Source organism: Tursiops truncatus, chromosome 3 (assembly GCF_011762595.2).
Source record: "Tursiops truncatus isolate mTurTru1 chromosome 3, mTurTru1.mat.Y, whole genome shotgun sequence".
NCBI lineage: Eukaryota > Metazoa > Chordata > Mammalia > Artiodactyla > Delphinidae > Tursiops > Tursiops truncatus.
In genome coordinates, this window is record NC_047036.1 from 147,383,908 (window position 1) to 147,506,518 (window position 122,611).

Here is a 122,611-nt window from a genome sequence, read left to right on the forward strand (position 1 = left end):
ACGTGTCCCACAGGGACCCCGGTGAGATCGATGGTGGTGGAGATGCTGACACACAGCTCCTTCAGTCCTGCACCCATCCACCCTGTGCCGGCCTGCATGGGGCAGGGCCTCGAGGGAGAGCTCCTGGCTGACAAGGGAGGCCTAGGGAGCCCTGGGCTGGAGCAGGAGATGGGTGGGGGGACAGCACAGGGAGGACAACTTTATAGGAAAGAGATATATTTATTCATTCAACAAACACTCCCTGCACCTCTGGGCTGAGCCCTGAGCCGACACACTTCAAGCTTCTGCTTCTGCTTTCCTCTCCCTCCCTCTCCCTCCCTCTCCTCCTCCTGTCTCTTTTTTTAAACTCTCAGCCCTTTCTAGTACACAAGTATGACAAGTCCAAGAGCTGCCGTAACAAATTGCCGTAACTGGGTGGCTTAAAACAACAAGAGTTCATTCCCTCCTCGTTCTAGAAGCTAAAAGTCTGAAATCAAGGTGTCGGCAGGGCCGTGCTCTCTCTGGAGGCTCTAGGAGAGAATCTTCCTTGTCCTTCCCTTAGCTGCTGGTGCTGCTGGCAATCCTCAGTGCTCCTTGGCCTGTCCATGTATCGCTCCGATCTCCCTCTGCGGTCACATGGCATTCTCCCTGTGTGTGTCTCTGTGTCTTTTCTCTTCTTATTAGGGAAGCCAGTCATATTGGATTAGGGTGCACGTGAATCCATGATGACCTCCTCTTAACCCGATTCCAGCTGGACAGATGACTATTTCCAAATACGATCACATGCATAGGTACCAGGGGTTAGGATGTCAACATATCTTGTAGGGGGACGCCATTCGACCCACAGCCCTCATAGGAAAACATATAGAAAGTAAAGATGAGTAATAAATAAATGAATAAAATCATTTAAGATTTGCTTCATGCAGAGATAACCACTCCAACGTCTTGGGATGCTCTCCCCTCTATCAAAAATATGTTATTGTTTTTGCAAAGATTCAGTTCTCCTGTGCATACCACTGGGATCTGTTTATTTCACCTGATGTTCTGTAGTGCCTTTTCTAATTGCTGTTTTTCACGCCCTGGATTAGATCTTCCCTATTACATCTGGGAATCCACTACCTACGTCTCCTTCTGGATGCAGAAAATAATAACGATATGGTCATAGCTGTAGGTTTTGGGGCCATTACGATGGCAGGATCAAGTCCATACCTATCTCATGTTAATGTAAATCTCATGACCACCCCATAAGGGCAATATTTTTGGTCCCGTTCTACACGTAAGGAAATAGATACAGAGAGGTTAAGTACCTTGCCCCAGGTCACACAGCCAATAATCAGTACACTGGCATTTGCACCCAGGCCCATCTAGTATTAGCAGACTAATACTTGAAGCTGCCTTCTTTAATGGAGATGCCTCTGAGATATTATTACGTCAGGATGCTATTAAGATTCACCTCACAGGTCTTGACGGCTGTGCATGAGGGAGAATTTGCCAGGTGAAAAAGCAGGTGGAGGGTATGGAGCTGCAAGGGCACAAAAGCACTGACCAGCTCACCCTGGGAGGGAGACCTTGCTCTCTGCTTATAGTGTGTGGTGAGGGGTGGGGAGCGGCTGGGCAAGGTCAGCTAAGGCTGTGTCCTGTGAGAAGTCTGGGCGTTATCCAGAGAGCAGTAGGGAGCCCCTGAAAATGTGTCAGCAGGGAGAGAGCGGATTCTGGAGAGTACACTCTGGCTGCAGCGCGGAGGATGGATGGGAAAAGCAGGCTGGGGCAGAGAGACAAGGGAGAAATGGGGCAGGCTGACCAGTTGTACAAGGAGAAATAGGGGTGGGGAAAGCAGTCAGGCCTGGAGGATCAACAGCTGCTCCCTCAGTCTTTGAGGAACGCTGAAGTGTGAGCCATGCCTTGAGTGAGCCCCAGCTGACAGCTGTCCATGGGGCATCTACTGCCACCTTTTCTTTTTCTTGGCAGGGTGCCTCCCAGGTAGCATCAGGCAAAGCCTCAGCCTCGCTGGTGGGAAGCCTGGCTCCTCGCCAAGGAAGGCACCGAGATAAGTGGAGTAATGGATGTACTGAACACACAGGATTACACACTTAGGAGCTGACATAAAGCCACCCTTCTGAGGTCAGGAGATGGGGGTCAGGCCCCGCCTCCTGCTTGGGAAGTTTGCGCAGCTGGGAATGGAGGAAACAACTCCTCCTCCGGGTGGTGAAGGCAGGCCCACCCTAGTCTTTTATAGAGGCTGCTGCCCAGGATCTGCCCCTCTTCTCTTTGCATTCCCTTCATCTGCCCCGCCCCCGCCACGTAGTGGATTTAGCCTGTACTTCCAAGTTCTAAGCAGCGTCCTACCCTGCCTCAAACAGCTGTCCTCGTCCACCCCTCAGGTCTAGGGATGCACCCACATGCCAGTGTTACAGTCCACCCTCAGGAGGATGGGCTCAGGCCCTGGAAATGTGGGCAGAGAATTCTGGGGTCCTGGGTGTCTGGAGTGAGGTCATAAGGGGAGACACGGGCTCTGGGTTTTGGGCTTGTGCCGCTGAGTGGACAGTGCCACTCTTGGGTATGGGAACCCGGGAGAAAAGAAGTGGCAGAGATGGTGAGGGTGAGCTTGGTTTAGACAGGTTGCCTTGAGGGGGCTTGTGGACAGAGGAGACTCTGGGGCAGAGTCAGAGGCAGGGGCTTCCCCAGACCAGGCTTAGCTACGGACCCTGAGGTGGACCCCCAGCTGCTGACAGCCACCGCCCTGAGAGACAAAGGGTTCGTTCCAAACTCCTGGGCTGGGCGGGGTCCTCCCCTCTCAGGCTGCCAGCTGTAGTCACAGGGCTTGAAGGAGGGTCAGCTGTGCCTCCTCTGGTCCTTCCCCCCGCCTGACCGCCTTGTGGAAGGTCTCTGGAGGGGCGGGGCCTTCCAGGAAGAGGGAAAAACAGGATGTCTTCGTCAGCTTCAAGGTCAGGGCAGTTTTCTAAGGAGCACGTGGACGTGGAAGAGGAGGCAAAGGCGTCCAAAGATTAAGCCCGGACAGGCCAGAGCATGAACTCTGCAACAGGGCCTTGAAGGGAGCCACTGTTGATTGACTGATTGATTGTAGTAAAATACACATAACATAAAAATTGCCATTGAGCCATTTTAAAGTGTACAGTTCAGTGGCAGTAAGAATATGCACGATGTTGGGCAACCATCCAGAACTTTCCGTCACCTCAAACAGAAACCCTGTAAGCTACCAGAACTTTCCAGAACTTTCCGTCACCTCAAACAGAAACCCTGTAAGCTACCACTGATGGAGGACGTACTATGTGGTTACACTCATTAGCTCAGCTAACCCTCCCCATAGCTTTGAGACGAACCCACTTTACAGATGAGGAGAGTGAGGCTCAGGAAAGGACAGCAACTTGCCCAAAGCTACACAGGCTGCAAGTGCCCAAGGCAGGATCGGAGTCTAGGCTTGTGTAGCTCCAGAGCCCACCATGTCTGAGGGGGCCATTGGAGGCTGTCGAGACTGGAGGGGACAGGTGGGCCAGCTAGCCCAGCTGCCAACGCTGTTCCCTGGGGGGTGCAGCTGCATCAGTTCATATACAAGCCCTAGAAGATGGTGAGGAGGAACTCTGGTCTGCTGGGGAACTGTCTAGATAAACCAAGGCACCCAGACTGGGGGCAGGGCTCAGCTGGGGGGCAGAGGGAGCACGGCCTATACCAGGGCTTTTGATCTATTGAGGGTAACCCCAGTTAGGGACCGGTAATAGGGACAGATCCTGTCCCCAGGGGAGGGTGCTGGCCACAGCTGAGCAGAGGGCCAGAGTCCCAACTGAGCGGGAACCACTGACCAAGGTTGTACGGCGGAGAACAGGTTGAAGCCTTGGGGATACAGGTGGGGAGCAGGCCAGTGTCAGAGAGGTCCTGCATACCAGGCAAGGGGCTGTTGACAGCTGCTGGGAGTATGAGGAAGGAGCAAGGCTTGACTCTAGATCCCAAACCGTCCTAGGCAAGGGTCTGAGTCCAGGGCAGCAAGCGCTGTGACCCTCAAGTCTGTGTCTCCAGTAGACCCTGAAATTCAGGTTCAAGACTTTGTTGTGGTGCAAAGGCCTGGAACATGCTTGCTCAGCAGAAAAGCATTCAAGTACTCACCGTCCTCTCTCATTTTCTCTTTTCTCTACGTGTGTAAAAATGGAATTTTAGTTTACATCCAGTTTTCGCCACCCGTCTCTTTTTTCTACTTAAAAATGTCATGGAAATCTTTCCAAGTCATTTTATAAACCATCCTTCTGAAAGGCCACACAGCATTCCATTGTGCGGCTGCCTCTTAGTTTATCTAATCCAGCGGTTCTCATTCAACAGTGTCTGGGGACATTTTAGGTTGTCGCAACTTGGAGGGAGTGGGGTGCTCCTGGCAACTACTGGATAGAGGTCCAGGACGTTGCTAAGCATCCTACAAGACACAGGACGGCGTCCCCACTCCCAATAACAAAGAATTATCTGGCCCCAAATGTCAATGGTGCCAAGGTCTGAGAAACCTCGGCCTAATCCATCCCTACGAATTGGCATTTAGGCCATATCCGGTGGTTGTGTTATCACAATGTTGCCATCAACAGCTTTTTGGCACGCAGTTGATGCTCATTATTCAAAGATTCCATACGTTTGAATTTGCCTACTTACTAAAATTTATTTGCCGTCTCAAAAATCAATACTTGCGGCACTTTCGTGGTCATTGGCAGACACGTGCAGAGCAGCAAAAAATGTGAGTCACCCCACACGGACATCCCCAGCTGAGGGCAAACAAGGGGAGGTGCTTCTTTCTTGTTTCAGCTCTTTCTGTGATCTATTTAGTGCCACGTTTTCCACATTTTTGTGCTTTTTGGTGGTGATTCTGCTTTTTGACATGGCCCCCCAAGCTAGCACTGAAGTGCTGTCCAGTGATGCTAAGCTCAAGACGGCTGGGATGTGTCTTATGAAGAAAATACATGTGTTAGATAAGCTTCCTTCAGGCATGAGTCATAGTGCCACTGGCCGTGGGTTCAGTGTTAATTCATTAACAGTATATATTAAATAAGGTGTCTTTAAACAGAAACACACATAACACAGGGTAATGTACTGATCGGTTGATCAAATGTAGTGACCAGATGCTCGCAGGCCCCTCACCCTGTATTTCCCCTAGAAGCAATGTTTTCAGTATTTGCTAATTCAGTGTTCGGGTGACTTCTTAGAACAGGACTACCGCAAATCATGAGAATCTACTGTATACCATGACTGCTCTGTATACATATATCCTTGAAGTGTGATGGCTTGTTCAGAGGGTGTGGTCCTTGGAGTCCTTTTTTTTTTCCCATCTCTATTGAGACATAATTGACAAATAAAACTTGTATATATTTAAGGTGTACAACTCAATGTCTTGATATACATACATTGTGAAAAAAATCGCCACAATCAAGCTAATTAACATATCCATCACCTTGTGTAGTTAACTTTTGTGTGGTGAGAATACCTGAGATCTAGTCTCTTGGCAAATTTCAAGTATACCGTATTGTTTACTAGAGTCACCATGCTGTACATAAGATCTCCAGAACTTACCCATCTTGCATACTTGAAACTTTGTACCCCTTGACCAAACTTGTCTCCATTTCCCCCTTGCCCTCCCCACCCCAGCCCTGGCAACCATCATTCCACTCTCAGCTTCTATGCGTTGGACTATTTTAGATTCCACATGTAAGTGAGATCAGACAGTATTCGCCCTTCTGTGTCAGGCTTATTTCACTTAGCGTTACATCCTTTAGGTCCATTCATGTTGCTGCAAATGGCAAGGTTTCCTCTTTTTAAAGGCTGAATAATATTCCATTGTGTAAATATATACCACATTTTCTTTATCCATTCATCCATCGATGGACATTGAGGCTGTTTCCATATGTTGGCTATCATGAATAAAGCTGCAATGAATATGGAAGTATAGATATCTCTTTGAGATACTGATTTTATATCCTTCAGATATATACCCAGAAGTAGAATTGCAGAATCATAAGGTTTTTCCACTTCTAATTTTTTTAAGGAACTTCCATACTTTTATTCATAATGACTGTACCAATTTACATTTCCACCAACAGTACGTGAGGATTATCTTTTCTCCACATCCTCTCCAACAATTGTTATCTTCTGTCCTTTTGATAATAGCCATTCTAACAGGATACAATAATCAAAACAGTATAGTAATGGCATAAAAACAGATACATTAGTCTTAATAGAACAGAATAGAAGTCCTAGAAATAAATCTATGCATCTATGGTCAACTGACTTTTGACAAGGGTACCAAAAACATACAATGGGGAAAGCTTAGTCTCTTCAATAAATGGCGTTGGAAAAACTGGATCTCCACATGTAGAAGAATGAAAATGGACCCTTAACTCACACCATGTACAAAAATCAACTCAAACTGGATTAAAGACTTAAACATAAGAAAAGAAACCATAGAAATACTAGAAAACCGAGGGAAAAGCTTCTTGACATTGGTCTGGGCAATGATTTTTTTAGATATCACACCAAAAGCATGGGCACTAGAGACCATCAACAGACTGAAAAGGCAACCTATAGAATGAGACAAAATATTTGCAAATCATGTATCTGATAGGGGGTTAATATCTAAAATACATAAGGAACTTATACAACTCAAGAAAAAAACCAAAGAGCCTGAGTAAAAAATGGGCAAAGGACCTGGATAGACATTTTTCTAAAGAAGACATACAAATGGGCCAACAGGCGTATGAAAGGGTGTTCAACATCACTAATCATCAGGGAAATACAAATCAAAATCACAATGAGATGTTGCCTTATACCTCTTAGGATGGCCATTATCAAAAAGACAAGAGGTAACAGGTTTGGTGAGGGTGTGGTGAAAAGGGAGCCCTTATACGCTGTTGGTGGGAACGTTAATTGGTGCAGCCACTATGGAAAATAGTATGGAGTTTCTTCAAAAGATAAAAAGTAGAACTACCATATGATCCAGCCATCCCATATCTGGGTATACATCCAAAGGAAACTAAATGAGGATCTCGAAGAGATATCTGCACTCTCATGTTCATTGCAGCATCGTTGACAACAGCCAAGGTAAGGTTAGGAAACGTAGACTGAAGGCAGAATCTCAGAATAATATCATTTTAGGTCCACCTCCTACCCTTTGTTATGAGCATTATTTTACAGCGTATGGAGGGGCTCTGGAGTCAAACGGATCTCAAATTTATTCCTAGCTCAGCTTCCTCCTAGTTGTGTGATGTTGGGTGAGTCACTTTACCTCTCTGAGCTTTTCTTCCCCCCACGCTGCCTCAGGGTCTTTACAAGGCCAGAAGGCTTGGTGGAGCAGTAGGTCCTTGTAGCCACAGTCTCAAAAAAGAAAGAAAAAAAAAAATATCTTGTACTGGGAGAAATAAGTTAGAGGATGTCATCCGGACTCTGATATTTACTATCTCTGGGTCTCAGTTTCCCCATCTGTAAATGAGGATCTTAGATGCATGTGGATCAAAAATGTGAATTCAAAACTGCTTTATATGGCTTTATCTTAAATTTCCAGTTAGACGGACCCCTTTGATTGGATTCGTTCAGTTCAGTTCAGTTTATTTCATCTTGATACAGATCAGTAGCCATGACCTGAGCCCCTTTAATATGTCAGGCGCAGGCGGGGTCAGCGGCTTCAGGAAGAGGCAGAAAATGTGTGGTTCCTGCCCCCACAGTACCCACAGCTAGACCAAGAAAAATGAGCAGGCTCTTCATGTCTGGGGCCCAGGAGGCATTTATTAAGCCTTGGGTCCAGGAAGTCTTCCTGGAGCAGGAGAGTTCTGGACCCCAGGGTAAGTAGGAGTCAGCTACCCCAGGAAGGGTAAAGCCTTGGCCGTGAGATGAAACATGGCATAGTGCCAGGAGTGAACAGAGGCTGGTGGCAGCTTGGGGTGGGGGACAGCCACAGAGGTCTGCAGGGCCTGATCATGGAGGGCTTTGCAAAGATGCTAAAGAACCTGGGCTTCCTTCTGAGCAGGGAGAACGGTTTTGATCTGAGGAATGACAAAGTCAGGTTTGCATCTTACCAAGAGCGCTCTGGTTGTAGAGAAGATGCCAAGGATGGACTGGAGGGAGGGAGACCAGTGAGGAGGGGGATGGAGAGAGGAGGTGACCCTCTTTGGACCAGGCCTGTGCTGGGCCCAGCCCAAGGATGAAATAGACCAAGATCCCCACCCTCAGCCTCTGCACTAGTGTGGGACAAAGGCAATGATGAATGGAGAAGGTCTTCAAGGTCCATCAGGTGTGGAAGGTGTTGTGGAGGAAAGAGAGTAGAGGCAGGGCTGGGGGTGGGAGAAGGGCTGACTATCTAGGGGAGGGGTGGCAATTCTACATGGAGTGACCAGGGAAGATCTCACTGGCAAGGAAGCTTGGGAAAAACCTGTCCCTTCATCCTTGATTCTCTCATCCACTCATCCATGTGTGCAGCGGTATCCAGGAAGGGGCAGCCAAGGGGGCCACTGCAGAGCTTACCTGGGACCCACTGAGGGTGTCTGTCCTCTCATGGTGAGTCTAGGGAGAAGCAGGGGACCAGGCCGCAGGTAGAGTAGGGAACCTCCAAAGCTGGCAGCACCCCTCACCAGCTGGCTTTTGGGAATAACAGAGACTATGGGAAAAAGGAAAAAAAAAAAAAAAGCAGGACAGCTGTCATTTTACCTTGGTTTTTTTTTTTTTTCTATTTATACATCAGGTCTTCTTTTCAACTTTATTTCAAAGGCCCATGGTGCATCATTCCCCAGTGCCCCCAGCACTGGCTCGCCATCCTGTCCCCTCCCCATGCATGGCCTGGCTGGCCTCTTGCTTTCACCATTTTTAGAATAACTGAGTGCAAGCCTGTCTCCTGCAGTGAGCAGGCTGGAACACAAGAGCATGAGCACAGTTGCCAAGAAAATGTCCTTGGCCTAGATTCAAACCCCTGTTCCACCTCTGTCCCACTGTGTGTCCATGGGGAGGCCACTTCACTCTCTAGGCCTCTGTTTTCCTCTCTGTAAAATGGGTACAAGAGTCCATATACCTTCTGGGAGTCCGTGGGATGGTCACTTATACTCTCTGAACCTTTCTGAACCTCCAGTCAGACCATAAGCCCAGCAGGGTCTCTGTCTCAAGAGTTCTGGGAGAGGCAAATGAAGCCATGAAACTATAGCAGAGGGTCTGTGATAGAGATGGCAAGGAAAAATGTTTTCAATGCATCTGCCAAGGGGATAAGGGTGATCGTCAGAATAAGGAGGCTATGGGATAGGAAAGCAAGATGCCAGGGAACTTAGTTCAAGCCTTGCTTTTTACAGATAAGGAAAAGGAGGCCCAGAGAAGTTGTGTGACTTGCCCTAAGGTCACACAGCATTTCAGGGGCAGATCCTGGGCTAGAACTGGGCAGGGAGCCCTCTCTCTGTGCCACTGAGCCGATTCTAGCCAGAGGCTAGGAGTTCTCCTCCAAACACCCTTCCAGGGGCCTGGGAAGAACCTGCTCAGGACCCCTCCCCTGCCCTGGAGGTGTTCTTTGCAGGAAATAATCCAAGTCCCCATCAATAGGGGAGTGATTAAATAGGATACATCTTATAGAGGAATACTGTGTGAGTATTGAAAAGGTTGAAACGGGTCCATGACACCACCAAGATATATTAAGTTAAAGAAAGAAGCCAGGTTGCCAATCAAAACCACAGTGAGCTCCCACTTCATACCCACCAGGATGGTTAGAATCAGAGAGACAGATAATAACAAGTGTTGGTGTTGAAGTGGAGAAATTGGAACCCTCATATGTTGCTGGTGGGAGTGTACAATGATATAGCTGGGGTGGAAAACAGTCTGGCAGTTCCTCAAATGGTTAAACAAAGAGATACCACATGACCCAGCAATTCCACTCCTAGGTATATACCCAGGAGAAATATATCCAGACAAAAACTTGTACATGAACGTTCACAGCAGCATTATTCATCATAGCCAAAAGGTAGGAAAAAACCCAAATGTCCACCAGTGGAGGAATGGATGCATAAAATGTGGTCTATCCAGGCAATGGAATATTAGTCAGCCATAAAAAGAGGTACTGAGACGTGTTACAACGTGGATGAACCTAAGAAACATTATGCTAAGTGAAAGAAACCAGTCACAAAAGACCACATACTGTATGATTGCATTTATATGAAATGTCCACAATAGGCAGGTCTGTATAGACAGAAAGTAGATTAGTGTTTACCTAGGGATGGGAGTATAGAGGGATTGGAGGGTGATGGCTAAGGATTGGGGATTTCTTTCTGGGGTACCCAAATATTCTAAAACTGGTTATGGTGAAGCTTACACAACTGTGAACTTAGTAAAAGCCATTGAGTTGTACACTTTAAATGGGTGAATTTTATGGTATGTGAATTCTATTTCAATAAAGCTCTTTGGAAAATCAGGTTGTGGAAAAGCAGTTATAGTATGATTCTACATGTGTGAGAAAAAAAGACGTACGTGAGTATGCTTGTCTGGGTATTGAATCCTCTGGAAAGGTATCGCCAACACACTGTCTGCTAGGGATGCTCTGGGGAGAGGCGCTGGGGCTGCACACAGAGGGAGCTCTATGTCTCAATATAAAGTACAGGGTGTAAAGTTTTCACCACCTGTGTTGCTTTCATGATGAAAACAAAGACCCGCCCTGCATTTGGTCACCTTGGGCTGGCCCAGCCTTCCTTGGGAAGCAGGCCCTGGGGCTGTGAGGGCCGGTGTAGAGGCCCCAGAGGTTCCAAGAGGACAGGTCAAGAAGTCCTTCTCCCTGGGCCTGGAATCAAGTTCCCGTTAAAAACCTAGCAAAGCAACTCTTTTTGGCCACCTGGCCTACCAGAGACAGGCCTGAGAGCCAGCTGGGGTGCTGCACCCAGGTTCCTGGATGGTCCCCCGGGCCCGAATCAGAGTACCTCCAACCCCTGCTCCAAGAAGCTGCTTTCCCTGAGGCCCACGGGATAGGATTTTAGGAGGCTCCTCTTACAAGCCCAGAAGCAAGATTGGTCAGTAGCCCAAGGGCAAGGTCCCAGAGCATGCAATCCTGGAGCCAAGGACTACATTAGAGGTGCCAATCATGCTAGTCTCTCCCAACAGCCCAGTCCATCAGGGCTTGCCATCATCATCTTACAGGTGAGAAAACTAAGGCTCAGAGAGGGAAGTGACCCACCAGAGATCCCACACCTGGAGCTAGGTCTGAACTTCAGGTCTGCGGCCTGACCCTACTACACCACATGCATCATTCAAGATACAAGTGGAAAAACCCCAACTCAAGCTGATGCGGATAAGAGAAGAGATTTATCGATTCACGTAGCTGGGAGTTAAGAGTGTGTGAGCTTTGGGTGAGGCTTGATCAGGGCTCCGACTCCATTTTTCAGTTGTTCTCTCAGTTCTACCTTCTGTTGTGTGTCTGTAAGCCTCATCCTTAAGCTGATTTCCCTCCTGGTAGCCAGATGGCTTCTAACATCTGCCAGAAAAGGAATCTTCATGCATCCTCAAACAAATCCAGAAAGTCAGAAAGAGCATTCTGTCCCAGCATTTCCAAACAAGACTCTGGAGATTCACTGTGATTAGGTATATTTGGCTCACTCTTCCCCCTCACCGATTACTGTTGCCAGGGGCCCTAAGGCAATAGGGTCCAACCCAAGTCTGGGATGAGTGTCCGCTTTCCACGGAGGGTAGACGATCTGGGGAGCTGGGCAGGTTGTTGAGTGAAAACTAGGATAGAGAGAGGGTAGAGGATGGTGTGTAGGAAATCATTAAGACCCCCACCCCACTCTTCTTGATGAACTACTCTAAGACAATTCTGAGCACACAGTACTGAATAAAATTGTATCTCAGTTTCTCCATCTGTCAAATGGGTGAGCAGCTAGACTATGTGTTCTCTATGGCTTTGTATGTAGGTTTATTATTTATTTTTAATCAGTCACACCTTGGCTTGGGACAGCACGTTGGTAACTGGATTTATTGATATTTGAACGTTTGCCTTTGTCACCCATGTCCTGGTCTGATCACCCACCCCACCTTACCCCTTCACTCCGATCCTCTCCAGGCTCTGCTTAGGATCCTCCTGAAAGACATCTTTGCCCTCATATGACCCTGTCCAAGCCCCTTGATCAGGCATCATGATCCTTGCAACCCTGCCTCCTGCCCACTGCTACAGCCACTGTTGCCAGAAGGGAAGAATTGTTACCCCTGTCTAGGCTGGCTCACAGGCTCCTCCCAGACTCCGAGTGGAGTCAGCATCCCCAAATCACTCAGATCCCTAAATGGAAACAGGAGTTGCTGGGAGAGGGACCCAGGGAATGGTCGCTGAGAGGCCAGTGGTCAGATACGCACTCCCCCTGGCTGTGTGTCCTTGGGCAGGCCCCTTCCCTCTCTGAGCTTCCATTTCTCTGTCTGTGAAATGGGGGGACTGATGACTCTCACCATATGACTAGCGATGATGACTAAACGTACAGTCTGTACTCACAGAACATTCCCTCCCAGAGCCCCTGGGCTGCTCCCCAACTTTCCTTACCTCCTCCCCATCTCTCTAGGCATCCCTCATCCTGGCGTCCCTCCTCCGCAGGCCAGGCTGCCCCCCCACCCACTGCAAACCAGCCCAGTCTACGCAAAGGGCCTTCTCCCAGCCTCGGCGACTTGAACCCACGAACTTTGAAGGAAACCCAGTCCTGTCTCCTGCCAGCATCTCGGAGAAGACACGGAAACAGAGGGGACCAGGGAGGCAGGCAGCAGCCTCGGGGCCCTGGCCCGTCTGGGTTTCCACGAACAGCTCACTGGCTGCTCCTGAAAATAAATGCAATGTGTATCTTGTCAGCCTCGTGCTGCAGATGTTTAAGATAAACCCTCGTAAATCTCTGTCCAGGGCCCGTTAGAAAAATGCTGAAAATCAGAGGAACGTGGCGATGGCCATGAGCTCAAAATCCTCCTCCCATCTCTCTCTCTTTCTCTCATCTGTTTCTTACTCTGACTCTGATTCTCTCTTTCTCCATCTCTCTTTGAGTCTCTGTCACTCTCTGTGTTCTCTCTCTACTTCTGAGTGTCCCCTTCTCTGTCTGCCCCTCCCATTTCCTCCTTCCTCAGTTCACCCCCCTTATTAAGCCGTGAGAGAGGCCCCAGCACAGAGCACATATTTTAATGCGGCTTCACAGTCTTCCAGAGAAACAGACCCACCATCTACGACATTCTTCCTGCTCCCTGGAACAGCAATTAAACAGAGGACTCGGTGAGGGGGGAAGGAGAGGAGAAAAGAAAGACTCCTTGGTAGGGGGAGGGGGCGGCTTTTCTCAGCAAAGCCAGCTGAGGGTGCAGGGGCCCTTGTGTGACTGTCCAGTGCTGTGACATCTTTCTTCCCTGGACATCAGCCTGGGGAGGGCGGCCAGGCTGACAGTGGCTCAGTGGTCAAAGCCTGACATTGGAGAGACAGTCAGGGGGACAGCAGGTGGGCCAGGGTCTCCCAGCCGAGTGATGCTGTAGGAGAGCACAGGATTCTGAGTCCCATATTCAACTCTGGGTTCTGCTCCTTGGGCCCACGTACACTTGGGCAGCTTTAATCTATTCACTCATGCTTTGGCTCATTCCCTAACTCATTCATTCATTCAACAAGCATGTTTTGAGCCCCGAGAGGGTGCGAGGTCTATGGATCTGTGGCAGGACTATGGGTTAATAATTACAGAACGAGGGCCTGTGGACAGGGTTGCCTGGGGATCCTGGCAGCGCTTCCAGAAATGAGACGTCTCAAGTCTGAAGGACAGGAAACATTTGGCTGAATGGGGTGGGGTGAGGATGGCTGTCTGAAGGGACTGGAGTTGCCGCGGAGAAGACTACAACTTACAAATGGGAAAACAGAGGGTGTCTGAGAGGACGAGGGCCTGCCAGGGTCAGCCAGGGTGGTAAAAGTCTCCAAGGAGACAGGAAAACTGCCCAGGTCTCACCGTAACCAGGGCCACTGTAATCAGATGCCAGCTGGGGCAGGCAGAGGTAGTGGGCAGGTGAGGCGGGGCAGGCAGAGGTAGTGGGCAGGTGAGGCAGGCCAGGCAGTGGGGACCAGCACAACACTCAAAGATCTGTGCCCATCAGAAGAGGCACCAATGCTTGCCACATAGGACTAGGGGCCCGGAGTTGCCCAATGGTCCAATTTTTCATGAGAAGATACGAAATATATGATCTGAGTCCTCCGAATCCAGAAAGAAGAGGGTGACACAGATGTCGGTGAGGGAGCCATTAGCCACTGGAATCTCTACCCTTCCCAGGAATCAATGTGGAACTTGATTCCTCATGTTGGCCAACCAATGAGGCAGCTCCTGGACCACCAAAGTCTCCCCCTAGTTGGCATCTCCTTCTTCCAGACATCCTCACTGCTCTCTGTGGTCTTAAAGCACAGGAAATGTGCCCATTGGTCACCGACCTTTCCCACATGGAGTTGTTTCCAGTTTGATGGACATTTGAGAGAGCAGAGATCTCCTGGGTCAGCTATATCCTCTCTTGGGGCTAAGGCAGGGGGCTTCTTTGAGTTCCTCGCCTTTCTAACATTTTATCAGCTCATCCACTCAGCTTAGAATGCACTATCATTTCACTAAGGAGAAAAAAGTAGCCACATGCAAGCAGAAACTTCTCATACAAGATACCAGAGCTCTTACTGGAAAGATTAAAGGCAGTCTCCAAGGACACATAAATTAGAGCAAGCTACACACATAAATAGTAGAGCAAGTGAAGAAACAAATGACTAAGCTGGGACATAAATGAAACCACAACTAAAGCTCACTTACAAAAAGCACACATGAGGTTCTAGAAATTTGCTATGGTTGGGGAACAAGAGTGATGCTGAGCTTCCTAGCAGCCAGTGTGAAAAGGGAAATTTGGTCAGTGACATAAATCACAATGATCATGCCATTTGAACAAACCAGTTACCCAGGAGGATTATAATAATAGCTAGCCTCTATTAGGTGTTTACTACTTCTCACAAGGGAGGCACTATTTTTATCCTCACTAACAGGTAAAAGAAAGATCCACAACTTGTCCCCAGTCATACGGTTGGTGGAACAAACGTTGGAATACAGACCATCTAAATTCAGAGCCTCAGCTCTAATCCATCTCGTGGTTCTAAGACAAGAATCTCTCCCAAGAATTCTCACAAGTGTGGATGGTGTGTAATGACCAACATTCTCGAAGTAGGCACAGGAGAAATTTCATGTTTTATCCCATCCATCTACGCAGTTACACTTTCCCAGCAACACACATTTCATGTCTGCAGCCCCAGTTCCCATGGAGAGTCGCCATTCCCAAATGGCTGCCATCTGGCTGCCTCCAGGAAAGATTGGAGAATATCTGGAAAGGAAGGTGGACAATCTGTCTTGAAAGCAATTCTTGCTCAATACTGTTTCTCTCACTGAGCTTTGGCTAAATATTGCCTCACTCATTCAACACATTTATCTTGAGGCTGTATGCTGCCAGGCATAGTCCTAAGCTCCAGTCCCACCACTATGAGCACAGCAAGCAGGATCCCCATCCTCATAAACCTACACTCTTCCAGAAGAGACAAACTTTAAATGAGTAAAAACACAGAGAAAACACAACTTCACGTATTATAAGTCTGTGAATGAAGCATCATGAAGGGGGCATGATTTCTGCTGGGGTGGGGCAATGCAAGTGGTCTTGAAGGAAATACCATTTACTCTGGAAACTAAATGATGAAAAGAAACTGGCGAGGCCAAGAGGAGAGACAAAAGCCCTCCAGGCCAAGGAACAGCATGGGCAAAGGCCCTGAGTAGGGAAATAGCTGAGTGTGTTCCAGGGACTATCAGTTGACTGTGTTGCTGGAATGTGGTGGATGAGGGGGAGGGTGGTAGCAGATGAAATTGGAGAGATGGCTAGGGTCATATCATGATGGTCAGGGTAAAATTGGGTGTGGTTGTTTTTTTAAATTTGCTTGAAAGTAGAACCCATGGCAAATGCCTGGATTTCTGTGATACTGTGTTGTAGCTGAGAACAGACGTAAGCAATCAGTTTGTTGGATGGATGAATGGATGAATGGATGGATGGATGGATGGATGGATTAAAGGCTGTGTCCTGAAAGACTCATGAAGACATCTGGGCAGGACAAATTGGCTGGGGGAGACAGGAGGTAAGAGCTCCATTAAGACACTTTTGTCCCCACCCAAGCAAAGGCAGAAAGGACCTATTGGAGGAAGGTCCTTGAAGAAGGCTTTAGCTCTGCTCTGAGAAAAGTCATGTTTGGTCAAATGAAGGCACTGTGTTCAAAGAATTCAAAGGGGGTCCAGTCCATTCCAGAGAAGATTGGCTTTGGAACTGGACATGTGAGGTCTATGGTGATCAGAGCAGAGGGGCTAGAAGAAACATGGAGGATGGTAATGGTACTACTTCACATTTGTATATACCCCTGTGGTTTACAAGGCACTCTGATAGTGTGATAAAATGGTGATGATGATGATTGTTATTTGTTGCATATCTACCAGATGCCAGACCCTGTGCTAAGCACTTAAAATGCACTTGCTCATTTAATTCTCACTGCAATCTTGCATAGGCTGTGCTGTTGCCACCTCACCCCCTACGCCCATTTTGCAGATAAGAGCACTGAGGCTCAGAGAGGTGACATAACTTGTCCAAGGCCACACAGCTGCCTCTCCAGAACATCTCCTTTATTTGTAAAGCGCCTCAGATACTTCATACTGCCCACCTCCCTTCCCCGAGCACAGCTCTTAGTTGGCACCTGTGTCCACAGCATGCTGAGTGGACACTCTGGTATTTCCAGATGTATTTGCCTGAGACAAAGGTAGGAGCAGGGAGGGTGTAGGGGGCAGAGTGACTGGGACAAAATGAGATTGAGTAACATGGCAAGTAAGGTGCCTTCTGGGCAAAGCATTGAAGCTGTTTGGTGAGTGAATGGATCTCCTGTTAGATCTCGTCCATAAACAAAGCCATGCAAGAAAAGCCATGTTCTCCAATTGCTTCTCGGACACTGATAATCCCCAGAGACTTTGTGAAATGTTCTGAAAGTTGCCCAAATAAAATTTCACTTGACTATAAGCTTGCAAAAAAGAGTTATTCACCCAAAACAATGCAAATGAAACTAGCAATGAGCTACGATTATTTCATCTATCAGACAGGAGAGATGAAAAGGCAGGATAACAGGCATGGTTGGAGGGGCAAGGTGAGATGAGCAAGGATCTCTCGCACTAGGCTGAGGGAGCATACGCTGATAACGTCTTTCTGGAGGGCACTTTGGTATTGCTCATCCACAGCTTTGGGATCGAGCATATGCTTTGACAATCCTTCAGTTTGGGGAATTTATTCCTAGGAAAGAATTAGGAATATGCACCAAGGTGGTCCCAAAGGTCATCGGTGGGGCTCTGGTGTGCTGGAAGCTGCTTACACAGGGTTCCACGGACTGTGCTCCTTTCGGGTCTTCAGTAGCCTAAAATCAGCCACGGTGGAATGGGAATATTTACACCATAGACATGGGCAAGCACCGTAAATCAGGGCTTTTTTCTCCCCCAGACAGCCTAACATTTACCCATTTAACACACTGGGTGGTCAAGATGATTTATAATTGGTAACAACTGAAATGCCCAACAATTGGAAATTGGTTCCATAAATAAGGGCAGCCATCAAATAGAACAGTGCGTGGGAAGGAGCGTTGATTGATGGACACGGGAACACATTCCCAAAGGAGGCTGAGTGAAGAAGTATTTACAGTACAGTAGGTACATTCTGATATCAAACACACAGATGTGTGCTCACACATGCACACACACACACCCTTCTATAACGACAGACTGTATGGAAGTCTCTACAAGACGTAGCATGAGTTATTTCTAGGGAAAGCAAAGATGGGGGCTGGGCCGGGTTGGAAGATGAACTTACTTTCTCACTATGGACTCTTTTCACCATAGAGATTTTGTTAGGAGCATGCTTTCCTTAAACTTTTTTAAAAATACATTCATCAAAATGTAACTCAGCACCTTTCTAACTCCAGCACAGAAAAAAAGGCTGGACATATATAGGCTAAAGTGTTAGCAGGACTGTGGAGCAGACTATGGAGGACCATCTGTTAGTTAGCAGACTATGGAGGACTTTTTTCAAGTTTTATTTATTTTTTTGGGTTTCCTTTGCTTCATGCTTTTCTGCATTTTCTGCATACGAGTACGATATTCTATTTCAGAAAAATGGCAACCTGTTTCACGTGTGAGGTCTTTTCTTGAGAGGAATAAGAGCGTGTTGCAAGAATCAGGATCATCAGTTCTAATGGGTCAAGAGCCTCCATTTGGAACAAAACAAGATTTTATGGTGATAACAGGAAAAATGGCTTCCCAGCTCCAGGGTCCCGAGGGGAAGCCGGCAAAACCGCTGAGTTCAAGTAAAGGCTGCCATCCCTTGACTCCTGCTGTGGGGTTTTCAGGGCAGATTTGAGGTCAGGGAATTTAGTGACCAGCCTCCGTCGCATGGGTTTTGGGAGGTGAGGGTGGGAGGGTAGATATTGTGTGAGATTTGCAAGCCTGGGGAGGTGAGTAGGCAGGGTGGCTTTGTGATCAAATATGCATTCATTCATTCATTCATTCATTCCTACAGTGAATTCTTTCACTCCTAGCTCCTAGGTACCTCCTCTGGGGCAGATCCAGGTTAGATACCTGTTGTGTCTAAGCCTTGAATCATGATGAGAATATTTAACAGTTGAGGAAACTGATGCTCAGGGAGACGAGGATGCTTGCCCAGGTATTTCTTTAGATGCAGGTTCTCTGATGCCGGAGGACATGGTTTCCTTCTAGACTTGAGGGATTCTTGCAGGATGGTCATGGCTAAGACATAATCATCAGTCTTTGGAAATTCATTCTACCTTCCCTTCTCCATCCTCTCATCAGCAGCAAACCCACTGACCCTTCCATACACAGATGAATGAGGAGGCCCTTGCTCATCAGCCCACCCCACAGCCGTGCAGGGCGCAGAAGGGGTCCTGCCCCATAGGTGAGGACAAGGGTAGCTGTCACACAGGCCCTCCTGCTGCCCTCGCCTCTGCCTGCTGCCTGTACTGGGAACCCCACCCCAGCTGCAGAGGCCTGGCAAGCCCCACTCCTGACTCCCACACCACCAAGGTCCAGGGGATGGAGGGAACAGGCAGGACAGCTAACCTGGGCTCCAGAACCCGCAAAGGCCTTGTCCTGCCTCAGCTTGGCCTTCAGTCCCAGCCCACCCTGCAGCTGGTGATTGTGAATCCCAAAGCTTGAAGCACGAGGCCGGCCTCCTGCCCCCCTGCTACTCAGCCACCCCCGGTTCAGGCCAGCTCTCTGCCCAGAGGCAATAGTTGGAGTAGACGGAAGGGACTTCAAATCAGCCAAGCCTAGTGCGAATCCTGACTCTAGCACTTACTCGCTGTGCAACCTGGGCAAGTCAATTAACCTCTCTGTGTCTCCCCTTGCCAAAGATCCTGGGCCCTGAAAAAGGCACTAGAGCATGGGGTTAATGATAGTCGTCAATCACAGCTAATGCAGGGACTGCTGCTTCTGACCGCCATAGAGGAACAGAATCTGGATTGACCCTCCAACCTGAAACAAACAAAAGCGGGACATAATATACACAGTAACACTTTTCAAGACACTGGGCAGGAGGCAACAGTGATTCTGGAGTGTCAGGAAACAAAGGAGGACAGGCTCACTGGCTAGAGAGTTCCCAGACCATAGCATGGGGCAGAGCGAGGGGTGGAAACCAGGCAGATCTCGATGGTCTCTCTGATTTGAAGAGATGGAATTGAGACCCCAGGGAGTCCCAAGTGGCTAGAGTTTCCAGAAGAGAGTGTTGGACAGGAGGGTGCTCCAGAGACAGAGACATCCAGGGAAACTCAGGGGGCCTCCTTTGACCAGTGCACACAGCAAGTAAGCTATCTGAGCTGGGGGAAAAACTACCTGAAAGAATTAGATGGAGCAGTGCCCGGTACTTATACGGGGCCAGGAACAGTGCCCGTTCGCACCACCCAGACTGGCAAACCTCGTGATGCACGGACCAACACGCAGGACACATAGAAGGATCTTACCTTAGTAGTAGAGAACCATCAGCCCTAACTCCTAAGCACTGCTCTAGTCTAACCTAACAAACCTTAAAAGCAAGACTGGAAAGGATGAAACCATTTCTAAATAATTGAATTTCATCCTAGAACAAAATATTCAGTTCCCAACAAGGTAAAATTCACAATGTCTGGCATCTAATTACAAATGTCCAGGCAGGCAAAGAGGCAGGGAAATACAACCCATAGTAAGGAGAAACATTCATCAACGAAAGCCGGCCCAGAACTGACATGAATGTTAGAACAAGCAGACAAGGACATCGAAACAGTTATTATAACTGCATTCCATATGTCGAAGAAGTTAAACAGAGACTTGGAAGATGGAAAACAGACTTCAGGAGATGAAAACTACAACTTCTGAGACATTACACTGGATGGGCTCCATGGCAAAAGATTAGTGAATACGGAGACACGGCAGTAGAGACTACCAAAAATGAAACACAAAAAGAAAAATTATTTTTAAAGGATAGAGCATCCACGGGTGCTGTGGGACAATTTCAAGCTGCTTAATATATGTGTAATTAGGTGAGTAAAAGAAAAACTGTTTGAAGAAATAATGGCCTCAAATTTCCCAACCGAGGAAATAATAGCTACTGCTTACAGGTGGTTTGCTATGTGCCGGGTGCCATTCTAAGTGCTTACACACATTAACTCATCTACTTCTTACAATGCCTATAAAAGCTCTATAATTCTTGATTTATCCCCGCTTTAAAATGAAAAAAACAGAGGCCCGGAGGGTTAACCAATGGCCCAACAACACACAGCTGATCAGTGGTTGAGCCCAACCTGGGATCCAGGGACTTCACAGACTATTCAAATCTTGGCTCTGCCATTTGTGACTGGTTTGTTTTTTTTTGCGGTACGCGGGCCTCTCACTGCCCCTCCTGTTGTGGCCCCTCCCGTTGCAGAGCACAGGCCCCGGACACGCAGGCTCAGCGGCCATGGCTCACAGGCCCAGCCGCTCCGCGGCATGTGGGATCTTCCCAGACCGGGGCACGAACCCGCGTCCCCTGCATCGGCAGGTGGACTCTCAACCACTGTGCCACCAGGGAAGCCCTGTGACTGTTTTTGACATCAGTAAACAGCATGCATCTATTATTTTTAACGGCTGCATAGTATTCCATTGTTAGAATTTATTTCACAAATTCCTCATGGCTGAAACATGGCCTCTAGTTTTTCCCCATGATGAAGGACGCTTCCTAGAACATGCACAGAGCTGAGGTGGTGGCCCTTGTCTGATTATATTCCTCAGTTTCTCAAAGGGGGGCAACTGGGTCAAAAACAGGCACATTTTGAGGGCTTTTTCTGCATATTGTCAGCTTGTCCGTAGGTAGTTTTCACAGCCCCCAGAGCCCCATCACTGACTCCCTGTGCTGCCTTGGGTAAGTGACTTAACCTCTCTGAGCCTCAGGGTCCTCATCTATAAAAAGAGTATGATATCCCTCATCTCTCAGGGCTGTGGTGAGGATTAAATCAGACACCAGGTGCCAAGCAGTCGTCATGTTACACCGTGTGGCATGTAGTAGGTACTTCCTTTTTATGACATGAATGGCATCTCAGGATGGTGTTGGTGCTTCCTTAGAACTGACTCATGGGGGTGCCTTCCAGCTTTGAGGCCAGCTCCCATGCATCTCCCTCAGAGAACCGAGGGCTGCTTTGAGCGTCTCCAGCTGGAACCTTCCCCCTCTTGATCCACCCGCTGACTCACGGTCTCTCCTAAGCTGTGGAAAAACAAACCCTAGCTTGTTTTCTTTGTGTGTGGGTCCCTCTCCGCTTTTCTATCTATCTACCTCTACCTGAAAGAAGGTAGAGGAGGTTTACACTTTACAGGCGTAACACAAAATCCCCCCACTCCACACAGACACACACACACACACACACACACACACACACACTGTGTCTCCCCAACCCCACTGCATCCCCCCAGGGACCCATTATGACCAAAGAGCTATTTTTCTACAGGGATTTCTAGAGAGCACAGTTAATGCAAAGGGTGATGGTAACGGCAGAACCGTAGGCACCATGGGTGCACGGGCTGTATCCCGTACCCTGAGCTGCGAGAGCTGGCCTTGGTCCACTGGCCATTCCCATCATGCCTTCTTCACTGTTAATGCGATTGGACCCCAAACAAGAATTTCCTAACTCAAAGATCATTTCCCACTAAATCAAATTCACGAGGAAATGTCTTCCCTTCCCTTCCTCCTCCCAAGAACACAGCTTTTAAAAATATGGTGTTAATGGGATTTTTAAAGCCTACTAGCTAATGTGAAGAGAGAAAGATCCTGGGATAAACAGGTTCTCCTGATGGATTAAATTACAAGCTTATTTGCAACAAGGAGGGGATGAATGTTTATTGAGCACATACTGTGTGCCGGGCACAGGGTCAGCATCTGCCTCCAATTGCTCACCTCTGACAATGCAGAAGGCAGCTGTGATGATCTCCCAGGTGAGGGATCTGAGGCCCAGACAGGCCAAGGGATTTGCCCAGGTCACACAGAAAGTTGTGTGCGGGCCGAGGAAGTGGGTCCAGGCCTCTCTGACTCAGATATGGGGAAGAAGTCCCCTACCCTTGGGGCTGCATGGGATTGAATGAGTCCTTTGTGGAAGCCACTGGCCTAGGGAATCAAGGTTGGTCTCTTCCCAGCCTCCCCTCACCCATCTGGATCTCTCTGCACGACTAAGCTCTGTGCACATAGTAGGTCCTTCCTCCCTAATGATTTCTGTGCTCTGTCTGTCCTTTGTTCATTCAGCCAGCATTCGTTGAGTACGTACTACATGCTGGCCCTGTGCCAGAAGCCAGGGATGCTGCACTGAACAGATGATTATGTTGCTGCCCATGTGAGCTCATAGTCTGGGGGGAGGAGCAATAACTAAATAACCTCATGAATAAATGCATACTTGTCCCCTTGAAAAGTTCCACAAAGGAAAAGTGTATGTGTGGTGGGATGGGGGAGGGAGGTTGCTCAGAGCAAGAGAAGAGAGAGAAGGGGTAAAGGCAAGGCTTCCTTGAGGTCTGAGGGCTGTATCCAGGGGAAGAAGGAGGGGTGGGAAGCATTCCAGGCAAAGGAAACAGAATGGACCAAGAACAGGTACCTGGAGGGAGAGATCCTATGGGCAGAACCAAGAGGGACGAGATAAAGTCAGATGAGCAGAGGTCAGGCCATGCAAAGGTCAAAAGGCCATAGGGAAGAACTGGGGTTTGACACCAAGATGGTAGGAAACCACTTAAGTGTTTTAAGCAGAAGTATGACATGATCAGATTTGTGGGGAAGAGACTCTAGGTCCTGAGGAGAAAAAAGATTATTGCAGGTGAGAGGTTTAGTTTGCATGGGGCTATCTCTAAGCTTGGAGGTGCTGCCTTGGTCAGGCTGGCTGGGAAGGTAGAAGGCACTGGGGCAACAACCACACAGTACAGTCTTGTGGAAAATCAACCTCCTTCTCAAATGTCTCTCTGATCTGTTTGCACTTCCTACTCATTGAGAGTCTTAGTAGAAATGTCTGCCCCTCTCCTTCTTTCTACTAGCATGTCCCCGACATAGTCCCCACCCCTAACCCTTACAGGCCACTTACACTCCAGGCATGGTTACATATCTGTTTCCTTCTTTGAATCTTCCAACAAGTCTATGAGGCAGATTTTATTTGATACCCATTTTACAGAGGTGGAAATTGAGGTTCTAAGCAGAAGAGAGGAGAATCAAAGTCCCCAGGTCATTGGCCTCTAAGATATAGAACGAGAATAGAGGAGAGTTCTAGTGGGCAGATTCTTTCGGCCTTGTCATCAATTATAAAATAAACTTGTGCTTCCTGGAAGAGCATGACAGATGCCCTCTGGCTACTGCTGAGTGTCCAGGCTGTGGGCTTTCCGAGGCAGGGACCTTCCTTATCCACCCGAATACACTCCATGAATGGCTGGAGAAAATATTGCAACGGCCTTCTCACCGGGGTACATGTCTCCACTCTCTCTGTCCTTCAATCCCTTTGCCACCTGCTCAAAATCCCCATTATCCTAGAGTAGCAGGCAAACTCTCAGGCCTATAGGGCTCTCACCATCCAGGCTCGCACTCACCCCTCCAGCCTTGCGTTTTGGTAAGTGGTGTCTGAGGAGCCATAAGGACATCAACGCAAGGCTGTAAATAGGAGAGCTCAGGAGGAAGGCCCGGGCCCTTCGGTTTTTCTATAAACTATTGCTGGACCACGTACCAAGTGCCAGGGACATACACAGGAGCATTGTTAGTCCTATTACCAGCGGCTTGCAACCGGGCCTAGAGTTCCACCATTGGCGTTGCTCCTTTGCATGAAGGTGTTATCTCCCGACAGCCCTTGTGAACACAGAGCAGTGAACACTCGCACCTACACTGTACACCTTTACCTTGGCACCCCAAAAAGGCCAGGGTGTCAGGGAGCCGGAGCTCTACCAGTAATACCAGAACTCTAAGCAATGCATGGATAGGAGGGGTAAGTTTCTTTTTCTGTTTTTTTTTTCAAATTTTAGTTGACATACAATATTATGTTAGTTTGAGGTGTACAACATAGTGATTTGATGTTCAAATACTTTGCAAAATCATTACCACGATAAGTCTAGTAACGGTCTGTCACCATACAAAGTTATTACAGTATTATTGACTACATTCTTTATGCTGAGCTGAACCTTACATCCCCGTGACTTATTTATTATTATTATTATTATTTTCTATTGAAGTACAGTTGATTTAGGAGGGGTAAGTTTTGACTCCAGTAGGGATAAACAGGTAGGTCAGCCTGGGTGGGATGGTGTAATCTACTAATAAACGTTTGGGGCAGGTATGTTTGTTATCGTATTGCTTTCCCACTTTACAACTAGAGGGTCCTGATTGCTCAGTTCACAGGGGCAACCTCCCTGGGGGCCATCCTGCCAGTCCAGACGACCTCAGACTCTAAAGCTTAGAGCAGCGGTTTGCAAAGTCTCCCACAACTGAATCACAGGGCAGGATTGTAGAAGTGCAGATTCCGGGGCCTCACCCAGACCTAGCCAATCAGGAATTCTAAGGGGAGGGCCCAGAACTCTGCATTACAGACACACTCCCCCTTGTGATTCTTAAGTCCATTGAGGTCTGATAGTCCATGACAAGGAGGAACGAAGCCCCTCAGGTGATCCTATCTACGTCACAGCTGACAGACGATGGGGAACCAGACTGTCACAGCCCTGGAAGAACTGATGAACCGCTTTCCAGGTCAGGCTGCCAACAGTGGCTCATCCACAGAGCGCAGAGGCCAGGGAGGGCCAGAGAGGGGGTCATGTCTGGGCCAGGCGTCTCACCAGGCTGGAGTGGGGCCGATGACTGGGAAGGATGCTCCCAGCAGAAGGAACAGCAGAAAGGCTTGGTGGCTGGGCACACGGTGGAGAGGGTGGGGAACCAGACCAAGCAGTTGGGAGGACCTCCCCCGCCCACAACGGAGCATCGTTTGTCCTCTCTGAGCCTGAGCATCTTTGTGTGTAAGATGAGGATAATTCCAGGTTTCATCGAGTCTACAAGGCACGTGTGTTCACATTGTTTGTGTGTCGGAAATCGAAACGCATCTTACGATGGATGGCATCTTAATTTTGGCTCACCATGGCAAGAGTACCTGCTTCCCACGGTTGAGGGGAGGATTTGATGGAAAAATGTAAGGAAAGCACCCAGCGTGGCATTTGACACACAGTAGGAACCCAGTAAGCATGAGCTCCCTTCCCCCTAAGCTTGGTGAAAGGTTTTGGGAGTTGGCTCAGAAATTTCTAAAAAGGCCTCTCCCCAGTCACCTTCATTCCAAGGTCCTTTATGGACAGTAACGCCCTGTAATAATCTGACTTGATGAGAGCAAGCTCTGGTGAGCTGCTTGTCAGTGCTGCTGGCCTGAATGACACAGTTGTCTTTATGGGTAGAGTTCCTGTCCTGTCACCTGTGGGCTGTGGTCAAAGGTCCATCCTCTCTGCATGGAGGCCCCTGCACTGGTTAATTAGACAGACTTTGCTCAGCCTTTCACTGCATGCCCCTCAAGATTTATTCCCTGAGGAGAGAAGGAGGGTTTGTGCTCCAGGTGAGATTCTCAACCCCAGACCTACTGTGGGGCTCATGGGACCAGGGGGATCCCTGTGTACAGGCTGTGTGACCTTAGACAAGTTATAACCTCTCTGGGTCTCAGTTTCTTCATCTGTAACACAGGAGAAATAGCAATAGCATTGCTGAGGGTTCATTCATTGGTTTAACAGATATTTATTGAACACCTGCTGTGTGTCACATAGGCTCTGAAGATACAGTGGTGAACAAGGAAGTTGAGATTCCTGCTCTCATGTTGCTGGCCTCCTAGGAAGACGATAAATGAGTAGCCCTATCTGTATTACAGGAAGTCTTTGAAGACAATAAAATAGAAGGCTGAGATAACTTGTGCCTGAGGGAGGAGGGGCAGGAAGGTTAAGCCCAGCTAGTCAGGATGGTCAATGTCTAGGGGACTTTTCTGAGGACACAACACTTGAGCTGAGACCTGAGTGATGAGATGAAGCCACTTAGGAGATCTGGGGAAAAAACATTCCAGTCAGGGTGAAGAGCAGGTGCAAAGGCCCTGAGGCCAGGTGAAGCTCGGAATACCTACAGAGCACCGCGAGCACAGGCCAGCCTAGTGGAAGGTGCGTTGGAAAAGTCCTCAGGAGTCAGATCAGAGAGGGCCTTGTGGGCAGGGCAGGAGGTGAGCTTTTATGCACTGGACGGGACACCACAGGAGGGATTCAGCCAGGGCGTGCCGCAGGGTGAGAACTCTGCCGGCTGTGAGCAAAATGGATACAGGAAGCGCAGCTCAGTAGGTGGTAGGCCTCACTATGATTCCAGCCCCTTCCCCGGGGGATGAGGAGAACCCCACAGACAGACCACCAGGATTGAGCACCAGGATGTCCACACTCACTGAGCCCGCCAGTCTGTTCCTGTTATCTCAAGACCCCAAACGGTGACTCACATAATAAGACCGTCGACAGCTGATGCGCTTGGGTTAAAATTATGCAGACCGCATGTGATATGAAAAATCTAAGGAGCATATATTTCGAGCACAGGGGATGCCAAAATGTAGCTGTCTTTATTTAAGGAATTATTGGGTGTGAATGAATGTTCGTCCGAGCTTTTGCTCCTGGTGGTGGTGGTGGCGGGTGGCAGGGAACAGGTACATGCAGCTTGGTTGCTAAAAATAGGGGGATCTTCAGTCTGTTTTCACGTGATGGGTCCTGAAATATAGCCCCCGCCTTTCCCACCCCCGTGTCAAGCTGAAGGTCAGGACAGATTCACAGAGACCCGCCCAGGATGAGCTTTGCCCGGGAAAGGATCTGCGGCCACAGAGGGCCTGCCCCCCGGGGGCAAGCGCGCACCCAGGGCCTCCAGAGTCCAACTCCCAGGAGTGACTCTGGCTCTCGCTCCCCCGTGTAATCTTGTGCTGGGATGCCAGGTCCAAGTGGCTGCTTCTGCCCCTAGACTACAGGGACAGGAGCGCCCACTGTGAGGGCTGCTTAGAGACGCAGTGCCAACACTCAGGGCTGGGATGTGCACCGCAAACAAGAGCTGCTTATCCCAGAGGCTCCCCTCATGCAATCGTGAGTGCTGTGGAGTTCAGAAGCTGATGGCCTCTGGCCAGTGGCCAGAATTGGGTCAGTTGGAGGGAGAGGCACTCACTGCTTGCAGAGTCCATAATGGGTCCATTTCAGAGATGGGCACATGAGCCTCGGGGTTGGGGTTAAAGGAGGCCCAGCTGAGTCTAACCTTTCATGGCATCCCCCTCTGACCTCCTCCCCTGTCTGACCTCTCTGGAGCCTCCTGCCTCTCAGCTCTCCAGGCCACCCGGCTGCTTGCGCATCCCTTTCATTCATTGTCACTCCCTCTTCATTCATTCATTTCCTCATTAATATTCAGCAATGGCCCTGGTCCTCAACTGGGGCACCTGAGGCCAGAGAGTGGCCTGCACTGGCAGGAAGCCCAGGCCGGAGATGACTTTGCGCCCTCAGCTGTCTGAGTCCTAGGAGGTCGCAAGGACCCCAAAGGACCCCAGCTGGGCTATGCGGGAATCCCAGTCTCTGACAAGGTGGCCGAGAGTGGCTGGACAGTTTAGAGGGATGCCTGATCCTGGAACTCCTCCCGCAGGGTCCAGCTCAGGGGCAGTAGAGACCGGAGGGACAGGAACCTGGAGGGATCAGTGGGGAGCGCTCCACTGGGCTGTGACCAGGGCTGGCTGAGTGGGAACCATCCTGCGCTAAGCCCCGCCCACCCCCACCCCAGCTCTTCCAAGAAAGAGAGGAGGACTTTGACCTTTTGATAAGGTGAGAGATGCAAGGCAGGCAGCATTCAGCTGGGGGAGGCTTCAGGGTCAAAGACTCTGGGGTCAGAAAGACGTGGGTTGAAATCTCTTAGCTCAGCCACTCAGCATCCTAGGTGGCCTTGACCTTGATCCTTTGTCCTCCTGAGCTCCCCTTTCCTCAGGTGATACCTATGTCATGTGCAAGCACACCGGGCTGCCTCCGAGCTCATGCCCTTGCAGGCCCTTCTGCCTTGTGCACCCTTCCTCAGACGTCCACCTGGCTTCCTTCCTGCTTCCCTCCAAGGTCCCCTCCTCAGAGAGGCCTTCCCTGACTGCCTGGCTGGAAAGGCCACTGCCACCCACCCATCCCACTGATCTGTTTTCCCTCATTCCACGTATCACCCTGGTTTCTTGTCTGTCTTGTCCACTAGAATGGACTTTCCTTAGTTCAGGGGCCTCAGCTCCCTCTGAGTGTGTGGGTGGGCTGCGGACAGTGCTCAGAGTGTTCCACTCTCCTCCCCGGGGGACACACCCACCCCTTTCAACTTCGGTGGAGGAGGGATGGGGGTAGGGATTCATGCCGTGGAGGACCCAGAATATTGCATCAATCTTCTGAGACTGGTACTAAACCTAGCTCCATTTAGCAGATGAGGAAATAAGGCTCAGAGAGGTAAAGAACTTGTTCAAGATCACACAGCGGTGGCAGAGTTGGGATGCACATCCTAACTGGCTGACTCTAGAGACCCAGCTATTTTCTTTTGGGGAGAATTTGACCAGAGGTAACAAGAATACATAGCAAACTGGCTGCGGTGGAGGTTTACAGAGAGCACAGTTTCACTTTGATCTTTCTGCCGATGTTGGCACTATTTGAAATTTCAAATTTTATTATAGCCACTATCTTTCGTATTGACAATTTTCCGAAGAGAGATGTGAAGGACAGAGTCGCCCCCAGCGGCCTCTGTCCCCAGGCACAGGGCTAGGTGGCTGGGTGGCCTTCCACCTCCCTCCCCTGCCCCACCCCTGGCCAGGAAAGGCCAGTGTTGCTGGGAAACCCTGGTGCTAGTGGGGGATGGGAGCTCGTGGCAGATGGGTGGGCACAAGGTCTTTTCAAGGCAGCTGCCAGAGTAGGGGGCCTGCTTTGTTGGGTCTTTTCAAGAGCTGTGGCTACACACAACGAGGGGCCAGGGATGCCCCCTTTCTTTGCTTTCTTCTCCTACATCTGCTTGGCCACCTGTTCATGTAAAGGCTCCCAGCCCCTGGCCTTTTCTTCCTGCTGGCTCTCCTGGGCTCTACTTCCCCAGTGCCTAGGCCTCTTCCTGCTCTCCCTCCTGCAGGCCCTCAGGGGTGACTCTTCAGGGCTCCCCCGCAGACCAGACAACCATTCTTCTTCCCCCAGCCCCTTCCCAGCGCAGCTGGCCTTCCAGGCCTCTGCCCATTCTCTACCACCCGGCTTGCCTCTTTCCACCTGTCTATTCATACAGGGGTCTTCACACTGGGGCCTCACATAGCCCCTAAAAGAATTTTGAAAACTACCTACAGCACACAAACAGTTTTAGTTGGCACCTAAATGTTTTCATCATAGAAGCAAATAATTGCAAAGGATGTAACTTCCAGCATGCTGTATACCCAATAAGTGCTTTAAATAAAATCTCATCACAACTTTGGAGCTGTAGATTCCACTCCTACATTTTCCAAAAAACTCCACCTCGCAAACTGAACAGCTGACCATCTCTGCCAAACAGTGCAGCCAGGTCTGCCTGACTTTCAGTCAGAAAACTATATGCATTTATTTTCCAGTGTGTAAACATGTTAATGCACATCTCTGCATTGCCCCTCTCTCTCTTGAATTCTGTTTCTAATTCTAAGATGGGTAAGGCATTAGACGCCTAGATAAAATAAGGCTTCGATGTCTTCTGTGTTTCTTACTGACAGTATCTTGATCTACTGCCCCAGGGATGCTCCCTCAGGAGCCGGACTCTTTCAAATTGCCTTCCCTCTGGTGCCCTGGAAGTTTTTTTTTCTTTTAAACTTTTTGTTGTGAAATATAACATGCACAGAGAAGCCACATTGTGTGGGGCTAAAGCTTGCATCAAAACTAAAATGTGCAGCTCAATAATTTATCAAAAGGCAAACATCCAGGTCAAGAAATAGGACATTTCTCGCTCCCCAGAGGCCCCTCCTTTGGGCTGCTCCAAACGGTACCCCTCCCTCCTGTTCAAAGTTGACCACTACTCTGAATTTTATGATAGTCACGTCTTGCTTTTCTCTACACTTTTATAACCTACACATACCTGTTTTTCAACATCACATAAATAAAGTCATGTCGTATGTTCTCTCTGGTGCCTGGCTTCTTTCACGGGACATTATGTTGCTGAGTCATCCAGGTTGGTATGTGGACTGTACTTCACTCTCATTACTGAATTATATTCCATTGTATGAGTATATCCCAATTTATTGACCATTCTACTGTTGATGGACATGTGGGTTGTTCTTAGTTTGGGGCTATTTGAATAAAACTGCTAGGAACATTCATGAACAGGTCTCTGTTGGGTCTGTATCTAGGAGGATTTTGCTGGATCACGGGGGTACATGTATGTTTAACTCTAACAGATACCACCAAATAATTTTCCAAAGTGATTGTATGGCTTTACACTCCCATCAACAGTGTATGAGGGTTCCTGTTGCTCCACATCCTTGCCAGTTCTTGGTATTGTCAAAAGATTAATTTAGCCAATCCGGCTGGGGTGCCATGGTTATCTCATTGTGAATTTGATTTTTCATTTCCCTGATTATCGATGAGATTCAGTACTGTTTTATATATTTATTGGCCATTGGAATGTTCTTATTTTGAAATGCCTGTTTTTTCCCCCATTTTCATACAGGCATATCTCGGAGATATTGAGGATTTGGTTCCAGAACATCTCAATAAAGAGAATATTGCAATAAAGCAAGTCACATGAAGTTTTTGGTTTCCCAGTGCATACAATTTTATATTTACACTATACTGTAGTCTGTTAAGTGTGCAATAGGATTATGTCTAAAAATGGTAAACCTTAATTTAAAAAATACTTGATTGCTAAAAAATGCTAAGCATCATCTGAGCCTTCAGGGAGTAGTAATCCTTTTGCTGGTGGAGGGTCTCGCTTCCATGTTGATGGCTGCTGACTGATCAGCATGGTGGTTGCTGAAGGTTGGGATAGTTGTGGAACTTTCTTCAAATAAGACAACAGTGCAGTTTGCCACATCAATTGACTCTTCCTTTCACGAATGACTTCTCTGTAGCATGCAATGCTGTTTGATAGCATTTTACCCACTGTAGGACTCCTTTCAAAATTGGAATCAATCCTCTCAAGCCCTGCCACTGCTTTATCAACTAAGTTTATGTCATATTCTAAATCTTTTGCTGTCATTTCAACAATCTTCACAGCATCTTCACCAGGAGTAAAGTCCATGTCAGGAAACCACTTTCTTTCTTCATCCAGAAGAAGCAACTCCTCATCCGTTCAAATTTTAGCATGAGATTGCAACAATCTTCAGGCTCCACTTCTAATTCTAGTTCTCTTGCTATTTCCACCACACCTGCAGTTATTTCCCCCACTGTAATCTTGAACCCCTCAAAGTCAGCCGTGAGGGTTGGAATCAACTTCTTCCAAACTCATATTAATGATGACATTTTGACCTCTTCCCATGAATCATGACTGTTCTTAATGGTATCTAGAATGGTGAACACTTTCCAGAATGTTTTCAACTGACCTTGCCCAGATGCATCAAAAGTATCACTATCTATGGCAACTATAGCCTTATGAAATGTATTTCTTAAATGAGAAGACCTGAATATCGAAATTACTCCTTGATTCACGGTCTGCAGAATGGATATTGTGTTAGCAGGCATGAAAACAACATTAATCTCGTTGTTCATCTCCATCAGAGATCTTGGGTGACCAGGTGCATTGTCAATGAGCAGTAATATTTTTAAACAAATCTTTTTTCTGAGCAGCAGATCTCAGCAGTGGGCTTAAAGTATTCAGTAAACCATGTTGTAAACAGATGTGCTGTCATCCAGGCTTTGTTGTTACATTCATAGAGCACAGGCAGAGTAGATTGAACATAGTTCTTAAGGGCCATAGGATTTTCAGAATAGTAAATTAGCATTGGCTTCAACTTAAAGTCACAAGCTGCATTATTTCCCTAAGAAGAAAGTCAGCCTGTCCTTTGAAGCTTCAAAGCCAGGTATTGACTTCTCCTCTGTAGCTATGAAAGTCTTAGATGGAATCTTCTTCCAATATAAGACTGTTTTGTCCACATGAAAATCTGTTTTTTGGTGTATCCACCTTCATGAATTCTCTTAGCTAGATCTTCTGGATAACTTGCTGCAGCTTCTACATCAGCACTTGTTGCTTCACCTTGCACTTTCATGTTATAGAGACAGTTTCTTTCCTTAAATTTAATGAACCAAACTCTGCTAGCTTCAAACATTTTTCTGCAGCTTCCTCACCTCTCTCAGCTTTCATAGAATTGAATAGAGTTAGGGTCTTGCTCTGGGTTAGGCTTTGCCTTAAGGGAATGTTGTGGCTGGTCTGATCTTCTATCTAGACCTCTAAAATTTTCTCCATATTGGCAAGAAGGCTCTTCCGCTTTCTAATCATTCATGTGTTCACTGGAGTAGCACTTTTTTGTGTGTGTGTGTGGTACGCAGGCCTCTCACTGCTTACTGTTGTGGCCTCTCCCATTGCGGAGCACAGGCTCCGGACGCACAGGCTCAGCCGGCATGTGGGAACTTCCCGGACTGGGGCACGAACCCGTGTCCCCTGCATCGGCAGGCGGACTCTCAACCACTGCGCCACCAGGGAAGCCCTGAAGTAGCGCTTTTAATTTCCTTCAAGAACTTTTCCTTTGCACTCACAGCTTGGCTGACTGTTTGGCACAAGAGGCTTAGCTTTCAGTCTGTCTTAGCTTTTGACATGCCTTCCTCACTAATCTTAATCATTTCAAGCTTTTGATTTAAAGTGAGACATGTATGACTCTTCCTTTCACTTGAACACTCAGAGGCCATTGTAGGGTCATTAATTGGCCTAATTTCAATATTATTGTGTCTCAGGGAATAGGGAGGTCCGAGGAGAGGGAGAGAGACAGGGGACCAGCTGGTCAGTGGAGGAGTAAGAACACACATGACATTTATCAATTAAGTTCTCTGTCTTATAATGTTAGCAGTTCATGGCACTCCCAAACAATTATAAGAGTAACAAGAAAGACTCTTGATCACAGATCACCATAACACATATAATAATAATGAAAAGTTTGAAATATTGCAAGAATTACCAAAATATGACACAGAGACACAAAGTGAGAAAAAGCGCTGTTGGAAAAATGGTGCCGATAGACTTGCTCAACACAGCGTTGCCACAAAACTTCAAATTGTAAAACATTCAGTATCTGTCAAGCACAGTAAACAAAACTGAATAAAGTGAAGTATTCCTGTATTGAGTTGTTAGTCTTTTTCATATCAATTTGTAGTTGTATTTATTCTGGAAACAAGTCCTTTGTTGGTTATATGTGTATGATATATTTTTCCCACTCTGTAACTTGCCTTTTAATTTCTCATCTTTTGACAAAAAGAATGTTAACTTTTATTGTAGTCAATTTTATCAATCCATTTTTATGATCAGTACTTTCTGTGTCTTGTTAAAGAATTTTTCTATCACTTTGAGGTCATTGAGACATTCTCTTACATTATTGTCTAGAAGTTTTACTGTTTTGCCTTTAACATGTAGATCTATAATTCCCCTGAAATTGATGTTGTGAGTGGTGTGAGGTAGGGATCAAGTTTCTTTTTTTCCTATATAGGTATCCAATTGGCACAGCACTAGTCATTGAAAAGATGTTCCTTTTCCCCCACTACTTGGTAATGTCACATTTGTCAAAAAACATATGAGTCCATGTATGTCTGGCATCTGTCTCTCTTCCGTTGGTCTATTTGTCTATCCTGTACCCATACCACACTATCTTAGTTACTTAGCTATATAATAGGTATTGGCATCCAGTAGAGCAAATCCTTCTACTTTGTTCCTTTTTATCAAAAAATGTCTTTTTCAAAAAATGGCTATCCTTCACCCTTTGTGTTTCCACACAGGGTTTACAAACTTGTTTTCCAAGTTATAATACATACTACATACACACACACACACGCACGCACACACCTGTTAGGATTTTGATTAGGGTTGTATGCACTGAATCTATAAATTGGTTTGCAGTGCATTGATTTCTTTAAAATACGGGATCTTCAATTCATGAATGTGATATATCATTCCATTTGGTTTTTGGATTCCTCTCAATAATGTTTTACAGTTTTCTGAGTATTTTTTAGGTGAACCAATTTTTTTTAAACTCTGAAGTGAGTGATAGTACAGGCAACATCTGGATATGGCAAAATCATGAAGACAGCAATGTTCCCAGAATATTTTTTGGTACCTCCTGCCAGCTTGGTATCAAGGGGACTTCAAGCTGTGCCTAGGCCCTCCCCCAAGGCCCACTTCCCTTGCACACTTTGCACACTCTGAAGCTGACCCAGGGCTGGGACTTAGTAAATATGCATGAACTAAGCACTACCTGTCACACTCCCATCCCACAGCGTTCAACTCATTGCTTGAAAACTGGCAACCCAATCCACACCAAAATGCTAAGGACCGGTCAGGCAGTGGTTCAGCCACTAGATAAAACTCTACCTTTGAAAAGTAGTCTGTTGAGTCCTTTACCATTAGAAAACTTTTGTACATGCTCATTACAGAACATTTAAAAATTACCCACAGAGGGCTTCCCTGGTGGTGCAGTGGTTGGGAGTCCGCCGGCCGATGCAGGGGACACGGGTTCGTGCCCAGGTCCGGGAAGTCCCACATGCCGCAGAGCGGCTGGGCCCATGAGCCACGGCCGCTGGGCCTGCGCGTCCGGAGCCTGTGCTCCACAACGGGAGAGGTCACAACAGTGAGAGGCCCGCGTACAGAAAAAAAAAAAAAAAAAAAAAATTACCCACAGATAGAAGGGGAAAAAAACACCCATATTCCTTATTACTCAGAGAAAATGACTTGTCATGTTTTGACGCATTTCCTTTCACCTTGTTTTTATACACATTGTTCAGCCTTTCTCATTTAACATTATGACGTAAGCTTTCTCTCCCGTGACTCCAGACTCTTCAGAAGCATCATGGCCAGGAGCTCCGTAAGGTTCTGTGAGCAACAGCTGTTTACTGAACATTACCTGTGGTAGGAGGTGTTTGTGAATTCATACTGGAGTACGCAATGTGTACTGAAGAACTCTGGGCATTTCTTAGCTTAGTCCCTATCCGTCTGGGATTACCTCCTCAGGATAGATGCTTAGAAGTGTATTTCAGACTCAAAGAATGCAAACAGAATCTTATGAGGCATTTCAAAGCAGGAGTTAGAACCTGTAACCGTGGCTGCCCGTGGGGCATGTGTTTCTTGAGAACTCACTATTGCCAGACACCCCTGTAAATGCTTCAGGCCTATCAGCTCATTCCTTCCTCACACACCTCTCAGGGAGTTCCTATCATTTGCCTCATTTCACAGAAATAGAACCTGAGGCACAGAGAGTTGGAGTGGCTAGCCCAAGGTCACAGGCAGTGCGTACCCAGGCTGGGATTCGAACCCAGGCACTCTGCCCCCAGGGCTCCCACCCTTAACCACTCCGGGAGGATGGAGGATAATGTGGACTCTTCTCCACGTGCTTGCCTCCTCTCATGGTCTCCTTCCTCTTGGTCTAAGGAGCCTCTTCCCTCTGCAGGTGAGGGGTCAGTGAGAGTGAGGACCCGACTGTAGGGGTCCCACCACAAGCACGAGTCCCCTGAGTCCAGCTGTGTGACACGGGCAAACCCTTCCCCTCTCTGAGCTTCAGTTTCTTCATCAGTGAAAAGGGCGAAAAGGCCACGAAGCGAAATGGCTCGGTGAACTGGACAGCGCTCCTGGGTGCTGGGCTTCCACGGCCAGTGCCTCGGCACCAGCTCTCAGGGCCACCTCCCAGTCACCCACCTCTGCTGGCTCGGGTCCCATCTCCTCCCATCCCACCTGTACTGCCTGATTCTCTCCAGCCAGCGAGGGCGCGACCCTAGGCCTGGCGCAGAACGGGTGCTCCTGCAATGGTTGTGGGACTGAGTTTTAAAGAGCCCTCATGAGATTTCACCCAGTTATGGGACAAGTGGGGGCAGAGCAAGCAGGGACCAGAAATTGTTGGGGGAAGGAGTGGGAGATAAAAGAGGGTATTTATCTTTCTATATCTATCCCTCTGATAGAATTAATGGTCCTTGTTTCACGAGAGTTTAGCCTGTCACTGAGTCCCCATCGCTCTGAGACATAAGGGCAAGTCACAGGGCAAGTAAGAAGGCGAATCACTATTTGAACCCTGGTCTATGGGACCAAATCCTGGACTGCCAACCTGGTCCTGTGCTTCCGACTGCAGTGTTGCAATACACACAGCCTGAATATCACAGTCCAAGACGAATCCCATCTGATCCCCAGTAAACCCAGAAACTGATTTTTCCTGGCCATTTTACAGATGAGGACACTGAGGCCTGCCTGAGGCCCCAGTTGGGTAAGTGCTGCAGCCTCGAGTTGATCCTGGGCTTTCCAAGTCCCAATCGGTACCAGAGCTCCCCCAGCCACACGGCACAGACACCTTCCCTCAGGCTGGGCAGACGATGATGAAGAAACCTCTGAGCGTGAACCAGACCGTGGTGAGAAGCCTCCAGCACGGGCTGGGGTGGCTTTGATGGATTCCCTACATAAACAAGGAATAGCGTCCCTCAGCACAGAGAGCAGACAGAGGCCCCAGCCTTTCTCTTCCTGAGGCAGTAACAGTGGTTGCTGAGATGAAGAACCTGGTCTGAGCCAGTCTCCATGCCAGGCTCTGGGACAACGGAAGGGCCACTGGCCTCATTTACTCTTCCCAATAGTCAGAGAAACAGACCCTGTCCCCCGTCCTCATTTTTCAGGGGGAGAAACTGAGGCTTAGTGAAGGAAGTTGCTTGTCAGAGGCCACGTGGCCAAGAAAGGGCAAGCCAGGGGTTTTGAAAAAGTCAGCCTGGCCGCAGGGTCCAAACCGTACCCTGCTGCACCTGCTGTGGCCCCTGGTGGCATCCTTCCACCACCTCACCCCCAACCTGTCCCACCAAGGTCTGCCTCTGTTCTCTGGCCTTTACCAGCCTCGTCGGGCTCCTGGCAACGCCTCAAGAAATGCAGCCCAATCGCGTTTTACACTACAGATGTGTTTTGGAGAAAAAGTGTGCTCCACACTGGATCTTATTCCAAACTCGCGGTAATTCTAACCTCAGGCCATTTGGACTGAGCCTCCACTCTGCGCCGATCCCTTCCCAGGCTGCTTCTCATTTCATTCCCACACTGGGAACAACTGTCCTCATTCTACAGATAAGGAACTTGAGGCTCAGAGCAGGCACGTGACCTGCTCAAAGACCCTCAGCTAGGCAGTAGTGGGCTGGGTGTGCACCCCAGCCAGGGGCCCGGGGCTGGACTCTTTCCCTCTGCACCATCTCCCATCAGAGCTGGAGGAGGACCTGGGTCTGCCCCCCAATCCTGGAGCCCACCGAACCCACTGGTGGTGCAAGTGGCCTGGCCTCCTGGACCAACAAGGCCCTGCACATTAAGATACACACATCCCAGCTGTCCCAGATCCCAGTCTGCCTCAAATCCCTGACAACCTGGGATCCTCCACTCAGGTTCCTGCTGCAGCCCACATGGCCCCAGAGCCTCCGTGATTCCCCTGATGCTCTCTAGCCAGTGCAGGGCCAGCTGAGGGAGGTGAAGATTGCCTGAAAGACCCCAGGGTCACAGGAAGCCAAACGTCCCAGGCCTGCCAGGCATAACCCACGCTTCACACGGCCTGCAGTGGCACCACTGGGCCCCAGGCTGGCGTAACCCCTCTGGTCCCCTGCTCAGGCTCCTCAGACCTGGCAGCTCCTGACCCAGCTCTGAGGAGCTGCCCCAGGACATGAGACACCACAGTGTTCAAGGCCAAGAGAAGCAGCTTCTTCTACTGCCCCACCCCATGTCCGCACTCTGTTCCCTTCCTCTAGAAGAAACGTCCTCTTCCCCAAGCAACTGACCCCAGGAATAACAAGAGTTACTAATTAATAATAATGGTGGCTTAGTTTTATTGTGCATTTACCATGTGCCAGGCACTGTTCTAAGCACTTGACGTGTATTATCTCATTTAATCCTCAAAACAATCCCATGAGGCTAGTACCCTTATTAGCCCATTTTACACGAGGGGAGTGAGGCACAGAGAATTTGAGTAACATGCTCAGGGTCACACATCTAGATAGGAGGGAAGCCAGACTATGAAGCCAGGTAGTCTGGTTCCAGAGACTGAGCCCTTAGCCAGCACATCATCTGTGGATGAGATCCAACCCCTGTCCCTGGGGTTTATCTATTGACTCATCAATTCGTTCATTTATTAAACACTTACTGACCACCTATTCTGTGTCAAGCACTTTGCAATCATAATCTCGTTGAAAGTTTATAGCGCCTATCAGGTAGGCGTTATTATCATCCTCATTTTACAAATGAGGCAACTGATGTCCAGAGAGGTTAAATAACTATGCAGAGACACACAGCCAACAAGATTCAAGGTAATCAAGTAAGTAGCCTAGCTAGGATTTGGCCCTTTCCACATTCATTATTCCAGTTTTTCTTTAAAAGTCCATGTCCCCCTGGTGGGTTCTCCACAGCTCTAGGAAGGCAGCAGGGAAGAGTGGGCTCTCCCAGGGCCAGGACAAGCTGTGTGCTGGACCCTGGGATGGATCAGCACAGGCCTGCCCTCAAGTTGCTCTAGGTAGGATGGGCTGGGCTCTTTGCAAACTCTCAGCCACCTGAGGGGCCGACAGGAGGAAGGCACAGACCCTGGGGTCAGAACAGGCTGGGCTCCTGTTCGGGTCCTGCCCTCTTGGCTGCGTAGATTTGGGCAAGTTGCTGTACCTCTCTGAGCCTCCCAGCATGTCATATAGGAGGGAGATGATAATGGCCCCTACCTCTGCTGGAGGGGATGAAGATTTTAAAAGGCAACAAATACAAGCAACTCCTTAACAACCCTTCACTCCTTTTCTCACTCATAGGGTTTTTATGAAGATTAAATAAATCAGAACCTAACATGTTCAGTCATACTGCTCTCTGCCTATGTGACCGGGGCCTTGCTACCTACACTCTCTGGGCTTTGGTTTCCCCATCTGTAAAATGGGCATATTAATAATACTAGGGTTGTTGTTAGCTTAATACATCTAAAGGACTCAAAACAGCATCCAACACTCAATAAATGTTAGCTATTACTGTGTCATAATTATCATTGTAACTGCACAGTAAGTGCAAGTTATTGGGATGATAAATTGATTTCAATTCACCCCCTGCCTCAGGCTTCCATCCCATGGCCATCATGACCATGTGTCTCAGAGCATCTAAGCTCTGTCCTTGTGTTATGAGAAAGCTGAGTCCAGGACACCCATGACTCCAGCCTGTGGCAGAGATGCCTCCACTGGATTTCAGGAAAATGCCAGTGCTTGGCGTTTTCGGATGGCCACCATGGGACCCATCCATCTGAATGTTGTTGATGTGTCTCTGGGTAGACTCTAGAGGAAGATTCTGTCCATTCAGCCTTCCTGTGCGCCAGTGATGAGCTCCCCTTTGGAACTGATGCCAGCACAAAGTATGTATCTGCAAGGGAACAGGACAAGGAAAGCCATGTGCCAGGGCTTCTTTCCCTTTTTGCCTTGGCTGCCAGGTAAATTGTGGCCAGATTTAGTACCACACAAACGTGATTTGCTCATTGAGGGCGGCCCTGCATGAACATAGGTATGGGAGCCAGAAAAACTCAAGACACCTGTCTCCTCTGTTCACGACTGTGCCACACTGGATGAGTGGCTTTGTGGTTCTGAGCCTGTTTCCTCTTCTGTAAAAAGAGAGAGAGAGCTAGAAGTCTCTGAGTTCTGCTTCCTCCTGGATGTGTGAACTTGGCAGTTCCCTCTTCGCCCTTCACTTCCGTTTCCTCTCCTGTCAAACAGGAATTATGGTAATGACCACGCTACTAGGCTGTGAGGAGGATCGCTCAAAGGGCACAGCCTGGTGCCCACTGCATGATTGGCACTTTGTAACCAGGAACTGAAAATATATTGCTTTTGTGGGTGAAGACCGCTGGGTTTGGAAATCGAGGTTTGATGGGCAGAGTTTGCTGAAAAGTAGAGGCCTCCCGTAGCAATTTTAAAACCAAGCTTTGTGGTTTGACTGTAGCCTGGATTCTCAGTTCTTGAGTTGCAAGGACGAGTCTGTGCAAAGACCCTTGGATTCCCTGGAGGAAGGGGTCTTCTACCCAGGAGTCTGCAGTGGCCATAACCCCCACCAGCTCAGTGCGTGCCCTTTTTACGAGGTGCACTTGACGGCCTGCCATGCATGGGGCAGGATCTGCTAGGGCATGCCCAGAGGGAGCAATGCCAGGGAGCAGAGCCTGGGCCCTCCCTCTACCCACTGCCATGGGAGACTGTGCCAACACTGCACAGTCAAGAGAGGCAGCCCCACCCAGGGGCCCCTGCAACCCAAGCACGGGTCCTGGTGCCAAGGGAGGGTAGCATTGTCTCCACGGTTTTGGATGTGGCTAAGGGTGGGGGGCAGTGTGGAAGTCAAAGCCAGGAGAGGTTATGACTAGAGGCTGCTGTCCTGGCCCAAGGATGCCCCGCGTCCTCTGCTTCTGTTTGCACACCTCCTGTGACTGGGAGCTCCCTCTCTCCCAAAGCCACCTGCAGCTTTGCCTTCCTTCTCAAGTGTGGTGCCCAGAACCAAAGCAACTTCTCCCAGAATGGTCTAATCATGCACTGGAGCGGCAAGCTCCTCCTTTGCTCTACAGACCATACTTCTGTTAATGCGTCCCTATTTTATTTGTTTCTCCCCACACATATCACTATTGATGACACCCAAGTCCAGGGCTGCTATCAACGAAAACTCATTCCTTCACAACTCTTTTTTACCCCTTCCTTCTTCCATCCCTCCCTCCCTCCCTTCTTCCATCCTTCTTTCCTTTCTTCTCCCGTTTTAGAGCAATGCCCCTCTGCAGTCAGTTTTTTCAAATGTGTATTGAGCATTTGGGCATGCTACTCCTACTCTGGGCACTGGGGATTCATAAGTGAATATGTCCTGGGTCCTGCCCACAGGAGGCTTCCCATCTGCCAATGGAGAGGACAGAGGGGTAACAGCTAAAGCACCTGCCCTGAGGGTATAATTGACAGAAAAGACAAAGTGCAGAGGGACCTCAGAGGGGTGAGCAACTACCATATATGCCCAAATATTAGGTCACCCAAGTAAAGGTTAAGGGCAATCCCTATTCTCCCAATGAGAAGATGCACAGTAAAGTTGAATCATATAAACTTTAAGGTGTGGAGACGAAATAGTCAAACGGCTATTGTAATATTTATTTCTTTACTGAGAGAGATATATTTTAAATCACTTTTATATAGTTAAATTTTTAATATTTCATTTATTTAATAAAATATTAATTTGGAAAGACTGCTTTTGTCCAATCTAAAATTTCAAGAAACTACTTGGTTCAAACTCTTTACACGTGGCTTTGACACTAGTGTCACCATCAGCTGGTGGGAGGGTGGGGGGAAAGAAGTTTTGGTTTCCCAGAGCACATCTCAATCACAGGGACCAAGATGCTAAAACACAGCCCTTTTGGATCCAAGTGTCAGGTGACCACTGGACACTGTGTCCCCTCTGCAGGTACCATCTGCATTGCATTAGGACAGCTGGGGCTTCATTTGCAGGTGTGCATTTGTGATCTGCACAACGCTGCCACTTATTTGGGTGCTCTGAAAGTGACCTTTAAAAGGCCTGTTTACGACAACCTCCCTTGCCGTCACCCTTTGTGACCCTACCTTTGTGACACTTGCAGTTACAAAATCCTATTTGCACTGCACTGCTTTATATGAGTAAAATTTCCTAGACTCCTTTTATAATAATACTGACCTCTATACGCATCCCAAACTCACGTGGATTGAGGGTATATGGAACTACTGCACCTTTCCCGAACAGGACTTTGTGTTTAAAAAATAAGTGACTGAGAGAGTACCCGTAATATGAGAAATTGTGACTCAAACACAAGCCAACCTTATGTTCAGACGTATATGATAAATCAGGGTGTGGTGGGGAATAGAGAAGGCTGCCCAGAGGTGGAGGCTTTGAGCTGACCTTGAAGGACGAGAACCCTTTTGGGATGGGTCAGGCACTCGAGGCAGAAGGCACCAGAGAAACTGAGCTGGGAGGCTGGGGGCGGGCGGGGGCTTGTTCTCCCGGATACCCATCTTTCAATCACATATCTCCAGGCCAGCTTTGCCCCTTACTGGGAAATTTGGAGCACCTGTTTTCCACTCTCTGCGCCTCAATCTGCCTATCTGTGAAGTGGGGGTAATAACACATTTCATAAGGTCATAAAGGTTACAAGAGCAAGGAAAGTAAAGCCGGAAAAAAAAAAAAAACTGGTTTGGAATTGGGTCTTCTTGGGCAAATCATTTCACCTCCTAAGCCTCAGTGTTCTGATCTGAAAAATGGAGCCCAATGAAGGCAGGGGTTAGCAGGCTTCATGCCCCACTGAGTGTGGTCTGGGTTCCTGCACAGGAGAGGTACCGAGATCTGTGGGGTGAATGAATGAATAAGGAATGCCTGTTACTCCCTCTGCCAGAGACACTGTCTCCAGCTCTTCCCCTGCCGATTCTTTGCTGTGCATCGGATGGAGCTGACACGCCCCCAGGTTCTCCCTGAGCCCCGCAGAGTTACCCCATCAGTCTTGTTTTATTTTCCTCCTGGCTTTGATCATTATATTATGTGATCTTAATTGCTTGCTATTTCTGTCTTCACCACTAGACTAGCATGGCTTGTCTGTATCTACAGTGCCCGGCACAGCCTGTGGCACAGAGGATGTGCTCAATAAATATTTTAATGAATGAGCGAGTGAGTGAATTGATGAATGTATGTTCCCTCCTCCCAACCTTTGGACACTGTCTAGGTTTCTCCTACTTGTAGGCACGAGATCCCACCCCAACCCATCACCCTGGTTGAACTGTTTTCAAGCCCTTTACACTGTCCGAGTTGACCTTGTGCTTGTGTTTCCGTCCCGGACCTCCTCATCCCCCACCCCTACCTCCGCACCTTCAACATCCCGCATAGAAGCTCCGCAGGGCGAGGGCTTGGCCCCCCTGTGGCCCAGCGCCTGGCACACGTAGGCCTTCTTACAGTGTTGCAATTAATGACGGAAAGGCCAGCAGGCTAACGAGTCTGGCATCCTGAGGGCACCTAGCTGCCCAGCGCGCCTTCCTGCCCCGGGCGCGGGAGCCGCGAGGGCGGGAGGCTCGGCCGTTCCCCTCCCGCCTCCCGGTGCAAACTTTCAAAAGATGCTGCGGCCGCGGCCCCGCCCCTCTCCGCGTGGTTGGAGGCAGCGGGAGGCGGGGGCGGAGCCGGCAGGCCCCGGCCGGTGGCTCCGCCTCCTCCTCCCGCCGCTGCTTTCCTCACCGCACCCTCCCCAGCTGCAGCCCGCCGGCTCGCCAGTGCAGCCGCGATGCCCCGGAGCCCGAGCCCGACCCCGGCCCGGGTTCCCGGCCCACCGCGTATTTAGCCTCCGTGCGTCCCGAGCGCGCCACCGCCAACGCCGCGCCCCGACGCAGCTATGGGCAACACTGTGCACAGGACCCTGCCAGGTACGCCGGGGAGCCCCTCCCGGGAGTCGGGCGCTGGGGTTCTTCTCTCCTCGGGGGACCCTCTGGGTGACTTCCGGAGAGCCACCCCACCTACCCTTGGAGCCCTCGGCGGGCGCGGCGGGCTGGAATCTCTGGTGCTTCCCGACTCCCGGCTCAGCGCGCGCGGAGCGGCTGAGCTTTGCGCTCTGGGAGGGCGGGTACCGCGTCCTGGTTACCTTGGGGACCCCGGTGCTCTTTCTCCCGGCTTTGGCCAGATGCGCGAAGGGGCCGTTGGGACGATGCTGCGCGACCCCTTGCCTTTGTTCCAGCCCAAGGGCGCTGATGAAGGAGCCCGGGGCGCTCCAGGGGGGTGAATGGAACCAGGCTCCGCAGGGCTTCCGACGGCCAAAAGCCGCCCGATGTGCCGAGACTGCAGCGGCTGAGAGTTGGGGGGGGGGGTGCTCGCAGGGGTACCTCAGTTACCAGCCGCTCAGCGCCCCCGCGGTACATGCTGCCTTGGTTTGGCCACGTTCCCACGCGCACCCTGGCTGCGCCCCCCTCTGGTGTCTGCTCAGCTGGGAGCTCTCTAGCCCCTTGCAGTCGCCGCTGTCGAGCGCATCGCCCCCTAGTTAACACCGCCCCAGAATTTCCGGAGCCAGAGTAAGGGGATCCAGAGCTGGAAGGAGGTGGGGGTGTGAAGACAGAGAGGCCTTGCTAGAAAATACCTGATAATTGTGGGAATAGATCAGCGCTGCTCAAAGGCTTGGAGGCTCAGTGTCTGGCACTTTGCCTACCCCAGCGCGATATGCAAAGAAGCTTCACAGTAAAGGTGTGTATTCCAATTTTATAATGAAGAAATTGAGTTTCAGTGGAGGCGAAATGACACACCCAAGGCCATGTTGCTAGTGGGGAGGGGGTCTGGATTGGCACCTATGTCTGTCTGCCCACCCTCCTCCCTGCCAAGTCTTTAGAATAAATCTTTATTTTGCCTTAAGGCTGGGCATTTGTAGCAGCCTTTAGGCAGAAGGTGAGAGACACATATGTGAGGTTTTAGGAGGAGAGGGAGGTATCACCTCCTCTATGCTCTAACAGTCCCATATAGCTCTCTCCTTCATAATTATATATCAAAAAAATAATTATTTCTTCCTCTGGAAGGGATTAAAATGGACGGTGCTGAGCCCCACATTCTCAAGGCCTGCTTATGGGAGAGGAGCCCCTCCTTCTGCTTTATAAGCCCCTGGGCAGCTTTCAGGCCACTGCACACAGAATTTACCAAATCCTCTGAGAGGTGAAGTCACCAGCAGAGCGTCACCAGTTAATCAGTGGCAGAGATGGGATTCGAATCCAGGTCCTCTTACCTGAGAGTGGCCACGCCTCCTATGGCCAGGGCTATTGACGGCATGGGGATGGGAATGGGTTGGGGAGAACCCGCCACCCAGTCTGGAGGTGTCCAGGAATATTGGTAAATAGAGCAGCAGATGTCCTCCCAGCCACAAAGACATGAGCCCCTTTGTGGGATTTCTTAATTAAGAAATGTTTATGCTGTTCTAGTAGAAAAGCCATTCTGCCACCTGTGGGTCAGCCTTGGGGTAGATGAAGGGACAGAGGCACGCCAGGCGGGCTAAATATAGCTGGATATTTATGTAGTCTCCATCCCACTCGGCCCTCTCTCTGTGGACAGGGCCACCCCGCGCTGGGAGCCTGGGGTTAAGGTCGGTTACTCACGGCAGTAGCTGATCATGGAAAATTCAAGCTCCACTGGTGCTGAAGCTTGCATTGAGTTTGAGGAAGGAGATGGAACTGGCATTCCTGTGCCACATCAGGCTGTAGGTGCCAAAAATATGAAGAAACATTTATTGTTTTCTGACCTGCCCGTAATTAGTTTCTCACACACATTGTGCTGTTTTTTGCACTCTGTGCTCAGTACGTGATGCTCCCCACACCTGGAATATCCTTTCAGTGTCTAGTCCATCTCTCAAAACCCAGCTCAGTTGTCACCTCCTCCAGGAAGCTTTCCCTGACCACCCACACCTTTGCTCTGCCACCTAAATACCTTCTTGTCTCTGCTTGTTCATCAGACCACTTTGCATTGTCATCACCCGTCTCTACTACTCGCCTTGGGGCTGCCTGAGGACAGAGCCCACGTCTTGATCATCTTGTATCCCTGATTGCCCAGCTCAGAGCCTGGTGCCTGGCGGGAGCCCAAAAATTGGCGGTGGAGCTCACATGTTGCCTGCATCTTAGGCTGAAAGAACACTTGGCTCAGTGTTGCCCTGTAGAAATCCTTGTGCTTTCATTCTCAGGAAAAGGACACATGCGTGGGGTTCCTTCTACGGGACTTGAAATAGAGAGCTGGCATTTGCCGAGCACCTGGATTCCATGCCAGGCTTCCTGCATATGTGGCTTCATTTATATGCCAAGCATGCTTCTCCTTAAGGCTTCCGCACTTGCCAATCCCTCTGCCTGGAACATCCTTACCCCAGATCTCCACATGGTTTCCCCCTGCTTCTTTCACGCGACTCCTGCCATTGCCCCTGCCCCCATCGTCTCCCACTCCCTCTCCCCTGCTTTGTGTTTTTTCTTAGCATGGCTCACCATGTGCCATGCTGTACATGTAGTTAGCTGTTTATCGTCTGTCTCCCCAGGGAGGATTTTGCCTGTTTTATTCACTGGGGTATATTCAGCATCTGGAGCAGTGGCTGGGACATAGGAGATGTTCAGTAAATATTTGCTGAATGAATGAATTTAGTTCTTGCAACAGCTCTGCAAGGTAGGGATTATCATCTCCATTTTACAGATAAGGAAACCAAGTCTCAGAGAGGTAAAATGACGCATCCCATTTCACATGGGCCAACCAGTTGGCACAACCAGGATTGAATCCAGGTTTATTTAGCTCCAAAGTCCTGCAGTCTTCCCCTGACATCCATGGTTCAGATACCATTTATTGGGTGCCCCAGAGCACACCTGGCATGCTATTGTATACAGTAAGGAAATGCCCCCAGAAAAGAATGTCTTTTGTGATCGGTTGAGGGAAAGCCCCTTGGTGGCCCTCACAAAGGGCATCAGCAATTCAGATCAATGGCCCATAAACAAGTGTGCAGGGTTCAGCATGGGAATTTGCACTTGCTATGCTCTTACTGTGTGCATTACCCATTCCCTTTCTAGTTGCAGTTCAGACCTGCAAAATAAGGTGCCATTCTCCTCCATTTTACAGATGAGGAGACTGAGGCACAGAGAGGTTGAGACACCTGCCCCAACTCACACAGTAAGGCAGTGGTAAAGCTGGGCTTAGCAGACCCAGGTCTGTCTTGTTTGTGATACACTACATGGTCCTTTTTTCTGCACTCCTTTAGCCCTAATCTGGGTTTTGCAAAGCAAAGAAAGAAAAGTGTAAACATGCGTGGGGTTGGGGGGAGAGGAGGGCACAATTCCAGCAGGGAGGGGGATGGGAGGAGGAACTCTCCCCCTTCTCCCACCAGCACGTTTCAATCCCTTCCCTCCACACGCCTCTGGGGCTCACCCGTAGTTCTGGTTGGAGAAGAGTCTGAATTCAAACTGTCGGTTGGGTTTAATCATTAAGTCAGTCTATGCTTGACCAAGTCAACGGCCCTTTCTAGTGTTAGTTCAGTGAGTGGTATCCTGGAGCTCTGGAGTGAGGGAAGCGTGTTGACCCTGCTCTGTGCCAAGCCCTGAGTCAAGGGCTTTACCCACATTACCTGTTTCAGATCCTCATAACAACGCTTTAGAGGGGCTATATTTATCCCCATCTTACAGGGAGGCAGATGGAAGCTTGGAGAGGTAAAGGACAAAGGCTCACCGGTATAAGGGGGAGAACCAATCTTCCTAACCTAGATGGTCAGTCTGCAAATGCTACGTCCAGACCGGAAGCATCTGCTCCTACTGGGCCACTCAGGTGCCCTCCCTGTAGAGCCTCTTTCTTTATTTGACCTGAATACGGAACCGTGTGGCTACTGGGCCTACATGGGTCAGATCTGCTGCCCTCTGGCAGTGGGCGGTGATGCTCTGAGGGCCTGGCAGCCACTCTTTTCCCTGGATCTGGACCGTCTCAGCTCTAGGGAGGACAGCAGCCTTTGTCACTCTCACAGCCATCACGGCGGCTGCACGGATGACCCAACCAGGGACGTTCCCCTCTCTCTGCACGGCTCTTCCTCCTTTACCCAGTCACAATGTAAAGTTAGGTTGGGCTTGCCCGTCTTATCTGGCCCCATCTGCCTCTCTCCCACTGGGTCTTGAAGAATCACTTTTCTAGCCTCCCAGTTGAGCTAGAGGCCTGAGCCTGAGCCTCTCAAAGTGATAGTGGTTCGTCCAACAGCCCTGAAACCTACCAGGCTGTCAACACATGGTCAGGGGCCCTGACTAGTCAAGGTTCCTTGGTGAGCGCCTGCGAGGATGCTGGGGGCTGGCGTGGGCGTTGGGGGAAAGGATGGAGCAGTCTTATCCATCAGTGGAAGTGAGGAAGAGGAATGGGTCTGTCCAATGTATAGGAAACATGGAGAAGTTGCCTGTGGAGAATCTGGAGCCAGAAGGAACTGGGGCCTCCCTCTGTTTTTACCCTCTTATCCCACCTCTTCTCCCTTCCTTCTCTCTCTCCCCAGGCAGGAAAGGGGGGTAGGGAAGGCTTCCTGGGGGAGGCGACATCTGAAGGAAAGTCCAACTGAATGTCTGCCTCCCCCATTCGAATGTCATCTTTTTCTGCCTCTTCTGTAGCTCAGTTGCACCAAAGCCATCCTGATCTCCGCTTAAGTGCCACGTGCCCAGGCTGGGTGACCCTGGGGTGTGCCCTGCTCTGCGTTTTCCTGACTGTGCACCTTCGTTCACTTATCTGACACCTGTTGGGCATGTGTCGTGTGCCAGCCCTGGGGTTCCGCCCTGAATGGGATGGACAGCCACAGGCAGGCCCCGTGGAGCCGGCCACTGGTGGGAGAGGGATAGAATGCTCTAGTAGAGCAGGTCACGTGACTGCTTATATCACTGCAGAGCGTAAGGTGCTGCTACCCTGTGCCTCAAAGAAGGAGGGGCCGATGTCCGACACCCCGAACAAGGCCTGGCCTTGTTGTCTGTCTACTGTGGGTCGTGCACGACCACCTTTAAAAAAAAAATCCTAATGACATAGAATAGGATAAAAAATAAAATATCGAGTGCCTTCGCGTAGGAAGAGTATTTTGGCCTCAGAAACTTTGGCTTCAGTTGTGCACGTGTGCGTGCACCTGTGCGTGTTGCATGTCACAATGTCAAATGCATTTCTCTCCGTGGGTCACAGTGGTTAAGGGCTATGGTGAGCCCACTCACTGGTCTACAGCAGGAGGAGGTCTGGTGTCCGGGTCTAGACATGCATCTTGGAGTCAGGCTACTTGGGTTCAAATCTCAGCGCGGCCATTTCCCAGTGGAGTGATGTTGGGCAAGGACTCCCCTCTCTGTGCCTCGGTTTCCTCCCTGCAAGTGGGGAGGATTCGTAGCTCCCCGCAGTGGGTGGGAGTGAACATTGAACGGAACAGAGTGGGCGAAGGCTTTGGCAAAACGTCCAGGGCAGTCACTGTCATGGTTATTGTTGCCACCATGGACAGGAGAGGCCTCAGGCCTGCCCCTGGGGTCCCTAGGTGGGGCTGGCTGACAAGCGCCCTTCACTTCCTGCCTTGAAAGCTCTGCCCCAGGTGACCACGAGCCCCGAGCTGAGGGCCTGGATTGGGAGTCATCCCTTTTATAGCACTGACAGCAGTTCCCAAGGGTTCCTTGAGCCCTGTCCAAGACACCTCATTTCTGAGGAGAAGAATCTGCCTGGCAGGTTGCATTTGCAGTTTGCATCGGCTCACCAAACTTCCAAATCTAGTGGGAGAGACTAACGAGGACAGGGCAGTTTGGTAAGTGGGGGAGGGGAGGCCCAGGGGGCTGTGAGAGCCTAGAGGAGGATGCAGGGAAGGCTTCCTGGAGGAGGTCCTGTCCAGCTGAGACCGGAAAGCAGAGAAGTTAGCCACAAGGGAATGGGAAAGGCTGTTCAAGGCAGAGGGTTAGATGTGCAAAGGCCTGAGGGGAGGGAGAACGGGGCATGTGAAGGGGGAGCTGCAGAGTTCGGGGGTCCCAGTGCAAGTGGTGGTAGCAATATGAGGTCAAAGCGGTGGGTAGAGGTCAGGTCAGAGGAAGAGTGGTTTCTTGCAGGCCGGCCTGCAGTCAGAAGACTTAGCTTTCTCAGATGCCACACTCCCCGCCAGGATGATGTGCTGTGTTTGCTGGGCTGGGCCGCAAAGGCTGCTCAGAACAGGCTGTTTAATCTTCCCCACGGACAAGAAGAGTCAGCTCTGTCCTCTTTTGGACCAAAGGGCTTTCTGTACTTGGTGGTGCTCTATAAGGGCTTAAAATAGAAGCCCAGAAGCCAGGTGTGTGGTGAGAGCTTAAAGCAGAGAGGGAAGAGGAAGGGGCCCAGCGTGCGGTAGGTTGTGAGCGCCCACCTGGGGGGTGTAGCCCAGTGGTCAGAGCTGCAGCACGCCCGCCCCATGCCAGGCCCTTTTTCTGTTTCATCCCCTTTAAACCATCAGGACGAGCCTTCCAGAAGTAGTCTCCCACTTCACAGATGAGGAAACTGAGCTCAGAAGGGTCATGAGACCTGCCTTGGGTCAGGCAGCTAGGAAGTGGCAGAACAGAATTTGATCCCAAGCCTGCCTGACCCCACAGCCCCTTCCCCCATCACTATGGGGCGCTGCCCCCTGGGGCTTCTTGGGGCTGCTGCCCCTTGGCCTCATCCTGAGCTCCTGAGTCCCCCCTCCCCACAAGCTGTCCTTCCTGCAGGCACACCTTCTTACCTTCTTTGTCCTGGGAAGGTGAATCGCCTCTGTCTCCAGCAGCCAGGATGATGCTGCCCATAGAAAAGGTCCATCCACCAGCCCCGCTCACCTCGCCCCAGGCCTGGAGACTCTAACTAAAAAGGTGGAATCCTGCCCTGGAGGAGAAGGGGTGAACTGGAGCTCTGCACCCCTTCCTCCTGCCTGACTAGGGCTCAGGCTCCTGACGTGTCCGCCTGGTAAAAGCTGGCCCGTGCTCGGCCATCCCCACCCCCCACTGGCAGGTGTCACCATGCACCCACATCCTTTCCCCTGAGCCCGGCTGCTACCCAGAGCTCCAGGCAGCCCCTACCAGTCGGTCAGCAAGGGCCTGGGGCCAGGGTGAGCACCCCTTGTCACCCTGCACCCAGGCTTTCCTGCAGGCCAGGAGCATCCTGTCCCCCTGGTGTGCTGTCATTGTTAACAGAGTTGGTAATGGCACAGGCTGGGGGCCTCCATCCCTGGGTCTGAGTCTTAGCTCTGCCCCTTATGATCCAGACGAACGACTTGACCTCTCTAAGCTTTGATTCCCTTTTTTGCAGAAAGGAGATAGTGATGTTACGTCTCAGGCCTGCAAAGCCTCTGACAGATAGTGAGTGCTCACAGGGGGCACCTGTTATGATTATATATTCACTAGACAAACAAGCCCCTGCTCGCTGCTGGGCCTGGTGCTCCCAAGGGAGACAGACACAAAAGAATAATAATAACCACTAGCTTGTATCACTCAGCCAGGCTGTGCCAGACACTGTTCTCAGCAGGTACCTGCATTTAGCCCTCAGGACAAGCCCTGTGAGAGAGCTACTATTTTTAGTCCCATATAACGATTGAGAGAACAGAGAGGGAAAGTAGCTTGCCTAAGGGCACACAGCTTGGGTAGTCCAACATGATTCCCACTAGAAGGAAGCAATGTTGATGTGGGATGGATGACTGCCAGGTCAAGACAGGGGGTCAGGTGGGGGGCATTTCACATTTGCCCTGGAAGCCTTCATAGTATTGAGCAGAAACCTGTGAGCATTTAGATCTGTCTGGCAAATTTCTTTTCAGTTGTTCACCTACTTCTGAGGTGGTTTATCTCACATCCCACCTTTAGGCATGGTGGGGTAGGGCCACTCTCCCGGTGGCTTATGGGGACTCCAGCTGACATTCCCAAAGTCTGATGTGTAGATCTCCTTTCAACCCCCTTTCAAGGCAGGCCAGGGGACGACTGATGTCCTGAGAGTTTTCTGGAGAGCAAAGCAAGGGCCACGTCAGCCCCAGAGGAGCAAAGGATCCCCAGCAGCATAGCCTGGGGACCCTTGGGACCTGAGAGCTGCCTGCAGATCCATGAGGCAGGGGAGCAGACTTGATAGGGAAGGGTACTGTGGACCGAACACAGACATGACCAGACGTGTGTGGACACCACATGAGATTTCAGCTCAGTCAAAGGAAGAACTTTCTAACTGTGGAAGCTATCTGGAAGTGGAATGAGGGCAGTGGGGGAGAAAGTACCCTTTGCCAGAGTGGCACTGGTGTTTAGCCCAATTGGGACTTGACGTGGACATTGTAGAGGCAACTAGAGCATCAGATCGATCCGGGATGAATTGTCCATTAAGGTGCCTTTTGATCCCGGGGTCTTAATAAGAAGTGCTAGCCAGTGCTCATCTGCTGAACGCGTGGAGGGCCCTTCATAATCTCTCACTTTTCTAATCCCCCTGCCAGTTCTGCATGTTGGGAGGCTTTAGCCCCATTTTACAGATCAGGAAACTGAGGCACAGAAAGATGAAGCCACCTGCCCCCTTCTGGGTCTGTTCCCTCCCCTGTGACCTCCCAGCCTCAGCAATTTTCCACACTTAGCAGCAGGTACTTCTGAGCAGCAGCCATTCTTGGATATCAGTGCCAGCTCGCTCTCCTCCCTTCCCTTTCATTCTCCTTATTACCAGGACTCAGGGCAGCTCAGAGCTGGCCTCTTGTATCACCTCTGGGCAGAGGGGAGAGAGTTCTTTAATGAGTAAACCATCTGGGGATACGGGTGGGGGGGTGGTGTCCGGGGCAGTACTGGCAGTTGGCACAAGGCCCACAGCTATTAACAAGTGTGTTCTGTTTACATCCTCAACATTACCCATTGTTTACATCATAATTATATCCCTCAGGCGCGTGTTTTCTTTCCTTTTCCCCAAGGAGATGCCCACCCCTCTCATAAATTCCGAGAATGCTCAGAATCACCACGTCCCACCTCCCAGTTGGCAGATCAGGACTCTGAGGACAAGAGCCTTGCGAAGGGTCACCCAGAGATTACAGGTGGGGTCTTTGGCTGGAATCCCAGGAGAGATGGTGGAAAGAGCACTGGTTTTGGAGGTAGTCTCATGTTCAAACCTCAGTTCTCCTCTATGTAAGCTAAGTGACCCTGGGCAAGTCACTTCCCCTCTCTGAACCTTCATTTCCCATCTCTAGGATGGGGAGAATGACGGCGACCCCCCTCATGGGGTTGTGATGAGGAATAAATCGGAGACTCCATGAGAAGTCTGAGCCAGCATGAGATGGGGACTCTTTAAATGGGCATGTCTCACCCTCTTTGCCAGAGGTGATGTTGGATTCCTTGAAGGCAAGGAATCTGTGCTCTTGAAATTGATGAAAAGGAGAGGAGCAATAGGACCAAATGGTCCTGCTGGGTCTCACCTCTCAAATCCCTGCAATAGAGCCCTGAAGTACTCGCTGGCTGGCTAGGGAAGCAATTCCACATAATGGTTAAGTGTGTGCATGGCTTTGGATTCAGGTCTGAGTGAAATCCTGACCCAGCTGTTTGCCTGCACCATGACCTTGGGCCCTCCCCTCCTCATCTGGGCCTAATGTCCTCATCTGGGGAATGGGTTCGTGAGGATGTAGAGAGGCCCCAGTGAGCCAACAACTCTCAGATCATCAGAGCTTAGGACGTATGATGTGGAGATTCTTATCAGGACTCCTGAGTTTGCATTTCCAACATTCATCCTTTACTTCTTGGGTCAGGGGCAGAAGCCCATGCAGACTTCCTGCAGGCATCCTCAGTCTATACTCACTGGCTTTTGGGAGCCCTCAGACATTTGGAGAAAGGCCAGTCTGACAGATGAGGGGGAGAGGAAAAAGAAAGCTGGATCTTTGGAGAAGGAAGGCGAGTGGGAGGGGCACCCTTGAGTCACTTCTCTGTGGGCCTCAAAGCCAGACATGGCAGGGAAGGAATCTACTTTAGTTGAGGACCTATTGTGTGCCAGACTCTGTTCCTTCCCTTTAGGGATAACTTCTACACTTTGCCCAAAGCACCCATAGCATCTTCTTCCTAGCCTTGGGAGCCAGGCTGGTATGGTTCTAATGCTAACTCCGCCACTTCCTGGCTGTGTGGCCTTGGGCAGCTCTCCCAGCCTATCTGAGCCTCCCTTCCTCACCAGCAGTGGGTCTGGTAGCAGTCAGCTCCTTCGGCACTGTCAGGAGGATCCCAGGAAGTCTGGTGGGTGGAGGGCCAGCCCCAGGCTCCGGATGGCCCCCTGGGAGGTCTGCCTCTCTGATCATGCCCCACCTCCAATCCCCTTTTAAACCTTGGGGACATTAGGCTCTGGGGTTCCATCCCCCTGCTATAATCTGCCACTGCGTTCCTTTTTTTAGATGTTGCTTGTTGTTCATCCCAAGTTCTGCCAACCTGTGGCCTTTGAGTTGCTCAAAACAGGCTGATGGATGACATCCACCACCACACCTGCCCCTCTCTGAGACCAATCCAGGGCCTCGCTCCACCTCTGTCCCAGAAGGTGGCTTATGCCTCTTGTACATAGCCTACTTTTTTCTTGTAGGTCAGGGGGTAAGCGAGAGACCTTGGGAGGAATGAGGCATGAAACAGGAAGGATGCAACCTTCAGTGTCAGACGGGACCAGATTCAAAAACAGGCACTAGCCTCACAGGCTGGGTGGTCTCTGGCCAGGACGTTCGCCTCTCTGGGCCTCAGTTTCTTCACTTGGAAGCCACCTGGCAGGGTGCGGCCATGAGTGAATGGGCCGTGTGGTGAGCCCCCGGCACACACGGGGAGTGCCACAGAGGTGGGCTCCCACCCCTCGGGGCCAGCAAACACCACCCAGCCATGGGGTTTGTGAAGAGCATTTCCTCAGCTCCAGAGGTGAGAACAGTTGGTGTTCTAGGAGAGTTTCCAGCTGCTTTCGAGCCTGAAAAGCAGGGCCAGTGGACCTATTGTTTCAAAATGGGGACAGGGGCCCTGAAGGTGCCCATCTAGGGCTGAGGAGAGTGAACAGCCAGGCTTCTGGGCACCACCCAGGCTGGGGGAGTGGCTGCTATCAGGGCAAAGAGAAGGAGAACGCTGGCCCATCAGCTGGCTCAGCAGGCAGCTGCCAGCAGCTACCTGGAGGAGAGGCAGGTGCCAAGGGACAGGACTGTGCCAGCGGTTAGAAGCCGCGTTTGAAACCTGGACTGGTTTTCCCGCTCCAGCTGTGCCGGATCATTTTGATAGGCAGGGAAGAAAGGAGCGGGCAGTTTCTGTGGGAAGACCCAGGACTTGAATCTCATTTTTCAGAGAGACGGATCCTCAGAGGCTCTTTCCCTTCTCCAAACCCTTCAGTGGCCCCCAGAGCCTTCTTGAGGACCTTAACCTCCTCTGCTAGGCCTTTAAGACCCTTTGTGTTGTAGCTCCTGACTCCCTCTCCACCCTCCCCTTTCCCTCCTACGCTCTATTCCCTGCAGTTCCCCAAGCGCGCTCGGCTTGTTCTCACCTCCAGGCCTTTGCCTGTGCTGTTCCCTCTGCCTGAAACACGGTTCCCCATCCTTTATCATGCCCCACCCCCAGCCATTTCTTCCTCAGACTGCAGAGTGGCCCCTCTGAGAAGCATCCCCATGGCCCCAGCCCTCCGTGCTGACCACCCTGTGCAGTCATGGTGTCTTGTGTCCATGCCCCCTGCTGGTCTCGCAGCTCTGGGGTCAGGGACTGTGTGTGGCTCGTCAGTGCGTGCGTCCCTGCAGCCAGTGCGGCCCTGGCATGGAGCAGACGCTCCTTAAATGTCAGATGAAGGAGGAAGTGATGTACTTGAAAAAGAATGAGGGCACGTTCCCCCCCACCCTCTGCAGCAGTGGGGTCCTAACCCTGGGAGCCGGCGCTTCTGAAGTTGGAGCTTCCTGGGTCCCTTTATCAAGAAGAGACCTCGACCGAGGGGCCCAGCAGAGGGTCGGAGCCGGCTTGGGAATCCCAACTCTGCTGAACACGCTTGGAAGGGGCGTTGGGATGACCTCACTCCCTGGGAACTCAGTGCATCTGAGCCCACTTGAGCCAAGAGGGCTGCCACTTAGACCTGGAAGGAGAGGGCTTTTCTCCCAACGAGCGGTGTCGCGTGACCTCCGGCCTCCCCCCTGGGCCTCCTTGCAGCTGCTGACAGGAGTGTTGTGCCTTTCCGGCTGCACTGTGCTGACCGGGTTCTGTTTGCAGAGAATAGGAGCGGGGAGGAGCCTGGTGGCGGTTTCCAAGTGTGGGCTGGCTCCTTTCCACCCTGGGTGCTGGCCGACCAGGCCTCTGAAACAGAGAACAAAGTCCTGTTAGGCTGGAGTCCGTCTGCTGGGTGCATGTCACTGCCCTTTTTGGCAGAGGTGAAGGAGGCTTGGTTATTTTTTTCTAATCCACTTTCAAACCCACCAATAGAAAAGTTACTTTCTGTTGCCAAAGGAGACTGATATCCCCGCCCTGCTTTGGGTGACGGGAAGCCTTGCCAAACGCCAGCCTTGCCTTTTCCTCTCTAAAGCCCGCGTGCGCGAGCACACACATGCACCCTGTTGCTTCCTACCTCTGTCACTTGAAACAGAGACTTGTTACTGAAGGTCCACAGTCTGAGGTTGGATGTTGTGCGGTTCAGAAAGCCCCTGAAGTTGTACATCAGATTGTGTGAGTGGCGTGTGGGTGTGTTTCGGTGGGAGAGGGGCCGGTACAGCTGTCATGGTGCTTAGCAAGGCACACGACCCCCGCCCCCAAAGGCCACAGGCGGCCGCCTTGGAGAGGGGACAGGGATGGGAGGAAGGGCCCGAGCCTGGCCCTCTCCTGCCACTGCCCAGCTTTGCTGCCTTGGTTTCCTCCTCTGGAAAATGAAGGTGGTCAAACCTACCCTGCAGGGTTGGAAGAATGTAAACTCAATCCACAAAGGCCTGTGCCGGCACATAACGAAGGCTCAGTAAAAGGCTAGTTAAATCCTCTAGTGAGAGGGAGGGGCTAGAATAGACTGTCCTCGCAGTTGGCAATTCCCTTTGCCGGTGGAGCGGAATCTGATGAAAATTTCAGCCAGGATGCCATCTGCTGAACGCCAGCAAGCTGGAGGCCGTCATCTCGGCAGCCAGAGAAGCTGGAGCTGTTGCTTCCTGCCATCCTCCTGGCAGTAAATGCCATTTCCTTGGGCTCTTTTTAGATCAAAGGAAAGGCTGGGTTGGGGCGATGAGCGGGCATCATTCAGGGGTGGCACAGTGCACATTTGGGACGCTGCTGGGATGGCTTAAAAATAGGTCTCTGTCCTTGGATACCCAGGGAAAGTGGCCCTGGGGTTTTCAAGAGGCCTTTCCTGGCCAAGGTTACCAACCCTCCGTGGGAGAAACATTGCAGGATATAATCCCCTGACCCTACAAGTAGCCATCTTCGACCCAGGAGTAAACATTTTCTCGGCAAAGAAACTAAATAAGGTAACTAAAGGGGGTGGGGGTGGGGTGGGGGACCCAGTGTTAAGTGAACACCTACTACGTGCCACACACCGAGTCTGACCAGCTGGCCTCATTCATCCTCAGAGCAATCGTGCAGGGTGGAGATGACTCTTACCAGTTTTCTAGGTCTGGTTAGGGGACGGAGCAGAGAAGTTAAGCATGTACCTCAAGATCACACAGCTACGAAACAACAAAACCAGAATTTAAACCCCCATCTGCCTGACTCCAAGCCTGTGCTCTTTTTAACCACCTCTCACATTGAGATTTAGAAAATAAAAGTGTGGGAGAGATGGAGTGAGGGGCTTACCCAGGGGTTGGACCTGATGTTCCCTGCAGGGGAGGGAATGAACGTTTAGTGCGCATCCATCGTGTGCTGGGACTCCTGCTGGGAGCTTTCTGTGCTCTCATCGCCCCTCCCAGCAGCCTGAGATGAGGCTCTGCATTCACACACTATTCACAGATGGTGACTTGTCCAAAGGCCCCTCAGACAAATTAGCAGCAAAGCATGGGTTCGAACCCAGAGCCCGTGAGGGCCGTTCTAAAGCACTGATGTGAGTAGATCACAGAGCAGCAGCCCGCGGAGCAGTTCTGATGTCCCCCTGCTTTCCCGAAGGACTAGCCCAAGGCTGGCAGGGGCAACATTTGTTTAGCCAGAACAGAGCTCCCTCCTCCCTGAATACCAACAGCCACTCATCACCCACCCCCCAAAATCTGTACTCGTACGTTTTCGAGTGGGGCATTGCTTCCTTGACTAAACGCTGGAAAGACCCTTCCCTCTGGTCTTGGAGGGGCTGCAGCAGCCTTTGGTTAACCATGAGGGGTGGGCCAGGACTGTCCCCTCCTTCCTACACACAGGAAGAGACTACAGAGTCTCCCCTCGGTTCCCACCGCATAGAAACTCCTTCCCCCTGCCTTGTTCTTAGAGTCTCTAGACCCAGTTCCTGGCCAGAGAGAGGGAGGCACACCCGCACGAGGCCAGTGGAGGCTCTGCCTCGCGTGGGAGGAAAGGGTCTGGTCCCTGGTGTGGGCTGGGGGCCCCTCCCTGGCAGAAGGTGACACCTCACCAGTGACAGGGTGTCCATTTAAATCTGGTCCTGGCACCAGCAGCCAGGAACCTCTGTGCCCATGGACTCAGCCATTTGCGGGAACAGCTGAAGTCATCTCCAGGAGGGGAACGGCAGGGGACATTTTGGCTCTCAGTGGAATATTCTGCAGTGGTGAAACAGAACAGTGAACGCTTGGGAGCCATGTGGGAAAAGATGCTTTTTATATAATGTTGAGTTAGGAAAGAAAAGGCAGGAGTCAAAATTAAATGTGTGCTCTGGTGGCAAGGAAGTTAGAAAAGGTACTCAGTACTACTTAGTGCTTAGTCCTTCTGTGCTACTTATGGAGGAAAGTCAGGACAGGAGGAAAGAGGGCTGGTTTGGGGTCAGACAGAGCTGGGTTCATATCTCCTTGTAGCCGCAGGAAGTTTTTTTTCCTGGAAAATAGACAGTAATCCTGTGGGTGAGGATTTGTATTAAGAATTAACTGCAACCTTGTATCACTTGTATCAAAAACATACGGCCCAGGACATGGCGCCTAGTGAGGGCACAGCCAGTGGTTCTTCCGTGGATAAGGGCCAGGCAGGATAAAGGCCAACATGAAAAATGCAACGTGAGTTAAGGTATGAATGTGGGGGGAAGAGGGGAAGTTTTCTCCTTCTTCCCAAACTTTCTCTAATATGGCTGTAGTGTTTATTGCTGTAATTTAAATGACAAAGTTCAGGTTTTCCATTGACGTCCCTGAACTAGGATGTTCTCCGAGGCCCGTGGGGTCCGTGGCCACAGTTTTCTGTTTCATGTAGAGGCTGCTTTCCCTGAGCTGAGCTAAAAGCAGACGCTGGCGTACAATTTGCAGATTGCTTTTTGTTCTTTCATTTTGAGCATTTTCAATTTGTGTAAATAACACATCCTCTTAGAGACTTTTTCACTCTGGTTTTCTTTATCTCACATCAGGACTCTGGCCTCAGAGGAGGGAAAAGTAGTGTTTATCCCTCATTCCCTGAAGGAAGTTGGATCGTATAATCAAAATTAAACAAATATGTAAACTTCGCTGGTTACTTGGCTGCCTTTTATCCTAACATATAGCTGGTTGAGCAGGAAACATCCCCTTGTAGTAACAAAGCAGTATCTCGCCACACCCCAGCATCCATTGAAATCGCCAGGCCACTCTGAAGGAGCAGCTCTTAGGATTCCCAAGCCCGTTTTGTAAAGAAAGCCTCTGATTGAGAGGTAAGGTTGGAAAAACAACAGTGATGGGAGCTGAGATAAAAATCATCAGATAACGGTGGTTTGTGGTCTTTGGTGCTTTTGATCTCTAGTCCTATTCAATGTTTCCTGGAGAGGTTGCCAGCGGCGGGGACCTTGGAGAGAATCCGGCCTGTTAGACACAGGAGGAGACTGCCGCCCAGGGTTGGGTGGCTGGTACAAGGCCACAGCGTGCGTGGAGAACGCAGGCTCTGCTGTCCTGGGCGGCCTTTCCGGATGGTTTACACCCGGGCAGTATTTCCCCCACACGTCTGATTTTTGTCCTGCCGGAATTGCTGTCCAGTGGTCCCTTACTCTTATCTTTGTGGTTCCGGAGATGGCCCACAGCCTGGCTCTGTGTCCACCCTCCTCTCTGCCTTAGGGGCCCTCCCTAACAGGCAGTGCCGGCCCGCTCCACTGGAGGCCCCTAGTGGCTCCCTCTCCCCGTGGTGTGCACTCTGAGCCTCCCAGGCTGGCGTTCAGGGCCTTCCTGGCTGGTCCCTATGATGCGATGGCACCCTCATCCCTCACCCCTGCAAAGCAGTGGCCGCCCAACCTCAGACACCCTCTGTCACACCTACCGTAGTACTTACCCTCCCCTCCAAGTCCAGCTTCCCCCACCTCTGCCCCTAGTGTTCCCTCTGCCTGGAATGTAGACTCCCTTAAGACCTGGCTCTGTGGACATAACCCCCTGCCCTCCGGCCCCTGGCTGAGTCTGGGGTCTCCTCTGGACCTAATAGCCCCCCAATGCCAATGCCTAATGGGGTCTCTATTGTTATTATCGGTCCCTAATGTTCATGTCTATTCACCTGTGTGTCTTCTCTTCCACGGAGAGACTCAGATCTCCACAAGGGCAGGATTGTGTCATCACCTGTGCTCCCTCAGTGCTTCACACCAGCAGATGCATCTGCAGAAAAGATGGATGGATGGGTGCATGCATGGATGGATGGTTGGATGGATGGATAGGTAGTTAGAAGGATGTATGGGTAGATGGATGGATGGGTGGGTGGATGGATGGATGGATGGATGGATGGATGGATGGATGGATGGTTGGATAGATGGATAGGTAGATAGAAGGATGTATGGATAGATGGGTGGATGGGTGGGTGGATGGATGGATGGATGGATGGACGGGTGGGTGGATAGATGGATGGATGGATGGATGGGTGGATGGATGGATGGGTAGATGGATGGATGGATGGATGGATGGAAGGATGGATGGATGGATGAATAATGGACTGAGCATTTTGCCTGCAGCCCTCCTCCACCAGTTCAATGCCTAGCAGGCCTGCCTAGGGGTACAAGGAATCAACAGGTGGCCTCTGCATCCCTCTCCTACGTCAGGGGTCTATAGCCCAGACCTTCTATCCATCCTGTGTTGATTCCTAAACAGCAGAGAGAATAAGGTAAAAAGGCAGGACGGAGGTCACACAAACATGGCTTCAATTGAAGCTCTGCCTTTAGTGAAGCCAGCTGTGTGACTTCAGGCAAATAAATCAACCTCTCTGAAACACCATGTCTTCATCTGCATGAAGGGGATAATGGTAGTCCTTCCCTCATACGGTTATTATAAGGATTAAATGAGGAAATGCATAGTAAGTAACCAGGGATGGAGGAGGAAAGGTGGGAAGGATGATGCCCCCACCTCCAGATGGGGCCACCTGGGTTTGTGGCCAGTGTCCAGATCCTTTGAAAGGAGACTATCCCAAGATTCTCCAGGTCCTTTGGGGCAAAATTCCCCTAGAAATGAATTATGAAAGGTGTATGTTCTAGAAAAGCCAGCCTTGCTTATAAAGAATGCCCTCCTCTTCTGTGGGTAAAGGGGAAGGGAAATCAGAATCCTGGCTTGGGTGTCCTTTGGACCCTCAGTATTATAATCATGTTATTAGTTGCTTATTAACCACATGCTCTGTGCCAGGCAGTATTCTAGGAACTCCATCCACATGTTCATTTAGCAGCTGTGTGAGTTAAGCAATGTCCCCATTTTACAGGCAGGGAAACAGGCTAGAGAAGTGGTAGGATCTCCTGCATATCCACAGCCAGGAGGTGCCAGAGAGCTGAGATTCCAGGATGCACTGGGGATCCCAAGAGTGCGCCCAAATTGCCTTGCTTTTTAATAAAAATTACACAGAGAAAAGCAACCAAAGACTCCCCACTACTCCCCAAGAATCCAAGGCCGCTGTTCCCTTTAGAGGGACTTTGCAGCCCACAAGCGGCTTTTGGAGGAAGCCTCTAGATGTGGAGGGATTTGATGGGGATGGAGAAGTCAGTTGACCCCAGCCTGGCTCTTGTGACCAGCTCATTGGTGTTGGCCTGTCTGGGAGTGAAACAGCTCTGAACAGTTTCAGAGGGGCCTAACAGTTTGCGAGGGCACCTAACCCTCCTGCCTGTCTCTTCCCGCAGACTCGAGCCCGCCCGCGCGCCTCCTGGCCACCCGGCCTTGCTGCGGCCCTGGCCCGGAGCGGCGCCCGGTCCTGGGCGAAGCGCCGCGTTTCCATGCACAGGCCAAGGGCAAGAACGTGCGGCTGGACGGCCACTCGCGCCGGGCCACGCGGCGCAACAGCTTCTGCAACGGAGTCACGTTCACGCAGCGGCCCATCCGGCTATACGAGCAGGTGCGGCTGCGCCTGGTGGCCGTGCGCCCGGGCTGGAGCGGGGCGCTGCGCTTCGGCTTCACGGCGCACGACCCGTCGCTCATGAGCGCCCAGGACATCCCCAAGTATGCCTGTCCTGACCTGGTCACGCGGCCCGGTTACTGGGCCAAGGCGCTGCCCGAGAACCTGGCGCTGCGCGACACTGTGCTGGCCTACTGGGCGGACCGCCACGGCCGTGTCTTCTACAGCGTCAACGACGGCGAGCCCGTGCTCTTCCACTGCGGTGTGGCCGTGAGCGGCCCCCTCTGGGCGCTCATCGACGTCTACGGCATCACCGACGAGGTGCAGCTCCTCGGTAGGTCGCGGCTCCCGCTGGCAGGGGGATAGGGCGGCGCCGCCTGGACCAGGCAGCGGGTCCCCGCGCGCATGAATGTGTATTTCTGTAACATTCACGAATACCGAGGGCTCACTTTGCCAGGCGTCTTCTAAGCAGTTGACACATTTCAACTCATTTCTTTCTGGCGAAAACCTACCACCCCCGTTTTACTGATGAGAGAACTGAGGCACGCAGTGGTTAAGTGACTTGCATTGCAAAGCCAGGATTGGAACCCACACGGGTGTGGTTCAGAGTCCATGGTCAGGCCCAGGTTCGTTCACCTGCTCCTTCCTTCAGTTCCGTGCTCGTTCACTCATTCTTTCATTCATTCCTGTGCTCATTCCTTCACTCCCTTGTTCACTTGCTCGCACACTCATTCATGCAAGTATTTGTTCTTTTGCTTGCTCATTCATTCACTCATTCATATATTCACTCACTCACACGTGTTTATTCATTTGCTCATTCATTCACTTACAATCCATCTACTGGTACAGCAGTCAAACATATGACCTAGTCTTCTAGTATTTACAGTGCCCAGGCAGTCGGCAATATGTATCGAATCAAGGCCCACGGTTAAGGAGCTCAAGGTCCACTGGGGAAGCAGGCAGGCAAGTGTGGCTCTGGCTGTAACAGAGGAGGTGGTGAGAACTCATGGGGCTACAAGTCTGCTGCTCTTAAGACCTTATTTCTCTCTCTCTCTCTTTAAACTTTTTTAAAAATTAGGTAAAAGTCACATGACAGGGTTTCCCTGGTGACGCAGTGGTTGAGAGTCCGCCTGCCGATGCAGGGGACGCAGGTTCGTGCCCCGGTCCGGGAGGATCCCACGTGCCGCGGAGCGGCTGGGCCTGTGAGCCATGGTCGCTGAGCCTACGCGTCCGGAGCCTGTGCTCCGCAACGGGAGAGGCCACAGCACTGAGAGGCCCGCGTACCGCTTAAAAAAAAAAAAAAAAAAAGTCACATGACAAAAAAGTACCATTTTAAAGTGTACAGTTCGGTGGCATTCAGTTGGCAACCATCACCTGTATTTAGTTCCAAGACATTTTCATCACTTCAAAGGGAAATCCATACCCATTGGGCTGCCACTCCCCATCCTCCCCTCCCCCCAGTGCCTGGCAACCATGGACCTGCTTTCTGTTTGCGACCTTAGCTCTTGAAGTCACAGGTGGCACCTGAGCCAACCCAGCCTCCATTTCTGGGGGAGCAAAAGGAGAGCAAGTTTCTCAGGGGACACAGCCCTATATGTCATTTACCTGCAGTGAATGCACAGATCTAAAGTTTGAGTTTTGACAGATTTATACACCTGTCCATAAGCCAAGAAGGTTCCTGCCTGCCCCTTCTGAGGCAGCCCCCTCTCTCCCGGGGCAGCCGCTCTTCCGATTTTTCACTATAGATTATTGTGCCTCTTCCTGAACGTTACGTGAATGGAATCATACAGTATATGCTTTTGTTTCTGGCTTCTTAATCTCAGCACAAGGTCTTGGAGATTCATCCCTGTTGATGGTGTATCAGAAGTTTGTTCCTTTTTTATTGTCCAGTAGTATTCCGTGATACGGATGCACCACAGTTTGTATATCTGAATGTCTGGGCTGTTTCTGGTCTTTCAGCCCTGCATCTTGAGGGAAAACTCTGGCCCCGGGCTCCTTGCCTACCACCACCCACACCACCATTGGGCAGGGAGGGGAGATGTATACGTTCAGGCTCCCCAACTGTCCAGGAGAAGGAAGGCAGCAGAATTTCTGAGCAGTTAGGAGCAGAGGGTTGGGAGTCACACGGATCTCTACTCCACACCTGGCTCTCCACTTGCCAGCTGTGTGGGCTTAGCCAGGGGACCGAACCCTCTCTGTGCCTCAGTTTCTTCATCTGTAAATTGAGTTCGCGATAGCACCCACCTCGTGGGATTGTTGGGCAGGGGAACATGAGATGGTGTATGAAAGGGATGCAGCACAGCACCTGGCACATAGAAGGTGCTCAAGAAATAACAGCTAAGAAGCAAGAATCTCTGCCCGTTTGCATGGGAGCTGAAGCACATGTCTGAAATCCAGGCTTAGGCAGACCAGATTATGAAGAGCTACCCACCCTCCAAGCTGGGGCCTTACTTGGGCATTTTAACTGTGTTGCCCCACACTCTTTTCCATGGAAGATTTTGGTATTTCACCTCCAGGAAATGTAGGTTTCTAAAACCTCCTCTAGATCTCCTGTCACTCTTTTTTGGAGCTGTTTATTCCTATAGAGCAGGAAAACAATCAGACCTCATTCACCTGTTCCCTCAGATAGCCCATGTCTCAGGGTAACAGCCGAGAAATCACAGCATCTCCATAATCAGTGCAAGTAGATTAGGATTTAAAAAAAATACAAATCGGAAGCAGCCTCTGATGACTTCATGAGACTGAACAAGCCTGTGAGGAGTCACGGACTCTTGCCCCTGTTCATTTGTTCATTTAACAAGCCTTTATTGAGCCCCTCCAGCATCCCACGCCCCTTGGAGGGAAGGAGAGGGCCCACTGGAACATCAGTGGCAGGTGGCAGGCACGAGCCTCAGTTTCCTTATCTGCCAGTAGTGCCTGCAGTGAGCTGGTTGACAGGGAGCAGCTAGCACAGGTGCCACGGGGCAATGTTCACAATTACAGGCAGATGGGGAAATGAGATTAGAAGGAATGCTATCTCTCCGTGATGGGATCATAGGTGAATTCCACTTCTTTCTTTATTACCTCTATGAGTTATCTTTTTTAATATATATGTAAAAAACCTTTTATAATCAGAAAGGGCAATAAAGTTATTTTTCTTTCTAAAGGTTATATGAGATAATGGAGAGGTTACTGACATGTGATCAAGACTCAATAAATGTTTCCTTCCCAGGGAAAGAGGAAATTGACATTGATTGCATCGGGGTAAAGGGGATATGGGTGTTTTTCTTCTTCTTTTTTTTCCCCCAAGTTATCAACAATGATTTATAATCAGAAAAAAAAAGTTATAATAAAAATAAGAAGAAAGCGAAACAGTCATGATTTTGTACGGTTTGAGCCTGGGTAATAGATACTCTGCTGTTGCCGGCACAACATGAGAACCAAAGAAATCCCACCATAAAGGGGGTCCCTCCCTCCCAGTTGCTGGAAGAACTGGGCTTCTGAGGGTGGTGTCCACAGTACCAAGTGGATAAATAAAAAGCAACTGATGTTAGTGTCATGCAAATTCCTCTGGCTTCCTTTTCCTCAGTAGGAACAAGGGGGTAACATAGTTCCCTCAGAGGGTCTCAGCTGTGAAACTTCAGAATAGGGACCTCTCATCCCTCCCTCACCTCTCTCAGACCACACTGGATAGACCCTCAACACCAAGCTCAAGCAGCATCTGGGGAAGGTTGTCAAGTTTAGGATGCCCGGTTACATTTGAATTTCAGAAAAATGATGAATAATCTCTTTAGTACAAGTATACCCCATGCAATAGTTGTGACATTGTTATAAAAGAATTTGTTTTCCTTTTTTAATTTTGATTTTATATTGGAGTATAGTTGATTTACAATGTTGTGTTAGTTTCAGGCGTAAGGCAAAGTGATTCATTTATACATATATCCATTCTTTTTCAGATTCTTTTCCCATATAGGTTATTACAGAATCTTGGGTAGAGAAGAATTTGTTGTTTATCTGAAATTCAAATGTAACATGGCATCCTATATTTTATCTGGCAACCCTCATCTGGGAAGTGTCCTCCGCATCTGGTGGGACAGGGGTGCACTGTATTTGCCCTGGAACTTCAGCCAAAATTAAGTCTCAGAAACAAAAAGAGCTTCGTAGGCCTTGCCTATTTCTCTTACCTGATGAAACTGTGCTTTCAGCCCAGCATTCCTCCTGCAGGGGGGTCCAGCTGCAGCAGAGAGCGCTGCTTCTCTGTGGCCAGACCCTCAGGTGCCCCCTCTTGTGACATTCAGTCTTTCCTCAAGATAGGACGACTTAGCCCCTTTTAGATAAAGAATCCAGGGCTTGGAGAAGGGAAGTGACTTGCTTGTGAGTGGCAGAGCCAGGATTAGAACCTTTAGTTCAGTGGTTCTCAGCCTTGGCTGTACATTGAGGTCACCTGGGGGGCTCTGAAAACCCCACTTCCCGGGTTGCACCCAGACCGATTAGATCAGAACCTCAGGGAGGTGGTGGGGGGGGGGGTTGTGGCTCCCAGGCATTCAGATTTCTTAAAGGCTCCTCGGGTGATCCCAGGGTGCAGCCCGGATTGTGATCACAATGATCCTCTTTGCATGGGTGCCTGTCCCTCCTCCCTGCCTGGTATCAGGCTGAGCTCTTCAGACCTCTCAGTTCAGGGCATGGTATCATCACACAAGCCCCTTCTCTTGTTTTGACTCTTCTGCTTCATCTCCGATCCCCGCTCCCATTCGCGCCTTTCCCTGCCCAGATAAGCGTCACTCTGATGTTTGGCAGCCCTTGGGCGTGTGTATCTTTTAAAAATATGTAGAGGGTTTCCCTGGTGGCGCAGTGGTTGAGAGTCCGCCTGCCGATGCAGGGGACGTGGGTGCGTGCCCCGGTCCGGGAAGATCCCACATGCCACGGAGCGGCTGGGCCCGTGAGCCATGGCCGCTGAGCCTGCGCGTCCGGAGCCTGTGCTCCGCAATGGGAGAGGCCACAACAGTGAGAGGCCCGCGTACCACAAAAAAAAAAAAAAAAAAAAAAAAATGTAGAGCTGTTTTGTATGCATAGGTAGATGGTATTGTGCTAAGGATCTTATTCTAGTTTTCTTTTTTCACTTGCCCCATTTTAAGATTTATCCGTATCTGTCTCTCTGCTTCCTTGTTCTCTAATGGCTTCCTGCTTTGATGGACACCTGGGTTGCCCCCATGCAAACTGCATTGCTTGATACATTCTCCCACAGGGCTGCCCTGTGGCTGCTAGTTTACTGTTCTCAGGGGCATCGACCAGGATGGGCTTACTGGGGCCTGGAGTGGTCCATCCTGAGAGCCTTGATTTCTCTGGATGCTCCAAGTTACTTTCTGCTGATTTTAGTAGTTCTTGGACCCAGGAGAAGAAGGTTCAGCTGGGTCATGCACACCTCTCCTGGCTCCTTTTTCTCCAAGGAAGCCCTTTCCCAGAGCTCTGGAATGCAGGCCCCATGCTGTCCTGAGGCAGCCCTGTCCCTCTTCCAGGCAGCTCACTAGTGGTCAGTGTCGTGGCCTCATTATCCTTCCTCTGTCGAGCAGTAGAAGGCTGGTCAGATTGAACATGGAATGCCAGCCCAAGGCCATGGCATTGCAGGCTATGCTGTCAGAAACCTTTGGTTGCAAGTGACAGAAACCAGTTCAATCTCACTCAAGCAAAAAAAAAAAAAAGGGTGGGGGGGTACGTGGGAATTAATGTCTTCTGTGACTGAAAATTCCAGGGAACAGCTCCCTGTTAGACTGGCTTGATGCAGAGGCCCAAGAAATAGCACCCAGAATATTGGCCGGCCTTTATTTCTTGCTCAGCTGTAGTCTTTGTTGGTGTCATCCTCCACCAGGCTGTCCCTCTGGGTTGGGGGCAAGGCCACCAGCAGCTCCAGTCCCATGTCCCACGAACTAGCAGGAGAGCTGCTTTCCCACAAGGTCTAGCTAAAATCTCAAGATCTAACCTCGTTGATCTCCATGGCTAGAGGGATGGGATAGAGTGACTGGCCAAGTTAAGACTCCCTCCTCAAGGCAATGAGTGGAAATGGGGCAGGGGGAGTTCCCTCGAAAGAATAGCTGGGTGCTGAGACCAGAAGAAGCAGGGATTGGGTGCCTGATAGCCAGCAACAGTGGCTCTCCAAAGGCCTCATAAGGGAGTCATTAACCCCCCTTGAAAGCCTTGAGCCCTTTCGTTAATTTATTGGACCTACTCTGTGCCAGACACCACGCTGAGGGCTGTACCTGGGTGATGTCTTCTGGTCCTCACAAGAACCCTGTCATCCCCATCGGCAGATCCAGCATGGATGGATAACTTGGCCAGGGTCACCTAACAGCTGGTGGTTCTAGAGTCAGTATCTGTTCACCAGTGTTATGAACAAACTGCTTGATAAAGACTTGAAGTTGTAGATCGAAAGCAGAGCCTGCAGGTCTGAGTGCATCTCTCCATGCTGCAGATAAGGAAACAGAGGCCCAGAGAGGGGCAGGGATTTGCCTGAGGTCACCCAGCTGATCAGTGGCTGTGGTGGGCAAGGGGCTTTGGTCCAGGACCCGAGAGGTGCCTTGGCCTGGGACCTGTGAGCGCCCACATCAGGCAGGGAGGAGCGGCTTCAGCTGGCTTCATCCGGAGCCCCACTGGGGAGCAGCAGAGGGTAATCGGCTTTTGCAGTTAATGTTTTCTTTACAAACAGCCCAGATCAGCGCCCAGCTCCCAGCCCCACAGTAAGGCATTTGCCTGGTAGGGTACCCCGAAGGCTTATCCTTTCCCAGTCAGGAGTGAGAGCTCCAGTCTGTGGCCACGTCCTACTAGGGGCCCCTAAAGGCCCACTCTGTGCCGGGCATGACACCAGGCCCGTGGTTATTCCTTCCACAGCGCTGCCATTCGTCCTCCCCATGGGCCTGTGAGGCAGGTGTGAAACTCCCCAAATTGCAGAAGGAAGCTGAGGTCACAAACCGCACTGGCCAGGGACCAGCTGAGGTCTGTCTGCCCTGGTCCAGTCTTCTCTGATTGGCAGCAGGGAGGCATCTGGAAAAGCCCGGGCTCAGTGCCCAACATCCTCACCTTCTCTTCTCAATCCCAACACCCCTGCCTTTCTGCCTGCCCTCTTGTGGCCATGGTAGAAGGAGCTCTGCTCCTGTCCCCTCTGCCTGTTCAGGGGCATTCTCCTGTCATTTGTCCCTTTCTCCAGCCTGTCTTTCCCTCTCCACAGAATCATCCCCATGAGCACATACAAGTGTTCTGGTAGCTCCCATCTTTAAAAGAAACTGCCCTTGACAATCTCTTCCACAGGCTACTACCATTTCTCTGCTCTCCTTCAGAGAGAAACTTTCTCAAAAGTGATGTCTATACCACCCCCTCCCATTTCCCTCTTCAGCTCAACCCAGTGAACTTTTTTTTAAATATTTTTTAAATTATTTTTTAAAAAAATTATTTATTTTATTTATTTTTGGCTGTGTTGGGTCTTCGTTGCTGCGCACCAGCTTTCTCTAGTTGCGGCGAGCGGGGGCTACTCTTTGTTGCGGTGCGCGGGCTTCTCATTGGGTGGCTTCTCTTGTGGCAGAGCACGGGCTCTAGGAACGCAGGCTTCAGTAGTTGTGGCACATGGGCTCAGTAGTTGTGGCTCACGGGCTCTAGAGCACAGGCTCAGTAGTTGTGGCACACGGGCTTAGTTGCTCCGGGGCATGTGGGATCTTCCCAGACCAGGGCTCGAATCCATGTTCCCTGCATTGGCAGGTGGATTCTTAACCACTGCGCCACCAGGGAAGCCCTCCTTCTTACTTTTAAATCATATACTACAACATGCACGTAGAAAAGTGCCTAAACAACCGTAGAATTTAACAAACAAATGAGGCAAGGCCATTTCTCTCATCTACTCTTTCTCCAGATGATATGAGCCTGTCGCTGGGCCTTGAGTCCCATCTCTAAGCTGTTGGCTCCCGAATCCATATTCCCAGCCCTGACACCTCCCCTGAACTCCAGAGTTCCCTCCGCCTACTCACATCTCCTTCTGGCGTCCGAGAGGCTTCCCACGTGGAACACGTTCACACAGCCATCCCTGTTGTCTGTGGATGGTACCACCCACGTGGTGCCTCAGCCGGAACCTCCGGGGTCATGCTGGACTCCTCTTTTCCTCCCCCGGCAATCATTCCGTCAGCGTGTCCTGTCACTTCTGCCTCCAGGACACGGCCCAAAGCAGTCCTTCTGAGACACCGAAGTGACTGATGGAGGGTCCCCTCTGTCTCCAGTTCTTCCAGTCTTCATTGTCATCTTCACACACAGATGGTTTCTCTTGGGGCATAAATTCTGCTTTACCTCCAGGCCCAGACATAGTGGACCTGAGAGAGCCAGGGAAGAGAAAGAAAGGGAAGAACTGAGCTCCATCCCAGGCCAGAGGCAGGCCCTGGAGGTGGCCCAGGGAGAGTGGGAGGTCAGGGCACCCATCCCAGCCATTCCAGCCTCCGCGCGCCTGGCCTCGGACTGCTGCTGCATGATGGTGCTTGGTGGGTGATCGTGGGGCGGTGGAGGGGGGTACTTGTTGGACCCTTCCTCTCAGAGATATTAGGTCCCTGGGGACCACAACTCCGCTTGGCCTGAGGCTGGGTCCCCATGCTGGGCAGCTGTAAGAGTTGAACAAGGACAGCTGGATTTTGGAGGCAGCGTTGCTTGTCATAAGGAGCCCGGCTTTGGAGCTGCGTAGCCTGAGATGGAATCCCATTTCCGTCACCGCTGGCTGTGTGACCTTGAATAACTCACTTCATCTCTCAACGCTTCGGTGTTTTCCCACTGTGAAACGTGCCCATTTTGCAGAGCCGCGTGGCATAGTGGTAAGGATTGAGAAAGGTAATGAGTGCATGGAGGTGCTTCTGGTAGGCGCTCAAGTAAATGGTTGTGTATACTTTCATCAGGTCCAGGGAGTGCATTTGGAGACGGGTCGCAGGTTAGAGCCAGGAAGTTCTGATAAGCTTCCTTGATGGCCTCTTGATGTGGCTGGATTTCTGCCTGTAGCCAGCTGGCTGATTCTCCATAGAGAAGCTTTGAGAGGTAGATTCTGAAGGGTCGGGCCTAGGCCAGCACTCTGCTATCTTGGGCCTGTCTCAATCAGGGACAATGCCTGATAGGGACGAAGCTCCTTATATAAAGGAAGGAGACCCAAGCTTTTCCAAGGGGCTGCTGTGTGCCAGGTCCCAGGTTAAGTGCTGTCACATACTCTGTAACACCAGCCTCAAAAACATACCAAGCTTTCACCGCCTCAGAGACTTCACACATGCTGTTCCCTCTGCCTGAAATGCTTACTCTCCACCTCCCAGCCACCACTCCCTCAGCCTTCGTGTCATAGCTCCGTGATCAGAGACTGGGCTGTTCTGACCCACTCTCAGGCCCCACTTCTGACCAAGTCCCCCTTTGACACACACAGAGAATCCCAGTTCTATCACTTCCTGGCTGTGTGACTTGGAGTAACTCACCTTGCCTCTCAGAGTCTGAGTTCCCCACTGGAATGTGCCCGTCTTTCAGAGCATCGTGAGACGGCAGCTCTTGGTGGCAGTCATCACAGTCTGGAAGAAGAGTTAGTTTTCTGTCAGTTGCTTCATTAAATTCTGTCTCTCCCACGGCAATGAGAGCTCCATGGACCCAGAGGCCATGCCTGCTTGTTCTCCTCTTCAGCCAGTGCCCAGCACAGTGCTTGGCACATGGCAAGTGCTCTATGCATTTTGTTAATAGATGTTTAAGGAATAACGATAATTACCATGTTTTGAGCACTTTGTGCCATGCTCTGTGCTAGACCACCGGTCCCCAACCTTTTTGACACCAGGGACTGGTTTCGTGGAAGACAATTTTTCCACGGACCGGGTGGGAGGGGGATGGTTTCCGGATGATTCAAGTGCATTGATTGATTATGGTCTCTGTGCAGTCAAACCTCTCTGCTAATGATAATGTGTATTTGCAGCCGCTCCCCAGCACTTGCGTCACCGCCTTGGCTCCACCTCAGATCATCAGGCATTAGATTCTCACAAGGAGTGTGCAACCTAAATCCCTCGCGTGTGCAGTTCAGAGTAGGGTTGGCGCTCCTATGAGAATCTAATGCCGCCGCTGATCTGACGGGAGGCAGAGCTCAGGTGGTAATGTGAGCGATGGGGAGCGGCTGTAAATACAGAGGAAGCTTCGCTCGCTTGCCCTCTGCTCACCTCCTGCTGTGCGGCCTGGTTCCTAACAGGCCATGGGGACTGATAGCAGGTCCGTGGCCCGGGGGTTGAGACCCCTGTGCTAGACTCTTTATAAAAGCATCTAATTTAATCTCTATAACAACATGGGTGGGTGGGAGTGTGGGGGGCAGGTATCATCATGATTCCATTTTCTTAAAAAATTTTATTTTATTTTTTTATACAGCAGGTTATTAGTTATCTATTTTATACATATTAGTGTATACATGTCAATCCCAATCTCCCAATTCATCACACCACCACCACCGCCCCCGCCCCCACCCCTTCCCCCTCTTGGTGTCCATACGTTTGTTCTCTACAGCTGTGTCTCAATTTCTGCCCTGCAAACCGGTTCATCTGTACCATTTTTCTAGGTTCCACATATATGCGTTAATATATGATATTTAAGCTGAGGAAGCTGAGACTTCAAGAGGTAAAGTGACTTACCTAAAGTCACATAGCCAAGAAGGGCTGAGGCCAAGACTCGAACCTAAGTGTACCCATCTCCAAGCCATGCTCTCAATTAGGATGCTATACTGAAGGACAGGCTCTTACGTGGAGCTGTTAGGGGCCAGGAGGAAGAGCTTTGGGGGTGGGGGACAGAAGCAGAGTGTGTTGGCAAGAGCAGAGGCCCACGGCAAGCCATGGCTAATGCCTTTAGGCTTGGCCTCACAGGATGACTGTGGTAGGGCAGCGAGCCCTGGGAAAATGCATTACGCCAAGAGGCTCCCAGAAACACCCACTTGTCTAAAATGCCTTTTCAAAAAAAGTGCTTGTTTTAGTCTACTTTTATTCATGTTTTTTTTCTGATTACAAAATCAGTGCATGTTCATTAGCGAAAAATGAGAAAATCTGAAAACCATAAAGAAGGAAATTTCCACCCAGAGATAACCGCCCTCAAATTTCTATGTATTTCCTTCCTATATCTTTCCTCTGTATCCCATGCATACATTTCCCACATAATTCGAATCAAATCATATATTCGGTTTTGTATCCTCAGCTGTTCATTTAATATTATATCACGGGCATTTTCCCCCCATTGTTACATATTAATTGAAAACTTGATTTTTCAAAATATTGGGGTTTTTGATGATAAAACTTTGCAGTGTATATGTTTACTGTAGAAAAGTTGGAAAATACAGAAAAATCTGAAGAAAATCCCTCATAACCTCACCCACCTGAGAGATAATGACCATTAACATTTTGTTGTATGTCTCTCTAGAACTTGATTTCCTATGCACATATAGTATTATAGACAGATACATACAGACACATGCACACATGCATACTTTTTAAAAGGACCAAACTGAAATCCTGCTTCTTCCCTCAGGTTATGGGGAAGCATCCACTAACGCAAGACAAACTCAAATGTCCACAGATCCCAAGCAAGTAGTTGAGATGGGTGAAGGGGCCAGCTCAGGGCCATGGGGAAGGAGAGCAAACCACCTCAGCAAAAGGGCAAGCTGTAACCCATCGATGACAGGCGAGAATTCAGGTCCTGTGTCACTAGACCTGATTTTCCAAGAGAGGCTATAAATCCAGTGTAAAGTGAATCTCCTGACTCTTAAATACTGGCCACTAGTTCAAAAAATATTTTGAAAGACCAAGGGGTGATTTATTCAACAAACCCCTGGAAGGGGAAAAAAGAAGAGGCAACCATAGCTTAAAAGAGGCCAGTGACAATGAGTGGGCTTTATTTGGACCTTCATTCAAAGAAACTGGGAACAAAGCATATTCTCACACACAATAAAGAAGTCTTTAAATTTTAGAGAGACATACTGAAATTTTTTGAGATAAAATGGCATGTCTAGGATTTGCTTCAAAATAATATAGGAGGGAGAACTGATGGGGGCATCAGTGAAACAAGATTGGCCATGAATGGTAATTGTTGAATCTGGGTAAACAGCATTCATTATACTATTTGTATGTTTGGTTTTTTTTAAATAAAAAGTTAAAAAAGAGAAAAAAAAAAAACCAAACACCAGTAGGCCAACCAGACAGGTCTGTGAGCCAGCATCAGAACTTGGATGGCCAGTTTGCAAACTGCCCTGTGTGGAGCAGGGGTGGGGAGTAACATATGAGGCTCTCACCAGGGGTTAGGGCATGTTTTTTGCAAAACCATGTTTGTTATTATGATTTAATTTTATATTTGGAAAACTAAAGAGGAAGAAATATTTTTTTCCCCATGACATAAATTACAGAATGGTAACAAAATCTTAGCTAGAGTGGTTTGGTTTAAAAAGTCTGAGTAACACTGTTTCTTGCTTCCTTTACTTGCTTTGGTTAACAAGAAAATTTTGATCACAAAAACAACTTCAAAATACTTTCTTTCCCTGATATCTTTGTTATTCAGAGAGGCAGTCAGTCTCTGCTAGAGACCTCATTCATTTATTCATCCAGTAAGCTACATAATAATGAAGGCTATCTGCCAGGCACTCTGCTAAGCCCTGAAACTTGGTGGTGAACAGACTGTCACAGACACGGCCCTCCAGGGACTCACATTCTAGATAGGGACAGTCAACAAGTAATCTGTTGATACCAAAGTATGAAGAGCTGGACGACAAACACTATTTTTATTTGCTTTTTTACTTAATATAGATCAAGAGCATTTTTTCATGTTACTAAAAATTGTTCAAAAATATTTTCATGACTGTGACTTTTAAAACACGCCCCCTTAGTTTCCTGTCCTATACAATGAGGCCATTTCTTGCAGAAACCTTACACATTCAAAGGTGGGGTAGCACCCAGGCACTGTGCTCCCTGCTGCAGACACAGCAGTGAGGACAGGCCCATGCCCCGCCTTCTTTCAGAAGCAGCATGGAACCAGACAGCCCCGGGTTCGAGTCCTGACTTTGCCACTTAATTGCTGTGCAACCTTGGTCGTGCTCCCTAGCCCCTTTGTGCCTCAGCTCCCTTCTTTACCAAATGGTGGGTGATAACAGTACACACCTCACAGGTTGTATGAGGACTAAATGAGAACCTGTGAAAAGGAGCTTAAAATAACCTGTCACACAGTAAGGCCACAAACCCAAGGGTTTGCTCTTTCCCTTGAAGCTTATGTTCTGGTTGGGGAAGCAGACAATAATGATTTTTAAATGCCCTTTAAATATGTGTATGTGTAGCTGATTCACTTCATTATGAAGCAGAAACTAACACCAATTAAAAGAAAAAAAAATCTTCAAAAGTATGAAAACCTCTGAGGGGGGTGGGAGGAAGGAAGAAGGGGGAAAGAAAAAAAGGGAGACGAGAAGACAGAAAAGAGGGAAAGGAAAGGATGGAGGGATGGGAGTACGAGAAGGAGGGAGGAAAAAGGGAGGAAGGGCCTCATCTGCCCGTCCCAAAGATAAGAATAGTCAAGTGCACTCGGGATGATGCTTAATCCAATTCTGTGCACCTGAGGATCTTAAATAACCTCACGAAGGAATCAGAAAAAGAAAGGGAGGGCTCAGGTGGGGGTGGGGGCGTGGGGAGGGCAAGGCGGGGGCTCCTGGCCGGCTGCGCCCTCACTGCCCTTCTTCTGCCCTCCCCGCGCAGAGAGCGGGTTCGCCGACACGCTGACGCCCGCGCGCCTCGGCCAGGCCCGCTTCAGCGCCTGCCTGCCGCCCAGCAGCCACGACGCGGCTAACTTCGACAACAACGAGCTGGAGAACAACCAGGTGGTGGCCAAGCTGGGCCACCTGGCGCTGGGCCGCGCCCCGGGCCCGCCGCTCGCCGACCACGCGGCCGCCGCCATCCCGTGCGGGCCCCGCGAACGCCCGCGGCCCTCGTCGTCGCCGGCGCTGCTAGAAGCCGACCTGCGCTTCCACGCGACGCGCGGGCCCGACGTGAGCCTGTCGCTCGACCGCAAGGTGGCCTGCGCGCCGCGGCCCGACGGCGGTCGCACGCTTGTCTTCTCCGAGCGCCCGCTGCGGCCCGGCGAGAGCCTCTTCGTGGAGGTGGGCCGCCCGGGGCTGGCGGCGCCCGGTGCGCTGGCCTTCGGCATCACGTCATGCGACCCGGGCGGGCTCCGGGCCGCCGAGCTGCCCACCGACCCCTACGCGCTGCTCGACCGCAAAGAGTACTGGGTGGTGGCGCGCGCCGGGCCCGTACCAAGCGGAGGCGACGCGCTCAGCTTCACTCTGCGGCCCGGCGGCGACGTGCTCCTGGGCGTCAATGGGCGCCCGCGCGACCGCCTGCTGTGCGTCGACACCACGCAGGCGCTCTGGGCCTTCTTCGCCGTGAGCGGCGGCGCCGCAGGCCAGCTGCGCCTCCTCGGTGAGTCCCCCGACCGCGCTTTTGCGGGGCTCACCTCGGGAATCCTGGCACCACTGGATAGGTAGCCGGAGCCACTGCTGAAGCCCAGCCGGTGGTCCCCTAAACTTGAGCACGCATCAGAACCACCTGGCCTCCACCTAGAGTTTCCCATTCAGTGGGGGTGGGTCCTGAGAAAATGCATTTCTAACCAGTGCCCCGGGGATGCCTTTGTCGCAGCTCCCTGGACTACACTTTGTCCACACCAACCCAAGTACCCGCTGGTGTCAGAGCCTGACAGGGAAATTGTCGGTGCAATTTTTATTTCCATTATTATGATTTATTATAAATATTTTTACATATGTAATGTATATTAAGTGTAGGAGAAAAAGAAAATACAACTACATTTAAAAGAGGAAAATGAGAATAACACCGTCCACAGAAAGTGGAACGCAGGCTTGAACCATCCCGTTTTGAGATTGAGTCTTGCCTTCATTCATGCCACAAATAGACACGCAGCACCCTCCTCCAGCTGTGGGCCAGGCCCTGAGCTCGTGGGATGGGGCACGGCAGAGGAGAGGACACAGACCACGGAGCGCCCTCACGTCCTCACAGACACCCAAATGGAGATTTGCACGGTGTGGTGTTTGCTACAGCAGAGGGGCTTCTCTTCTTGCCAGCTTGGTGGAGCGGGGCCGGTGATCAGGGATGGTTCCCAGAGAGCACAGCTCCATTTTCGTGTTTCAAGAAGTAAAGTCCAAACGATAACAGAAACGATGAACATTTCATATGTCACCTCATTCAGTTTTATCCTCCTGAAAATTGAAGCACGGGGAGATTAAATAACTCCCAGTCACGTGGCTGGTCAGCCATGAAGATGCTGGGCAAATCAGAGAATCCCTGAGCCTCAGTTCCCTTCAGTGTAGAAAGGGAGTGATGACGTGCATCGTGGGGTTGTTGCGAGGATGAAATGATGAGGTGCCTATAATGCTTTTAAGCAGGTGCCTGCCACATGCAGCATGTTTAATAAGTAGCAGTAGTAACGACAGTGACTGTTGCTGTTTGACTGAGGACAGAGGAGGAACAGGGTAGTGGTGGTTGTAATTTGGTTGGTTTGGGTTTTTTTTTTTTTTAAGGGACCATCAGACAATAGTCATCATTTCAGCCTGAGATGAGTTGCCCAAGTTCCCACTGGGACTTTGCAAGAAATAAGCCTAGAGTCATTCTCTCCCCCTCCCCAGCACCTCCAGAAGAACCACAATGAGCCTTTGAGTGGTCAGGAAGAGAAGGCAGGAGAAGCTAGAAAGGAAGTGACTGCTTTTAGAGGCCAGGGACTTGCCCTCCTGATCCCCATCTGACAGCAACCCTGGTTCTGTAATCTGTCCATCCATCCTCAAGCAGGGTAAGGGAAGGGGCATGTCTCTTCACATCAGAGATAACCCATCATTATCTGAACCAACAGTGAGTTCAGGGAAGAAGACCCATCCATGTTGAACACTAGTTGGGAGTCTTGTAGTTGCAAGTAACGAAACCCCACTCACAGTGCCCTAAGCAAAAAAGGAATTTGGGGGGTACACACATGCCTCAGAAGTCTGGGAGTATATTGGATGGATTCAGGAACAGCTGGATCTAGGTGTTGAAAGGATGTCATCAGGATTCCACCTGAAAGCTGTACTTTCCTCTGTGTTGGCTTGACTCTCAGGCAGGCCCTACAGCACCAGGCTCATGTCCCCATGGAATGGGCCCCTTCTTTCCTAGGAGTTCTAGTAAAAGTCACAGAATTTGGCCTTGCAGGCCTTACTTGAACCACCACTGAGACCAAGGGTGGAAGTTCTTATTGGCCTGGCCTAGATCGTGTGTGTGAGGGTGAAGTAGTGCCTCAAACAAAATTCCAGTGCTGTTTCTAAAATAAACAAGAATGGAGGCTAGGCGGCAGAGACCAGATGTCTATCACACATGAACGATTCCATCCGTTCTCAGCAGAACCCTGTGAGGTAGCTCTTGTCCTCCCATTAGATACATGAGGAAGTGAAGGTGCAAAGCAGTGGAGAGCCAGGGACTAGCAGAGCAGAGCCCACCTCCCACTGCCCCTGATGGAGTCTCTTTGGTCTCAGGCACCCTGCAGTCCAGCCCAGCAACCACGTCCCCGTCAGGATCCCTCAGCGGCTCCCAGGACGATAGCGATTCCGACATGGCCTTCAGTGTCAACCAGTCCTCCTCGGCATCTGAATCATCCCTGGGTAAGGAAGGGCACACCTTCAGGGAGGGGGGAGTGGAGGGTGCAGGGAGACAGGGGCTCGCCCTGGTGGCTGTACCAGCCCTTCCTGGGGCTAAACAAGGTGGCTGCCTTTCCCCCGCATCCTTTCCTTCTTCGGCTGTAGGGAGGAGAAACATCTGGATGTGGCATCCCAGAGGCTGATAATGGTGCTTGATGCTTGGGGGTAGGAGCGTAGGAAAGGGGGCAAAACCCAGGAGAATAACCAAAACTGGTGTCTCCCCAAGTTGTCCCCCCATGGATTCTGCCATAGAAGCCCTGCCTTCTTGGGATTGCCCCAGCAGAGCCCACCTGAGAACCACGGATTAAGGTCTGCCTGTTCTCCCTTTCTGCAGTGACGGCACCCAGCTCCCCACTGAGCCCACCAGTGTCCCCCGTGTTCTCCCCACCGGAGCTGGTGGGCAGCAAGAACAGCGAGTGCGCGGTGTGCTTCGATGGCGAGGTGGACACAGTCATCTACACGTGTGGACACATGTGCCTGTGCCACGGCTGCGGCCTGCGGCTCAAGAGGCAGGCCCGGGCCTGCTGCCCCATCTGCCGGCGGCCCATCAAGGACGTCATTAAGATCTACAGGCCGTAGCCTGGCCCGCCGACGGCCTTGACCAGAGCAAGGTCACCTTTCTGAAGCCCACCCCCACCCCAGGCCGGGCAACCACCATGGCCGCCGGGGAGTCCAAGGGCAGCAGCTATCTTGCCTGCCACTCTCCAGGGGTGGGCAAGGCGTGACAGTCGTGGACATGAGGCCCCCGGGGGTCTCAGTCCAAGTGAGGGTTGCTTCTGGCTCGAAAGTGCTTTGCCCCCAAAAGGCCGTCCCAAGAGTGAGCTCAGGAACTGCCTGGCAGACTGCCCTGTCCCCCGGTGACCTCTCAGCTGAGAAATGGCGTCCTCTGTGCAATGCCTTTTGCTGGGGTTGGGTTGAGTGTGTGTGTGAGAGAGGGGGAGGGGAGGGAGACAGTCCAGAGAGGGCGAGTGTGTGAGAATGACCTAGAGAGAACGTGTAGGTATTTATCCAGGGGTCCTGGCTCTAGGAGGTTATTTAACACTAAGGAATGTGCAATCCGGAGCCCAGACGGTAGCGTGACTAGAAGTTGTTCACTTTACAGGGCTGTGACGTCAGCTGGTTTTGAATGTACCAAGCCTGCACCTAAACAGAACTCCCTCAGGTGGTATAGAAAAGGGACACTCAGATTTTCTAAGGCGAGGAAAAAATAGCTCCTTGTTTACAGCTCCGAAGCGGCAACTCCTCGGGGAGTAGTTGGGCGGAGAACATAAGAGAACAATTTGCTTTTTCAGTTTCTAACTCAGTCTTGGAGAGGAGTTTTGACTGGGTGCTGGGGCCAGAGCTCTGGGCAGTGTCTTCTCCAGAAGGCTTGTCACCCCTTCAGCCCCAGACAGCCTGATTACAAGCACACCACCCCTGACTCCATCCCTACCTGCTTTTAGTCTATAGCATCCTCACCGTCTCCAAGGAGAAGACAAGCAACAGGTTCCCTTTTCCTGGGGGGGGCGGGGGGAAGAATCCTAGATGCCGGTGAGCCACCTGGGGTTGGAAACGGTCACTCCGAAGCTCTCCACATTTCCTGCTGAAATACGGGGCCTGGCATTTGCCAACGGCTGTGGGCATCACCAGGATGACCTGCTGGCCAAGTAGGGGAAGGAAGCAGGGCTTTGCAACCGGAAGATGTTAACTGATCATTAGGATGTTAACTAGGAACTGAGACACTCGCTGAAAATGCTGACACTGGGACTATCCCCCTCCCCAGGGTTATTTGCTGGGCATTTCCTGGGACCCTGGCCCTGCCCCAACCCCCTCCCCCTCCCCCCTCCCCCCTCCCCCCTGCCTGGGCCCATCTCTGCAGACTCCCGGACCACACCTGAGCTGATGGGCTGGGAGGCCTGCAATTCCCTTCTGGGCCCCACCTCTGCCCTGTCTTGTGCTGTACCTTTAGGGAGGTCCCTGGGCCTCTCTGTTTCTCAGTTCCCGATCTGTCCAAGAGGAAGCCTGGTACCTGCCCACTCCAGAGCTTTTGGCAGGACTGGCACGTTTTAAAAGGCCCAAGACACCTTGCAAAGAGCAGGTATTGTTTTCAGTCCAATTCCTAATCTGTTCCTCTGTTGAGGGAAGCGGGGAAGGGAGGACATTCAGAGTTTTTGCCTTCATGTAACAAGTGTTGGTTGCGTGTCTGGGGTCCCCCTCGTCAGATCAAGGCCCATAAGGCCAGTCAGTCCGTGCCCTTGTGATGCTCCAGGTCTTAGACCATCTGCTTCTCCTCTGCCTGGTATTCGGACCTGATCTCAACTTCAGAAGCCCTACTCTTGCCCCTTCAAGGATCCCTGATTAGTTCTTTTTCCCTTATGAACTTGGGAAACATGCCCAGGTTTTAATTTTGCAGCAGAATCTTTAGGGGAGTGACTGGCACCCCAGCATTTGCCAAGATAAGAGTTTGCAAACCTAGGCGGCGCGCGGCACCCAGCTGAAGTTGGTCCGCTGGAGCCTTCTATTTCCCCCGCGTGCTGGGTGTGGGCAAGGCCACGCACAGGCCCCCTGTGAGAGGGCTAGTCACCCACAGGACCGTGGTTCTCCAGGCAGCAGCTCCACTGACTGGATTGAGCCATAGTCGCAAGCCCCGGTGGTCTCGGCGGCCTGGGGGAGCCAGCTCCTCTCTCTCGTCCCCTCGGGTTCCAGGGTCAGTGCAACCACTGCCAGGAATCCAGGGATCGAGGGCCTGGACCCAGGGTGGACCAGGCCATGTGCCTGGTGACCTATTACCTGGGAAGAAGGGAGCTGGTGGCCTGTTTAACATGCTCTGCAGCTGCTATAAATAGCCTCCCTGTTTCCAAGAGGAATTAAGGGTGTGTTTATCTTCTAAAAACCAGACATTTCCTGATGCTCGAAACTGATTTCTTCAGCGCTGCAGAGGAGCTGCCCACACCGCCCTCTAGGTTCTGTCTGGAGAGGGGGCAGGAGGAAGAGGGAAGGGAACCCCTCTCCTTTATTTGGCATCACTGTGTGCCCGGCACTGGGCTGGAGAGGTGCATCCCCATGTCAGTCCTGTGAGGGAGGTCTTAGTACCATATTGAGTCGTATCAAAGACACCACTGATGACAAAACACACCATTCTATGTACCACTAAGGGAAAAACACTGCCGATTTCAACTGTAAGGTGCCACAGCTGTTCGATTCATTTTACTCCGACATAAGTGGAGAAGCTGTGCTCCTAGAATCAGTGAAATACGATATTATCCCCAGTTGGCAGGTAAGAGAACTAAGGTGCTGGAAGTGAAGCAGGAGGTGACAGGACTGGGCTTCAAACCCAGGAGCGCGTGATGCCAAAACCCACGCTCTCCGCTGCTTGGCCCTGAGCCCAGAAAGCTCGAGACTGCTTGAGTTTTCTTCCTTGAAGCTCACCTGGGCAGCGCCTGGAGAGAGCTGGGCACCCGCCCCTGTGTGAGTGTTCCAGCCCCAGACTGCGGCCCCTGTGCCGCCTGGAACCCTGGGAGCACAAGTGTCCTTCCTTTCAGGCTTATCTGCCTACTGTCCACCTTCTCCCGGCAGAGCTGAGCCACGTGTGAGCTTGGGTCCAACCCAAGGGCCTCCTCCTGTTACGTGGGGGTGCCCATCAGGGGCAACTTCGGGGAGACACTTGTCCCACCACCTTCCTGGGCCTCATGACCACCACCCCCCTAAGTAGGGCCCCCAGCGCAAGGACAGGAAGACCAGAGGATACCCCCTTTGTCGTGGTCTGGTGCCTGTTCATTCTGAACCGCCAGAGAAATTGAGCTGTTTCCAAGTCAAGACAAGCTCCTTTTTCTAGCCCATTCTCAGAACTGGGAGTCTTCTGGGATTCAGCTACCCAGGGCAGCTGCTCCCCTAAGTACAGCAACGCTTTTTCAGTCATCCGACAACCACTGGTCAGCGTGGCCTGTGTTCTGGACAAAGGGATGGGAACCGGGTCTAAAGACAAGGCCTGCAGGGAGCTCGCAGTCCAGAGCAGGAGGTGGGCAGATTTGTAAACTTGTATTTGACCCATCTAGTGCTGGGTCCTGTGGTAGCACTTAGTAGGTACTCATTAAAGATTTACTGAGTAAATCAGAAATCAGGTTATGAGTCTTCAGGGTTTGGTAAAACACCACGTATACATGCACGCAAAGTCATTCAACAGACATTTGCTGAGTGCCCACCAGGCGTGGGGTGCTGGGAGGACGGAGCTGAGCGGATAGGACCCCAGCTCTGATGTCAGAGGGAGTGACATTATGAGACATTTGGGGCAGAGTCCATGGGCTTTCCTGGCCATTCTGTTGCCTCGGGGGTCTATCTTAGTGAGTACACAACTGCTTTCCAGACCCAGAGCCCCCTGCACACTTCAGAAAGCCTCCTCTGAATTAGGAATTCCGGGCATCTCGTAGTCACTGAGTTGCTGCCGAAATGGCCTTGGGCAGAACCCTCAACAGCCCCACCGACCGATAATCGCCTTCAGGTCTTGCCAGGGAGACACAGGGAGGTAGCTACCTGCTACTTTCAGGCCTTGGGACTGGTGGCTGGCAATCAATCCCCAAGTCGACAGAGAACCCCCAGTCAGTTCCAGAATAGGGTTGTGCAAACTCTTGGCGAATGAGAGGCGGTCACCTTCCGCTGCTCAATCCTGTCTCTGACCCGGTTCTGGCAGAAGGACTCCGGCTCAGGAACACGTGTCCTCCCGGCATCTCTCGGTATTTAATTTTCTCACCGTCTTTCTCAAGTCCCTAGTGAGATGACTTGTACAACAATTTGTCTGTGCCTTATGAAAGTGTCTGTGCACTTTTAATCCTTTTTGAAAGCAACTTTAAAAAGTGGGCCGGGGACTAGCATACGTGGTAGTGTTCTAGAAATCTGTGCTCATCACTGAAACCCTTCTGCATTGTGTATTTGATGTTGGAGTGAAGAAGTGTACGTCCCCCGCCCCACCCCACTACCTGTGTACAGACCTTTTTAAAAATGTCTCTTTTTCTGATTCAATACTGTGACCTCTCCAATACAGTCTAATCTTTGGAGATCTGTAATAAAGGTTTCAAAACCTGGGGGGAATGGGTGGGGAAGGGTTTGCACTGGTCCTGTGTGTTGTGCTCTTGCGTGTTGTGTGTTTTGATTTTTGTCTGTTTTTATCCGTTTTATATTAACATAATTTTCCTGTTTAAAAAAACAAATACAACTTTGGCTTGTTAAGAAAGTCTCTTCAGGACTCAGTTTTAAACATCACAGTTGCCTACATAGTTGGGGAGTGGAGGTGAGGGATACAAATCATTGCCAGCCTTGAGGAGACAATTTGCAAAATGTCTATAGAACCCTGAGAATATTCAAACCTTTTGCCAAGTAACTCCTGAGAAAATATCCCCAGGAAATAATTCTTGTTGAGGATAAGCTCTATATATAAAGATGTTCATTGCAGCATTATTTATAATGATGAAAAACTAGAAGCAAGCCTGATGACCAACAACCAGGGTTTATAGTTGTCCCCCACCATTCTGTCATCAGGGGATTGGCTCCAGGACCACCCTGCCTTGGAGTATCCACGGATGCCCAAATCCCTTATATAAGATGGTGTCGTATTTGCATATAACATACGCACATCCTCCCATATACTTTAAATCATCTCTAGAATACTTAGAATACCTAATGCAAGGCAAATGTTATGTAAATAGTTGCCAGCCCAGCAAATTCAAGTTTTGTTTTTTGGAAATTTCTGGAATTTTTTTTCAAATATTTTCCATCTGAGTCTGGTTGAATCCACAGATGCAGAACCTGCGGATATGGAGGGCCAACTGTACTTGCCAAGAGCTCTTGGTTACAAGTGACAGAAACCCAACTGAACGGGCTTTGGAGAATTAAAAGGCTCAGGTAACTGAGAAGTCCAGTATCAAAACCTAAGAACTCACTTCGGGTGCATTTCGATCCGGAATCTGAAAAGCTGCAAGAGGATGTGGTCTTTCCCCCTCTGCCTCTGCCTTCTTTTGTCCCCACTTCCCACACAAGTTCTCAAGACAGCTGGCAGCAGGTCCAGGTTATATCCTGCCTTTGAGCAATCCCTGCGTGGACCAAACTGGATCACGTGCCCCTTCCTTAGCCAATCATGGAAGCTGGGGAGATCCGGGGCTCTGATTGGTCAGACCCAGGACATGCGCTCACCTCCACCCAATAGCCTCACCTGTTGAATTATGGGTTGGGGGGTGGGAATCAGAGACCCCATGGGAAAATTGAAGCGATGTTGAAGGAAAGCTGGGCAGGCAGGAACAACAGGTGTCTAAGAAAGGTTGAATAAAACATGATACAGATATATCCCTGGGAAATAGTATGGGCTGTGAAACCAGACAGCCTGGTGCTCACCTCCACATTGGGCCAGACACTTAAACTCTTTGTGCCTCAGTTTCCTCATCTGCAAAGCAAGAATAATACGAGCTCCTGGTTTTAGGATGAATGTGAGCATTATTGAGACCATGCGGGTGATGTGCTAGGCACAGCATCTGGCACTCAGCAAAGAGTTTATAACACAGGAACATGTTTACATTAAAATATACTGTGAAAATCAAGATATAAAACTGCACATACAAAAAACAAATAACCCAATCAAAAAATGGGGGAAGATCTAAATAGACATTTCTACAAAGAAGACATACAGGTGGCCAAAAAGCACATGAAAAGATACTCAACATCAGTAATTATTAGAGACATGCAAATCAAAACTACAATAAGATATCACCTCACACCGGTCAGAATGGCCATCATCAAAAAATCTACAAGCAATAAATGCTGGAGAGGGTATTGAGAAAAGGGAACCCTCCCACACTGTTGGTGGGAATGTAAATTGGTGCAGCCACTAAGGAGAACAATATGGAGGTTCCTTAAAAAATTAAAAATAGAACTACCATGTGACCCAGCAATCCCACTACTGGCCACATACCCAGAGAAAACCGTAATTCAAAAAGTACATGCACCCCAATGTTCATTGCAGCACTATTTATAATATCCAGGACATGGAAGCAACCTAAAAGTCCATCAACAGAGAATTGGATAAAGAAGATGTGGTACATATATACAATGAAATATTACTCAGCAATAAAAAAGAGCAAAATAATGCCATTTGCAGCAACATGGATGGACCTGGAGATTGTCATAGTGAATGAAGTAAGTCAGACACAGAAAGACAAATATCATATGATAGCACTTACATGTGGAGTCTAAAAAACGGGGCTACAAATGAACTTATTTACAAAACAGAAGTAGAGTCACAGATGTAGAAAACAAGCCTATGGTTACCAAGGGATAAGGGAGCGGGGGGAGGGATAAACTGGGAGATTGGGACTGACATATATACACACTACTATATATAAAATAGATAACTAATAATAACCTGCTGTATAGCACAAGGAACTCTACTCAGTACTCTGTAATGGCCTACATAGGAAAAGAATCTTAGAAAAAAAAGTAGATATATGTATATGTATAACTGACTCACTTTTCTGTATACCTGAAACTAACACAACATTGTAAATCAACTATACCCCAATAAAAATTTAAAAAGCAACAACAACAACTCAAAAACAACCCTGCACATACACTTTGATTGGATGGATGTAAAACAAACAAACAAACAAAACAAACCACCACCAACAACCAATAGCCCTAAAACCTGACCATGCATTGGAATGACCAACAGAATAGAAGCAAAATGTCCATGGGGGTTGTGTCTGGGTGATGGCATTATTGGTAACTTTTTTTCTGCCATGTTTTCCAATTTTTCTATAATGACCAGTTATTGCTTTTAATTTAAACTTCTTATTTGGAAAAATGATCTCCCTGCTCTGCAAAACCCGACAGGCACAGCTGGCCCTTGCTAGAATTCAGCAGGAATTCCCAGGCTGACTGTCTGCGTTTGAGATCCAAATTTAGTCACGGTGGAGATAAGGGCTTGCTAGTTTCTAGTGGAGACCAGGCCAGGCTAACCAGTTTGGTTGGGCTTCCTTCAGGCCAGGCTTTAGAGCCCAGATTTCTGGGCTCTACCACTTGCAGTGGTATCAGGAGTGGGGGGAAGGAAGAAGAGAAGTTCCTGCCCAGGGCTGTTCCTCCTGGCTTGTTAGAACAGCCCAGCTAGGTGACATTGAATTTTGGAAACAGTAGGGTAAGAGAAATGAACCAGCATTTATCGAGCGGAAGAAACCATGATTTTCACACATTCTCTCAATGAATCTTCACCACAATATTTGTCTCCTCATTTTACAGAGAGGAAACCAGGCTCCCTCCAAGGTAGAAGGAGTATTAGACCCCAGGTGTGCCTGTTCCAGAGTAAAGAGGCAAAATCTTTCAGAGGCACATTTTCACCCTTTCCCTTAGGGCTCAGAGGCAGAGTCTGCCCAGAACTTAATCTAAACGCTTAATCCCTGAACCAATCTCCGTCACACACCCACACCTGATACAAGATCAGGTATGACATGGCCTTTACCCTCAAGAATCAACCAATCTGGAACGGGAAGGCAGACCCCAAAACAGACATGTTCAGGCTAGTGTAGTTCTGAGGCTGCTGGGACAGATCAAATCCAAGGCATAAAAGCTCTTGATCATTTAGTGATGTAATTTAAGCATCCTTCTTTCTCCTGGATGTTCAGGCTTTTACCAATGCCTGGGCCATACTCCCAGGCACATCATATTCTTGTCTAAAGCTTCAGTGTACAAAGCCCACGCCCTGACCCTCAGCATCCCTGAGGCAGCTAGCCTCAGAGGAGTTTTGCCAAAATATATATATAAAGACTTCTCTTTCCCTCATTTCCTGGCTTCCCGCAGGACAAACAATCCTTAATAGTAATAATAATAATAAACAAATCATTTAATGACCACTTACTATGTGCTAAGGACATCCATTGAATCCTCATGACAGCTCTTTGAGGTAGATCCCATCATTACTCCCATTTATGGAGAGAAAACCAAGACTCAGAGAAATTAAGTAACTTTATCCCACTGTGCGTGGCCTCTCAAAGACAAAAGGATTTCTTCTCTTTCTTTTTGTAATTATTTCCCAGAATCTAAACCCAGTGATTTTTCAAGGGCAAATGGGCCTGGAACATATTCACTTGTGTTTTCATTGATCCTACAAACAGCCATTCAGGTAGGTATTATTGTCCCATTTTACAGGTAAGGGAAGAGAGGCTCAGAGAGGGCAATGACCTGCCTGAATCACACAGCTCGTGAGCTGTGGAGCCCAGGTTGTGAACCACGTCTGGCTCCTTCCACAGCATCATGGCTTCTCTGTGAGTAAACTGTAGGGAGGGGGAGGGGGAGGGGGAGGAAGAGGAAAGAGAAGAAAGAAAAGGAAGGGTGGGAGAGGAGGGAAGGGGAGAGAAGCGGAAGGGAGAGAACCAGACTCAGCACCTAGAAGGGCAAGGAGAGAAAAGCTGTCAAGCCAGGTCCTCAACTTACATAACGTCTATTAGCCCAATTCCAGGGACAGAGAATCTTTGCTTCTCCCTTCAGGCTCAAGTCTCCTGGCTCTTGGAAGCTGGTTTTGGCTCCCACACAGGGATGTGGAAAATGAACTTTCCAGGCATCCAGCTATGGGAACAGAGCCCCAACCTTGGCTGTTAAATGTACCCAGGGGAAGCTTCCAGAAGTCCCTGGGGCAGCTGCATCAGAGTGCTTTGGGCAGGCTGGTCCCCTTCCCTCAGCCCCCTCCCCTCCTGGCTATGACCTGCCCAGGTCTAAACCTTCCTCTCGCAATTCAGAGCCTCAGACTCCCCGCCTGCCTCTCCCCGATGCCAGGGAAAGGCTTCAGCCATCCTTTGAGGACTCTGGAGGAACTGCTCAGGAGTCAGCCGGACAGGCCAGAGTTCACATCCACACTCAGACCCCAACAAACTGGGGCACTTGGTCTGCCCAAGGTGCCTTCTTGGGGTGCTGTTCATCTCGAAGTCTGTGTGGCTGCGATGGGGAGGCTCCCTCTCTGCACCTCACTTCCCTGCCTCTAGGTGGGGCTGTGACCTGGCCACTCACTCCCCAGGTCCAGAGGAGGCTGCATTCCGGCTTGTCAGTTCCCAGCAGGGTATCCACTCTGATGGAGTCTAGCATAGGGGGATGAGAGCGCGGGCTCAGGAGACAGACAAGCCTGAGGTCCAGGCCTGCCTCTGTTGTGGGGCAAGTTACTGACCCTCTCTGAGTCTCAGTTCCTGCATCTTTGAGGCGAGAGGGTGTCAGCCCCGTGGTGGACTGCTCAGGACGCTCCGTGTCAGGAAGTGGCTGGCACTTAGGAAGTGCTCAGTAGGTGGTTAGCGTTTTTACCAGTACTGCAGGCCTGCTACACCACCTCCCCCATTCATCCCACTCCTCCCTGTCCCAGCTGGGCCAGGGGTCACCTCTGTCACCCCACAGTCCCCTGGGCCTCTCTCCAGGCCCCATACTACCTCAAGGAGTGGGCCTGTGACACGGCTAGCAGCATCTACAGGTGATCAGCACAGGTCTCCCAAATAGTAGAACCTTGATTTCAACATCTCCCTCCCCCAAGTGTGGAATATCTAGCATTAGCACACCTCCTACCCACAAGGAATGAAAGCGAGGGACGATCAGATGGCAGGGGCTCCCAGGCCTCGGAGCTGGCCCCGGCCCCTCGCCCCTTGCTTGTTTTGGCTCCCTGGCAAGAATGCTGGCCCGGGCCTGGGAGGCTGACTGACCTCAGACTCCGGAGGGGAAGTCACACTTTCGATCAACTCCCCGGAGCAGCCCTGCATTCCAGGAGGGGCGTGGGAAGGGCCAGGCTTCCCCCGGCTGAGCTGAGCGGAGAGCTGCCTGCAGCCTGGTCATCCCCGCAGCAGCCTCGGCACTGGCCCACGCCCACCTTGGCGTCCCGTAGGGGAACCTGCCCCACCAGGGAGGGATGAGGACGGGGGTCTGGGAGAAGATGCCCAAAGCCACCACAGGAAAGAAATGCAGGGAGGTGCCCAGGGAGATGTCTCTGGCTTTTCCCATCCACGCCCAAGCTTCCAGTGCTAGCTGATTTGCCTTTTCCAGTGTTATCCCCATCCCCACAAAAACAGGAATCTTCTCCATTATTCTGAGCAATTCAGGTCTCCCTCAAGCCCCTGTTCCCCAACAGGTGGTCCCAAGGCTGTCTGGAGCTGTCCCTCCCAGCCCAGCCTTGCTGTCTAGATCCCTCCCCGCCCCCGGGGTTGTTTCAGCCGGGGTTGTTCTCGTGGGCGCCAGTCCTGGGGAAGGCTTCCCTGGGGAGGTCACCCAAGAGCTGGGCTTCGGAGCATGGACAGCGGTTGGCCGGCAGAGAGGATCAGCCCAAGCACGGTCTACAGCAGAGTGCAGCGTGAGCACAGGCTGTGGACAGCATGATGGGTGGGGCAAAGGTCCCCAGAGACATCTTCCTTCTGCTACAACCAGCCTCTCTTCCTCCAGAGGTTCCCACGACTCCCTTGGCTGGCGGCTCCTGGGCAGGCTTCCTCCCACAGGCCAGTCTCCAGAAGGGACAGAAGAATGGGCCAAGGGCAGTGGAGTAGCCTGGGCAGGGGGTCAGGAGAGAGGATAGCCATGTGCTGCTGGGTGAGGGCTCCATCCCCTTGGGACCACGTTTTCCCCATACCCACCATGAGGCAGTGACCCTAGAAGTCCTGAGGTCCAGAGAAGGGAGCCTTCTGGGCTCCTCCTTGGGGGAGATTGACTGATTCTTTCTAGAAGATGGAGCACTGTCGTCCTCTAGTGGCTTTGGTGAGAGGCGGCAAAAACCAAAGCAGAAAGAAACTACTGGACAGGTAGTCACGGTCCAAGTGCTGACGGATCTACTGCCCCGCCACACCCCACCCTCAGCAGATCCTCAGATGTCACCAGGTGACCTGGGAAGCCAGGCTCCTGCGAATGGCGTTGCGGATCTGGGTAAGCTTGAGGAGGGCATGTTAGGGTGACAGGCTGTGCTGAGGTTACATCTGAGTCTGGGGTTGGGCTGGCACTGAGGTGGGGGACACGGTGAGGGTGAACTGGGGCTGGGCCCAGGACAGGTTCCTTCCCAAGACCCCACAATGCTGGGAGGAAGGTACGTGGTTCCTAACTCTGGTTCCCACCTCAGGCCACTGATCTGACTGGCTCTGTTTAACCCACACATGAAACTCTATGTCAAGCACATTAAAATAAAACAAGGAGCCCATCAGTAAACTTGCTCAAGCCTCTTAGATAGCCTCATCCACCAGAGGGCAGACAGCAGAAGCAAGAAGAACTACAGTCCTGCAGCCTGTGGAACAAAAACCACATTCACAGAAAGATAGACAAGATGAAAAGGCAGAGGGCTATGTACTAGATGAAGGAACAAGATAAAACCCCAGAAAAACAACTAAATGAAGTGGAGATAGGCAACCTTCCAGAAAAAGAATTCAGAATAATGATAGTGAAGATGATCCAGGACCTTGGGAAAAGAATGGAGGCAAAGATCAAGAAGATGCAAGAAATGTTTAACAAAGACCTAGAAGAATTAAAGAACAAACAAACGGAGATGAACAATACAATAACTGAAATGAAAAATACACTAGAAGGAATCAATAGCAGAATAACTGAGGCAGAAAAATGGATAAGTGACCTAGAAGACAGAATGGTGGAATTTACTGCTGTGGAACAGAATAAAGAAAAAAGAATGAAAAGAAATGAGAACAGCCTAAGAGACTTCTGGGACAACATTAAACTCAACAACATTTGCATTATAGGGGTTCCAGAAGGAGAAGAGAGAGAGAAAGGACCCTAGAAAATATTTAAAGAGATTATAGTCGAAAACTTCCCTAACATGGGAAAGGAAATAGCCACTCAAGTCCAGTAAGCACAGAGAGTCCCAGGCAGGGTAAACCCAAGGAGAAACACACCAAGACACATGGTAATCAAACTGGCAAAAATTAAAGACAAAGAAAAATTATTGAAAGCAGCAAGGTAAAAATGACAAATAACATACAAGGGAACTCCCATAAAGTTAACAGCTGATTTCTCAGCAGAAACTCTACAAGCCAGAAGGGAGTGGCATGACATATTTAAAGTGATGAAAGGGAAGAACCTACAACCAAGCTTACTCTACCCGGCAAGGATCTCATTCAGATTCGATGGAGAAATCAAAAGCTTTACAGACAAGCAAAAGCTAAGAGAATTCAGCACCACCAAACCAACTCTACAACAAATGCTAAAGGAACTTCTCTAAGGGGGAAACACAAGAGAAGAAAAGGACCTACAAAAACGAACCCAAAACAACTAAGAAAATGGTAACAGGAACATACATATCGATAATTACCTTAAACGTAAATGGATTAAATGCTCCAACCAAAAGACACAGGCTCACTGAATGGATACAAAAACAAGACCCATATATATACTGCCTGCAAGAGACCCACTTCAGACCTAGGGACACATACAGACTGAAAGTGAGGGGATGCAAAAAGATATTCCATGCAAAAGGAAATCAAAAGAAAGCTGGAGTAGCAATACTCGTATCAGATAAAATAGACTTTAAAATAAAGAATGTTACAAGAGACAAGGAAAGACACTACATAATGATCAAGGGATCAATCCAAGAAGAAGCTATAACAATTATAAATATATATACTCCCAACATAGGAGCACCTCAATACATAAGGCAACTGCTAACAGCTATAAATGAGGAAATCGACAGTAACACAATAATACTGGGGGACTTTAACACCTCACTTACACCAACGGAAAGATCATCCAAACAGAAAATTACTAAGGAAACACAAGCTTTAAATGACACAATAGACCAGATAGATTTAATTGATTTTTATAGGACATTCCATCCAAAAACAGCAGATTACACTTTCTCCTCAAGTGCGCACACAGAACATTCTCCAGGATAGATCACATCTTGGGTCACAAATCAAGCCTCAGTAAATTTAAGAAAATTGAAATCATATCAAGCATCTTTTCTGACAACAATGTTATGAGACTAGAAATGAATTACAGGGAAAAAAACACAAACACATGGAGGCTAAACAATACATTACTAAATAACCAAGAGATCACTTGAGGAAGAAATCAAAGAGGAAATCAAAAAATACCTAGAGGCAAATGACAATGAAAACACGATGATCCTTGGGGCTTCCCTGGTGGCGCAGTGGTTGAGAGTCCGCCTGCTGATGCAGGGAACACGGGTTCGCGCCCCGGTCCGGGAAGATCCCACATGCCGCAGAGCGGCTGGGCCCGTGAGCCATGGCCGCTGAGCCTGCGCGTCCAGAGCCTGTGCTCCGCAACGGGAGAGGCCACAGCAGTGAGAGGCCCGCGTACAGGAAAAAAAAAACAAAAACAAAAACACGATGATCCAAAACCGATGGGATGCAGCAAAAGCAGTTCTAAGAGAGAAGTTTATAGCAATACAATCCTACCTCAAGAAACAAGAAAAATCTCAAATAAACAATCTAACCTTACACCTAAAGGAACTAGAGAAAGAAGAACAAACAAAACCCAAAGTTAGCAGAAGGAAAGAAATCATAAAGAGCAGAGCAGAAATAAATGAAATAGAAACAAAGAAAATAATAGCAAAGATCAATAAAACTAAAAGCGGGTTCTTTGAGAAGATAAACAAAATTGATAAACCATTAGCCAGACTCATCAAGAAAAAGAGGGAGAGGACTCAAATCAATAGAATTAGAAATGAAAAAGGAGAAGTTACAACAGACACCGCAGAAATACAAAGCATCCTAAGAGACTACTACAAGCAACTCTATGCCAATAAAATGGACAACCTGGAAGAAATGGGCAAATTCTTAGAAAGGTATAACCTTCCAAGACTGAACCACGAAGAAATAGAAAATATGAACAGACCAATTACAAGCAATGAAATTGAAACTGTGATTAAAAAATCTTCCAACAAACAAAAGTCCAGGACCAGATGGCTTCACAGGTGAATTCTATCAAACATCTAGAGAAGAGCTAACACCCATCCTTCTCAAATGTTTCCAAAAACTTGCAGAGGAAGGAACACTCCCAAATTCATTCTATGAGGCCACCATCACCCTGATACCAAAACCAGACAAAGATACTACAAAAAAAGAAAATTACAGACCAATATCACTGATGAATACAGATGCAAAAATCCTCAACAAAATACTAGCAAACAGAATCCAACAACACATAAAAGGATCATACACCATGAGCAAGTGGGATTTATCCCAGGGATGCAAGGATTCTTCAATATATGCAAATCAATCAATGTGACACACTATATTAACAAACTGAAGAAGAAAAACCATATGATCATCTCAATAGATGCAGAAAAAGCTTTTGACAAAATTCAACACCAATTTATGATACAAACTCTCCAGAAAGTGGGCATAGAGGGAACCTACCTCAACATAATAAAGGCCATATTTGACAAACCCACAGCAAACATCATTCTCAATGGTGAAAAACTGAAAGCATTTCCTCTAAGATCAGAAACAAGACAAGGATGTCCACTCTCACCACTATTATTCAGCATAGTTGTGGAAGTCCTAGCCACGGCAATCAGAGAAGAAAAAGAAATAAAAGGGATACAAATTGGAAAAGACGAAGTAAAACTGTCACTATTTTTGTATAAAAAAATTATTAGAAATAAATTAATTAATTAAATTAAATTAAACAAGGAAAATGCAATCAAGAGAAACCCTCGAGTCATTATGCTAAGTGAAAAAAGCCAGTCAGGAAGTCTGGTCTGGGTTTGTGACAAGCTCTGAAGACAGTAAACTCAACCATGTTTTTGGTAGAAGGGGCAGAATCCCAGCACGAGTAGCCGGCATCATGGAAGCATTGGATGGTTCTGATGGCCGGGTGTGGAGTGGAACGCCCGTCGGTGAGGCTGGATGGGGTGTGTCAATGACAGCGCCATAGCTCTATCCCTTTCTCTGCACATGGCAGCCCTGACCGCCCAGAAACACATCCTCTCAGCTTCTGGTCAGAGCTCCTCTTTCCATCTTCACAGCTCAAGACCTGCCATTCCATCTCACTGGAACACATTTAACATGAGAATATTGCTAAATTATAAAGGGAAAAAAAAGAGCTACAGACCCTATCTATAAACAACTTGATAACCTTAAAATATACATGAATAATTGACATAGAAAAAAAGCTGGAAGGAATACGCCAAAATGTGAACAGTGGTTATCTTGATGGAGAGATGATGGTGGTGAATGGTTTTATTTTCTTTGGCTTCTCTGCATGTAAAATAAAAAATTTCTATCAGGAACGTATACTGTAGTATATGTATATTGTAGTTGTCTAATACAAGAAGGGTCTGGACAGTGTGCATAAAAAGAGAGCTGGCAAGACAAGACGATCTTCTAAAGAGAGTGAGCAAAGTGGAGTCCAGTGAGTAAGCCGATTTCTCTAACGCAACGCAGTCTCTGCCCTCACCAGTCTCATGGTCAGGGAGCGGGGACAGACATGGAAGCAAATGGTACAAGAGTGACCAGCACTATGACTGGCGTAAGCTCAGGAGAATGTGGGAGCTCTGATCAAGGCTGAGAAGGTGGGGGAGGCTTCCAGGAGGAGGGAACGCTTGAGGAGCATCTTGAAGGGGGAACAGATGGTCTCCAGGTGCAGAAGAGGAAGAACGGTTTGCCAAGCAGAAGGAACAGTACGTGCAAAGGCCCTGAGGCAGCTTCATTCCAGCCTGGGTGGCTCATCAGGCCAATACAAACAAATAAAACCAGGAGTTTCCTGGTGGTCTGCTGGTTAGGATTCGGCGCTTTCTCTGCTGTGGCCTGGGTTCACTCCCTGGTCGGGGAACTCCCGCAAGCCGTGCAGTGCGGCCAAAAAACAAACAAGCAAAACCACCAAAGGTATAAGAAGGAGGTGGTTTGGAGAGGATGGTATACTCCACCTTGAGGATAGCTTTTGAATATATTTTTAAACAGTCCCTTTTATTTTCCCTTCCTACTTCACATAGAATAGAAAACACTTAAGCTCTGATTCACCTGTTAAACCACTTCCCAGAGCTGTGGTTTCCCTGAGAACTTGCAAATTGCCCAGCGAATGCTAAGAAGTTTGACCAGAAGCGGGGGCGTCTCCAGGGCTGTATATCATTCCCCACTTCTCTGCCAGGGAAGAAGTCATGCCCTGGGTTGGGGGTGACATGTGGGCTCTGTTGGCTCCGTGACCCCAGCAGAGTCGTTGGCGCTTGTTACCCTCAGTTTCTCCAGTAACCAAATAGATACATGATGGCCCCAAACAGCCTAGAAGACCTCTCACTGCATGACCTGGGTAGAGTGAAATTGTGAGACCCCAGGTGGCCTTAAAAAGCCTACCCACCTCTGCTGGAGAGAGCAGTGACATGTGTCAGGCTCAGGCTACCCCCTTCTTCATGGATGAAGGACAGAGGATGTGTGGGGTCCACCCTGACCATGCCCCACTCTGGCTCCTCCACTCCTATGACCCCTGCCACCTCACTTTGTTCTGCGTTAGCCAGAGTAAACTGCCTTACAGATGTGGAAGGCTTGTACGTTTTAAATATTAACTGAGTCTCCCTGACCCCCGGCACCTCCCTCCCTTACCTGGGACCTCTCCCTCCCTCCATACTCAAAGGAAAGATGGCACAGGGCAGAAAGCAACCAGGGTGCAAGGACCCAGTGCACAGTAGACGCTCTAAGACCAATCTAGGGCTACCACGTGGAAAGATGGGATTGAGAATTGGCTCTGTGTTGTACACCTACTCCCATCAACATCTTGGCATGACACAAACCCCTGGAACTCGGCCATGACCTTGGTGGAAAGGTAGAGAACCCCGGTGGAATGGGGTCTCAAAATAGAAATGAAGTTGTGGGGAAAGTCAGCTCATTTCACACATGCCTGGGTTAATGGAATGGGTCGTGTATGCATGCTTCTCTCTCTGTCTGGAATGTTGCCCCATCATACTCCAAGGGCATACACTCACACACACTTTGCCTGGATCGTACCTACTTACCTGCTCTCCATTCAAACCTCACAGTTTCCATATGACTCCTCCAGAAAGCCTTCCCTGGAAGATCCCACCCCTTACCCCGACACCGCCAGACTGCGTTAATCTGTGATAATTTGCTTACTTCTCTATCACCTTCAGTAAACCATTAGCTTCTCAAGGGCCGGGGAAATGTCTAGTTCATCTTTTATTCCGCATGCTAAGAACAGTGTCCAGCTCTTGGTAGGCGTCCCACAGATACTTCTCCACTTAAACAAATGACTACATGGTGGGTGAGGAAGACAAGCATGGGGAAGGTTGGGCCATGCCCAGGGACCATGACCCCTCTGTGACTGTGTTCTGAACCTTTCTTGCCTCCTACCTGCTGACTCTGTCCCACTTCCCTCCTGTCCACTTTTTGGGAAGATTCTCAGAAGAAACGCAGAGTAGAGGGAAGCACAAGAGGCATGCAGAAGGAATTTGGAAGAGAGGGTCGGAGAACCTATGGGTGGAAGAGGAAGGTAGGAAATTAGTCCTTTTGATGGTGACTGAGAGATACAAGTGGAAGAATTGTGCTATGTTGACACTGGGTTTTTTGTTTGCTGGACTCTGGTCTTGATCCCACAGCAATTTTCTCAGACTGGACCACATGGACCACAGCTCAATAAGCATTACATCCTTGAGAAACCCCAACAGAGAGTTCTTGCCTCTTCTTTCACTCTTCTCCCAAATCAGCAGAAGGGAAGAGAGATTTCTCTTTCCTGGCCTGCACAGCCCTTCATATCTTAGACCTATGTTAGCTCTTCATTCAGTAAAGTTTTCTTGAGCCCCCATATATCCCAGGTGTAGAATGCCCTTTACTTTCTTATGCTCTTCATCTGCAGAATAATCCCTCTGATAACACTCCACCTGCGTCCCTGAAGTGGGCAGCTATTACATTTTTTCCTGCCCAGCCTTCTTCCCCTTATTTTTTTAAATTAAAAAAAATTATTTATTTTTTGGCTGCATTGGGTCTTTGTTGTTGCACGTGGGCTTTCTCTAGTTGTGGCGAGCGGGGGCTACTCTTGGTTGCGGAGCATGGGCTCTAGGCGTGCAGGCTTCAGTAGCTGTGGCTTGCGGGCTCAGTAGTTGTGGCTCGCGGGCTCTAGAGCGTAGGCTGGGTAGTTGTGGCACACAGGCTTAGTTGCTCCGCGGCATGTGGGATCTTCCAGGACCAGGGCTTGAACTCGTGTCCCCTGCATTGGCAGGCAGATTCTTAACAACTGCGCCACCAGGGAAGTCCGTTTCCCCTTATTTTGGAAGCAGCACCTCAGGGGAGCCACCCTACCCCACCCCATCCATGTGGATCGTGCTGGCTGATCTCCTTGCTTTGTCTGAGAGCTGTGCACACGGCCTGGCCAATCAGTGCTTTCCACCTCCTCTGACCTCCCCCGACCCTGATCCATTGTCCACGGAGCAGCTGGAGGGATTTTCTTAAGACTTAAACCAGATTATATAATTCCTCTGTTTAAAATCCTTCAAAGATTTTCGTATGAAGCCCAAAGCTCCTTACAGGGGGCCCACAAGGCTTTGCCACCTCAAAGTTTCAGCTTGAATGTCATTTACTCAGAATACTCTTCATGACCATGCTATGCGGAGTTTTGTTTATTTTCTCCATAGCATTTATCACGTTCTGTCGGTTTACTCTCTCTCCCTCACCCTATCAGAGGTGAGTGGAAGCAGAGACAGTTTATCTCATTCACTTTTTATCCCCAGCACCCGGCACATGGTAGGTGTTCAGTCAGTCTTTGAAGAGGGCTCCGGAAAATGACCTGAGGTGGGGGAGAGCCGAGCGGACAGACGTGCTGGGCTACTGCAGTGGTCCAGGGCAGAAAGGCAGGCGGTCTGCACTCAGGGGGTATGGGGCCAGTAGACACAAAGGGACAGAGGGAGGATGTGTTTTGGGGGCAGAGATAACAGAATAGGCTGATAAATTGGGAGAGAGAAAAGGAGGAATCAAGGATGACCCCTAAGTTTCCAGCTGCAGCAGCTGTGTGGTTGGTGGTACCAGTAGACTTGGGATGAGAGGGCAAGTTTTAGGGGAGAGCCTACACTTTATGTTTGGGATATATTTGTGCTGAGCTGTCTGTGAAACACTCAAGAGGAGGAATTGCCTAGGCAGCTGGACATATGAATCCAGAGCTGGGGGAACAGTCTAGATTCGAAATAGAAATAGAAATCGAGATTTTATGAGCTCAGCTGGAGAGACGATGTAAGTGGAGAGAAGGAGGGAGCTCAGGACCACTGAGGATCCCCGAGACCTGCGAGCAGGAGAGGAAGAGCAGCCAGTAGAGAAGCAGGCCGGCGTGGTGTCCTGAGCTGAGGGGAGCTTCTCAAAGAGAGAAGTGAACTGCGAAGATACGGCTGGAACGTTCTTATGATGAGAACAGGGACGGGCCATTAGATTAGCAATGGGGAGGCCCTGGCGAGCTTGATAAGAGCGATTTCAACGGAACGGTGGACACAGACGTCTGATGAAAGTGTCCTGGAAAGAGACCGGGGAAAGGAAGCAGAAAATGTGCAGCCAATCTTTCTGCAAGTTTGGCCGTAAAGGTGAGTAGAGAAATAGGGTAGCTGGGAGTGTCTAGTATCATGAGATTTTTGTTTCAACAATTGATTGATGGATGGACTGATTTGTTTTAATGGTATTTGGCATTTGAGAGTTCTTTGTGACCCAGGACTACTCTGGGCATCACCAGATGTTTAACATCCCTGGCTCCTCCCAATACAGGCCAGCAGAGCCCCTCAAATAGAGTGACAACCAAAAACCATCCCCCACATTTCCCAAAGCCCCCTCATGTGCAGTACCAAAACACAGCCACAAACCAATGCTGTAGCACAGAGGTGGGCAAACTGATTCTGTAAAGGGCCAGACGGTAGCATTTTTCAGCATTACAGACCATCAGGTCTCTGTCACAACCACTCAGCTCTGCTGCTGTGGTGCAGGAGCGGCCATAGATGTACCTGAACGGATGGGTCTGGCTGTGCCAATAAAACTTTATCTACAAACGCAGTTGGCAGGCCAGGATTGGCCCGAGGGCCAAGGTGTGTGGACCCCTGCGCTGGCATTTTGCATACTGGTGGGGACCAGTTAAAGAAGAAGGCGTTGGTGATGCTGAAGGGAGAGAAAACCAAATAAACAAGGCTCCTCAGGTAGCCCGCAGGGATCCAGAGCCCCAGAGGCATGGTGGCTGTAGGGGGAGGATGTTTACTTCTGTGGGGCAGATGCAGGAAGGTGGTAGGTGCGGTGGTGGCGATGTGAGTTTTGCCTCCGGAGACCTCTGTTACTCCGTGGAGTGAGCTGAGATCACCGATTGAGACTGTGGGAGAAGTCAGGGCTTTGAGGAAAGAGACCCAGGGGGAACGGGACAGGAAACCTTCTAGAGAGCCACGGTGGGTGGCATGGCAGCGAGGGACCGTCTGACCTCTGGGATCATAAAACTGAATTGAAAGTGAGTTCCGTCAGCTGGGTGGTGGGATTTATCAGCTGCTCAGGGACAGGCCCACAGAAGGCAAAGGGTTGGGTTCACCAGGGTTACGGTTTTGCCAGGCATACAAGCTGTAGAGGACGAGGCCAAGCCGCAAAGGGTGTTGGCGGGGAAGTAAACGATGGGCCCTGAAATCTAAGCTGGGGAAGGAGGGGGGGCAGGGGGGAGGAGGAGGTGAGAACAGGCTGAGGCCATTGGGTTCATGGGGACAGTGAGCTTCTTGGCTGTGTGAGCTGGCAGGACGGGAAGCGCTGTCCGGGAGCTGGGCACTTGGACTTGTGAGGGGTCGATGGTGGTGCGGTTTCTGAGATGAGAGTCCAGGGCGTGCAGCAGGGTGGACGGCTGAGGTGGACGGACGGAAAGGTCACTGGAGGTGGAGGGGGTGAAGCTGCAAGGCCTGGGGTCTGGGCGGGTCACTTACTCCCAGGAACATCAGGTCTCCCCAAGTGTCCTCAGCCATCTGCGAATTAGGGGACGTCCAGGGGACTGGCGATGGCAGCCCTGAGGCAGCCTCTGACAGAGCCAGATGGCAGTCTCCAAGGAGGAGAGGGAGCCAGGAACCTGCAATTCCATCCCCGGGCTCCCAGGCACAGGTGTGAGGGTGGAAACATCTTCCACCTGCGGTACCTAAGGGGCGCCGTGTCCTCCGGGGCAGCCTGAGTCCCATCAGGCAGGAGGGAAGGGACGGCTCAGAGCAGCTGCCCGCCAGCCGTGGGCAGAGGTGGGCTTGCGGACCTCAGAGAGAACAGGAAGTGTGGGTGTCTGCGTGTGTAAGTGAGTGTGAGTGAGTGATCATGGATGGGTGCGTGTGAATGTGTCAAGTGTCAGCGTAAGAGTGTGTGTGGACGGCGTGTGTTAATGTGTGTGTGAGGATACGTGGGTGGGTGAGTATTAGCGTGTGTGAGCGTCAGTGAGTGAAGGGGTGTGGGCGAATGTGGGTGAGTGTGTGCTTGTATGGGGATGAGTGTGTAGAGCATGAATGAGTTTGAGAGTGAACATGTGTGAGTGTGAGAGTGTGAGTGTGGATGTGTCCAGTGTGAGTGTTGGTGGTACAGTGAAAGTGTGGGTGCATGTGAATATAGGGGTGGTGAAGGTTACTGTGTGTGTGAGTGTGTGCTTGTGGGTGGGTGAGTGTGAGTGTGGGGGGAAGGTGAGTGTATGGGAAGGCCTGTGAGTGAGTGTGGATGTGTGTAGGTGTGTGAGTATGTGTGTGTGGGTGAACAGGAGAGAGGGTTGGTTTGTTTCTTGTGGGGGGGGAAGGGGGGAGGGAGAAGAGGGAATATGGACAGAACTGGGTCAGCTGAGGGGCAGTACAGAGCAGGACAGGGATGAGAGAAAGTCTGGAAGATGACTGAAGGCATTGAGGGGATTATCCTGAGGGTCCTGGGTGGGGGAACGGGTTTGACCCCGTTCAACTCCTGTGGCCCTAAGTGAGTGGTGGTTTCTAGGGCAACTGCCCCTCATGGTCCCACAGCATGTTATTAGCATCTTCTGAATTGCTACTGTATGTTTTTATCATCAAGTCTAAGTATTTCACATTATTCCATTGATTGGATGATCCATAATTTATTCATCATCCCTCTATCAATGAGCACTTTGATTGTATGCAAATCCTTTCAATTATTAACAGCACTATCATGTAGGTCCTTGAAGTTTTTGCTCATCTCACAACTGCTTCCACAGGATAAATTCCTTGAAGAGGAATTGTTAGGTCAAAAAAATATGCGGGCTTCCCTGGTGGCGCAGTGGTTGAGAGTCCGCCTGCCAATGCAGGGGACGCGGGTTCGTGCCCCGGTCCGGGAAGATCCCACATGCCGCGGAGCGGCTGGGCCCGTGAGCCGTGGCGGCTGAGCCTGCGCGTCCGGAGCCTGTGCTCCGCAACGGGAGAGGCCACAACAGTGAGAGGCCCGCGTACTGCAAAAAAAAAAAAAGCAAAGATTTATGCTGTTAGATCCACGCTGCCAAAATGCTTTCTGAAAAGATTGAAACAGTTTACAACTTCACCAGCAATGTGGGAATATCCACTTCCCTGTAACGTCACCAACCCTGGGTATTATTTATTTTTCATCTTTGATCAATTAGATATTAAAATATATAGCATCTCACTAATGTTGCAATATGCCGTTATTTCATTATTGGCAAGCATATACGTTTTATTATTTGAGTATGGGCTATCTTATTGTGAATTGCCTTTCCTTATCCCTTGCTGACTTTCTGGCAAAGTGTTATTGGTTAGTAAGAGTGCTAGCAAAAACAACAGTCCTTTGCTAGCTGTATATGTTGAAAATATTTCACATCGTTTATTATTTGACTTTCAAGTTTTGTTTAGATGGTTTTTAATAGAAGAAAACAATTTAATTGATGTTGTCAAAGCTATGTCTTTTCTTTTATGTTTTTTGCCTTTGGTGTGAAGCTTTAAGTTTCCAATTCAAAGATTATATAAATATTCACCTATATTATCTTCTAGTACCTTTATACAGTTTTAACATTTAGATAATTGAAGAATCATCTAGAAGTTATTTTGCTTTAACTCTTAAAGTACAAATCTAACTTTACCTTTCAAAGTGATTTTTCACACTTCCCCCTCCATGCTTCTTTGCTACCTTTGATCACTTGTCCAATTACCATTTACTGAGCTCCTACTGTGTGCCATTCTCATTCTTGCCTATGCACAGTAGTTGTCTTGGAACCTTCCTGGGAGCTCCTGTAAGACAGATTCTCCATTTATTGATTTTGTTTTACCTTAATGTCTTCTTTAAGGCCCTACCTCCAAATACAGTCGCATTCAGAGGTACTCGGGGTTAGTGGAAGCAATATTCAAAAAGATAGTAGCTGAAATTTTACAGAAGTTATGGAAGACCTCAAGCCAAAGTTTCAAGAAATGCCGAGATCCTCCAAGCAAAACAAATACAAACTCACGTAGGCAATTCACAGAAAAATGGCTGAAAATCAAAGACAAAGAGTGAATCTCATAAGCAGCCAGAAGGAAAAAAGACACATTAGTTTCAAAAGAGCATTCAGGCCTTCCCTGGTGGCGCAGTGGTTAAGAGTCCGTCTGCCAATGCAGAAGACATGGGTTCGAGCCCTGGTCCGGGAAGATCCCACGTTCCGTGGAGCAGCTGAACCCGTGTGCCACGACGGCTGAGCCTGCACTCTAGAGCCCACAGGCCACAGCTACTGAGCCTGCGTGACACAACTGCTGAAGCCCAAATACCTAGAGCCCATGCTCCACGAGAGAAGACCCTGCAATGGGAAGCCCGCGCACCGCAACGAAGAGTAGCCCCTGCTCGCCGCAACTAGAGAAAGCCCGCACGTAGCAACGAAGACCCAACACAGCCCGCCCCGAAAAATTAATTAAATTTTAAAAATATATTAAAAAAATGTTTAAATAGACAAAATACAAAGAGTATCAGATTAAAACTTAAAAAAACCCCACAATTTAAATATAAGGATAAGAAAGGTAGAAAGTAAAAATATGGAAAGAAAAACATCATGCAAACAATAATCAAAAGTGTAGCTGTACTACTACCCCCAAAAGGTAAACTGTAAAAAAAGCATTACTGGAGATAGATAATGATAAAAGGCTTAGTCTACTAGGAAGCTATAATAATTCCAAGTTTTTATGTACTTAATGACGTGGTCCGGTGATATACAAGGTAAAAGTTAACAGAACTGAAAGAAAAAATGTCAAAGAAATATCAATCACCAAGGAGGTAGAAGAGCAAAGCTGGGGGCGGGGGGTGGATTGCTGAACACCCTGGACCTCAAAGGAACCGGGTGTTTTGCACGGAAGTGGAAAGTCTCGAAGAGGTTCGGGGAATCGAGGAAGACACCCACTCCGTTGACTTACCCCGGGATCTGTGAGTTTTGCAAAGTCAAACCACCCCCATTTGAGAGAACTCAGGGAAGAGGCCTCCTCAGGGCATGGGGTTGGGGGGTGATGGGGGATGAAAAGCACAGAGGGTTGCTGGACATGTGGGGCATTTGACGGCATCTTCACTACGTCAGCTGAGCAGGGCACGCAGAGGAAGGGCGTGGAAAGGGAGGGCCAAGCCAGGGACACGGTGGAGGAAGGCATTAGGGGAGGGGCGTTTAAAGGAAACAGGGGAAACGCACATGGTGGATTTAGGCCAAACAGGCCCTTTGAGGAAGGAGTGACCAGGTCCAGCAGACAGAGAGGTGCCTTCCTGGGCCAGGTGCTCGTAGATCCCCAAACCCTAGCTCCAGGCTCCCTTCTGTCCGTCCTTCCCTAACCAGCCATTGCAGGGGGGGGCTCCCCCATCTCCACTTCCTCTCCCTTGTGGTGGCATCCTCACCCACAGCTTTAATAAGTGCCCCTCCAAGGGTGATCCAGACTCCCTTTCTCATTTGGGCCACTCTCTGAGCACTGGACCCTGCAGGCACCGTCTCCTGGACAGCTTCTCCAGACCACGCTTAGGAACTGCAATCTGACCCTGGACCTCTTGAATGCCCCAGCACCCTCGCCATCAATCAATTACTCAATCTATCGATCAATTACCCAGCAACCCCCTGGGCCTCATCTCGTGTTCCAGCCTGTTGTGAAGTCCTGAATCTTGGGCATCATGTGGGACCCTCTCTTTCTCACCTCCCATATCCAATCCATCAACCAAGCTGCATTGACCTCACCTCCTAATTACACCAGCAATGTGTCTTCTCCTCCCCAAAGCATCCTAGCCCATGTGACCATCATCCCCCCCTCAGGAAGGCTGCAGCAGCCGCTCCCTGGTCTCCCTGCTTCCAACCCCTCCAACCCGTCCTCATCAGAGCCTGGAGTCCTCCTGTCACTGAGATTCTGATCCTGTCACCCCACCCCAGAACCCTCCAATAACAATGACAACAGCAATAACGATATCTGCCAGCACTCAAGGGCCCTGCACTGTTGCAGGCGTGTTCCTGGTGCAGACTCATTTACTCCTCACCAGAGCCCTGCGAGGGGAGCTCTGCCACCAGCCCAACTATCAGAGGGAGGAAACTGAGGCACAGAGAGCTTCAGCAACTTGCCCAAGGTCACCCAGCTGGCAAAAGGCAGAGAAAAGATTCAAACCTAGGCAGCTTGGGGCCACAGCCCACACCTGTAACCTTGACACCATCCTGAGGCACCCAGGACACAAGAAACCCGCTGGCTGAGGCTCAGAAGCCCCTGTGAGGTCGGCCGCCCACCGCCCCAACTTTCCCCCAACCACGGCGCCCCCGCCCACCCACCCCGCTTGGCCAGACTCCTCCAACCTGAACGCTCCCCAGGCTTCCTCTCCACTGAGAGCCTTCGCACGCGCTGTGTCCTCTGCGCAAAACTCCCCACTGATGCCCACTCCCCCTCCACCCTCTTCTCCCACTTAACTCCTAATCATGCCTCTCCTCCCAGGGGCCTTGGCTGACTCTGCCACAGGCCAGGGCCTCAGGCACACACTCCCACACACCCTGAATTGTTCCTCCATGCATTTTTAATACAAGCTGTATTTCTACATCAGCGTGGGTATGTTCTCTGTTCTCCCAGATGGACTGTAAGTGCGGCCAGAGCAGCCACTGTGTCTTTGTTGGTCCCAACGTGTCGCCGGCGAACGCTCAGTAGGCACTCCGAAAGTGTTTGTGGGATTGGAGGGATGAATAAACGAAAGGATCAACCCCTGGCAGAGAAGGGCTGTCAGGTTCTGGGGCCGGGCTCCGGGCCTTCCTCGCCTTTGCACGCCGACCACGAGAGGGCGCTGTCACCTGAGAAATCGCCCAGCGGACTCAGGTCTGCCCCGCAGCCTGGGGTCTCCTCCTTCAGGGGTGAGCGCGGTGGCCTCCCTAAGAAGCACTTAGAGTAGCTGGAAACTAAGACCGGGTTTGACTCCTTTCCCTGCGGCTTCCCAGCTGTGAGCAGTGGACGTTCAGCCTCCGTGTCCCCATCTGTCAGGTGGGGTTGCACAATCAGCTGCGCCCGCCCCATGGAGCTGGTTCTTCCCTTCGCACAGACCTCAGGGTGATGGCAGAAGTCCTCGCTGCCCTGTGAGAACCAGAGCCCAAGAACCTCAGGGAGCGGAAACGGATGTATTTGCTCCAAAACGTTTGTGGGGGAAACCGACCTGGTCCCTCTCACGTGTCATTCAAACCTCACAACTCTGAGACGTATGTGTTGTTGTTCCCCATGTTTGATGGAAAAGGAAACCGAGGCGCAGCTGTACAGGGTGGAGCGTGGTGAGCCCCTGCTCACCCCCTGCCTGCCAGCTGACCACCCCTCCACGCCGGTGCATCTCAAAGTGTGGTCCCCTGGCAGCAGCAGCATGGTCCTGGCGCGCGTTAGAAACCCATGCCCCCACCCAGAGGAATACAGTCCCCCTGGAGCCATCCATCTTCCCAAACTGTCTGTCTGAGTGATACACTCAGGGATTGCTAGCGATCTTGTAGGACCTCTGAGATACATCACGATACCAAGTGAATTGGGTTTTTTGGGGGGTAACATTGGTTTATAACATTATATTGATTTCACGTGTACATTACATTTCAACTTCTGAATGCACTTCAGTGTGCTCACCCCCAAAAGTTTAGTTTCCATCTGTCACCCTTCACCCATCTTGCCCTCCCCCCACCCTCCTTCCCCTCTGGTAACCACTACTCTGTTCTCTGTATCTATGTGTTTGTTTTTGTTTGGTTTGCTTTGCTTATTTTGTTTGTTTCTTTTTATTTCACGTGTGAGTGAAATCACATGGTATTTGTGTTTCTCCATCTGACTTACAGCACTTAGCATAATACCCACAAGGTCCGTCCACGTTACCCCAAACGGCAAGATTTCATCTCTTTATGGTTGAATAATATTATGCTGTGTGTGTATATCTACACACACACAACACAGCTTCTTTATTCATTCATCTATCGATGGGCACTAATGTTGTTTCCATATTTGGTTATTGGCTGCTATGAACATAAGAATGCATATATCTTTTTGAATTAGTGATTTCCTGTTCTTCGGACAGATACCCGGAAGTGGAATTGCTGGATCATATGGTAGCTCTACGTTTAGTTTTATGAGGAACCTCCAAACCTTTCCATAGCGGCTGCACCCATCTACATCCCACCAGGAGGGTTCCCACACTGTGGAGGAATGTGTTTCTCCACATTCTCTCCAGCACTTATTATTTCTTACCTTTTTTGATAATAGCCGTTCTAACAGGCACGAGGTGGTACCTCATTGTAGCTTTGATTTGCATTTCCCTAATTATCAGTGATGTTGAACATCTTTTCATGTGCCTCCTGGCTATCTGTATGTCTTTGAAAAATTTCTATTCAGATCCTCTGTTCATTTTTCCAAATGAGATTTTAAAACTAACCCAAAGAGTCCTATATTAAGGTTAACCTTGAATGACCCAGAATGATCTCATTTTGTGCCATCAGGGATAATGTCCTCCCATTGGCAGGGCAGCAGGGGTCCCTACACTCGCTATGAGAAGGGCTGAACGTGTGTCAAACATCAAAGTTTGAAGAAAGAAAATTCTAGAAAAGACCCAGAAATAAATCCTCAATAAAATTAGTGATCGGGTATTGCTAAAGATATATAACAAACCTAAAGTTCCTCGTTTAGATATTTGGAGAATTTGTACTTTTAGTTGAAGGAATCATAGGGATATGAGATGGCTTCACAAAAAAACAAACAAACAAACAAACAAAAATGCATGCTCTGAGGCCCCACCCAGGCCGCCAACCCAGAGACTCGGGGATGGGCCTGGCAACCTCAAAGCCCTCTGGGGGCTTCCCTGGTGGCGCAGTGGTTAAGAATCCTCCTGCCAATGCAGGGCACACGGGTTCGAGCCCTGGCCTGGGAAGATCCCACATGCCGTGGAGCAACTAAGCCCGTGAGCCACAACTACTGAGCCCATGAGCCACAACTACTGAGCCTGTGCTCTGCCACAAGAGAAGCCACAACAATGAGAAGCCCACGCACCGCAACGAAGAGTAGCCCCCACTCACCAAAAGTAGACAAAGCCCACACAGCAACAAAGATCCAACGCAGCCAAAAATACAAACAAACAAACAAATAAATAAATAAAAGCCTTCTGGGGCTTTCTGAAACACAGTCAAGTGTGGGAACCCCAGGCTGCTGCAGCCCTTCCTCCGGTGTGGGAAACGCACCTGCCCAGAGGGCAGGGGAGGACAATAAGGAAGGAAGTGTTGAGGGACCACTTTGGGACCCCAAGAAAGAGGAACGGGAAGCTGAGGTAGCCCCTGGCTCACGTGAACCCCAGGAGGGCAGGACCCACCAGCCGGAAAAGCCCCACAGAGTGTCTTGCAGCTTCTGTGATAAGTGGGACCACTCAGACAGCCCTGGGGTGCTCAGACTCCCCCTGGGGAGATCACTGACCATTATCTCTAGGCCTCTCGCCTAGGAAGAGGCCCAGGAAGCTGGCATCAGGCCCCCGCCTTTTCTCTGTACTGTGACACTGGGAACCTCAGGCGTGGAAGGAGTTGGACCAGCCAGACCAGGTGTAAGTTCTGACTCTGCCCCTCACTGGTTCTGTGACCTGATCCACTTTCTGTCCCCTCTTCGACCTTTGGATTCCTCCTGTATACAATGTAGCCATAATGAAAAACAAGAGCAGTTCTGGGAATCAGACGTGGCTGGGTAGGTGGAGGCAGCAGGAGGAAAAGGGCGTACAGCGCCATCCTCAGAGCATGGAGTTTTGTCCCTGGGCTAAAGGGGAGCCTTGGAAGGGATTAGCCCAGGAGAGACACGATCAGATTTGCATTTTCCAACACCGCAGAGGCTGAGATGGGGAGGATGCTGCACCCGCTGGGGCTCCAAGTACCAGCTCCAGGCCAGACACTCAGGGTCCAAACCCTTGCCCTGCCCACTCCCCACTGCTGCAGACTTTTTTTGACTTAACCTGCCAATGCCTCAGTGTCCTCATCTGTTAAAGGAAAATGAGAGGATTATGAGAATTAAGTGAGAGAACCCACGTAAAGCTCACGGCTGGAGTAAGTGCTCAACCTAGGGTAGCCAGTATTGTTGATCAGTAAGATAGTCATAATCAATGAGTGCGATAGTTTGTGAAGACCAAAAGGGACGGAGTCCCTGACGGCCCTTTGTGAGTGCCTTAGGAACAACTGTGACCCTGGTGATATAGTATAACATGACTCCCTGGCCCTTCTTGGGTGCCCCAAGCCAGGTAGGTGCCGCTGGGAGCTGATGCCCGGATTGGACTCCAGCCCCCATCCTGTCGGTGCCCTGGCCCGACCCGCCCACATGACCCAGCTTCCTGTTTGTGATGCCAAGGCTGGTGGGAGGAAATCAGTGCCCCCGCCCTGGGGCTGGAGGGCAGGAATGTGGACGTGGTGACGTCAAAGCGTGTCCTAGTTCTGGGGAAGTCGGGATGGGAAGGGCTTCCTGCAGCGTCGCCTTTGATCCCAGGCCTGAGCTGGGGGTGTGAGCCAGCCCTGAGGAAATGCAGCCACAGAAGCATTTTTTTTCTGATGGATGGCCCCAGGGGCCAGTCAGGTTCCTACCCCAACAAGCTGTGTGGCCCCCAGGGGAAATCACCGCCCCTTTCCCAGCCTTAGTTCCCCCAGCTGTAAGGGCAATAAATGTTCATCTCAGAGCATCCTTCACTCATCAGATACATAGTTAGGGGACCCAGCCCTGCCTGGCTGACGAGGCGGGGAGGGAAGGAGGCACTGAGCCAGCAGACAGTGACCCAAAGCATTTCTGGAGATGGTTGCAAGGAGCTTTACCAGAATCAGGCTTGTGACTCAGGCTGAAGCCTGGGCTCAGGCACTTCCTGGCCCCGTGACTCAGTTTCCCCAGCTCTGCAGAGACATCATACAACAAAAAGTGTTCTTTCTCAGCCTTGCAGAGGCATTGAGGCATGGCTGGTCTGTAGCTGTCTGTGAGGGTCCTTCATACTACCATCTATCAAGCACTTATTGTGCCCTCAGGGCTTTACATAGGGGTTTTCAATCGATTCCCAATTGAGCCCTAAGAGTTAGAGACTGGGATTAGTCCCATTTTACAGAAGGGCAAAGTGAGACTCAGAGAGGTGAAGGAAATTGCCCAAGATCACAGAGCTAGAAAGTGGTAGAGCCAGAAAAAGACCGTTGGTCTTCCTGACATCACCAACGTGACCTCCTTTGTAGAGACTTCCTAACAGTAGCAGACAGGGCCCTTGACCATGGTAAGGCCACCATTTCAGAGCATGCTGGGGAATCTTCCCCATAGAGGGGGTCTCCCACCCACTCTGCCAGCCTGACCCTCAGGCCCCCAAAATGTGAGGAGGTCACCCAGACCATCGACACCTGTGTGCAACTTCTCCAGGTTGATCACCTGTGTCACCCAGAGCACCAGATTCAGGGCCTGGAGGCAGTCTCACCCCTGCATCACACTCCCTGGAGGATGGTGGCCCAAGCTCTCCACCCCTGTGTGGTGTTGGATGAGGGAGTGCACACCCAGGGTCACTGGGAAGATGTCCTGGCTCATAGCAAGGCCTTGGGACAGCATGGGTACCCCGAGAGGGAGGAACCATGAGTGAACTTTCCTGGGAAGGGTACCAGGAGTAGTTTCCAGAACCATCTACAGCCCTCTACTCCGTTCTTCCGCCTTTCCTGCCCACCCTCTCGTTGCCTCTTTGCCTTTCTCTAAGACACTGCTCAGCCCCACTTTAGGGCCAGAGAGACCTGGGTGAGAATCCAGACTTGGCCATCACTAGCTGTGTGACCTTAGCCATTTTTTCTTTCTCTAAGTCTCTTTCTTTCTCTCTCTGTATAAATACATCAGAATAACACCGGCCGCGTTTCACGTTGTTGGATATTAAGGCATCGTGTTTTGAAAGTACCTGGTACAATGTCTGACATAGAGTAATCATTTGATAAAATCACGGCTGTGGAGATCGACATTTATTCGTAAGTGTCCAGACACAGGAACGTTTCCTTGGGTGACTGTGAAGCCCTTTCCCCAGATGCCCAGTAGGTGGTAGCAGAGACTCCTTGTTAAATGAAACCTTCCTAGCCCTGGTGAGACGTTGAGCCTCCTGAGAGCATCCAGGGCTGTTAAGCCCATCAGCAGGTGCTTCTTGCGTACCCCAGCAAGGTACCCAGGCCCAGGGGCAGTGGGAATAAGGGCGAAGGGCCGTAACTTCTGGCCAGCGGACAGGTCAAGAAGGAGAGTACTGACCACCTCAAAAGAAAGCTCGTTTTCAATTCTTTTGCATATATACCCAGAAGTGGGATGGAGGGATCATATGGTAGTTCTAGTTTTAATTTCTTGAGGACCCTCCATACTGCTTTTCATAGCAGCTACATCATTTTGCATTCCCACCAACAGTGCAAAAGAGTTCCAGTTTCTCCACATCCTCGCCAACACTTGTTTTCTTTGTTCATTTGTTTTGTTTTGTTTTGTTTCATTTCGTTGATAATAGCCATCCTGACAGGTGTGAGGTTTTGAAGATTAGTGACGTTGAGCATCTTTTCATATACGTGTTGGATATTTCTATGTCTTCTTTGGAGAAATGTGTATTCAATTCCTTAGCTCATTTTTTAATCGGGTTACTAGTTTGAGTTTTAGGAGTTCCTTATGTCTTTTATTTTTTAAGTATTTTATTGTTGTAAGAACACTTAAGACGACACTTAAGTCAGATAAAGACAAGTATCATGTGATATCACTTATATGTGGAATCTAAAAAATGATACAAATGGACTTCTTTACAAAACAGAAACAGACTCACAGACTTAGAAAACAAACTTATGGTTACCAAAGGGGAAAGGGATAAATTGAGAGAAAGGGATTAACAGATACAAACTATCATACAAAAAATAGATAATCAACAAGGACCTACTGTATAGCATAGGGAACTCTACTCATTACTCTGTAATAACCTATACAGGAAAAGAATCTGAGAAAGGATAGATATATGTATATGTATAACTAAATCACTTTGCCGTACCTGAAAGTTATACAACATTGCAAATCAATTATACCCCAATATAAAATAAAAATTTGGAAAAAAAACCCACTTAAGATGAGATCTACCATCCTAATAGATTTTGAAGTGCACAACGCAGTACTGTCAGCTACACACACAGGCTATACAACATATATATAGAACTCACTCATCTTGCATAACTGGAACTTTATACCTGTTGATTAGCAGCTCCACTCCCCCCCAGCCCTCAGGCCCCGGCACCCACTGTTCTCCTCTCTGTCTCTATGAATTTAACTACTCTAGGGACCTCATGTTAGTGGACTCATGCAGTACTTGTCCTTCTGTGGTTGACTTATTTCACGTAGCACAATGTCCTCCAGGTTCATCCATGTTGTTGCTTATTGCAAGATTTCCTTCTTTTCTAAGGCTGAATGATATTCCATTGTATGTATACATCACATTTTCTTTATCCATTCTTCTGTCCATGGACATTTAAGTTGTTTCCACATCTTGTCTATTGTGAATAGCGCTACAGTGAACATCAAACTAAAAAGTTTCTGCAAAGGACACAATGAACAGAGTGAAAAGGCAAAGAAAGAAAGAAAGAAAGGAAGGAAGGAAGGAAGGAAGGAAGGAAGAAAGAAAGGAAGAAAGGAAGAAAGAAAGAAAGAAAGAAAGAAAGAAAGAAAGAAAGGAAGGAAGGAAGGAAAGAAAGAAAGAAAGAAAGAAAGAAAGAAAGAAAGAAAGAATGTTCTGGTGAAAACCACCACTTAAAAATCTGAAAAAAGATGGTGGGGAGAAGCCCAGGAGAAGGTTTGGGGCTCCTGAGCCCCAGCCACTCCTCCACAAGTCTCCACTGCCCTTCTCACCCCTCCTTCATCTCTTCCACTTCCTTCCTCCCTCCTTTCCTCTCTTCCTTCCTTCTCTCAACAAATATGCACTGTGTACCTACTGTGTGCTCTGTACTATGAGCTGGGAACACAGCAGAGAGCAAGACAAATGCTGTGCCCTCTAGAACCTGCAAACTAACCATGAGACACAGAATAATCAGATAAACTGAAGGGACAAGAAAGATCCTTCCAGATTCTGTCAAGTATCAGGAGAAAATAAAACAGAGCGATGGGATTCAGTGCCCAAGGAGAGGGATGAGGAGTGTGGCGGGGAGACGGGCCAGGCTTAAGAGCATCCCCACATACAGACTCCAGGCCTGCATCTCCAAGCAGGCCCAGCGCCCAAATGACCTTCCCACATGCAATGTGACCACATCCTGCTGTTCTCTGGACTCCTTCAGCTCCCCCCGTGGTAGAGGATGAAGCCCTAGCTCTGGACTTGACCCTCTCGCTCCTTCATTCACTGACCCCTACGGACCTCTCCAGCCTCCTGCTTCAACCCCCAAGCCCTGCACCCTGCACCATCACCCTGAGTGTTCATATTTTCCTGAACAAACACGTGGTGCGTGCTCTCAAAGGCTGAACACTTTTACATGGGTGGAGTCCTCTGTCAGGGTCACCTTCCTGGTCTTCTTCACCCCAATAATTCCTACATGGTCTTTAACATGTAGCTCTGGGGACTTCCTTGGTGGTCCACTGGTTAAGACTCCACTCTCCCAACGCAGGGGGCCTGGGTTCGATCCCTGGCCAGGAAACTAGATCCCACATGCTACAACTAAGAATTCGCATGCCACAACTAAAAGATGCCGCCGCAACTAAAGATCCTGCACGTGGCAACGAAGATCCCGCATTCGGCAACACAGATCCCACATGCCAGAACTGAGACCCAGCACAGCCAAGTAAATAAAAAAATAAATATTAAAAAAAACAAAGAAAAGATGTAGCTCTGCCTTCAGCAACAATCTACAATCTCTGAGCCACCCACCCGCACCTAGGCTGGTAAGGCAGTCCCACACCCCTCTGCTCCGATCACAAGCTATGCTGAGCTCTACCTTCAGGGCAATTATCACAAGGTAGCAATTGTCTGGTTACTAGTCTGCCTCCCCAACTAGACTGTGAATTTCAGGAGGATGGGCTTCATGACTTATTCACCTCTAGAGCTACGGTACCTGGCACAGCACCTAGATGGAGTCTTTATTATTTGTGGAAGGAGGGAAGGAAGGAGAGAGGGAAGAGAGAGGAAGCGTAGGAGGGAGGATGAGAGGGAGGGAGAGAGGGAGGGAGGGGGAAGGAAGGGTGAGAGGAAATAGAGCATTTTACAACTGGCAAAGTGTTCTTTCACCTACATAATTTTATTGAAAAGCTGGGACAGCGAGGAAACCTGCAGGGAAGGGTCCACACATCACATCATAAGACTTTGATGATTTTTGCTCAATCTGCAGACCACTGTTTTTAACCTTAATCTTTGTTTTTAATTGGCTCACTGAACCAAATTAATCTTAAGAGGAAATGTTGCATCACTACCCTGAGCGGAAGACTAGAATCACCTCCCATCAACAGAAAGTTTTCATAAAAATGAATATAGGGGCTTCTGGTGGCGCGGCGGTTGGGAGTCCGCCTGCCGATGCAGGGGACGTGGGTTCGTGCCCCGGTCCGGGAAGATCCCACATGCCGCGGAGCGGCTGGGCCCGTGAGCCATGGCCGCTGGGCCTGCGCGTCCGGAGCCTGTGCTCTGCGACGGGAGAGGCTACAACGGTGAGGGGCCTGCGTACCGCAAAAAAAAAAAAAAAAAAAAAAATGAATATAACTGGTGCCTACCATGTGCCAGACACTCTGCCAGGCATATTACTAGCTAACACTATGAACTAACATTAACTTGTTCACCCCCAGAACAATCTTATTGGAGTACCATTATATCTCAAAGACATAGATGGGGAAACTGAAGCACAGAGGTCTTAAGTACTCGTCCAATGTCACAGCTAGAAAACAGCAAGGGTACCATTGGAAACCAGGCAGCCTGGCTCTAAGAAACAAACATAAATAAAACAACGTCTTGTCTTCCATCTGAATATTATTGCCTTCTTCAGGCTCTGTGCCTGAAGCCTCTCTCTTTGTTACAAAGGGAGATCAGCAACTGCTAAAGTGGCATTAAAGCCACAGTAGCACGAACCTGAGGCTTTCTGACTGAAGGAATCCAACGATGGAAGGGGAATCAGAAAAAGAATGGATTTCTCACAGTGTAATTTACTGTTATTTCATGCCAAGTCTGGAAAATTGTCTCTGCTCGAGCCGGCAGTGTTACAGCCCACACTTTGGGAATCTGAAGCAGAAGGAGCTCCCGGCAGTATCACCAGCACCCTAAGCATTTTCAGCTCAGAATATTGTCCAAAATCGTAGGAGGCAGAGCCAGAGAGGAAGTAAGCAAGGTGCAAAATCAACAAGAATGGTCAAAACTCTAATATTAAACAAATAAAAGCAAAGTAATCTAACTGTATAGCAAATTGATATATCCTTGTGATATCATGAGACCACAGAGAGGGGGAAAAGAACAAATCCAAAGAACCTCTTAACACAGCCAAAACACTGTGTTGCCCTTGACCTAAAGACAGTAGAACTGGAAAGAAGGCCTAAACTTTATGTAACAGGTTTACTGTGGTTCACCAGGTCTGAAACTGTATTGTGGTTATTACAGCACTGAGCAAATCAGCAAATACATTGATGTTCTTGGCAGTCAGGGTTTCCAGCAAGGGACATATAAATATGGGAGGGAGAAAATTCCTGTGGTGTTGGACTGGAATTTGAGGGAGTAGTATGAGCTCATGCTGTAAATGTATTTAAACACAAACGAATGTTGATTTCCAGCTCTGTCTGCTGAAAGGGCCCGGGTCAATGACACCCCAATAAAAATGAGCCCGCCTAGCACCCAGATCTCGGTTTCTAAATATCGTTCCCCGATAAAAGGAACCAGGGCCGGTGGCGCAGTGGTTAAGAATCCGCCTGCCAATGCAGAGGGCACGGGTTCGAGCCCTGGTCCAGGAAGATCCCACATGCTGCAGAGCAAACTAAGCCCGTGAGCCACAACTAATGAGCCCACGTGCCTCAACTAACTACTGAAGCCCTCATGCCTAGAGCCCGTGCTCCACAACAAAAAGAAGCCACCGCAATGAGAAGCCCGCACACCGCGACGAAGAGTAGCCCCCGCTCGCTGCAACTAGAGAAAGCCCGTGCACAGCAACGAAGACCACCACAGCCATAAATAAATAAATAAATAAATAAATAAATAAATAAATAAATATTTTAAAAAAAGGGACCAGGGCCATTTGGGGAAATGGATGATCCCAAGTTTGGAACAAGAAAAATACAAGATGAGCCTGGAACACCAGGTTTTGGCAGAAAGTGAGGAAGTGACCAAAGAATGATGAATCAAAATGATACAGGAGCCAGCCTGAAGAGATCACTGCTGCCAGCGATGGAAAACTTAGGTATTGACTTGTCAGGGACAATTGAGCATTGAATAATGATGGCAATGGATTATAATATACTGAACATAAAAAAAAGAATCCACAAATTCACCCTGATAAATATAAAATAAAGAAAAAAGAAAGGAAAGAAAGGTGAAAGGAAGGAGGGAGGAAGGAAGGGGGGTGGGGGAAGCTCTTCCTTACAGAAGAATTCCAACTAATGAATGAAGAGGAAATGATAGATTTATAAAATCACTCGACAACCATTGTAGTAAAAACTAATTCCTTTGTCATCAATGGATGCTGGAGAATCATCAGGTTGGAATCATCAAGGAATGATGGAATTAGAAAATCATTTGGCTTCATAAATTGATTTAAGTAAGAGTCATCAGTGGGTGGGAAGTTTGTTGGGGGTGGGCAGGATATACACCCTCAAATCACCAGGCTTCATATTACTTGCTAATCCCACAAGGGAAAAGCGTACCTTCGTCGTGGAGAAATCTGGCAGACCCCAGCTTAGCCGGGAGCTCATTTGGGACCACCGGACATCACGTGCCTCCTGATGTGATGCGCTGAGAACTGGGCAGCGCTGCTGGGGAAGCCCTGCCAAAGAGGCAGGACCTGTATCTGATCCTGAGCGAACAACCTGACAAACCCACACTGAAGGACAAGGACGTGCTATAAAACGGTAGGCCTGTATTCTGCAGAAATGTCATGGTCATGAACGACACAGAGGGCGGAGGAACTAAATGTTCCAGATTAAAGGAGAGAAAGGAGACAGGACAACTGGATATAGGCCTCATCCTGGGCTAGATTCCAGATGGGGAAAAGAAATGCTATCAAGGGTATTATTTGGACAATTGGCAACATTGAATATAAACTGTATATGAGATAGTCATATTATATCAAGCGAATATTGTGATTATGCAGGGGGTATGGAAGTGTTTAGGGGCAAAGAGTCATGATGTCTACAACATACTCCGAAAGGGTTAAACAAAAGAAGGAGAGGGGAGGAGGAAAATGATGAAGGAGAGAAGGAGGGGGAGGGGAGGGGCAGAAGAAGAAGATATATAGAGACAGAGAGAGAGAGAGCAAGAGATGAAAGCACATGAAATGGTCAGCTTAGAGCAGGATTTCTCAACCTTGTCCTTACTGACATTATCAATCAGAAAATTCTTCTTGGGCTTCCCTGGTGGTGCAGTGGTTAAGAATCCACCTGCCAATGCAGGAGACATGGGTTCGAGCCCTGGTCGGGAAGGATCCCACGTGCCGCAGAGAAACTGGGCCCATGTGCCACAGCTGCTGAGCCTGCCTTCTGGAGCCCGTGAGCCACAACTACTGAGCCCGCGTGTCACAACTACTGAAACCCGCGCGCCTAGAGCCCGTGCTCCGCAACAAGAGAAGCCACCGCAATGAGAAGCCCGCGCACTGCAACGAAGGGTAGCCCCCACTCGCCACAACTAGGGAAAGCCCGCACGCAGCAACGAAGACCCAACACAGCCAAAAATAAATAAATTTATTTTAAAAAAAAAAAGAAAGAAAGAAAATTCTTCTTCTTTTTTTTTTTTTAGAGTTACACATGGCAATTTCAAGTTCACCACTTGGTTGTAAGGTTTGGGCTGGACATTAGTGATGTAATCTCCAGGGCGATTAGAGGACAACCACCTAAATGCCATGAGATTTAGTACTTTGTCCTAGAGGGAACCCCCTCAGTCTCTGCTGGTATGTGTGTGCGTGCGTGTGTGTGTGTGTGTTTGTGTATATATATATATAATTTATTTATTTACTATATGTATAATCAAGTTGAAATATTTTGTTTGCTGAAATAGGCTATATCCTTTCTCTTTCATTTGTCTGCTGGAGAGAGATGTATTAAAAATATCCCAAGTTAAATCGTGGATTTATAAATGTCTCCTTTTATATATGTAGAGGCTATATTTTTAGGTGCATACACACTTATGATAGCTGTGCCTTCTTAAAAGAGTTTCCCTTTAATTTCCCTTTAATTCTATGTACTTTCCCTCACAGTCTCTATTAATATAATTGCTTAAAATCTAGTCGTCTGATATTCATATTGCTACACTAGCTTTCTTTTGGTTAGTATTTGCACATTATTCATTTTTCCAGGCTTTCGTGTTCAACTTTTCAGTGTGGTTTTATTTCAGTGTGTCTAATTTTTTATTGAGATATTATTGACACATAATATTGTATTAGTTTTAGGTGTACAACATGATGACTTGGTATACACGTTTATCATGAAATGTTTGCCACGGTACCTTTACTTAACATCTATCACCTCACATAGTTACAGTTTTTTTTCTTGTGATGAAAACCAGAAAGTTCCTTGTTGTGAGTGACAGTCACCACATACAATGCATTGTAGCGTGTTTAGCAGCAGCCCTAGCCTCTACCCACTAGATACCAGTAACAACCAAGAATGTCTCCAGACATTGCCTCTAGCCCTGTCCCCTGGGAGGCAAAATCACCCCTGACTGAGAACCACTGCTCTAGGTGAAGGTCAGAGAGGTGTTTATTGAGCCATTCTTGCAACTTTTCTGTGGATTTGAACATTTTCCAAATAAAATTTTTGAAAGCAACAGACTACACATCAAAGTGTTGGCCGAAATAAAATGAACAATATGAGAGCTGTGAATTCCAGTTTTATTTGGGGACTTACTTAGGACTACAGCCCAGGAGACAGCCTCTCCGCTCTGAGGAACTGCTCCAAAGAGGTGGGTTTGGGGAGAGGCGGGGAGGTGAGCATGTGTGTGATTTTGGAGAAGCGGTATATATAACCATGCAAACCTCTCGGTAGGGTCTCTGCTAGTCTCAACCAACAGATATCTCAGTTAATGATTTTAATGCTTTTCTAAGTGTGGAGAGTTGCAAGAAATTGGGTTCATAAAATTTTCTCCTGAAAATATCTAACTACGTGAAGGCCTGTTCTGCCAGTTTTCCCAGAGCACAGAGTGCCTCGTTCCTGATCTCTGCCCCGACCTCCTTTCAGCGGGTGCTGAAGGTCAGCGACCGCAGCGGCGAATGACTTAATTCTTGTAGAGCCAGATAGAACATTCTTTAATTGGCGAAAGGAAGATGGCTGTGGGAGAGGGGGCCGTGTAGAAGGAGGGGCCTTTACTCCTCTGGCCGAGTTGCTACAGCTCTGCGGTCCCTGTCGCCTGGGAGCTCCTTGATGGTATATGTCTTTTTCATCTCCATCACCCCACAGAGGGCCTAGCCACAGTGATACGGTCAACACTGGGCAAATTCACAAGGCCGTCAGCTACATCTGGGGATCCACTGATTGGCCGTCAGGTTGGACGTGTCACCAGCTGACGGGGTCAGAGCCAAGAGCCAGCTGAGATGAGGTAGAACGTGGAAGCCCAGATCCGAAGCACAAAGGGTAGGCAGCAGCCTGGGAGCTCGCAGAGATGCAGGAAGGTGTCTGAGAGCCAAGACTGGGCAGGGACCAGTATGTGGCCTGAAGCTCCCGGGGGGCCCAGCGTGGAGTGTGGGGAATTTTGATGGAACCAGGCAGAGGGGGGATCTGGAGCAGGCAGCAGGGAAAGGAAGCCGATGCAGCCAGTCTTTTTTTTTTTTAATTTATTTATTGTATTTATTTATTTTTGACTGCGTTTATTTATTTTTGGCTGCGTTAGGTCTTTGTTGCCACATGCGGGCTTTCTCTAGTTGCGGAGAGCGGGGGCTACTCTTTGTTGCGGTGGGCATGCTTCTCATTACGGTGGCTTCTCTTGTTGCAGAGCACAGGCTCTAGGCGTGCGGGCTTCAGTAGTTGTGGCACAAGGGCTCAGTTGTTATGGCTCGCAGGCTCTAGAGCGCAGGCTCAGTAGTTGTGGCGCACAGGCTTAGTTGCTCCGCAGCATGTGGGATATTCCTGGACCAGGGCTCGAACCCATGTCCCCTGCATTGACAGGCGGGTTCTTAACCACTGCACCACCAGGGAAGTCCTGCAGCCAGTATATTGAATGGAGACAGAAGAGCCATGCCTGAGATGGGAGGACATTAGGTCTCCAGCTGCAGCCCTCCAAAGACAGCAAGATCCCTGACTGCAGCCCTCCACCCCTGCAGCCCCCATTGCCACCCCAAACTGGACTAATGGAACATTCCAGAAGGAGAGACTTGGACAAGAAAAAGGAGGAGGGGATGGTGGCATCTTGGGACCACAGCCCCTGCATGGAACTAGTATCTCATCTGGTCTGTGCCTGAGAGCAGACAGTTGGCTTGAATCCAGCCTTGCCGGAACATCTGTGGCAGTCCCAGAGCCCCAAAGGCGAGGTTACCAAATACTGAGGAGTCTGACCGCCCTGCCTGACCTGGCTCTCAGCACTTCTCCAACCTCCTCTCACACCACTGATTGGCTCCCTCTTATCACTGCAGCCACACGGGCCTCCTTGCTGCTCCTTACACTAATTAAAGTGGTCTCCTAGCCCCAGGGCCTTTGCACTTACTGTTCCCTCCGTCTGGAATACTTTACCTCACATCCTCTTAGGCGTCCTTCCTCACTTGATTCAGCTCGAATAGTACCCTCTGAGGGAGACCCCACCTGACCACCAACCCCAGCCCTAAACCGTTCTACACTGACCTTATTTCTTTCATAGCAGCTATCATTTCACTCCTGAAATGATATTTTTATTTGCTCATGTGTTAACTGTCTCTCTTGCTAGACTGTAAACTCTGTGAAGGTGGAGACTTCGTCCTGTTCACAGCTATACGCTCTCTAGGACAAGGTCTGGCACATAGTAGGTACTCAATAAATACTTGGATGAATGAAATACTTAGATCACTTAGAATAGTTTTCTGGGTTTTGTTTTTGTTTTTGTTTTTTGGCCACGCTGCGCGTCTTGTGGGATCTTAGTCCCCCAGTTCCCCGACCAGGGATCGAACCCAGGCCCTCAGCAGTGGAAGTACGGAGTCTTAACCACTGGACCACCAGGGAATTCCCGGAATAGCCTTGTTGTTAAAATTGGGTACCCAGGAACTTCCCTGGTGGCGCGGTGGTTAAGAATCTGCCTGTCAATGCAGGGGACACGGGTTCGATCCCTGGTCCGGGAAGATCCCACATGCTGCGGAGCAACTAAGCCTGTGCGCCACAACTACTGAGCCTGCGCTCTGGAGCTCACCAGCCACAGCTACTGAAGCCCGCGTGCCTAGAGCCCATGCTCCGCAACAAGAGAAGCCACTGCAGTGAGAAGCCCGCGCACCGCAACAAAGAGTGGACCCTGCTAGCTGCAACTAGAGAAAGCCCACGTGCAGCAAGGAAGACCCAATGCAGCTTAATTAATTAACTAATTGAATTTTAAAAATACACAACCAAGTAGATATTTGTTTAAAAAAAAAAAGTGGGTACCCCAAATGCAGATTCTGACCAGCCCTGGAAAACCCAACAACCCAACGTTATCCTGGAAGAGACCCTCCCTGGAAGCCTCCAGCCTACAGAGCGCGCCTCACTGCCCCACACTGAGGACCCATCTATGCCCCTCCTACCCAAGGGGGCCACACAGTCCAGCCGCCATCCCTTTCTTCCTACTATCCCAGCAATTCTGCTGGGAAACTGCCAGAGGTGGGCAACTCACTCCCGCAACGTTGGGCAAGGCACAGGATTGGGCGGGGGCATCACTGAGGGAACCCTCTTGCTCACCAGAAGGGCCCCTCCCAGCCATGGCAGGGCTAGAAAGGTGACTGTCCCTTTAGGGAGAGCACAGGTTCTCAGTCTCCTGCT

General features: G+C 49.7%; 1 protein-coding gene and 1 long non-coding RNA gene across 4 annotated transcripts; one reads left to right on the top strand and one right to left on the bottom strand.

The window, feature by feature from the left end:
• Positions 1 to 328: 328 nt before the first annotated feature.
• LOC141278361 (uncharacterized) lies at positions 329 to 44,525 on the bottom strand. The gene is made up of 3 exons (XR_012330965.1): positions 44,309 to 44,525; positions 8,479 to 8,611; positions 329 to 828 (listed from the first exon to the last, which is right to left on the bottom strand). It is a non-coding gene; the product is annotated as an uncharacterized lncRNA (long non-coding RNA).
• NEURL1B (neuralized E3 ubiquitin protein ligase 1B) lies at positions 43,891 to 84,388 on the top strand. 3 transcript variants are annotated; one of them, XM_033853571.2, is made up of 6 exons: positions 43,891 to 44,093; positions 53,063 to 53,182; positions 62,275 to 62,820; positions 76,208 to 76,927; positions 79,018 to 79,143; positions 79,514 to 84,388. In XM_033853571.2, exons 1-6 carry the CDS (start codon positions 44,063 to 44,065, stop codon positions 79,756 to 79,758), a joined length of 1,788 nt encoding a protein of 595 aa, XP_033709462.1. In that variant the 5' UTR covers positions 43,891 to 44,062; the 3' UTR covers positions 79,759 to 84,388. The 3 variants fall into 3 exon arrangements, with proteins under 3 accessions (XP_033709462.1, XP_073658901.1, XP_033709463.1); XM_073802800.1 differs by lacking the exon at positions 53,063 to 53,182 and adding an exon at positions 46,718 to 46,842 and having other exon boundaries at positions 43,892 to 44,093; XM_033853572.2 differs by lacking the exon at positions 53,063 to 53,182 and having other exon boundaries at positions 43,894 to 44,093.
• Positions 84,389 to 122,611: the final 38,223 nt, after the last annotated feature.

Coding starts and splice junctions, on each gene's coding strand:
- NEURL1B (XM_033853571.2), top strand. CDS start 44,063: ATGGGCAACACTGTGCACAGGACCCTGCCAG. Junction 76,928..79,017: donor AGGCCAGCTGCGCCTCCTCG/GTGAGTCCCCCG, acceptor CTTTGGTCTCAG/GCACCCTGCAGTCCAGCCCA. Junction 79,144..79,513: donor GGCATCTGAATCATCCCTGG/GTAAGGAAGGGC, acceptor CCCTTTCTGCAG/TGACGGCACCCAGCTCCCCA.